A 124,365-nucleotide genomic window follows, 5' to 3' on the forward strand; every position below is an offset into this window, starting at 1 on the left:
TTATTAAGATTTTTGTCACTCTTGGCAAAGGAAGTAATAAACATAATTTGAAGCTCCGCCCCCATCTTTTATGTCAAGAGATCTTCACGATATTTGGACTATGTGTGCCCCTCAGTTGGATAATGATTCATGCCAAAGTTGAAGGTAATGGGGTGAATCGTTTAAGAGAAAAAGGCACTAGTTTGAGACCAGCTAATGTCTAAGAATGGGACAAAACTGCACATTAAAAAAATTCATAACAATTTTTCTGTTCATCCTAGCACATCACTTCTATTGACTTTTTTATAGGTCTTGCAGTCCTTCATTTGCCTACAAGGTTTCATGGCTGTAGGTCAAACCAAACAGGATTGACTGTAATCTTTCGACTAATGACATTTTTTGCAGCCACTAGGTGGCGCTAGCTTTAAACTTGAATATATTTTTGTCGATATGTTTAGGAGAATATTTTCATCCAATGTGTGAAATTGTGAGAAGATCAGATCATCTGGGTAAAATTACAGCAACTTTTACTGGACAGATAAAGCTTCAAAATGAAAATGGCCGTAGAGGCCACACCCATTATCGAAACTTCGTAAAATTTGGTGGAGGTCAGCAGGGCTGTCTAGAGGCTTTTCAGACTTAATTTCAGCGATAATACTTCAAAGGGCTCAGCTAAACACATAAAAATGTTTAAAAAATGCTATATTTTTGGCTGCCACTAGGTGGCGCTCGCACTATAACAAAAAATACGTTAATAGGTGTATTCCGCATTGGAAACCCATCAAATATATGAAGTTTAGAAAAGATAAGCCCATCTGGGACCAAACACAGCAACTTTGTTCGTTTTGGCGAGACATCAGACTGACATTTTTGTTTGCCACTAGATGGCTTTATAAGCAATTGAAGATTTTTTTAAACACTTGTGTTAAGGGCTTGAGTCTCCATGTGTCTGTGAATTTTCAGATTTTTACAAGCTTGTAAAGCTGAGTTATAAAGGTTTGTTTCACATGTGGCAAAGTAATCATTAAAGGCATAATATAAAGCCCCACCCCCAACATATTTGATGGCGGATCATCACAAAAATTTGAACAATTTTGCCTCACAGTCAGATAAAACATCACAGCAAATATGAAATCGATCAGGTCAAGCGTTTGGGAGAAAAAAGGAGCAGTTCGGGACCTGCAAATGAGCAAAAACAGGCCAAAAGTGCACATTCAAAAATTCATAACTCTCTTTCTGTACATCTGAGCATATGGCTCGCGCTGACTTTTTTGTAGGGCTCGAGGTCCTACATAAGGCTACAAATTTTTGGAGCTCTAGGTCAAACGGGCCGGGAGTGAGAGGCTATTTTCCACTCATAAGGCCATTTTGGGGCCAATTACAGCCACTTTTTTCGTTTTGGCGAGTCATCTGACTTAGAGGTGGCGTGCAGACTACGCCCATTATCGAAATGTCGTAAAATTTTAAAACCTTAATATTCCATGTCTTAATGATATTCTGACCAATTTTCATTTGTTTTACTCAAACAGACTGAGCACAATACATGAAAGTGTAAAAAATAACATTTTAATCAACCACTAGGCGGCGCTAGTAGGTATTTAAAAAAACTTTTTTCAAAGGTGTTAAAGACATAAGTTTCCATGTGTCAATGAAGTTTTAGATTTTTTTAAGCTAGTACAACAAAGTTATTAAGGTTTATGTCACTCTTGGCGAAGGAAAAATTGAAAACAGAATTTGAAGCCACGCCCCTATCATATATGTCAGCGGATCTGCACCAAATTTTGCCCAGTTGTGCCCCTATGTGTGAATATGGACCACAGCAAATTTGAAGGTGATTGAGTAAAGCGTTTAGGAGAAACAAGGAGCAGTTTGGGACCTGCAAACGTGCAAAAATGGGCCAAAAATGCACATTCAAAAATTCATAACTCTTTTTCTGTACATCTGAGCACATGGCTCGCGCTGACTTTTTTGTAGGTCTCTAGGTCCTACATATGCCTAAAAATTTTCGTAGCTCTAGGTCAAACGGGCCGGGACCAGGTGCACTTTTTCAACCTTAGGTGGCGCTGCAGAGCCATTTTTTTTGCATTGTTTTGGGAAACACAAAAATATCCAATTTTTCACCGGGCCCGACAAATGTGCAAATTTTGGTGACTTTTCGTGCATGTTTAGGCCCTCAAAAATGGAAAAGCGCTGCACAGTAAATAATAATAATAATAATAATAACTAGAGCTGCAAGCAGCTATAAAGGGCCCTCGCAGACCTGTGCACGTTGGGGTATTAACAGGTCGGGGTATGAACAAGGACTATGAAGGATGAAAAAGTAGTTGTAGATGACTTCAGTGCAGGACTCTTACCAAATATGTAAAATTTAGACAAGGTGGGACAATGTGGGTGGAGTTACTGCAGCTTTTATTGTTCCAATTTTGTTACTTTCAATGCCATATAGGCCACACCCACTGTAGAAACATCGTACTGATTTGTGGAGGGCATAATGCATGGCCACTGGCTTTTCAGAAAACATTTAAGGGATATCGCTTCAAGGGGCTCAGCAGAGTACATAAAAACATTAAGGCTTTGCTATATTTTTTGCTGCCACTAGGTGGCGCTCGTACTATGATTAAAAAATAGGCTTGTAGGTGTGTTTCACATTGGACTCCCATCCCATATACCAAGTTTTAAAAATATCAGATCGTCTAGGTCCAATTACAGCAACTTTTACCGTTTTGGCGAGACATCGGATTTGAGTTGAGATAGAGGCCACGCCCTTTATTGAAAAGTCATAAAAGTTTAGAACCTTAATCTTCCAATGTGTCATAGCTTTTCTGACCATTTTTGAGTTCATTTAGTCAAACAGGCATTTCACAGTACATAAAAGTATAAAAAATGAGATTTTTGTCCGCCACTGGGTGGCGCTGTAAATTATTTGAAAGTTTATCACATAGCTGTATTATTGCATGACTTTTGAAGTCCCAGGAAAGTTTCAGATGGTTTGAAGCTGTCATAGCTGAGTTATTAAGATTTTTGTCACTCTTGGCGAAGGAAGTATTAAACATAATTTGAAGCTCCGCCCCCATCTTTTATGTCAAGAGATCTTCACGATATTTGGACTATGTGTGCCCCTCAGTTGGATAATGATTCATGCCAAAGTTGAAGGTAATGGGGTGAATCGTTTAAGAGAAAAAGGCACTAGTTTGAGACCAGCTAATGTCTAAGAATGGGACAAACCTGCACATTAAAAAAATTCATAACAATTTTTCTGTACATCCTAGCACATCTTTTCTATTGACTTTTTTGTAGGTCTTACAGTCCTTCATTTGCCTCCAAAGTTTCATAGCTGTAGGTCAAACCAAACAGGATTGACTGTAATCTTTCGACTAATGACAATTTTTGCAGCCACTAGGTGGCGCTAGCTTTAAACTGGAATATATTTTTGTCGATATGTTCAGGAGAATATTTTCATCCAATGTGTGAAATTGTGAAAAGATCAGATCATCTGGGTCAAATTACAGCAACTTTTACTGGACAGATAAGGCTTCGGAATGAAAATGGTCGTAGAGGCCACGCCCATTATCGAAACTTCGTAAAAATTGGTGGAGGCCAGCAGGGCTGTCTAGAAGCTTTTCAGACTTAATTTCAGCGATATTACTTCAAAGGGCTCAGCTAAACACATAAAAACGTTTAAAAAATGCTATATTTTTGGCTGCCACTAGGTGGCGCTCGCACTATAACAAAAAATACGTTGATAGGTGTATTCCGCATTGGAAACCCATCAAATATATGAAGTTTGGAAAAGATAAGCCCATCTGGGACCAAACACAGCAACTTTGTTCGTTTTGGCGAGACATCAGACTGACATTTTTGTTTGCCACTAGATGGCCTTATAAGCAATTGAAGATTTTTTTAAACACTTGTGTTAAGGGCTTGAGTCTCCATGTGTCTGTGAAGTTTCAGATTTTTCCAAGCTTGTAAAGCTGAGTTATAAAGGTTTGTTTCACATGTGGCAAAGTAATCATCAAAGGCATAATATAAAGCCCCGCCCCCAACATATTTGATGGCGGATCATCACAAAAATTTGAACAATTGTGCCTCACAGTCAGATAAAACATCACAGCAAATTTGAAGTCGATCAGGTCAAGCATTTGGGAGAAAAAAGGAGCAGTTCGGGACCTGCAAATAAGCAAAAACGGGCCAAAAGTGCACATTCAAAAATTCATAACTCTCTTTCTGTACATCTGAGCACATGGCTTGCGCTGACTTTTTTGTAGGGCTCGAGGTCCTACATAAGGCTACAAATTTTTGGAGCTCTAGGTCAAACGGGCCAGGAGTGAGAGGCTATTTTCCACTCATAAGGCCATTTTGGGGCCAATTACAGCCACTTTTTTCGTTTTGGCGAGTCATCTGACTTTGAGGTGGCGTGCAGACTCCGCCCATTATCGAAAAGTCGTAAAATTTTAAAACCTTAATATTCCATGTCTTATTGATATTCTGACCAATTTTTATTTGTTTTACTCAAACAGACTGAGCACAATACATGAAAGTGTAAAAAATGACATTTTAATCAACCACTAGGCGGCGCTAGTAGGTATTTAAAAAAACTTTTTTTAAAGGTGTTAAAGACATAAGTTTCCATGTGTCTATGAAGTTTTAGATTTTTTTAAGCTAGTACATCAAAGTTATTAAGGTTTTTGTCCCTCTTGGCGAAGGAAAAATTGAACACATAATTTGAAGCCACGCCCCTATCATATATGCCAGCGGATCTGCACCAAATTTTGCCCACTTGTGCCCCTATGTGTGAATATTGACCACAGCAAATTTGAAGGCGATTGAGTAAAGCGTTTAGGAGAAACAAAGAGCAGTTTGGGACCTGCAAACGTGCAAAAATGGGCCAAAAATGCACATTCAAAAAATCATAACTCTTTTTCTGTACATCTGAGCACATGGCTCGCGCTGACTTTTTTGTAGGTCTCTAGGTCCTACATATGCCTAAAAATTTTCGTAGCTCTAGGTCAAACGGGCCGGGACCAGGTGCACTTTTTCAACCTTAGGTGGCGCTGCAGAGCCATTTTTTTTGCATTGTTTTGGGAAACACAAAAATATCCAATTTTTCACCGGGCCCGACAAATGTGCAAATTTTGGTGACTTTTCGTGCATGTTTAGGCCCTCAAAAATGGAAAAGCGCTGCACAGTAAATAATAATAATAATAACTAGAGCTGCAAGCAGCTATAAAGGGCCCTCGCAGACCTGTGCACGTTGGGGTATGAACAGGTCGGGGTATGAACAAGGACTATGAACAATGAAATAGTAGTTGTAGATGACTTCAGTGCAGGACTCTTACCAAATATGTAAAATTTAGACAAGGTGGGACAATGTGGGTGGAGTTACTGCAGCTTTTATTGTTCCAATTTTGTGACTTTCAATGCCATATAGGCCACACCCACTGTCGAAACATCGTACTGATTTGTGGAGGGCATAAGGCATGGCCACTGGCTTTTCAGAAAACATTTAAGGGATATCACTTCAAGGGGCTCAGCAGAGTACATAAAAACATTAAGGATTTGCTATATTTTTTGCTGCCACTAGGTGGCGCTCGTACTATGACAAAAAATAGGCTTGTAGGTGTGTTTCACATTGGACTCCCATCCCATATATGAAGTTTTGCAAACATCAGATCATCTAGGTCCAATTACAGCAACTTTCACCGTTTTGGGGAGACATCAGACTTTGAGTTTGCATAGAGGCCACGCCCTTTAATGAAAAGTCATAAAAGTTGAGAACCTTAATGTTCCAATGTGTCATAGCTTTTCTGACCATTTTTTAGTTCATTTAGTCAAACAGGCATTTCACAGTACATAAAAGTATAAAAAATGAGATTTTTGTCCGCCACTGGGTGGCGCTGTAAATGATTTGAAAGTTTATCACATAGCTGTATTATTGCATGACTTTTAAAGTCCCAGGAAAGTTTCAGATGGTTTGAAGCTGTCATAGCTGAGTTATTAACATTTTTGTCACTCTTGGCGAAGGAAGTAATAAACAAAATTTGAAGCTCCGCCCCCATCTTTTCTGTCAAGAGATCTTCACGATATTTGGACTATGTGTGCCCCTCAGTTGGATAATGATTCATGCCAAAGTTGAAGGTAATGGGGTGAATCGTTTAAGAGAAAAAGGCACTAGTTTGAGACCAGCTAATGTCTAAGAATGGGACAAAACTGCACATTAAAAAAAGTCAGAACAATTTTTCTGTACATCCTAGCACATCACTTCTATTGACTTTTTTGTAGGTCTTGCAGTCCTTCATTTGCCTACAAAGTTTCATAGCTGTAGGTCAAACCAAACAGGATTGACTGTAATCTTTCGACTAATGACATTTTTTGCAGCCACTAGGTGGCGCTAGCTTTAAACTGGAATATATTTTTGTCGATATGTTCAGGAGAATATTTTCATCCAATGTGTGAAATTGTGAGAAGGTCAGATCATCTGGGTCAAATTACAGCAACTTTTACTGGACAGATAAAGCTTCGGAATGAAAATGGTCGTAGAGGCCACGCCCATTATCGAAACTTCGTAAAATTTGGTGGAGGTCAGCAGGGCTGTCTAGAGGCTTTTCAGACCTAATTTCAGCGATATTACATCAAAGGGCTCAGCTAAACACATAAAAACGTTTAAAAAATGCTCTATTTTTGGCTGCCACTAGGGGGCGCTCGCACTATAACAAAAAATACGTTGTTAGGTGTATTCCGCATTGGAAACCCATCAAATATATGAAGTTTAGAAAAGATAAGACCATCTGGGACCAAACACAGCAACTTTGTTAGTTTTGGCGAGACATCAGACTGACATTTTTGTTTGCCACTAGATGGCCTTATAAGCAATTGAATATTTTTTTAAACACTTGTGTTAAGGGCTTGAGTCTCCATGTGTCTGTGAAGTTTCAGATTTTTCTAAGCTTGTAAAGCTGAGTTATAAAGGTTTGTTTCACATGTGGCAAAGTAATCATCAAAGGCATAATATAAAGCCCCGCCCCCAACATATTTGATGGCGGATCATCACAAAAATTTGAACAATTGTGCCTGACAGTCAGATAAAACATCACAGCAAATTTGAAGTCGATCGGGTCAAGCGTTTGGGAGAAAAAAGGAGCAGTTCGGGACCTGCAAATGAGCAAAAACGGGCTAAAGGTGCACATTCAAAAATTCATAACTCTCTTTCTGTACATTTGAGCATAGGGCTCGCGCTGACTTTTTTGTAGGGCTCGAGGTCCTACATAAGGCTACAAATTTTTGGAGCTCTAGGTCAAACGGGCCGGGAGTGAGAGGCTATTTTCCACTCATAAGGCCATTTTGGGGCCAATTACAGCCACTTTTTTCGTTTTGGCGAGTCATCTGACTTTGAGGTGGCGTGCAGACTACGCCCATTATCGAAAAGTCGTAAAATTTTAAAACCTTAATATTCCATGTCTTAATGATATTCTGACCAATTTTCATTTGTTTTACTCCAACAGACTGAGCACAATACATGAAAGTGTAAAAAATGACATTTTAATCAACCACTAGGCGGCGCTAGTAGGTATTTAAAAAAACTTTTTTTAAAGGTGTTAAAGACATAAGTTTCCATGTGTCTATGAAGTTTTAGATTTTTTTAAGCTAGTACATCAAAGTTATTAAGGTTTTTGTCACTCTTGGCGAAGGAAAAATTGAACACATAATTTGAAGCCACGCCCCTATCATATATGTCAGCGGATCTGCACCAAATTTTGCCCACTTGTGCCCCTATGTGTGAATATGGACCACAGCAAATTTGAAGGCGATTGAGTAATGCGTTTGGGAGAAACAAGGAGCAGTTTGGGACCTGCAAACGTGCAAAAATGGGCCAAAAATGCACATTCAAAAATTCATAACTCTTTTTCTGTACATCTGAGCACATGGCTCGCGCTGACTTTTTTGTAGGTCTCTAGGTCCTACATATGGCTAAAAATTTTCGTAGCTCTAGGTCAAACGGGCCGGGACCAGGTGCACTTTTTCGACCTTAGGTGGCGCTGCAGAGCCATTTTTTTTGCATTGTTTTGGGAAACACAAAAATATCCAATTTTTCACCGGGCTCGACAAATGTGCAAATTTTGGTGACTTTTCGTGCATGTTTAGGCCCTCAAAAATGGAAAAGCGCTGCACAGTAAATAATAATAATAATAATAATAATAATAATAATAACTAGAGCTGCAAGCAGCTATAAAGGGCCCTCGCAGACCTGTGCACGTTGGGGTATGAACAGGTCGGGGTATGAACAAGGACTATGAATGATGAAAAAGTAGTTGTAGATCACTTCAGTGCAGGACTATTACCAAATATGTAAAAATTAGACAAGGTGGGACAATGTGTGTTGAGTTACTGCAGCTTTTATTGTTCCAATTTTGTGACTTTCGATGCCATATAGGCCACACCCACTGTCGAAACATTGTACTGATTTGTGGGGGGCATAAGGCATGGCCACTGGCTTTTCAGAAAACATTTAAGGGATATATCACTTCAAGGGGCTCAGCAGAGTACATAAAAACATTAAGGATTTGCTATATTTTTTGCTGCCACTAGGTGGCGCTCGTACTATGATAAAAAATAGGCTTGTAGGTGTGTTTCACATTGGACTCCCATCCCATATATGAAGTTTTGCAAACATCAGATCATCTAGGTCCAATTACAGCAACTTTTACCGTTTTGGGGAGACATCAGACTTTGAGTTTGCATAGAGGCCACACCCTTTAATGAAAAGTCATAAAAGTTGAGAACCTTAATGTTCCAATGTGTCATAGCTTTTCTGACCATTTTTTAGTTCATTTAGTCAAACAGGCATTTCACAGTACATAAAAGTATAAAAAATGATATTTTTGTCCGCCACTGGGTGGCGCTGTAAATGATTTGAAAGTTTATCACATAGCTGTATTATTGCATTACTTTTAAAGGCCCAGGAAAGTTTCAGATGGTTTGAAGCTGTCATAGCTGAGTTATTAAGATTTTTGTTACTCTTGGCAAAGGAAGTATTAAACATAATTTGAAGCTCCGCCCCCATCTTTTATGTCAAGAGATCTTCACGATATTTGGACTATGTGTGCCCCTCAGTTGGATAATGATTCATGCCAAAGTTGAAGGTAATGGGGTGAATCATTTAAGAGAAAAAGGCACTAGTTTGAGACCAGCTAATGTCTAAGAATGGGACAAAACTGCACATTAAAAAAATTCATAACAATTTTTCTGTACATCCTAGCACATCACTTGTATTGACTTTTTTGTAGGGCATGCAGTCCTTCATTTGCCTACAAAGTTTCATAGCTGTAGGTCAAACCAAACAGGATTGACTGTAATCGTTCGACTAATGACATTTTTTGCAGCCACTAAGTGGCGCTAGCTTTAAACTGGAATATATTTTTGTCGATATGTTCAGGAGAATATTTTCATCCAATGTGTGAAATTGTGAGAAGATCAGATCATCTGGGTAAAATTACAGCAACTTTTACTGGACAGATAAAAATTCGGAATGAAAATGGCCGTAGAGGCCACACCCATTATCGAAACTTCGTAAAATTTGGTGGAGGTCAGCAGGGCTGTCTAGAGGCTTTTCAGACTTAATTTCAGCGATATTACTTCAAAGGGCTCAGCTAAACACATAAAAATGTTTAAAAAATGCTATATTTTTGGCTGCCACTAGGTGGCGCTCGCACTATAACAAAAAATACGTTAATAGGTGTATTCCGCATTGGAAACCCATCAAATATATGAAGTTTAGAAAAGATAAGCCCATCTGGGACCAAACACAGCAACTTTGTTCGTTTTGGCGAGACATCAGACTGACATTTTTGTTTGCCACTAGATGGCTTTATAAGCAATTGAAGATTTTTTTAAACACTTGTGTTAAGGGCTTGAGTCTTCATGTGTCTGTGAATTTTCAGATTTTTCCAAGCTTGTAAAGCTGAGTTATAAAGGTTTGTTTCACATGTGGCAAAGTAATCATCAAAGGCATAATATAAAGCCCCGCCCCCAACATATTTGATGGCGGATCATCACAAAAATTTGAACAATTGTGCCTCACAGTAAGATAAAACATCACAGCAAATTTGAAGTCGATCAGGTCAAGGGTTTGGGAGAAAAAAGGAGCAGTTCGGGACCTGCAAATGAGCAAAAACGGGCCAAAGGTGCACATTCAAAAATTCATAACTCTCTTTCTGTACATCTGAGCATATGGCTCGCGCTGACTTTTTTGTAGGGCTCGAGGTCCTACATAAGTCTACAAATTTTTGGAGCTCTAGGTCAAACGGGCCGGGAGTGAGAGGCTATTTTCCACTCATAAGGCCATTTTGGGGCCAATTACAGCCACTTTTTTCGTTTTGGCGAGTCATCTGACTTTGAAGTGGCGTGCAGACCACGCCCATTATCGAAAAGTCGTAAAATTTTAAAGCCTTAATATTCCATGTCTTAATGATATTCTGACCAATTTTCATTTGTTTTACTCAAACAGACTGAGCACAATACATGAAAGTGTAAAAAATGACATTTTAATCAACCACTAGGCGGCGCTAGTAGGTATTTGAAAAAACTTTTTTCAAAGGTGTTAAAGACATAAGTTTCCATGTGTCTATGAAGTTTTAGATTTTTTTAAGCTAGTACATCAAAGTTATTAAGGTTTATGTCCCTCTTGGCGAAGGAAAAATACAACACATAATTTGAAGCCACGCCCCTATCATATATGCCAGCGGATCTGCACCAAATTTTGCCCACTTGTGCCCCTATGTGTGAATATGGACCACAGCAAATTTGAAGGTGATTGAGTAAAGCGTTTAGGAGAAACAAGGAGCAGTTTGGGACCTACAAACGTGCAAAAATGGGCCAAAAATGCACATTCAAAAATTCATAACTCTTTTTCTGTACATCTGAGCACATGGCTCGCGCTGACTTTTTTGTAGGTCTCTAGGTCCTACATATGCCTAAAAATTTTCGTAGCTCTAGGTCAAACGGGCCGGGACCAGGTGCACTTTTTCAACCTTAGGTGGCGCTGCAGAGCCATTTTTTTTGCATTGTTTTGGGAAACACAAAAATATCAAATTTTTCACCGGGCCCGACAAATGTGCAAATTTTGGTGACTTTTCGTGCATGTTTAGGCCCTCAAAAATGGAAAAGCGCTGCACAGTAAATAATAATAATAATAATAATAATAATAATAATAATCTGGAGAAAAACAAGAGGGCTCTCGCATCGGTAGCTGCTCGGGCCCTAATAATAATAATAATAATAATAATAATCTGGAGAAAAACAAGAGGGCTCTCGCAGCGGTAGCTGCTCGGGCCCTAATAACTAGAGCTGCAAGCAGCTATAAAGGGCCCTCGCAGACCTGTGCACGTTGGGGTATGAACAGGTCGGGGTATGAACAAGGACTATGAATGATGAAAAAGTAGTTGTAGGTGACTTCAGTGCAGGACTCTTACCAAATATGTAAAATTTAGACAAGGCGGGACAATGTGGGTGGAGTTACTGCAGCTTTTATTGTTCCAATATTGTAACTTTCAATGCCATATAGGCCACACCCACTGTCGAAACATCGTACTGATTTGTGGAGGGCATAAGGCATGGCCACTGGCTTTTCAGAAAACATTTAAGGGATATCACTTCAAGGGCCTCAGCTGAGTACATAAAAACATTAAGGATTTGCTATATTTTTTGCTGCCACTAGGTGGTGCTCGTACTATGATAAAAAATAGGCTTGTAGGTGTGTTTCACATTGGACTCCCATCCCATATATGAAGTTTTGCAAACATCAGATCATCTAGGTCCAATTACAGCAACTTTTACCGTTTTGGGGAGACATCAGACTTTGAGTTTGCATAGAGGCCACGCCCTTTAATGAAAAGTCATAAAAGTTGAGAACCTTAATGTTCCAATGTGTCATAGCTTTTCTGACCATTTTTTAGTTCATTTAGTCAAACAGGCATTTCACAGTACATAAAAGTATAAAAAATGAGATTTTTGTCCGCCACTGGGTGGCGCTGTAAATGATTTGAAAGTTTATCACATAGCTGTATTATTGCATTACTTTTAAAGGCCCAGGAGAGTTTCAGATGGTTTGAAGCTGTCATTGCTGAGTTATTAAGATTTTTGTCACTCTTGGCAAAGGAAGTATTAAACATAATTTGAAGCTCCGCCCCCATCTTTTATGTCAAGATATCTTGACGATATTTGGCCTATGTGTGCCCCTCAGTTGGATAATGATTCATGCCAAAGTTGAAGGTAATGGGGTGAATCGTTTAAGAGAAAAAGGCACTAGTTTGAGACCAGCTAATGTCTAAGAATGGGACAAAACTGCACATTAAAAAAATCATAACAATTTTTCTGTACATCCTAGCACATCACTTCTATTGACTTTTTTGTAGGTCTTGCAGTCCTTCATTTGCCTACAAAGTTTCATAGCTGTAGGTCAAACCAAACAGGATTGACTGTAATCTTTCGACTAATGACATTTTTTGCAGCCACTAGGTGGCGCTAGCTTTAAACTGGAATATATTTTTGTCGATATGTTCAGGAGAATATTTTCATCCAATGTGTGAAATTGTGAGAAGATCAGATCATCTGGGTCAAATTACAGCAACTTTTACTGGACAGATAAAGCTTCGGAATGAAAATGGTCGTAGAGGCCACGCCCATTATCGAAACTTCGTAAAATTTGGTGGAGGTCAGCAGGGCTGTCTAGAGGTTTAGCAGACCTAATTTCAGTGATATTACATCAAAGGACTCAGCTAAACACATAAAAACGTTTAAAAAATGCTATATTTTTTTCTGCCACTAGGTGGCGCGCGCAGTATAACAAAAAATACGTTGTTAGGTGTATTCCGCATTGGAAACCCATCAAATATATGAAGTTTAGAAAAGATAAGACCATCTGGGACCAAACACAGCAACTTTTTTCGTTTTGGCGAGACATCAGACTGACATTTTTGTTTGCCACTAGATGGCCTTATAAGCAATTGAAGATTTTTTTAAACACTTGTTTTAAGGGCTTGAGTCTCCATGTGTCTGTGAAGTTTCAGATTTTTCTAAGCTTGTAAAGCTGAGTTATAAAGGTTTGTTTCACATGTGGCAAAGTAATCATCAAAGGCATACTATAAAGCTCCGCCCCCAACATATTTGATGGCGGATCATCACAAAAATTTGAACAATTGTGCCTCACAGTCAGATAAAACATCACAGCAAATTTGAAGTCGATCGGGTCAAGCGTTTGGGAGAAAAAAGGAGCAGTTCGGGACCTGCAAATGAGCAAAAACGGGCCAAAAGTGCACATTCAAAAATTCTTAACTCTCTTTCTGTACATCTGAGCACATGGCTCGCGCTGACTTTTTTGTAGGGCTCGAGGTCCTACATAAGGCTACAAATTTTTGGATCTCTAGGTCAAACGGGCCGGGAGTGAGAGGCTATTTTCCACTCATAAGGCCATTTTGGGGCCAATTACAGCCACTTTTTTCGTTTTGGCGAGTCATCTGACTTTGAGGTGGCGTGCAGACTACGCCCATTATCGAAAAGTCGTAAAATTTTAAAACCTTAATATTCCATGTCTTAATGATATTCTGACCAATTTTCATTTGTTTTACTCAAACAGACGGAGCACAATACATGAAAGTGTAAAAAATGACATTTTAATCAACCACTAGGCGGCGCTAGTAGGTATTTAAAAAAACTTTTTTTAAAGGTGTTAAAGAGATAAGTTTCCATCTGTCTATGAAGTTTTAGATTTTTTTAAGCTAGTACATCAAAGTTATTAAGGTTTTTGTCCCTCTTGGCGAAGGAAAAATTGAACACATAATTTGAAGCCACGCCCCTATCATATATGTCAGCTGATCTGCACCAAATTTTGCCCACTTGTGCCCCTATGTGTGAATATGGACCACAGCAAATTTGAAGGCGATTGAGTAAAGCGTTTAGGAGAAACAAGGAGCAGTTTGGGACCTGCAAACGTGCAAAAATGGGCCAAAAATGCACATTCAAAAATTCATAACTCTTTTTCTGTACATCTGAGCACATGGCTCGCGCTGACTTTTTTGTAGGTCTCTAGGTCCTACATATGCCTAAAATTTTTCGTAGCTCTAGGTCAAACAGGCCGGGACCAGGTGCACTTTTTCGACCTTAGGTGGCGCTGCATAGCCATTTTTTTTTAATTGTTTTGGGAAACACAAAAATATCCAATTTTTCACCGGGCCCGACAAATGTGCAAATTTTGGTGACTTTTCGTGCATGTTTAGGCCCTCAAAAATGGAAAAGCGCTGCACAGTAAATAATAATAATAATAATAATAATAATAATAATCCGGAGAAAAACAAGAGGGCTCTCGCAGCGGTAGCTGCTCGGGCCCTAATAATAATCTGGAGAAAAACAAGAGGGCTCTCGCAGCGGTAGCTGCTCGGGCCCTAATAACTAGAGCTGCAAGCAGCTATAAAGGGCCCTCGCAGACCTGTGCACGTCGGGGTATGAACAGGTCGGGGTATGAACAAGGACTATGAACGATGAAAAATTTGTTGTAGATGACTTCAGTGCAGGACTCTTACCAAATATGTAAAATTTAGACAAGGTGGGACAATGTGGGTGGAGTTACTGCAGCTTTTACTGTTCCAATTTTCTGACTTTCAATGCGATATAGGCCACATTCACTGTCGAAACATCGTACTGATTTGTGGAGGGCATAAGGCATGGCCACTGGCTTTTCAAAAAACATTTAAGGGATGTCACTTCAAGGGGCTCAGCAGAGTACATAAAAAACATTAAGGATTTGCTATATTTTTTGCTGCCACTAGGTGGCGCTCTTACTATGATTAAAAAATAGGCTTGTAGGTGTGTTTCACATTGGACTCCCATCCCATATATGCAGTTTTAAAAATATAAGATCGTCTAGGTCCAATTACAGCAACTGTTACCGTTTTCGCGAGACCGGATTTTGAGTTGGCATAGAGGCCACGCCCTTTAATGAAAAGTCATAAAAGTTGAGAACCTTAATGTTCCAATGTGTCATAGCTTTTCTGACCATTTTTGAGTTCATTTAGTCAAACAGGCATTTCACAGTACATAAAAGTATAAAAAATGAGATTTTTGTCCGCCACTGGGTGGCGCTGTATATGATTTGAAAGTTTATCTTTTAGCTGTATTATTCCATGACTTTTAAAGTCCCAGGAAAGTTTCAGATGGTTTGAAGCTGTCATAGCTGTTATGAAGATTTTTGTCACTCTTGGCGAAGGAATTATTAAACATAATTTGAAGCTCCGCCCCCATCTTTTATATCAAGAGATCTTCACGATATTTGGCCTATGTGTGCCCCTCAGTTGGATAATGATTCATGCCAAAGTTGAAGGTAATGGGGTGAATCCTTTAAGAGAAAAAGGCACTAGTTTGAGACCAGCTAATGTCTAAGAATGGGACAAAACTGCACTTAAAAAAATTCATAACAATTTTTCTGTACATCCCAGCACATCACTTTAATTAACTTTCTTGTAGGTCTTACAGTCCTTCATTTGCCTACAAAGTTTCATAGCTGTAGGTCAAACCAAACAGGATTGACTGTAATCTTTCGACTAATGACATTTTTTGCAGCCACTAGGTGGCGCTAGCTTTAAACTGGAATATATTTTGTCGATATGTTCAGGAGAATATTTTCATCCAATGTGTGAAATTGTGAAAAGATCAGATCATCTGGGTCAAATTACAGCAACTTTTACTGGACAGATAAAGTTTCGGAATGAAAATGGTCGTAGAGGCCACGCCCATTATCGAAACTTCGTAAAATTTGGTGGAGGTCAGCAAGGCGGTCTAGAGGCTTTTCAGACTTAATTTCAGCGATATTACTTCAAAGGGCTCAGCTAAACACATAAAAACGTTTAAAAAATGCTATATTTTTGGCTGCCACTAGGTGGCGCTCGCAATATAACAAAAAATACGTTGATAGGTGTATTCTGCATTGGAAACCCATCAAATATACGAAGTTTAGACAAGATAAGACCATCTGGGACCAAACACAGCAACTTTGTTCGTTTTGGCGAGACATCAGACTGACATTTTTGTTTGCCACTAGATGGCCTTATAAGCAATTGAAGATTTTTGTAAACACATGTGTTAAGGGCTTGAGTCTCCATGTGTCTGTGAAGTTTCAGATTTTTCTAAGCTTGTAAAGCTGAGTTATAAAGGTTTGTTTCACATGTGGCAAAGTAATAATCAAAGGCATAATATGAAGCCCCGCCCCCAACATATTTGATGGCGGATCATCACAAAAAGTTGAACAATTGTGCCTCACAGTCAGATAAAACATCACAGCAAATTTGAAGTCGATCAGGTCAAGCGTTTGGGACAAAAAAGGAGCTGTTCGGGACCTGCAAATGAGCAAAAACGGGCCAAAAGTGCACATTAAAAAATTCATAACTCTCTTTCTGTACATCTGAGCACATGGCTCGCGCTGACTTTTTTGTAGGGCTCGAGGTCCTACATAAGGCTACAAATTTTTGGAGCTCTAGGTCAAACGGGCCGGGAGTGAGAGGCTATTTTCCACTCATAAGGCCATTTTGGGGCCAATTACAGCCACTTTTTTCGTTTTGGCGAGTCATCTGACTTTGAGGTGGCGTGCAGACTCCGCCCATTATCGAAAAGTCGTAAAATTTTAAAACCTTAATATTCCATGTCTCAATGATATTCTGACCAATTTTCATTTGTTTTACTCAAACAGACTGAGCACAATACATGAAAGTGTAAAAAAAGACATTTTAATCAACCACTAGGCGGCGCTAGTAGGTATTTAAAAAAACTTTTTTTAAAGGTGTTAAAGACATAAGTTTCCATGTGTCTATGAAGTTTTAGATTTTTTTAAGCTAGTACATCAAAGTTATTAAGGTTTTTGTCCCTCTTGGCGAAGGAAAAATTGAACACATAATTTGAAGCCACGCCCCTATCACATATGTCAGCGGATCTGCACCAAATTTTGCCCAGTTGTGCCCCTATGTGTGAATATTGACCACAGCAAATTTGAAGGCGATTGAGTAAAGCGTTTAGGAGAAACAAAGAGCAGTTTGGGACCTGCAAACGTGCAAAAATGGGCCAAAAATGCACATTCAAAAAATCATAACTCTTTTTCTGTACATCTGAGCACATGGCTCACGCTGACTTTTTTGTAGGTCTCTAGGTCCTACATATGCCTAAAAATTTTCGTAGCTCTAGGTCAAACGGGCCGGGACCAGGTGCACTTTTTCGACCTTAGGTGGCGCTGCAGAGCCATTTTTTTTGCATTTTTTTGGGAAACACAAAAATTTCCAATTTTTCACCGGGCCCGACAAATGTGCAAATTTTGGTGACTTTTCGTGCATGTTTAGGCCCTCAAAAATGGAAAAGCGCTGCACAGTAAATAATAATAATAATAATAACTAGAGCTGCAAGCAGCTATAAAGGGCCCTCGCAGACCTGTGCACGTTGGGATATGAACAGGTCGGGTTTTGAACAAGGACTATAAATGATGAAAAAGTAGTTGTAGATGACTTTAGTGCAGGACTCTTACCAAATATGTAAAATTTAGACAAGGTGGGACAATGTGTGTGGAGTTATTGCAGCTGTTATTGTTCCAATTTTGTGACTTTCAATGCCATATAGGCCACTTCCACTGTCGAACATCGTACTGATTTGTGGAGGGCATAAGTTATGGCCACTGGCTTTTCAGAAAACATTTAAGGGATATCACTTCAAGGGGCTCAGCAGAGTACATAAAAACATTAAGGATTTGCTAATTTTTTTTGCTGCCACTAGGTGGCGCTCGTACTATGATAAAAAATAGGCTTGTAGGTGTGTTTCACATTGGACTCCCATCCCATATACGAAATTTTAAAAATATCAGATCGTCTAGGTCCAATTACAGCAACTTTTACCGTTTTCGCGAGACATCGGATTTTGAGTTGGCATAGAGGCCACGCCCTTTAATGAAAAGTCATAAAAGTTGAGAACCTTAATGTTCCAATGTTTCATAGCTTTTCTGACCATTTTTGAGTTCATTTAGTCAAACAGGCATTTCACAGTACATAAAAGTATAAAAAAATGAGATTTTTGTCCGCCACTGGGTGGTGCTGTAAATGATTTGAAAGTTTATCACATAGCTGTATAATTGCATGACTTTCAAAGTCCCAGGAAAGTTTCAGATAGTTTGAAGCTGTCATAGCTGAGTTATTAAGATTTTTGTCACTCTTGGCGAAGGAAGTATTAAACATAATTTGAAGCTCCGCCCCCATCTTTTGTGTCAAGAGATCTTCACAATATTTGGCCTATGTGTGCCCCTCCGTTGGATAATGATTCATGCCAAAGTTGAAGGTAATGGGGTGAAACATTTAAGAGAAAAAGAAACTAGTTTGAGACCAGCTAATGTCTAAGAATGGGAAAAACCTGCACATTAAAAAAATTCATAACAATATTTCTGTACATCCTAGCACATCACTTCTATTGACTTTTTTGTAGGTCTTACAGTCCTTCATTTGCCTACAAAGTTTCATAGCTGTAGGTCAAACCAAACAGGATTGACTGTAATCTTTCAAATAATGACATTTTTTGCAGCCACTAGGTGGCGCTAGCTTTAAACTGGAATATATTTTTGTCGATATGTTCAGGAGAATATTTTCATCCAATGTGTGACATTGTGAGAAGATCAGATCATCTGGGTCAAATTACAGCAACTTTTACTGGACAGATAAAGCTTCGGAATGAAAATGGTCATAGAGGCCACGCCCATTATCGAAACTTCGTAAAATTTGGTGGAGGTCATCAAGGCTGTCTAGAAACTTTGCAGACTTAATTTCAGCGATATTACTTCAAAGGGCTCAGCTAAACACATAAAAACGTTTAAAAAATGCTATATTTTTGGCTGCCACTAGGTGGCACTCGCACTATAACAAAAAATACATTGATAGGTGTATTCCGCATTGGAAACTCATTAAATATATGAAGTTTAGAAAAGATAAGACTATCTGGGACCAAACACAGCAACTTTGTTCGTTTTTGCGAGACATCAGACTGACATTTTTGTTTGCCACTAGATGGCCTTATAAGCAATTGAAGATTTTTTTAAACACTTGTGTTAAGGGCTTAAGTTTCCATGTGTCTGTGAAGTTTCAGATTTTTTCAAGCTTGTAAAGCTGAGTTATAAAGGTTTGTTTCACATGTGGCAAAGTAATCATCAAAGGCATAATATAAAGCCCCGCCCCCAACATATTTGTTGGCGGATTGTCACAAAAATTTGAACAATTGTGCCTCACAGTCAGATAAAACATCACAGCAAATTTGAAGGCGATCGGGTCAAGCGTTTGGGAGAAAAAAGGAGCAGTTCGGGACCTGCAAATGAGCAAAAACGGGCCAAAAGTGCACATTCAAAAATTCATAACTCTCTTTCTGTACATCTGAGCACATGGCTCGCACTGACTTTTTTGTAGGGATCGAGGTCGTACATAAGGCTACAAATTTTTGGAGCTCTAGGTCAAACGGGCCGGGAGTGAGAGGCTATTTTCCACTCATAAGGCCATTTTGGGGCCTATTACAGCCACTTTTTTCGTTTTGGCGAGTCATCTGACTTTGAGGTGGCGTGCAGACTACGCCCATTATCAAAAAGTCATAAAATTTTGAAACCTTAACATTCCATGTCTCATTGATATTCTGACCAATTTTCATATGTTGTACTCAAACAGACTGAGCACAATACATGAAAGTGTAAAAAATGACATTTTAATCAACCACTAGGCGGCGCTAGTAGGTATTTAAAAAAAATTTTTTTAAAGGTGTTAGAGACATAAGTTTCCATGTGTCTATGAAGTTTTAAATTTTTTTAACCTAGTACATCAAAGTTATTAAGGTTTTTGTCCCTCTTGGCGAAGGAAAAATTGAACACATAATTTGAAGCCACGCCATCATATATGCCAGCGGATCTGCACCAAATTTTGCCCACTTGTGCCCCTACGTGTGAATATGGACCACAGCAAATTTGAAGGTGATTGAGTAAAGCGTTTAGGAGAAACAAGGAGCAGTTTGGGACCTGCAAACGTGCAAAAATGGGGCAAAAATGCACATTAAAAAATTCATAACTCTTTTTCTGTACATCTGAGCACATGGCTCGCGTGACTTTTTTGTAGGTCTCTAGGTCCTACATATGCCTAAAAATTTTCGTAGCTCTAGGTCAAACGGGCCGGGACCGGGTGCACTTTTTCGACCTTAGGTGGCGCTGCAGAGCCATTTTTTTTGCATTGTTTTGGTAAACACAAAAATATCCAATTTTTCACCGGGCCCGGCAAATGTGCAAATTTTGGTGACTTTTCGTGCATGTTTAGGCCCTCAAAAATGGAAAAGCGCTGCACAGTAAATAATAATAATAATAATAATAATAATAATAATAATCCGGAGAAAAACAAGAGGGCTCTCGCAGCGGTAGCTGCTCGGGCCCTAATAATCTGGAGAAAAACAAGAGGGCTCTCGCAGCGGTAGCTGCTCGGGCCCTAATAATAATAATCCGGAGAAAAACGAGGGCTCTCGCAGCGGTAGCTGCTCGGGCCCTAATAATAATAATAATCCGGAGAAAAACAAGAGGGCTCTCGCAGCGGTAGCTGCTCGGGCCCTAATAATAATCCAGAGAAAAACAAGAGGGCTCTCGCAGCGGTAGCTGCTCCGGCCCTAATAATCCGGAGAAAAACAAGAGGGCTCTCGCAGCGGTAGCTGCTCGGGCCCTAATAATAATCCGGAGAAAAACAAGAGGGCTCTCGCAGCGGTAGCTGCTCGGGCCCTAGTAATAATAAAAATAATCCGGAGAAAAACAAGAGGGCTCTCGCAGCGGTAGCTGCTCGGGCCCTAATAATAATAATAATCCGGAGAAAAACAAGAGGGCTCTCGCAGCGGTAGCTGCTCGAGCCCTAATAATAATCCAGAGAAAAACAAGAGGGCTCTCGCAGCGGTAGCTGCTCGGGCCCTAATAATCCGGAGAAAAACAAGAGGGCTCTCGCAGCGGTAGCTGCTCAGGCCCTAATAATCCGGAGAAAAACAAGAGGGCTCTTGCAGCGATAGCTGCTCGGGCCCTAATAATAATCCGGAGAAAAACAAGAGGGCTCTCGCAGCGGTAGCTGCTCGGGCCCTAATAATAATAATAATAATCCGGAGAAAAACAAGAGGGCTCTCGCAGCGGTAGCTGCTCGGGCCCTAATAATAATATTCCGGAGAAAAACAAGAGGGCTCTTGCAGCGGTAGCTGCATCGGGCCCCAATAATCCGGAGAAAAACAAGAGGGCTCTCGCAGCGGTAGCTGCTCGGGCCCTAATAATAATCCGGAGAAAAACAAGAGGGCTCTCGCAGCGGTAGCTGCTCGGGCCTTAATAATAATAATCCGGAGAAAAACAAGAGGGCTCTCGCAGCAGAAGCTGCTTGGGCCCTAATAACTAGAAAATGTGCAATTCCTGAAGAAATTTCGTGTGAAGGTGAAACTGTTGAAGGGTTGGTAATTGAAAAGTGAAATGATGTGGAACGATTGAATGGTGTGAATCTGTGAAGAAATATGAATACAAAGTTGAAAAACTGAAAAAAAGTTGAACTGTGGAATTTGAAGATGAATGAAAAACTGAACAAAAAGTTGATCTGTAGAATGATTTGAATCTGTGAAAAATTATGAATCTTACATAGTTAAAAAACTGAGAAAAGATGAACTGGAATAATGTGAGTCTGTGACATTAAGCCTAATGTTAAGTGAATGATGTGATTCAAAAACATGCAGGATACCAGCCCTCGAGGACTGGAGTTTTAAACTACTGTTAATGGGCTAATCATTTGAATGAGGTGGATTGATTGAGGTGGATTGTGGATTGATGTGAAACAGTGAAGAAATGTGAATAATACAAAGTTGAAAAACTGAAAAAAAATTGAACTGTGGAATTTGAAGATGAATGAAAAACTGAAAAAGTTGAACTGTAGAATGATGTGAATCTCTGATGAATTATGAATCCTACAAAGTTGAAAAACAGAAACTGAAAAAAACGAATGTTTGAATCATAAAAAAGTGTGGATGATCCGAAGTAAAAGCAAAAGAGAAAATACAAAGTTTTTCAACTTTGAATTATTCACATTTCTTCACTGTTTCACATCAATCCACAATCCACCTCATTCAATCCACCTCATTCAAATGATTGGCTCATTATCAGGAGTTTAAAAATGATCCCTAATCAAACTTTTTCAGTTTTTTTTACTGCTTTAAATATGAATAATACAAAGTTGAAAAACTGAAAAAAAACTGAATGTATGAATCAATCAGAGTTAACCAAGCCAGATGCTGTACTAAGTGGAAGCAGTAGTGAGAGGTAATGAGACGGCTAATAAAATATCCAAGATGGCCGCCCATGAGGGCAGATGGGAGTTGGAGTCTTCAGTGGTCTAAGATGGCTGCCCGATGGCATCATGGGAAATGGAGTACTTTGTGTAACTAAACTATCGGTGTCAAACTCCAGTCCTCGAGGGCTTGTATCCTGCATGTTTTTGAATCACACCATTCAGTTAACATTGGGCCATTTTAACGGTAGAAAAACTTGAATTGTAGCTGAAAGTTGAACTGTGGAATAATGTTAATGTGAAGATATATGAATAATATAAAAATGAAAAATTGAAAAAAGTTAAACTGTGGAAAAAATATGAATAACACAAAGTTGAAAACTGAAAAAAAAATGAATGTTTGAATTATAAAAAAAAGTGTGGATGATCCGAAGTAAAAGCAGAAGAGAAAAAACAACTGTAAACGTGAAACGCGATTTGCCCGAATCGGGACACGGACATGTTGAAGATGACAACTCTACCACTGGGCCACGGGGGGGCGATGTCAACCCACACTGTGAAAGCTTTAAATAAAGAGAATGACGTATGTTTGAACGTGAACTGTGAAGAATTACGAATAATACAAAGTTAAAAAAACTGAGAAAAGTTCAACTGTGTAATGAAAAGTAAGATGAAATGAAAGTAAGAACAGTTTGAAAAGGCTAAATTCTTTAAATATGAACAGTATAAAAAACGTGAATTGTAGGAAAACGATGAATAGTTGAACCTTGAAAAATACAAAAGCACTTCACATGAATATGTGGAATGATATGAAGTTTGAACGGCATGAATTGGATGAACTGGGAAGGAGTTGAAACCAAAAGAAAATACGGAATTAACTGGAAAAAAAAACACTGAATGTGCGAAAAGACGCAACCTGGGATTGAACCCACGAACATGAAGTTGGAATACGGCACACAATTCCCATGAGCCACGGGGACATGGGAAATGCGGAAACCGTTAAAGTTTAAAAATAAAGTACGAAGACCACCCCATTCACTTAACATTTGGCCATTTTTATGGTAGAAAAACTTAAATTGTAGGAAAACGATGAAAAGTTGAAACTTGAAAAATAAACCCGCACTAAACATGAATCTGTGGAATGATATGAAGTTTGAACAGTATGAAATGAATGAACTGGGAAAGAGTTAAAACGAACCTAAAAAACGGTCGGAATAATAAAAATAATAATAATAATAATAATCATAAAGGTGGAGAAAAACATAAGTGTGAAGGTTTCACCTTCACACAATAATAATAATATAGGTGGAGAAAAACATAAGTGTGAAGGTTTCACCTTCACACAATAATAATAATAATAAAGGTGGAGAAAAACATAAGTGTGAAGGTTTCACCTTCACACAATAATAATAAAGGTGGAGAAAAGGATAAGTGTGAAGGTTTCACCACCACACAATAATAACAATAATAATAAAGGTGGAGAAAAACATAAGTGTGAAGGTTTCACCTTCACACAATAATAATAATAATAATAAAGGTGGAGAAAAACATAAGTGTGAAGGTTTCACCTTCACACAATAATAATAAAGGTGGAGAAAAGCATAAGTGTGAAGGTTTCACCTTCACACAATCATAATAATAAAGGTGGAGAAAAACGTAAGTGTGAAGGTTTCACCTCCACACAATAATAACAATAATAATAAAGGTGGAGAAAAACATAAGTGTGAAGGTTTCACCTTCACACAATAATAAAGGTGTAGAAAAACATAAGTGTGAAGGTTCCACCTTCACACAATAAAGTCAAGGAATAACATATGTGTGAAGGTTTCACCTTCACACAATAAAGCGGTAGAATAACATATGTGTGAAGGTTCCACCTTCACACAACTGCAAATATTTGCAATTCCTGAAGAAATTGCGTGTGAATGTGTAACCTTTGAAGGCACCGGTGTTGAATGCTGGAGTGATGTTGAAAATTTGAGTGCTTGGATATGTGACATGTGAATGATACAGAGTTGGAATAGTTTGAATAGGCCATATTGTGTAGAACAGGGGTGCCCAATACGTCGATCGCGATCTACCGGTCGATCGCGAAGGTACTGTGGGTCGATCGCATGGCATTAAAACGTAGACGTCAGCCTATGATCCGTCTTCACTCTGAAATTTGTTACTTTATTGGCATATGGGGGGAGGTCGGTCTGACCAATCTGACCTTTTCTGACAGAGGGGTCACTGCACATGCGCACATAACGGCGCGTTCTCGCAAGCTAGTGAGTTAGCCTCTAATTTATTTATTCTAAACGTAAGGATATAAAAATGAGTGAGGGAGCTGGACCAAGTAAAAAGCCAAAAACGTACCATTTCCATACGGAATGGGAGGTGGACTTTTTCTTCACTATGTCATTTTCAAAGTGCGTTTGCCTCATCTGCCAGTCTGTCATCGCTATACCGAAAAAGGGAAATGTGGAGCGGCATTTTCGGACTGTTCATAAAAACTACGATACTGACTTCCCTCCGAAAAGCGAGCTGAGAAGGAGAAAGGTGAAAGAACTAAAATCCCAGTTGTCTGGACAGCAGTCATTTTTCTCACAGCTAACTTCAAAAGCAAAGGCAGCCACCGAAGCTTCGTTTCGGGTGAGTCACTTAATCGTTAAGAACAAGAAATCCTTCCAAGACGGAGAAATGGTAAAAGAGGCATTTGTTGAAGCAGCTGACTCGCTGTTCAAAGACTTTAAAAACAAAACTGAAATACTATCTTCGATAAGAGCTCTCCAGCTATCAAGAACTACAGTTACACGACGCAGTGAAGCCATGGCTAAGGATTTGACTAAGCAACTTTGGAAGGACATCACAGATTGCGAGTGTTTCTCTCTGCAGTTGGACGAGTCTACAGACGTGAGTGACACAGCCCAGTTGTGCATTTTTATTCGGATGGTGTTTACTGATATGAGCACAAGAGAGGAGCTGTTAACAATCCTGCCCATGAAAGAACACACGCGAGGAGAAGACATATTTCAGTCTTTTAAAAACTTTATTGAGAAAACCCAGCTCCCAGTGTACAAAATGGTGTCCATCACCACGGACGGAGCGCCTGCGATGGTTGGCCGCTCGAATGGGTTTATTGCCAAGTGCAGGGAGGACGATGCTTTCCCAGACTTCCTTAATTACCACTGCATAGTACACCAACAAGCGTTATGCGCAAAAATGCTCAACATGAAAGAAATAATGGATGTGACAACGAAGATCGCCTGTTCTATTCGCGCCAGATCTCTTCAAAGACGTCTATTCCGTGCACATCTGGATAACGCTGATGGTGACCACTCTGAGTTATTGCTGCACACTGATGTCAGGTGGCTTAGTCGAGGGAAATTCCTGCAAAGATTTCGAGACCTCTGTCCGGAGATTAAGGTTTTTTTCTGTGAAGCTAAACATGCAGAATATAACCAACTAAGTGACGACCAGTGGCTGCTGGACTTGGCATTTTTAACCGATCTGACCAACATGCTGAATGACCTTAATCTGGAGCTGCAAGGAAAAGACAAAACTGTGATCAATATGATAAGCTCAGTTAATGCTTTCAAACGAAAAATGCAACATCTCTCCTCAAAGCTCCAGCACCAGAATTTGGCAAACTTCCAGAACCTCACATCAGAGCTGGAGATGCAGGGAAAGTCATGTGTGCAATTTGACAGTGTACGCTACACAAAACAGATTGACAATTGCTTATCAGAGTTTGACAAACGTTTTCAAGACTTTGCTTTACTTGAGCCTGTTGCTACATTCATGTGCTACCCTTTTCGGGAAGATGCTGAGGTTGTTTCACTTGCATCAAAAATTGCAACACTGTTTCACCTGAACTCATCTGGAGTGGAGGATGAGATTTTGACACTACAAGCCGACATTGAGCTGAAGTCCAGAGCTCATGGACAATTTTGGAACTTACTCACAGAGGAAAAGTACCCCAACATGAGAAAATGTGCAACCTCCTTGACTGCATTATTCGGCTCCACTTATTTATGTGAGTCAGCCTTTTCCCACATGAAGATCATTAAGTCCAAGTACCGTTCCACCATGACTGATGATCATTTGGAAGTGTGCTTGAGGCTGGCTGTCAGCAGCTACTGTCCGGACTATACATCCCTGGCTGATTCCATTCAGTGCAAGTCATCAGAGTAAGGTAATGAAAAAAAAATGCACAGAGTTGTATTGAGCAATATGGATTCATGTAGTTATGCAAGGTACACCAACATATATGGTTCATATAAAGAATTCTCAATATTTTTATAAATAAATATATGTTTTGCAAATTTATAGTAGGTAGATCATTTTGACTTGGTCATTTTATAAGTAGCTCGCATGCTGGAAAAGTGTGTGCACCCCTGGTGTAGAAGATACACAAAACACTGAAAAATGAGTAATTCTGGGGAAAATGTGTGGGAATTGTGGGAATGGCCATGGAATGGCGGGCTTCAGGGTAGTTAATAAAGTGGGAATGGTTTGAATAGGTCAAATAATGGGGAAGTAACAAGCCAATCACTGTAAAATGTGAAATTGTGGGAAAATTTGGAATTCTGGGAAAAAGATAAAGGATAGACCAATGGAATGGTGGGAATTGGGAGAGTCAGTTAAAGTTGGAATGTTTGGAATGGGATGAAGAATGGCAAAGATGGAAGGGAAAAACTAAAAAAGTGGAATTGTGGGTAATCTTTGAATCATGGGAAGAGGAAAATGGTTACCACCATGGAATGGCGGGAATCGGGGGAATTGATTAACGTTGGAACGGTCAGAATTGGATGTAGAATGGCATAGATAATCAGGAAAAACTGAAAAAGTGGAATTGTGGGTAAATTTTGAATTCGGGGAAGAAGAAAATGGATACCACCATGGAATGGCGGGAATTTGGGGAATCGAATAAAATTGGAACGGTCGGAATCGGATGAAGAATGGCAAATATAGAAGGGAAAATCTGAAAAAGTGGAATTGTGGGTATATTTTGAATTCTGAGAAAAGGAAATTAGATACACCAATGTAATGGTGGGAATTGGGGGAATTGATTAAAGTTGGAATGGTCGGAATCGTATGAAGAATGGCAAAGATAGAAGGTTCCAAACATTGGTGAGAACAATGAAATGAGGATTTATGGGGACAATAATTGAAAAAAATTGAACATTTTTCATGTAAGGGTGTTCTTGAATTCTTACACATAATGGGAAACACTTAAAGTTGAACGACAAGTATAGGTCGGACGTAAATGGAGATATCACAAGAGGAAACATAAAAAATATGATTTTTCGCAGGTTTTAGGGGGCTATTACTTGTGCAAAAAAGATACATTATGGGTAAATGACACCCGAAGGTCATAGGCAGGGTCAAGATGAACGGTTAAACGCTGAATCGGACTGAATTGGACAAACACCTTTAGTCATTAAAGTGAAAAAAACAACAATTCTTTGAATTTTGTAAAATATCACATTATTTCAAAAAGTAAGAAAAAAATACACTCAAAGTTCTAATTCTGAATTTTGGGGGATTATATTTAATAGTTTGGATGTTCAACATTTGAAGAGTGTTGTTTTTATTGTTCTGAGTTAACCAAGATGGCCGCCATCCTGGGTGGAAGTTGGGCTGAGCGCTTATGAGATGTCTGATCAGATATCCAAGATGGCCGCCCCTGAGGGTTGATGCGAAGGAGTATTAGCATATGTAGTCCAAAGTCCGAAATGCCCGCTTAATGAGGGGTTTATGGGAAATAACTTTGTGAGTGTGTGTGTATTCGTTTGTCATTTACATGGGTGAATTGTCCATCCACGGTCATGTCCCCTCAGGCAGCATTGTTTCACGTCGGATAGCGTTGATGGCACAGATGAGGCATAGAGGAGCCCTCTCTAGCTGGGGGCCTCCTTTTCCTCTGGTAATTGCAGTTGGCGCCCGACATCAAATTTGTGGCCCTTCTGCTCGTTGACAAACACGAAACTGCTGCCATCTTTGGACGCAGTTTTTACCTTGAAACTCATGTGTTCTACAACTACCTTAGCGATGTCGTATCCATTCTGAAAGAGAAAAGCAAAAACTATTGACATTTTATTTTTATTTAAATATGTTCTAAATCAGACATGTCAAACTCATTCTGGCTCTGGGGCCGGATCTACACCTACTGTTCTCAGGCGGGCCAGATCAATTAAAAAGTGTCAACTCTAGCTTCGTTTCCCAGAAGTATGTTTTATCATTCAGCCTACATTTGTAGCCTATCCTACATATTGTAAATACGCATGACAAGGGATCTGTTCTAAGCACAGCACATTTATTCACAAACAATTGCATTAGAAAAAATATGTTTTTGTGTTTGGTGGTGAATGTGTAAACAATGGCTTTAACAGTTGACTGAATGCAGTTTTACTCCTGAACCAACTCAGCACACTAACAAACTGAAGTGGGGGCATCCGCTATATAAGGGGGGAAGAGCGTGACGGTGATGCCGCTGCACTAATCACACATATTTCATATGACTGTGTAAACAAGCACTTAAAGTAATATTAAAACACTGCAGGTTACGATTTGAAAATTATTTACATAATATAAATTGATTGCTTAGTTTTGTTAATAGTAATTCTTTTCAGTTAAGGTTTTTTAATTTCTTACAATAAAAAAATAACTATAATATATAACCTTAAAATATAATAGGACATATAATAGATTCCCATAATCAGTACCGGGATTGTATCTTTCTTCTATCTTTCAGTGGCGTGAATATTTGGTAATCTTACCGTTACACTCGGCAACATTTTTGACGTCATGAACTAAATATATTACCCGCGTAGGCTACCTGGGGTGTACCTAATAAATTGATCAAAATGGCTGCCACCCGGGGCTGAATCTTTGGCATACCTAATCAATATTCTATTTATATATATATATATATATATATATATATATATATATATATATATATATATATATATATAAATAGAATATGTGTGTGTGAGTGTGTGTGTGTGGTGAAAAAATCTTAATGTCATACCAAAGCAGTTTTTATAATGCATTAATTTGCTGGATAAATTCTACCACTGCACAATGCTCATTTGTACACATCGAAGCTATTATGCACCTACAGCTTTGACCTCTCCACTAGGTAAAATTGTGGGAATGGTGCCACATCAAATCTGCTCTTGTACCTGCAAGCTGCATCATGCTGTCCTCCATGAAATGAGGACGATGACAAACATCTGCTGGTTGCCCGGCCGTGTGCTTCAAACAAATGTTCACAGGTGCGACAACCTCAGTAAATAAATACATAAAATGTTATTTACTAGGCCAATTCAGTGCAAAATCGCTTCTCCACAACTCCAATGCAAAATTAAAAGTAAAAGTAGGATGCCATAGGCGGCCATGTGTTGCTGCCACTCACTCATGACAAAATAAAAATGAGTATAAAAATGCAACTTATGCCAACAGGCTGGTTTATTTACATTTGAAAGAAAAAAAAGAAACAATGCAAAAAACTAATGAGTATGGAGCCTCATGACTTCCCCCTGTGTGTTATACAAAATTGTGAGCCGGAGGCCACCGGCAGGTATAAGCGGCCGCTCATCGAATGTGGCTTCCCACACGGCCAGGGGGATGGTGACTGGGTTGCCGGAGTCCTGCACCACCTCCACTGTGTCCACTGAGTAGTCAAAACCAATGATGGTTATGACTTGGCTTGACTCGCAGATCTGTTTGAGTGGAATGAAAAAATGAAGTGCCCCAATGGATGGAAAACAAAATAAAAATACTCATCAGTGTACTTAGCTTTCCGTTTTTAACACATACATTTATCATTGTGCATTAATGAAAGAGGATTGGAGAACTCAGGTTGTAACTCCTGTTATAAGTTGGAAGTCACAGGAGTTGTGCAATTTTAAGTTCAACATCAGGTGAGTATTATACAAAGTGTCTAATTCATTCCATTTATTCCAATTACAATAGGTATGAATTGACTCAAAGGTATGAAAATGCTTTGTATTAACACCTCAATCGGAATGAAAAATCCAAGCCTATTGCATTTGGATTCACAGGTGTGTTGTATTCATTTTAGTCATCCAAACACATGTCACAAGTACGGTTCAATCAGAATAGCTAAGCTGTGCCAATGGTTATGTCTTGATTGAAATGTGTTATAACATTGTAGTTCACATACTTAAAAATGGCAGCGTCTTACCAAGAGCGTGATAAGTACTTTTAGTACTGTTATTTGTTTTTGTCTTGCTTGATAAATGTTAAAACACCTTGACTATGTAGACCACAGGCAGGCAATATTTGCAGGCAATATTTACTCACCTCTACTTTTGTGTACTGCGTTGAATGCAGCATTAGGCCATAGCTGTTGCTCTGTGCTGTGAGGTGGGTGAGGCGATAACCAATCCCCACTGCCACATTGCTGAGGGTGGCCTCCCTCCACAGCGCAATCTTCACAACTGCTTCATCCTGTAACGGTTAAAAAACACTCAGTATGTGTTCGTGAAGTCCAACAAAAGAAAGGTACAAACGGTGTACTTACTTTTTTAATTGTGCTAATGCGCATTGGCGCATCCCGGCTCCCCCTCTGCCTAACCATCCACATTGACTGCATCTAAAGTGGAGCAAAGTAAACATAAAAGTCAAAGGTAGAATTATGTGTGCGCGCATGCGTGGAAACAACGGTGAAACTGAAAGGAAAAAAAAAAAGACTTTGGGGTGTCCTTGTAATAAACAGTGAATCACAATAATTATGTTGAACTGCACATTACTGGATTTCAAATTCTTCCATGTCCTTCTGGGGCAACTTTGAGACAAACCAAAGTAGTGTTGAATTTTACTCAATCGCATTGTGAACGTAATACAAACAAGTAAATGCTGTTTGTTGACACCTGATGAAAAACAAAATCCATTTCAAATACAATATTGCATGAGAAGGCAACTAATTGTGTTAGAACACAAAAAAAAACGGTGTAATAGAAATTATTTAAATATAATATGAATTAATGATTTTTTTCCTCCCATATCATCTTTGATGAATGTGTACGTGCATGTGGGTGGTAGTGCATATAAGTGCATGTGTGACTTGATAAACTTACATTGGTGACTTTGCCATCAAGGGTCACCATCCCCTCAGGCACCTGCTTATTAACCTCCTGAGGGGATGATGGAGGCGATGGGGGGCACAACAGGAGCCTTGCTTCGGCCTCTAGAGCAGGGGGGATGCTCAATTGAGGGCCAGCGTATATTTTCATGCCCCTCCTGCTTAGGAGCACATTTGGTCTCCTGCTGTCCACTCCATACTGGCAAATAACAAAGTTGTTGCCCTCTGTGACTTTAGCGGACAAATCTGGGAAAAGTACCAATTTGTACACGCTCTGCCCGTCACAGAGGGCAACAACTTTATTTTCATAGAAACCATCCATAGAAACTATCCATTTCGTCCATTGGGACGAATAATCCAATTTTTTGCAGTCACCCGTGTTTCAACTTTAACTGCTTTGGCAATCAGGATCTGTGTTGCCATTCTGAAAGAGAAAGAGCAAACACTATTTAAACCATGGTAATTTATTAGATTCATTTCAAATAGTTGCCGAAACGGTTAAGTAGTACAGAACCTATAGTATATGCACAACCTCATTTGAAATTTGGTGGTATGATGGAGTATATATATATATATATATATATATATATATATATATATATATATATATATATATATATATATATATATATATATATATATATATAGATAGATAGATAGATATATATAGAGATAGATAGATAGATAGATAGATAGATAGATAGATAGATAGATAGAGAGTTTTACAGTAACATTTATTGTTACAGTTACATTTATTGACTGCATTTAAAGGTAGTAATTATGTACAACAAAAACTAAATAATGCAGGTATTCCTGTATTTGTATGAAATACAATGTCATAAGTAAGTAAATGAAGTTGAGACTATTGATTTTAAGGATCCACCGGGTGTCAGTACTGAGCGGCAAAACAACCCGTCGTAGCCAAACTAAATTAAAGCCGCACATGGCAAATTTGAGGCTAGCAGAAGGTTCCACCTGCCTATCGCTTGCATTGTGAGGGAAGACATGCTATGAACATTCGAATGACACTTCCTTGGGGCACTTACAAAATAAAAGCCCCTAACATATTCCAGCACTCAGGACCGATTGATTGTGATGGGTGGCGACCACAGCAATGTATGTATTTGAGGAACAGTCTGCAGTCGACTAACGGTTAAGGGGATAACCACAAAGCACCTACTTAAACGAGAATTTTTTTCCTTTTCTAACGTCGGTTTCATACTGTAATACAAGTGTTTTGTATTTGTATTAGAATACACTGATTGACTGCAATTAAACATAATACATGTACAATAAAAACACAATAACGCAATAAATATTGTGACGAAATAAAATGCCATTTGAGTCAGTCGATATAGTTGAGAGCAATTATTTTTAAGATCCACTAGGTGTCAGTGCTGAGCGACAGTAGCCGAGCTAGCTTAAAGCCGCATGTGGCGAATCTGTGTGCTAGCAGAAGCGTCCACAACTATTGTGAGGGAAACACGCTAAGAAATTTCAATTGACACATTACAAATTTAGTTACACTTACAAATTAAAAGTCTCCAACATATTCCAGCACTCAAGACTGATTTATTGTGACAGGTGGCGACAAAGCAGTGTATATAATTAATTCGAGTTTTACCCCCCCCCCCCACCCCCACCCCACCATCGCGATTAACAGTTGAGGGAAGAAAAAGAAAACTGGAAAACGTGGACGACGAAATAATGAAATATACTGTCCATAATAGGAGAGCATAAAATAAATCGACAATTCGTATGGTTCATCAATCGTTTGTAGTTTTACAAAAAACACGTTACAGAATGCTAGGCCATTTTTCCTTCACCTGCTAGCCAAGTTTTTTTACCATACGTGGCAGACGGCCGAAATTTTTTTCACACCAGTTTCCACCGATTTCTAACGGCATTTGCAGAACATAAAGCAATGTTACGGAAAATAAACCTCACACAACACATTTTGAAGTGTGTAACCATGCCTTACATATTAAATATTTTCGAGTTTTTTGTCACTTTCATACATTTTGAGTCAGTCAGTCGCCAAAATGTAATTTGCAGTATTTATAAATTGCAATTATAAAAAAATACGTCACAGAGGTACATTCACTCGGAAAAACGGAAGCACGCACAACAATAATTTGGGGAAAGTGTTACATTTGGTTCGAATTTAAGAGGAAATAATAGCCGACCTCTCTCTGTCGTCGTCAATGCAAAATGAACTTTTTATTCCAAGTAGCCCAACCCCTAAGTGGCCGAAAGCGGAAATAAACGTTCGATTTTAGTAATGTACGTCATCTAGAAAAAAAAAAAAAGAGGATGATTTATTAAAGTTGTAGCGGGCTTCAAATCGGTTGTGCATACCGACTCTGTGCCTATTTATTACTACTTAATAAGCCTAATAACATCTTAGAGGCACAATTCATAACATCACCCTTAATAAGCTAATGAAGCAACACTCAATTTCCAGAGCTTTCAAAACCAATAGTTTATTTTCTTTTACATTTTTTGAAGCCATTCATTTAATAACTAATAAACGTGACTGCATCAGAAATAAAGTATTTGCACTCACCAATGCGGGTCTGCACAGTACCTCCATTTAAAAATAAAATGGTTAAGAACGAAAGACTTTGACCGAGCAAGAATAGTTTTTGAGCACATAAAAATATATTGATTTTCTGTAATTGCGATCTCGTTTGCGTTTTCGGGTGAACACAACAAGAAATCTAATTGGAGAACAAGCAGTCAATCAATGTACTTTTACTCGTTCTGATTGGCTGGATTTACCATAGCTGAACACGCAGAGGACACAACTCAAGCGATGCAAAAGAGAGCGAGATGTTGAGCGTGGGAGAGCGGACCATAGTGAGCGAGCGAGGGATTTAGAGCGAGCAAAATGTTTTTCTGTGCTCAAAATCCATCGTTGCTCAAACTATGATTGCTTGCTTGATATATTTTTCTGTGCTCAAAATCTATTCCTGCTCACTCAAAATAAGTCATTGCTCGCTCTCGATATTGGCGCAACTACAATTCTATAGTGTCAGTTTACTGACAGCGAAGGTGCTGAACGGTGCAGGAGCTAGTTCTGAAAGCTATTGCAGACTTCAGGTAAACTGGCAACACAGGCTATCTGAAATAAGACAAGATGGAAAAAAAACAGCTTTCAAATACATAGCACGAATCATTGGGAAAAAACGGTTGAAATATGTCAAGAGATCAAACCAGACAGAAATGTATTTAAAACATATTTATGAATGGAAAGACACTTCAGTGGCAAAAACATTTTTTATGACAATGAGGAAGCGTGCATCAAGAGAGACAAACAGACAGGCATAAACAACAAAACAACATAACGTCCGACTAGGATCAAGATCTAGATTGCTTAACAGTGAGCTTCCAGCGTGAAGTGGTGGTGATGAAGCCAACAACCAAACTAGCAAGTGAATAATGCATTCTTAGCCAAACTTCAAATGCTATAAGGAGGGGGCATGCAGATCGTTTTCTACATAAAGAAACAATCTGCATTACCCACATTTCAGAACGAAAGATTTTTTTTCAACAATAGGTTGTTAAATGGCTGTGGACAAAATGCTGTATACATACAGGCATACATGTTTTTTTTTGTATAAGGGTACTGTATTTTGTCAGACATATGACATGAATTAGTCACATTGTACATAGTTCACAAAGGTGTTGCTGGAGTTGTGGGGTCTGTAATGTGTGTAGAGCTTAGAGTTCAACACACAGCCAGTGCTCAGAGGAAGAAGAGCGAGGTCCTAGATAGACTGACTGCTTCGGCCAAAGTTCTTGTGGTAGACAAGTGTGAGCAGTCTGGGTGTTTTCCAGGTTGTCTTATGAGGTTTGAAGAGGGTATTGTGGACAAAGAATGATTTCTTTTGATACAACATTTTGTGGGAATAAAGTAACTGAGAGATACAAGCAGTTTGTCTAAAATCTTCAAGTAAAACCACAAAGGAAAAACCTCTCTGAAATTGAATATCATTATATTATAATGTTTAATTATAAACATTTAATTCTCTGGATATTATAATGATTATAATATCCAGAGAATTAAATGTCTTTTGTAGCATTTAACAGTCTGGCCGATTTGCATCAAAGGGGTTTCCACTGTATGACGCGTTTTTACTGTGAAGCACTCAAGTATGCTGGCAGCATAATCAATGCAACACTGAATGGTGTTGAACTGAATGCAAGATACAAACGTGAAAAGTAATTACTAAGAAGTTTAGAACAAAATTAGTTGGTAGAGTATGCCTGAACACAGATGAGTGTTTTTTTAATGTCTTAATAAATAAATCCAGATAAGATAGTTGATGAATAGATGCACAATAAGAAATGTAAAAAAAAAAAAAAAAAGTGAATAGGAACAAATCTGTTCCAACAGCAAAGAAAGGTGTTTACACTGGATGACACCTTTTTTTTTTTTAACTTTAGGGCAGGGATCACCAAACTTATTGAAACCGAGAGCAATTTTTTGGAACTGAGTAATACGAAGGACTACCAGTTTATGTGAAGACCCTGATCGTGTGATTGATTTCTCACAAGAATTAAGGAACAGCTGTAGTGAATAAAGTGTAATATGTCATGTATATGTGATATGCATAATCAGCAGTATAATTCCTGGAAAATCACAATGTTCTATCACTTGTGAACTATTAGCAGACCAGGTCTGTGGGTTGTTCATGGGATTTTTGGGGGTGACCCAGTAGTGCCTGCGGCCACTACATTGGTGACCCCTGCTTTAGGTCATTTAATTATGCTGGTAGCATAAACTCTCAAGCAATGTATTATTCAATGACACGGAATTGAATGTTTGAAATAAAGATTCAAAGGAATCTGCATGGTAAATAGGCTAAAAGACAGTGGAAGAGGTTGAGCAATGTCTTGTTTTCCTGTAGTTTGACTGTGTTTCCCATTGGGTGAATATAAATTTAAATATGAAAAAGTACAATGTTTTAGTAGAGGGGGTATCATACAGTGGAAAGTCCTCATACTAACTGCAGTAATATTTCTTAATGGAGAATTAATGATAAAATAGGAGATGAATAGATGCACAGAGAGTAGTAAAAAAAACAATTAAAATAATGGGAACAAATCTGGTCCTATCGCATCAAAGCTGTTTCCACTTTAAGACACTTTAATTTTTTTACTGTAAAGGGTAACTATACATTTAAATATGAAGAAGTACAGTGTTTTAGTAAAGGCAGTATCAAACAGTGGAAAGTCCTCATTCTAACTGCTGTAAAATTTCTTAATGAAGAATTAATGATAAAATAGATTAATCGATGCACAAAAAATAGCATCAAAGGTGTTTCCATTGTCTGACTCATTCATTTTATTACTGTAACGGACTCAAGTATGCTGGCAGCATTAACCGGTAACTGATGAAACACTGAATGATGCTGAACTGAATGTTGGTTACAACAGCTGAAAAGTAATCACTAAGAAGATTCGGAGGAAATTGGTTGATACAATAGGCTTAAAAAGGGCAGAAGAGGGTGTGTGTGTGGGTGTGTATGTACATATATATATATATATATATATATATATATATATATATATATAATATATATATATATATATATATAATTTTTTTTTGATAACAGGCTTCTCATTTCATGACTGTACATTTAAATGTCACCTTACACCTAAAACAGAAGTGCTGCGTCATAGAGTCCATTACACTGTTTTAGCTGAGGAGTTTTCATACAGTGGAAAGACAGAATTTAATCTCATAATAATTGCTTTAAGATTTCTTAATGAATAAGTAATGATAAAATAGTGGGTGAAAAGATGCACAAAGACCTATGTAAAAAAATGGATTAAAGGAATAGAAACAAATCTCTAAGATCAAACAAGCTTGTCAAAAATTTTAAGTGCATACCATTGAAAAAGGAGACCAACGAATATAAATTGTTGTGTGATGTGAAGCACTACATTATAGCTTCATGTGTCAGAGTGAGAGATTGTATTTATGTTATGGAATATTAAGATGTTACATGAAACATTGTCTGTATCAACGGCAGTGGTTAGATTTTGGAGCTGATTTGTTCTCATTCCATAATTTGCTAGGGCTGCGGTTGGCTGGCAACCAGTTGAGAGTGTCCCTCACCCACTGCCGAAGACAGCTGGCATAGACACCAGCAAGCGAGCGGTCTGTGTGAGGCTATGCACGACAGATAATGGATGAATGGATGGGTAGAATTTTCTAGGGTAAACGTTGACACAGGCAATAACAAATTGAGGTCGATGTGACTCCCAGAATGCTTGCTTGATCGCAGAGATTTAACGGAAAATCATGAGTATGGTACGTATGTGAACAAACAAATGCATGAGTGAAATGGTATTTCATATGGCAACCTTTGTAGAGCACACGGATGACGGCAAAAATGTATCTATGGATACGGATAATGTAGATTGGATTAGGTGACTAGGATTGTTCCTTTCAATGCATGGACAACAGTGTAAGAAAAAAAAGAGATTGCATTCTAAGGATAGGATGGCGTCATGGTCAGTTGTAAACTCCTCAGCAAGGTCGCATGATGAAAACATGAAGGAGGTGGTGAAGACTAAAGCTGTAAAAAGATAATGCATTTAAAAGACCACTTAATGGCAATTTGGCTACTCCAGTTGGCTACTTACAAAGTAATCAGCAGAAGTGGTGCTTGGTTGTCTGTGGTGTTTGTCTTGTGGCACCTGATTTCTTTTTCTTCTTCATTTTTACTTTTAATTTGTTTTTCTTTTGGAGGGAAAAAGAGAACACAGGACCAGACTTACATGATGCTGACATCATCATCTCTTCATTTTCTACAACACAGTAAATTAGTAAATCACATTCATGCCCAATCAAATAGAGTGACATGAAAACACTCACATATTTGTTACTGTGATTCTGCTCTGAACCTCCCTTGCTCCTGAACAAAGAGCCTTTTAAAAATAGAAAGGAAATATATTTATAACATTTAATGGCTTTAGGAAGAAAGATAAGCTTAATGATTAGCTGCTTACCTAGAAGAGAGGAGATGTTCCAGCATCAAAATCTTCTACTTGGTGGCAAACGTCCAGCTGTTCTTTGGATGAATGCAACATGTGGAGCCACAGGCAAGAAGTGGACAGCATCGGTCTGCAATAACAAAACAAAATACGTTAAGAGGGTGAAAACAAAAGCTGAGAAAGATATCCACATGTTTTAGTTTTAATTGACATAAATTACGGAAACTTACACCAGAATGAGGACAAGTCCTGCTTGGTTGCTGGCCCTTTCTCCTGAACAAAGAACCTGTTAGAAATAGATGGGACACAAATTACTTGTACTGCCATTACAAAAGAAGATAGGTTTAATGATGAGCTACTTACCTTTTCCTACCAATAGAAAGAAAATGGTCCGTAGAAAGCCCAAAACAGACGTGTTTTAATCCAGAAGGAAACTGCCACTGGACAAGTCTGATGATGTGTCATCAAAGCCTTTCACGAGGTGGTGATCTTTCACTCGTTCTTTGGATGAATGCAACATGTGGAGCCACAGGCAACAAGTGGACAACATCAGTCAACAAAAAAGAAACAAAATACACTGAGGAGGTGACAAAAAAGCTGATAGAGGTATGCACATTTTTACTTTTAACTGAAATAAATCACAGCAATTTACACCAGAATGAGGACAAGTCCTACTTGATTGCTGACTCTTTCTCCTTAACAAAGAACCTGTTAGAAGTAGATGGGACAAAAATACTTAAACTGCCTTTACAAAAGAAGATAGGTTTAATAATGAGCTACTTACCTTTTCCTACAATTAAAAGAAGGAAAAACAGACTTGTTTTAATCCAGAGGGAAACTGCCACTGGACAAGCCTGATGATGTGTTGTCAAACTCTTGCACACGGTGGTGATCTGTTCTTTGGATGAATGCAATGTGTGGAACCACAGGCAACATGGGGAACACATAGGCCTGCAACCAAGAAACACATTTTTGGGGGTTAGGACAAACTGCAAAAGAGGGGCGAACCTATAGTTTGTTTTAACTCTTTTAGTGCCAAGCGTTATCGGAAAAGGAAACCTCGAGAGGGCCAGTGTATTTTGCATTTTCACTCATCTTCAGAATATTGGATGCTATCTCTATGTAAATATGTAAATGTAAAAAAAATAAAAAGAAAATATGAATATATCATATATCTGTGAGAAAAAGGGGTCGAGTAGAAATTTGCATATTGCAGAGGCGAGATGTGCTTGGCTCTTTCCTAAATTTAAGTATAACCATTTCATTTTCTACAATGGCAACACATTATGTACAGACATACCTATGCTCTCTATTATGAGATGAATCTACCATCTCTCCAGAACAACGAACCTGTTAAAGTAGAGCAGAGTAAAATGACAACACTTACAGTTGACAAAAAAAAATATTTTATAGAGACCTACTTACCTTGTCTGTTTTCTGCTATCACTTCATGCTGACAATTTTTACATTGTCAAAATTGTTAACAAAAATATTTCCACTAGACCCTCCCATCATCTTGACCCTCCCTCCCCAAAGATCTTTATACTTTCTCTGTACGTTGTCTCTCACCTCCTCACCTTCCACACGATAAACCGTCTTCGCAGCAGATTTCATCCTATCACATGTCAACATATAATCCCACCACTCCCTTCCATCGACTTGACCCCTCCATTCCTCCATTTAAAAAAAAAATCTTTTTCATGAATTTTGACTCTCACCTCCTCACCTCCCACGCACCACATCGCACACACGCTATATCATCTTCGCTACTGATTTAATCCCATCACATCTCAACATTACTGCTCCTTCACACGACAAGGACAACTCTTAATTTGCGACTTGGATAGGACTCACCTTTCAATGTGTAAAACACAGAAGACAGGATCGTGATAGCTGTAGTATGTTCGCAATTTACCTGAATGAACAGCACACTGAGGTCGGGAAACAAAAATGAGGTCAAGCAGTGTGTTCTTGTCAGTGGTACCTGTATTTATGAGCTGTGTGTAACCCTTAGAGACAAACAGTTCCATAATGCGCTTGTGTGAGTCTGACAGTGCATCTTCATTGAAATCTCCACATACCAAGATCTGATGATGGTCCATCACTTCTAGAGCGTACAACAAACTTTCCAAGTTTGGCAAAAAAGAGCGCAGACTCTGTCCCGGAGGCCTGTACACAGCAGCGATGAACATATCGACGGGAGGTTCAAGTTTGACCACGACAAATTCGATATCGGTGACACCCTGGATGTAGATTGTTTTGTGTGCCGGAATGCGTTCTTTCACCCGAATACCTACGCCGCCGCCACGTTTCGTCGCCAAGTCGGGACAATTTGAATGTGAGATGCTCCGGTTCCGGCGGAACGCCGTTTAGCCTTCCAAGACGGCATTTCCAGTATCCGCCGAACGCTGGAGGTGTGTTTCTGTCAAGCACAAAACGTCAGCAAAGTGCAGCTCATGGTGACATTTGATATCCTGCGCATGACAACGCAGCCCTTTGGTGTTGTGATGGACAAAGACCAGGTTGTCGGTCGGATCTAGAGTGGGCATAACGTGAAGGAGCGGCATCACGTGGTCCAAGGACGCGTCAGTCATCTTGTCTAGAGTGGCCGTTATTTCTGGGTTGGCGTGAATCCTTCTCTCGTCCATATGCAGCACACGATTGGCTCAGGGCGACGTACGCCATGCCGTGCTCAAAGATGCCTTCCAGCGACACCACCGCTTCGTATGTGGTCATACCTTGGACTTTGTGGATCATGCAGGCAAACGCGAGCTTAATGGGGAACTGCAAGCGCACCACTCCTGGCCGTTTTAACTTCTCCTCCTGCCTAGCGATGTAAACGGTGTTATCGGCAGCACCCGCATTTTTCGCAGCTTCAAGCTCCAGCCCAAGTTTCTGAATGCGTGCACCGTCGGCGTAATGCACCAATTTGTCAACTCTCGCAAAGGAACCGTTGCACAAACCCGCCTGCACATCGACATTGCGGATTACCATAACCTGAGCGCCGACGGCCACCTTTATCGAGTCCGGCAATTCGTTCTTTGCCCCTTGGACGCGGGCAGCTTGTCTCGTCATTCTGCCAGTTCTTTGGTCTTTCTTGTAGTCGTCTGCGTCGATGGTCACAATTTCATCGTGAAGCAGATTCAGCATCTGACTGTTATGGTCATTGATCTGCTTGTTGGTGGCGAAAACATGCAGAACATCCTTCGAGCAGTTCTCCGGAGCGGCGTAGGTTGTAGGTTGTCCACTTCTGACAGCTCGTGGGACTTCTCCTTGACGCGAAGTTGGTTCAACAGTTCGGTGAACGGAACGTCATCCTTCTGCCTCATGATTTCAGTCAGAGTTATCATTTTGAAGCTGTCGCACCAAAGGTCCAGCCTGGTGGGATCGTAAACACACAAAGGTTTGGGCTGTCTCACCGGATGGAGCTGATAGAAATCCCAGATGGCGATAACGGACATGCCGCCAAATGGTAAATTGATTCCTTTGGTTTGCTTCAACCTGGCGTTGACATACGCAAAGAGGTCTTTCGACACCATGGAGATCTCGTTGATGATGAGGATTTTGGCGAGCGATAGCTCCACTCTCACTTCGCCCAGTTTGTTGCCCAGGCTGCAATACGGGGGTTTGAGGCTTCTCGGCAGTTTCAGTAGGCAGTGCAAAGTCGTACCTTAAATGTCGAAGGCCGCGGTGCCGGTGAAGGCTGCGAGAAATACTGTCTGTTTGGAAATGTCCGCTTCCTCAGCAAGGCGTGGCAGTCTGCGCAGTATTTTTGTAGCGTCTGCGTGAATGCATTTAATTAAATGTGACTTCCCCGTTCCGGCGCCGCCGTTGACATGATAGAAGAACTGACGTGGTTTTAAGCCAGACACGCGTCGTATGCACCAATCTCTGACCAGATAGAAGGCACACGCTTGCTTCTGGTTAAGGTTCCGATACATGTCTCGCAATACGGCCGGATCGATGCGAGCGGCTTCCGTCGCGATGGACATTTCCGGTACCTTGGACCTGACGTTGTAGTCTGGTACGTTTTCTTCCACGGTGTCGCCGGGATCATCCCTCGCATTAATTTCAAAGTTTAAAGTTCAAAGTTTGTTTTATTGTCAGCAACTGTACAAAGGCATGGTCGTGAAACAACTTGTACGTAGGATAGTGTCCAGACTTCAACTGGCAGTCGGCACGATGGGGCAGGTAGAGCTTGAGCAACGTGCAGTAAAATTCCTCTGGATTTTTTTCCTGTGAGAATTCACAGTATTTGATGATGGCGTGTTTACCTATCCTTTTTTGGACATACCCCATGTCGTTCAGCAGGGGGAAAACATTTGTGCCTTTTGCTTGTTTGCCGTACATGATTCTGCAGGTCAAGGCAAAATCGCCCAAGCACATTGCTTCGAATTCCTCTGTTTGAGGTCTGCATTTCTGCTTTTCCGGCAAGCCGGTCATCCACACTTCGACGGACTCGTGCGTTTTGCCTTCGAGGTATGAGAGGGGATAACTCAATTTTCAGTGCGTAATCATGGGTTTGTACAAAAACCACACTGCGGGACGCTTGCTTCATGTGTAGGCCGCATACGCGCGCGACGCACTCTTGTGCTTATCTCTCTTTTCTTGGAGTACACTTGCATGATTTGTTTCATCTCGTCGCTCTCGTTGACATTTTCGCAGTGGGAGTTCTCAATCACCGATTTCAGGTACTGGCTCAGGCCCTGTTCAGCTTTGCTGATGTAGCTGCAGATGTAGGTCATGCAGGAATAAGCGTTCAGAATGTACTGAATGTCCATATCCGCGTCCCACACAAGAAGCAGATGTCGATTGTAGTTGTTCACCCAGCAGTCTTTGGGCTCTCGCTTGAGCACGACAGAGATCTTTACGGCAATCGAGTACAAACCTTCCATGTACTCGTCATCGGTGAGCTGGCACTTAGCCAGTAGCTGCGGCAAAGTCAGAGAGGCCGTTTCCGGTTCGTTCAGCAAATTTTGCAAATCTACAAGCTTGGGGTTTGGCGCCGACTGCTTCTCCTTCTCTGGATTTTCTCCACCGCACTCTTCACGTCTCATGATCATGGTTCTCTCGCACGGCAGCTTGGGGAAACCGAAACGGCACTGCGCGCCGGGTGCTTTGACGCACGTCTTTGAATGAGACATACTGTGCATCTGAACCTCTGTGACTTTCCAATGGAGTTCGGGTTCCTTTTCCGGATCGGGCAGCTCGGAGGAAATGTAGCACGACACGAAATTGCAGATTTCTTGGTCTGAGGCCTCCTCAAAAACGGGAGCGACTTCAACCCAAATGAGGCAATGGATGTGCGGACTTCCTCTGTGCTGAAACTCCAATCTGTAAAAGTAATCGACCACTTTTCCGACAGGTCGCGCCAGAGAAAGGAGCTTCCACACATTTGTCACACATGCGCATCGTCGTCACCGGATTGCTGCGGAAAATTTCGCACTTTGCGGCCCAGTCGAGGTCGGCGAAAATCACCCGTTCACCTTGTTGCGCTTTGATGGCGGTGATGACTTCTTCCCAATGCATTTCGGCAGCTGAGAACGTGCAGAAGAACATGGGTGTGTCTAGCTGCCGAATCATGGCAAAAAGGTCCTTGAGACATTTCTCCCAATAGGCAGGGGTGCCCCTTAATGGCACCATGAAGTGGACGGCGTCTTTGCTGTGTATCAGTTTTTCAACTTCCAGTTTATCCTGCAACATAGCATTGTTTATTCGTCGACCGTCTCTTGTAAAAGGTTTACCTTTGCGTAGCTGTATTCTTATGCTTGATGTGGCCTGGTGGATTTCAGTCACAAACTGAGCAGAGAACAAGTAGTTAACATCTCTGGCAAAACGTTCATCCACGCAGGACAGTTGGGTTTTGAAATACTTGCTCGGCGTGAGTTTAATCTCCCTCTCTTCATCGAGAGTGTTTTCCCCGGTCGGGAACTGGACTAGAAAAGCCATGGCCTCAAGTTTGGGAGTCTTGAAAAAGCTTATCGGGCTATCTGTTTCTGCGGGAGCAACGGAGTAAATTCCCTCAGTGAAACTCATAATTTCCTCCGATACATCGTTAGGTTGGAGACATGATTCAAATACTACGCCACCACTGGGTTCATCTCCTTCTTGCACATTTTGGGCACGTTGCTGCGGTTCGTCACACTCACCATTGTCTTTGTCATCGTTTATTTCGCGGAGAGCATCACTCTCAAATCTGCTTATCTGGACCAGATCTTCCTCATCAAAGTCAGTCGTATTCATTCCATCTTCAGAAGAGCTACTTTCATCGTCGGTCACAAAGGTCACGGCCGTCGCGAATGATTATGTCGCTGTACTGTGGATGGACCTGCTTCAGTTTAATCAGAGCACGTATTAGGTTAAGCCAAGGGACAGTTTGAAATACCTGATGACCTTTGTAGCAAAGCCGTCGCTTCAGCTTCACTTGCAAAACTTGGGATTCTCTCCTGGGTCGTGGCAAGACGTTGACTGTCTCTTGTTCTTCCGATGAAACACACACAACATTTCCATGAATGGCTCGTTGCTGACCTTTTGGAAGAGGAATAATTTTGGCGAAAACAACATATTTTGATATGAGATGCCTCTCCAATATGTTCAACCCGCAAAGTTCAGTTGGAATATCTGCCAGTTGGAGATTGTTAGCGACTGCTAGCGCTGGCATTTTGCCATTTTTGAGATGTGTGAAGCAAGTGTGACAAATCCACTCTTGTTTTCTTTCCTCTGGTACCGTGCATGATGGATCACATTCACAATGACAAATATGAACAAACTTTCCTGTGAGGCAGCTTTCAACAACATGTTTGTTTTACTCAAAAGAGCGACGCTGACAAAGGCGCACTTGGTTAGCAAATAATGCTCGGTGACAGACAGTGCAGACAAAAGTGGGTCCAAATGTAATTTGCCTTTTGAAGAGCTCGACAGCTTTAGTGATTTCACAATTGATTCTGTCATTTGATAGTTGCTTTATCATTTTGTATTTCTTTAAAATTCTAATTGCACAACACAAAACATTTGTTCTCAATGAATCATACTTTGTTTTCATTGCAAGTCTCATGATTTCCTTATGTTTGGATCTGAATACAGGATCATTTCGGTAACGACTTGTGATGTAGGAGCACTGTCGGGCTTTAAATCCATTGTCGTCCCGATACCTTTGCTTAATGTAAAAGCGCTCTCTTGCTCGAAACTCAAGGTCACCCCGATACCTTTTTGTAATGTAGGAGCACTGTCGATCTCGAAACTCAAGGTCATCCCGATATTTTTGTTTCACGTAAAAGCGCTGCCGAGCTCGAAACCCAGGATCTTCTCGATATCTTTGTTTCAAGTAAAAGCGCTGCCGAGCTTGAAACCCAGGATCATCTCGATATCTTTGTTTCACGTTGTCATTCTTCTTGTTATTGTAACACACGTAAAAGCGCTGCCGAGCTTGAAACTCATTATCATCTTGATATCTTTGTTTCATGTAAAAGCGCTGCTGAGCTTGAAACCCAAGGTCATCCCTGTACCTTTGTGTAATATACAAGCCGAGCTTGAAACCCAGGATCATTTCGATATTTTTGTTTCACGTAAAAGCGCTGCTTATCCTGAAATGCTAAATCATTCTGATATCGCTTTGTCATGTCGGAGCGCCATTTCAGCTTAATGCTATCATCTGTCTTATAGAGATGTGATAAATGGGAGAGGCTTTTCCTTTTAAAGCCCTCATTGGCCAAGTAACGATTTATAACATATGACCTTTGTTTAAAACGAAAATGTATGTCTTGTCTGTAACGAGTATTTATATAACACCTTTTCCTTTGTCTTAATTCTACGTTCTGACTGCATTTTTCTTTTTGTTTTACGTTTTTGCGTATTCGCTTCACTTGCTTTTTTCTGTGTTTGTCTCCGGAATCAACGGCCATCTTTTCTTGTGCCTGCATCCATCTTTTAAATTTTCTTCTTCTTGCTTTACTCATTTTTGAGTCATCAAGTCTGGCAGAGGTTTAGAGGATGGGAAAATCACCCCATCAGTGTTATCCGTCAGATCATTACAGCGTTTTGCGACATGTGGCACAGATTCTTTCGAATGTAAACTCATCGCGGTCTTAGCAACCACGCGGCTTGTGACGCGTTCAAACTGCATCGTCAAGGGAGAACGCTCTGCACATGGCATCATTTTGTGGTTATCAGCAGTAACACCTACAGATGCAAAGCTAACGGGTATCATCTCATACCGAGAATCACAACTGGCATTAAAAGACTTAATGTATCTATCAGGTCATTCAAGCATGTAAAAAGCAATAAAACAGCTGTGCCGTTTTGAACATGGAGTTCGTCACGTCCTCTACTGTGAGGATCAAAAAACCCAAATCTGCCATCACGGTTTCGAGAAACAGCTATGTACAGTGATTGCATAATCAAAAGAGCAAAGTTTACACCTGAAGTCAAGCACTGAAGTCTATCGCGATGATTTAGATAATAGACTTCACCACGGAAAGAGGTTAACATACCACATGACGGTATACCCTTTATCAACATGTGCTGCTTTGCAAACCCGCTTACAATGTCTGGAATCTCATCAATTGTCAGGAAACGGTGAACAAAGCGCCCTTCTGCTTGCAACGTAGTTATAATACTTACATACAGTTCATGGCCTTGTTTGCGAACAAGATCAAGCTGGGAGCTGGTCAGGTGATCTAACTCCTGCAGGAATGCCAGAAATATAACAGAGTTAGTCACACACTGGCTGTTTTTCCATTTGCCATAGCTCCAATGGGCTTGACTGTGAGAGGCCAACACATACGTTGACATATGTTGCACAGGAACCAATGTGTCACCACGCTCGCTGTGTGCTTCATTGTGACAGTTGTCGTCAATCTTAAACATGGGTACCTCAGTCGGGCATGTTGCCATGTCTGTGGGTGCCTCATTTGGGCAGATATCAATGGGTGACTCACCCAAGCATGTGTTTATCTCTGAAATTTCCTCATTTGGGCAGGTTTCGATCTCTGATATGGGTGACACACCCAGGCATGTATTCATCTCTGATATTGCCTCATTCAGGCAAGTATTGATCTCTGATATGGGTGACACACCCAGGCATGTATTCATCTCTGATATTGCCTCATACAGGCAGGTATTGATCTCTGATATGGGTGACACACTCAGGCATGTATCACTCTCTGATATGGGTGCCTCGTTAGAACAGAAGTCATCATGATGAGCATGCAAGAGTAGCTTGGGAGGCACGCCGTCGCTCCCAGCAAGACTTTGCTGCTTGAAATTTATTGTTCTTCCTCAGCATGCTTTTAATCTGACATGATTAGATAGGAAAAAAGGAAGAGACAAAAAGGTAGAGCAGCAACAAAGAGGGGTGTTTGGGGTGAGGTACAGAAGGTCTTCTGAAAATAAAACACATTTAAATAATATTACAGGTAAGTTCACGTGCATAGTGCATTTCATTTATGAGGCAATTACAAGTGCCAGAATAATGAAACCCTAAAAACTAGGTAAAACATTCAAAGTGAAGCATTCTAGGTCAGCCATGGGCAAACTACAACCCGTGGGCCACATGGTTTAGGCTTTTTATTCCAGGCCGCCGAACTTTAAGAAATTAACAGTCCGGAGATGAATGAGGTTAATAAAGATAGCAGAACTATAAGTACGTTAAAACTGTAACAGTCAGAATTTAAAAGAAAATAAAAACCTATTTTGTTCATTTGTCAATTGTTGGAGTCATTTAAATAAATAGTTAAATGCACGGGACTTGAATAACTGTTGGAATTTTTTGTGTTTCATTTTGAAATATCCCACATTTTTTCTTGTATTCATGTTTTTCTATGATATATTATTTCTTTCTATATTTATTTTTTATTTTTTATATTACGACTATGTTTGGTTCAGAAATGTATGAAACTTTGGTTTTATTTACAAAATCAAACAATTTATAGAAATAAGAGTGGAGTTAAATGTTCTATATTGGAGTGGCCTCTTGTCAAATTTCAGGACCCTTTGTGGCTGTCGTGTTCAAACGTTTGCCCAGCCTTGTTGCCGATCGATTAATAAGCCGGAAGTTAGGTATACAGTCAGGTATACAATCTACATAAAAGGATAAATAAAAGGCATGTTTTTTTGGTTCAAATATTATATTAAACTCTCAAATCTGCCATATGAACACAATACAGCGCAGAAGAAGAATCTTTCCTCTCAAGCCCCATGCAGAGTATTATAGTGTAACAGACAACGATGACAAGGAAAGGTCAATAGGAATATGTAAAATGATAAAGTGTTGGAGTGGCAGGAAAGGAGCTGAGTGGAGGAAACTGTTTCCAAGCCCACTGGTCTTGGGCTCAGGGACAATGCAATCTTCTTCACGATTGGCAGCAGGCGAAAGAGGCTGTGGGACAGGCGGGAGGGGGAGAGACGTCTAATAAAATATCCAAGATGGCCGCCCATGAGGGCAGATGGGAGTTGGAGTCTTCGGTGGTCTAAGATGGCTGCCCGATGGCATCATGGGAAATGGAGTACTTTGTGTAACTAAACTATAGGTGTCAAACTCCAGTCCTCGAGGGCTCGTATCCTGCATGTTTTTGAATCACACCATTCACTTAACATTAGGCCATTTTAACGGTAGAAAAACTTGAATTGTAGTTGAAAGTTGAACTGTGGAATAATGTTAATGTGAAGAAATATGAATAATACAAAGTTGAAATATTGAAAAAAGTTTAACTGTGGAATGATGTGAATGTGTGAATAAATATGAATAACACAAAGTTACACCTTCACACAATAAAGAAAATGGTCGACAGGAATAACATGTGTGAAGGTTCCACCTTCACACAATAATAAAGCAGTAGAATTATTATTGAAGGTTCCACCTTCACACAATAATAATAATAATAATAATAAAGCGATAGAATAACATATGTGTGAAGGTTCCACCTTCACACAATAATAATAATAATAATAATAATAATAATATAATAAAGCAGTAGATTAACATATGTGTGAAGGTGAACCTTCACACAATAATAATAAAGAAAATGGCCGACAGGAATAACATATGTGTGAAGGTTCCACCTTCACACGTTTAATAGGTTTTTGAATTCAGTCTCATAATTGACTTAATGTAATTTGCAAGGCATATTTTACCCCCAAGATGAGGAATTTCAGAGCAAACTGTTTGCAGTTGTCTGCCTGAGAGCAACAAACAACTGGTGGGGGTGACATGCCCAAATTAGTCTCTGTGGAAGCCTCTTTTCTACAGAAGTTTCACAGAATTGTATCATTTTTCCACTTTTGCCTGAGATGGGAGAACTATAGAAAATATGACAAACTGCAAAAAATCCTTTCGATGCAATACTGCAAAAAAGTGTTGTTTCTTAAATGTTCCACCAAAATGACCTTTACCCCCCCAATTGTGTTCCCTATTGAACTGAAAAACTGATCAAAGCTGTAAAAGGTTCATAATCTGAAAGTGCAAAATTTCATTGGTGAGTAGGCGATGGTTTTGCACAGCTTTTATCACACAAAGAAGTTGCAAATTGAGAGTCAAATTATTCTTAAGTTTATGAAGAATGCCTTCTTTCTGCCCCTTTTCTGCTAGTTAAATTGGTTTGATGTGGCAGTGGAGGGGGAAGGGCTTTTACATCTTTAGAGCACAGCAACAATGCAAGCATTAAAGGTCTACCAAGTCATTTGCTTGATGAAGGAATGTTTGTAGTTTTCTTTTACTTACAGTACTCGCATACAAATCTACTAAGGGGAATTGACATCAGTTTTCGAGAGGTGAACCCTACAAATAACAGGAATGGCATAATGCGCTTTCAGTTTGCAAGGTATTTGTTCATGAAAGAGTTTATGGTGAAATGGAAAATTGTCTATTTTAGACATGATGAAACATAGGTCAGAAATTGAGTCAGGCCTAGGAGAGGGTAAGAGTTGTGTGCACTAACCCCAACTGACCCAGAGTCAGAGTTCCCTAATTACTTTTCCTTCATAAAAAATTTCAGAACTGAGCCCAGATCAGACTGACCCCCACATTCCAAAAGAGGTAATGTCCCGCCTTCTGCCTCCCGGCAAAATTCATTGGACTATCCCATTCCCACTTCTGGAAAGTTCTTTCTCTCTGGGTATATAGAGCCTGGCTTGTCTATCCCCAGCACACAGCTGAGGAGAGCAACTCTCTACATTACTGCCAGGTAAGGCCAAATATCAAATGTATATTGCATTTGAGTTTGCAGGATTGAATGCTATTGAATAGTCACAGTACACTGTCACAGTACCTTATAGCTATTCAAATGGCAATACAACTATTCAAGGCATTCGATGTGCCGAAAATAATCTGTCTGTGTTCCAGACTTGCAACCATATTTGACTTTATTTTAATCTTAAATCCATCAACTAGTCAGCATCTGAGTGTCCCCAAAAAAGTTTTGCATAAATGGTTGGGGCACAGCAAAAAAATCTGAGAACAGAACAAGAGGAACTCGTACATTTTGAATTGTAAAGGCTGTCAGCAGTTAACAGCCATGTTTTTCTGCCACCTTATGGGGATTACTGCATACACCTCTTGTCTTTCAGAATGAAAATCACAGACATCAAAAGATCTCAAGGTATACAGAGTATATGCTATATTGTGTATATACATAAAATGTGTGTGAAAGTAATGTTATATGATTTCTCCAGTATCCCAGTTGTTCCGGCACAGAGGCATCCTGCCCCCTATTTACAATGGACAAAAGGAAGTTTGAAAATATGTCTGTGTCGTTCATTTAAATAGACGCTTGGGCGTGATTAAACCATACTTTAACAATGTATATGAGAGAACAGAGAGGTGTCTGATTACATGTTGATAGGAGCACTGAGTGGGTGGCACTTCCAAATGCTATTGCTGATGTGGCGAGCAACGTGTCTGCTCAAAAGAAGCCTTCCTCCTTATCTTGCAGCACTTTTGCATTTTTCCTTTGGTATTGATGATTGATAATCACACTCTGAACACATCAAATGTATGCAAACTAAAGAGGTGCTGAACTTGCTATTTGTTTGTAGGCTATTATTTCTACTCGAGCAAACAAACAGGATGTGGCTGAGCAACATTGTAGCTCTTTGCCTGCTGGCTCTGTTGGCCTCTGCGGAGAAGAAGCTGAGCAGCCGTGCTTCCACACTGGCCGACAACAGCGCTAACCTGGCATTTAGGTCAGCGGCCACGGCAGTTAAATATAACCCAAACAAATTTGCATTCCATCACAGTCCCTCTGCCTTTTTTCTGAAGCCTCTACCATAACATGGCAAAGGCAAAAGACACAGAAAACATCCTCATCTCGCCTGTGGTACTGGCCTCCTCGCTGGGAATGGTAGCCCTTGGGGGAAAATCAACCACCGCCTTGCAGGCCAAAACCTTGCTGGGCGCAGACAAACTCACAGATGAGCATCTGCACACGGGCCTCTCCGAGCTCCTCTCAGAGGTTTGACTTGCAATACTTCATGTCAAAAACATTATAGTAAATACACCAGTGGCGGTCCATGCGATTCACACTTACGGAGCATTTAAACATTTATAAACCTGCAACAGCATTTAAAACTTATCATTAGCCGTGATACCGCCAAAACTTAAAGTAATTAATAATTATTTAAAATTATTTGTCCATAAATTTTATGAAGTTTTTACAAGCTTTAACAAGATTGTACGATAAATTACAAATCACAGTTTAATATCAGAACATCATTTTATTTCTTTACCATTACTTAAATATGAATAAAATGAAATTACAAAAACATAAAAAAAATAATAAAATCCCCTATTTTAATACAAAATCCATTCTTCTTTCCTCAGAAAGACTTTAAAGACTTGGTTGTAGAGTTTGTTTGCACATTTCATTTCCAAAAATAAATGATTTTCTATTGACATGAAGGACAATGCTGAAAGTCTCATCTGATCAATCTGCGTTTTGCTCTTCTAAAAAAAGCAAATAGATTTGACTTTTCTGTTAAATGTCTGCGGGTTCGTTTTCGCTGTACGCCACGCGTTTAATACAGATCAGCCAAGCAACACGGTGTAGCTTGGTTGATAAACATATATATATATATATATATATATATATATATATATATATATATATATATATATATATATATATATATATATATATTAATAACTATTTAAACTCAATTTTTCAACATTAAACACGATTGATCAACAAAGCACCGCCTCCCATGCAGTCGCAGAAGGGTGAAGTTAGTATTCATTTACGTCATGTTCAACGGGAGGCTTCTAGACGACCACCATAAAACTCAAATGGCTGTTGCAACTGTCTATTAACTATGACTGTGGCTGCCGCGAGACTTCAAAGGATGGAAAGGGGTAACTGTTCAGTTACTGAATAAGGTTTAATAATTTAGGATTAAGGTAAATATGTGCACAGTGCTGCAGTAAAATTAGTTTTAAATAATGTTTTTATTTTTAAATTCAAAAACTTTTTTTTCTAAATATTTGGGGGAGCACTACTTCACAGTTTTCACTTATTACAGGGGGAGGGGTAGGGAGGGATCACATATATATATATATATATATATATATATATATATATATATATATATGTATATATATATATATATATATATATATATATATATATATATATATATATATATATATATATATATATATATATATATATATATATATGCGTGTTGCTTGGCTTGGCTGATCTGTATTAAACGCGTAGCGTACAGCGAAAACGAACCCGCAGACATTTATTTCTGAGGAGGGCCCATAGCAAGTGCATTTATAGTTATCTCTTATAGTTATCTAGTCCGTCTGGCATGCAAGAAACCCTCACAGTGTGTCACCACATACAGTAGAGCTTATTTTTCCCTAAAAAATCTGCAAAAGACAGAGTGCGAGGTAGTGAGGATCCCTGCATATATATTGAAGATGACCTTACAGGTGTGTAATGTGTCCTTGCAAAATAGAAATATTGATAAAAAAGACTTTCAAAATTTTGATGATGTACATGACTGCATCAATGCAGTAGAAGTTACCACATATATAAGTGAAGGTACACTAATATTGTCACACAATATGGGGAGCTTCATTGTTTTTTATGTTTACTTTTTTAGTACAAATGTTGTTTCAGCCATCAAAAATAAAAATTGTCAGAAGCATTTCTAGCTCATTTTTGAGCGTGCTCAAGTACCTCTAAAATGAACACCAGCCGGCCTAAAATTTGGGGGGTTGTTAACTGAACCCTGAGCATGTTTGATGTCATTTTTATTTGACAGCAAGTGGAAAAATGTTTTTAAATGTGTGAATTATACATGAAAAATAATTGAGTTTTTTAATTAACGAGAGACAAAATAATTTCTGTTGAATAAATAATAATGAATAAATGATTTTAGTAACACTTCAATTTTATATTTTTATGTATAGTACTTTATGAAAATGTAATATTTTTACAACATACGCATCACCGTCATTCATACTTATCTCTGTACAAGTGGTCACAGTCAACTTTTATCAAGGCCAATCAAAGCGGCAGGCACATCTGCGCCGGCAATTGGAAACACATCAAAGGCCAACCTGTGCTGTAGTGTCTGTATATTGGACACACACTCCCACTACTTGAGTCCCCAAAAGCAGGTGCTATTGAGTGATCGTGCTTTCTTCTAACAATTGCTATGTGTTTCATTGACAGGTGAGTGATGACAAAACACGCAACACCACGTGGAAAATCAACAACCGTTTGTACGGGCCCAGCTCAGTGGCCTTCGCCGAAGACTTTGTGAAAACCAGCAAGAAGCACTACAACTACGATCATTCTAAAATAAATTTCCGGGACAAGAAAAGCGCCATCAACTCCATCAATGAATGGGCGGCAAAATCCACAGAAGGCAAGCTGCCTGAGATCACCAAGGAGATGGTGAACACTGATGGGGCAATGATCGTCAACGCTATGTTCTTCAAACGTGAGTATACTGAGTGAGCTGATTTCATGAGTTCTGCTGAGGTTGCAGATGCTAGCAGTGTTTTTTATTGCGAGAAACTTTAGTGAAGCTCTGGCATTACCATTTTAGAGGAAGTTATTCTGAAAGAGGAATTCATCTTGATTCCCCCGATACCCGCCATTCCATTTTTACACACAATTTAAAAATTAACCACAATTCCACTTTTTCAGTTTTTCCCTTCTATCTTTACCATTCTTCATCCGATTCCAACCGTTCCAACTTTAATCGGTTCCACCCGATACCTGCCATTCCATTTTTACACACAATTCAAATATTTCCCACAATTCCACTTTTTCAGTTTTTCCATTCTATCTTTGCCATTCTTTATCCGATTCTGACCATTCCAACTTTAACCAATTCCTCCGAAACCCGCCACTCCATTTTTACCCACAAATAAAAAATTACCCATAATTCCACTTTTTCAGTTTTTCCCTTCTATCTCTGCCATTCTTCATCCGATTGCGACCGTTCCAAATTTAATCGATTCATCTAATTCCCGCCACTCCATGGTGGTATACATTTTCCTCTTCCCAGAATTAAAAAATTACCCACAATTTCACTTTTTCAGTTTATCACTTCTATCTTTGCCATTCTTCATCCGATTCTGACCGTTCCAACTTTAATCGATTTCCCCGATGCCCGCCATTCCATTTTTACCCACAATTCAAAAATTAACCACAATTCCACTTTTTCAATTTTTCCCTTCTATCTTTGCCATTCTTCATCCGATTCCAACCGTTCCAACTTTAATAGATTCCCCCAATTCCCCCCATTCCATGGTGCTATCCATTTTCCTCGTCCCGGAATTAAAAAATTACCCACAATTCCACTTTTTCAGTTTTTCCCTTCTCTTTTTGCCATTCTTCATCCGATTCTGACCGTTACAATTTTAATGGATTCCCCCAATGCCCGCCATTCCATTTTTACCCACAATTCAAAATTTGCCCACAATTCCACTTTTTCAGTTTTTCCCTTCTATCTCTGCCATTCTTCATCCGATTCCGACCGTTCCAACTTCAACTGATTCCCCCAATTCCCACCATTCCATGGTGGTATCCAGTTTCCTCTTCCCAGAGTTCAAAATTTACACACAATTCCACTATTTCAGTGTTTCCCTTCTATCTTTGTCATTCAACACCTTTCCCTTCAGAGGTTACACCTTCACACTCAATTTCTTCAGAAATTGCAAATATTCTAGTTATATATAATTTACACATATACAATCAGAAAACACCAAAATAAAATATTTAGAACGGATTTATTTACCTTAGAGTGCCCCTTGTTGTGCCCATATTCCCTAATAAGGGTTATTTCCAGTACCGTTTCCATATAAATCATCTTCTTACTTCTCTCTTTAACTTTAATAGCATTCTTGGAACCCATGGCTAACCCTTTCAACTTTGAATTAAGCAGTAAAATGCAGTATAAATACGGGCTTGTAATCACTCACAATCGAACAAAGCTTTACCATTCCACCATTATAAAACAAGTGAGGCCAACTAATAGCAGAACACCATCTCCGTGAGGAGATGCCAACAAATAGCGGACCAGCTTTGTAGTCACATGTTACATGGTAGCAGATAAATGGCAATAGTAAATAAGTGCAATTACCTAAAAACATCAGCAAATGGAGGCAAAACAACATAAATACAGCCAAGCCTCTAGGGTCAGGACAGTTGTTTTTGGTCTCATAACTGGAAAAATGTCCTAAGGAGGGGATGAAAAAACTCAGTATTTTTTTGTCTCTGTGTGCCCTGTGATTGGCTGGCAACCAGCTCAGGTTGTCCCCCAGAAGGCAGAAGCCAGCTGAGTTAGGTGCCTGTGTACCTGCAACCCTTGTGAGGATATGCGGCTATAGAAAATGGATGGATGGTTTATTACTGTATATTATAATTTTATGAAAAAATAATATTTTAGCTGGGATTGACTGAAGCAGACCTGTGACTGGAATCAGGGTAGAGTCCCGACTAGGTTGAAATGGGTGGTAAGGTGTACAATCTATTGTTGATCTTAATTAGGATTGTTCAACCTTGGTGGATGTTAGTACTTTATGGGATGTTCAGGAGGGAAACTCTTGAAGAGCTGAATGAGTGGATCGTGTTCTTCTCTAACAGCTCACTGGGATCAGAGGTTCCATGAAAATATGGTGGACAAACGTGGTTTCCTTGTGACTCGCTCCTTTACCGTTGCAGTTCCCATGATGCATCGCACAGGTATTTTTACACAATTGTTCTATTTACCTTGCAAGCACTTGGAAATCAAAAGATCTAATCTGTCTGTCATGCTCGTCCTCAGGTCTCTACGACTTCTATGAAGACAAGCAGAACAATGTCTTTGTTCTGGACATGCCTCTGGGCCAGAAACAGGCCTCGATGATCCTAATCATGCCGTACCATTTGGAGCCTCTGGCTCGCCTGGAAAAATTGATGATGAAGATGCAGGTGGAAGCTTGGCTTAGTAAGATGGAGAACAGGGCTGTAGCCATCTCGCTACCCAAAGTCTCTTTGGAAGTTAGCCACAACCTGCAGGTAAAATGGTGAAACATCATGTGAGGGATGCTATGCCCCCTTATTTGCATCGTGTTGTGAAAGGGAATTGAGCAGTTTCATTTAGACAAAAACAATCCTTTACAAACATCCCACAGCATTTGCAAATGCAGGGTGTCCAATCCTGATGTTGATCAGTTCTTAAGACACAGTGTAACCCGAATTCAGTGTAAGTCGGAACACCATACAAATAAAAACAAAAAAATAATAAAGAAAGGAAGAAAGAAAGAATAGATTACTCTATACATACTGTACTGTAAAGTATTGTACTATTGTTCTGCTCCTTTTTGCCCCCATTCCATCGGATAAACTTTGTTTTTGCACCGCATTTTATTTCGTAGAAAACTCTTGTTTTGAAGGGCCGTCTAACCGGAAACAGCCCGGCAGCCATTTTTGACCCGGTGCACGCGAGCGAGTCATTCTACTACAAGCTTGCAATCAAAGAAGTTGTGTTCGCGGCCAGCAAAATTGGCAGCTGGGAGGCAGGGTCGATCTCAACGGTCACTTTTACTGTATTACACCAACAAAACCCAAAAACGGAACATAGGTCTCACTTGCACGCAGCAACTTGTTTGTTTGCATTTCACCGTTTTTAGACTGCTTAATAATATCTAATTTCATTTCCATGATGATGGTCTTTCTTTTCTGAAGAATCTGCCTTACGCTTTGGAGCCATAATGAAGGGCAATAAGTTCAAAAAACGATCAACCATATGAGAGAGAAAAGAGAAATACAACCTGAGAGATGCCATCTTCCTCGTCCACAACCACCACAAAGCATATTCATTCGCTGGGTGCGACAAACTAGTTTGCAATTGCTTACGGCACACGTTCATAACCTCGAAACAACGTGAACCGAGACCATCGTAACCCGAGCACCCCCTGTATAGACAATTGTTATTCTCATTGATAACACAATTTTACCATTTTGTAAACTGGAGTTCAAATCTGAAGATGCTTAATAGAAGGAAAAGTATGCATGTGGACAGGTAGCATAAAGGCAAATATATTGTTAAGTGATTTGAATACCTAAGAGGGTTACACTCTGTTAAATGCCCTCATCTCGCTTATTCTCCCTTCATAGAAACATCTGGCTGAGCTTGGCCTGACCGAGGCAGTGGACAAGGCCAAGGCAGACCTGTCCAATATCTCTGGAAAAAAGGACCTGTATCTGTCTGACTTTTTCCACGCATCTGCCCTGGAGTTGAACACAGAAGGCAACCCGTTCGATACCTCCATCTTTGGAACTGACAAGCTGAGGGACCCAAAGCTTTTCTATGTGGACCACCCCTTCATTTTTCTGGTGAAGGACAATAAGACCAAGTCCATACTTTACATCGGCCGTGTAGTTCGACCCAATGGAGACAAGATGCGTGACGAGCTATAATGTAATTATCAGCGACTACCATTATTTTTTTTAAACTTGAGAAGCTTTTTTTTTTTGTTTTGTTTTGTTTTTTGTTTTTTTGGCATTGTTACCTCAGGAGCACATTCCAGTCAGGCTTACACATTCCCTTGATTTTAATCTTACAGTATTCTTCAAATATGAGCATCTTTGATATTTTCCTCGCTTATATTAAGTGTGACCTCTCTTTTGCAGCCAACATAAATCAAGCAAATATCATTGGTGCTATCACACATTTTTATTTTTTTTTAAGATCTTGTTTAACTGTTCTTTCAAAAAATAACAACTAGGAAAACAACACATAATCTGTCTTTCTGTGTACATTGAAATTACAAGTCTGTATATCGCATTTTTGTCCAGCACACTCAACTTGTTTTTTGCTGTCCACTAAAATGCTGTTGGAATTGTGTGATTATTTGCAAATATCTTCTTTTTTTGTGGTAAAAATTGAAAAATGCTAAACATGTGACTTGCATATGTTTGGTCCAATAAAGAAAGGATCACAATTTTTCCAATGAATGGGTTTCCCAAGTTTGGAATGAATAGGACTGGGGTAACCAGGGCTTATTTGCCACAGTCAACTATCCCAAGAATTTCAAGCTTGATTTGTTCAACCATTGGTAGACAAAAAGAAAGGCTATTATAGGGATAACCCCTACCCAACATTTGCATCTGGGCCAAATATGTGGGGGGCCACATATCTGGTCTTGCTGGGTTCTACCAGGAGCACACCCGTTGGAGATGAGGCCCACCATTGTTGTGTTGTCAGCAAACTTGGCGAGGTGGTTGGAGCTGTGGGTTGTGGTGCAGTCGTGTATCAATAGGGTGAAGAGGAGGGGTCTGAGCACACAGCCTTGTGGGGCCCCCGTGCTCAGGGTGCACTTGATGTCTCCAGCTCCAGCCGGTTCAGAGCGCAGCTGCTCGTCTCCTCACCCATACCAAGAAGCATTCTCATATCACACCAGTACTGGCCTCTCTGCACTGGCTACCCATTCCTTTCAGAATAAATTTTAAAATATTAATGATCACCTTCAAAGCCCTAATTTGGCTTGGACCCCCCTTATTTAGCCAAACTTCTGCACTTTCATACTCCTGTCCGAGCCCTTCGGTCCGCTGGCTCTGCCTAGGACTAGGTTAAAGAATCGTGGCGATCGAGCCTTTGCAGCAGAGCCCCAAGGCTCTGGAATAGTGTGTTACTGTCCATTAGATCCGCCCAGACCCTTGTTGCTTTTAAATCTCTTTTAAAAACCTACCTCTTCTCACTTGCATTCAATACACCTTGAAAGTTGACATCCTTGAAGTGCTTTTATCTATTAGTCTGTGTGTTTTATGTGTTTTTCTTCAGGTTCCTATTTTGCAGTTATATTTTTATTGTACAGCACTTTGGTTGACGATGGTCTTTTTAAATGTGTTATATAAATAAAATTGACTTGACTTGACACAGGCAGAGGAGGCAGAGACAAGAGCAAAGACAACATTCACCAGACTGTTGGAAACCTTTTCCCTCGATTTATTTTACAACAAAATGGTATTACAAGTGTAAACTCTCCATTGTAATAATTTTTAATCATGTACAGATTAGACTTTAATTCGACATCCGGGCCACGCAAGACTTTAAAATAAAGGGCTTCTTCCGTCAGCAGTTAGCAATCCAGATTACTAACGCAATATGGACGATCGTTTGATTACGAGAGGTAACAACTGGCTTCGCTGAATTGCCAAAGGTGATGGCAGCCGTCTTCTCATGTTCACCTCATCCTCAATGTAGTGAACGGTGGATTCATTCACTCCCAAATGGCGGGCCAAGGCCGCGTAACTTTTCCCTTCGAGAAGCATCACCTTCTCAACAATGTGATCATTTTTTGCTGGCGTTTAGGCTCAGTACAAGCCTTCGCGGGAGCCGCACACGTGGGAGCTATTGCAAAAGGCCAATACTTAATGAAAAAAAAAATTCTTGAAGTCATGAATCCGCGTAATGGAAAAAAAAAATCAGCGATGTGGTGAGTCCACGTAATGGGAAAAAATTCTGCAAATCCGCGATTGTGGAACCGTGAAGTAGCAGGGGTTCACTGCAAATGTAGGCGTCCCATCTCATTTTGCCAGTGGATTCCATAAGGACACCACATGGATTTGCCCATATGAGTTTACATGAGTTTTTGACTGGGTCCCAGGGGAGTTCCAAATGAGCACCTGTATCATCTGTGTTTGCCCAAATGGGCTTCATTTGGAATCTACATGGGCTTTTTAGATGAGGCCTGTTCAGCATGTTTGATTAAACGGGTGACTTTAACAAGGCACTCGTGTCGCTGTGACCTATCTTTGTTCTGCATTATCCTATCTAGCATCACCCTAGTAAACACAATACAGTGGATCCAATTAAGTCATCTTCCCAATGGGTGGGTGTTTAAAAGTAGGGACCATGTTGGATGCTTTCAACCTTCTTCCGCAACCTTACCAAAGAAAGCTAAACAGCTTGTGTACTCTATTTCTAGAATTTAGTAAATAGTTCAATAGAGATCACACAGGCTTCTATTAGTAACTATTGAAATGACAACATTTAAGATTAATGGGCAAATGTTTCCCTTCAGATTTACAGGCCTAAGGTTCAAACTGTGTGACCCATGTAGCCTACACAAATGTTCACCCTTTTAGGGTTCCATATGGTTTAACTCCTGGATTCCACTAAGGCACTAACATGCGTTAGCGATAACGGAACCTAAATAACATTCCTGTGTCAAACTAGTTCCTAGCGTGTTTGTTTTTGTTGAAAGATCACACGTACCACGACATAGTTGAAACAATTGATTTAATCAGACAGAGGAGTGTACACAGGATCGATCCTGGACCAGTCCTGCTGCAGGTCACAGCAGAAATGATGAAGGTTTACCTCTTCCACATCCAGTTCTTATACACTTTTGGGGGGTGTGGTCTCACTGAGGAATGCAGGTGTGCTTGTGTGTGTTTGGTGATTGTGACTTCAAAGGTTTTCCATTCCAAGAACATTGTTGTTGTAGGAGACAATCGGTTCAGACAACCCCAGGGCCAATAATATTCCTGCTTTTACACTGACATCAGGTCATGTCCATTTATATTACAATAGCACAGTTTTATGAACACACTATTTTACTGGTACATTGCATTTATAAAAACAAAGATTTCCATTAGCACAAATGGAGTTATGTGGGTTTCTGGCTGGGTCTTAGAAGGGTTAAAAATTGGCAGATATTTTTGTCTGAATAATTTTTGCCAGATGTGTATTGAACTGGGATCTGAATGATCCTTACGTGGGTTCCCTTTGGACAACCAAGATGTAACCTTTGTGGCCACAGTTGTCCATTTCGGGCGCCAAGTTGTTTTGGTGGGTATGTTTTGGCCCCTGAAGACTCACATCTGTATCACCAAGAATTGTATGTCCTCTGCCTCTTATCTACCAAAGAAATTGCCATATCTGCTTTGTTCTATTTTTCCCAAACATTGCATTTAGCACATGCAATTGGGTAAATACTGCTGGGATGAAAGTCAGGGATTGATCACCTAGGCCGGGTCGTCTGGGCTGAGGGGATCAGATGTTAAAAGATCCAAAATCCCTGATGATCCTAGGACATAAGGTCACTGATGATGTGTCCCAGCACACCAGTGTGACGTATATTTCACTGAGTACTCAACTTGTCAGTAGTCACCAATACGAAGTACGATTCCTTTCATCCTTTTGATCCACAAAAAAACTGATTACTTTGAAGAAATAACTTCCTATTGTAATATATTTTCTTTGAAATATCATAAAATTAATGTAAGTTTCTTAGTCTTCTAATTTCTAATTTTCAGTTATAGTGATGGTAAAATTGCTGGAGAGAGCAGCAGAGCTAGATGGTGCAAGAAGATTTGAACGCATTTGGCCTTGCGCTGATTGACCATTGCGGGTTATGAGATCAACCACCCGCGGTCCACCTGGCTGGACTGTGGGGGGGTTCCTGCCCAATGGCTTCGCCTACTGTTAAGACCTCAAAGCACTGTGCATTTCCTGCCTAATATGCACAATATGTTTTCCGTAATCTGTGCTGTATATATGTATTTGTCTGTATTGTGGACCTGTATTTGTTTGTATTTGGTACACGCATCATCCACTTCAACCTGTTGAGCCTGGAAGGGGGCTCCTACCAAGTGAGGTCCCTTTTGGAGGTGTCAGATTTTCCCCAAATTGGAGATTTTGAGTTTTTTTTCCTTCCCCTTCTGGGAGCTTTGAGCAGGGGATGCTGTTGCGTACCTATAATGAAAAGATGTCTCAATACGACTTCATTTTTGTAAAAGAAGTCTCAATATGACCTCTTTTACCTGTGAAGCCCTTTGAGACTTTGGTAATTCAGGGCTATACAAATAAAACCCCAGTATCCCAGTATCTGGGGGCCACTCTGAACTGGTTGGCAGCCAATCACAGTGCACACAGAAAGAGGAAAAACAACTCATTCTCACAATCATACCAAAGGAAAATTTAGAGAGTCCAATAGACCTTCCATGATGTTTTGGGAATGTGGCAGAGTGCCTAGAAACCCACACAGTCACTGGGAGAAAACACAAACTCTACACAGGAAGGCCATGACAAGTTGGAATTGATCAATGGCCCATGAGTGAGCGTGAACATTGTTATTATTGTCATTTTATTTCATAAACAAAAAGTGATTTTACCCATTAGTCAGCAGTTGAGTTGTTTACACTGAGACTGTGAGGTTGAGGCTTCACTTCAGAGCTGACTAAAGACTATAAAACTGTAACCCATTGCCTCTGTCGGGTAATGGGGCTGTAGCAGGCTGATGGTAATGGCGACGGATAGTTTCGAACGCCGGTTTTGCAGCGAGGTGATGGAATATTGCATCATGTCGATGTAAAATTACCATGTAATTATTGGCGTAAAATACCAGTCAGAATTGGCCTTGACTGGAATTAAACAAAAATGTGTTCAGTATTTGTTCAAGTAGAAAATCAGCAGACACCAAATCATCTCTGAAGAAAATAAATGTTAAAGAAGCCCATGAAGTCAACTCATAATGAAGACATTTTATGAGGCCACAAGATCAACGCAAGCATTTAGCAAAACTCATGCTCACTATTACTCTGTAACTGCCATTGAAGAGTGTTGATTCATCACTAGTGTTAAGAATTATGTTCATGTTTATGCTGTAAATGTACACATATTATGTTATTGCCTTCTAGACTGATTCTGACTATGCATCTGTATTTTGTTAGAATCATTTAATAGAATGTTCCAGTAGCTACTAGAAGCTTGGGGAACATTTTGTGAAAGGTCTCTAGACTACCAAGTCTGCATACCAAAAGGGAACAAGGCCCATATATGTCCAAGTTCACTGGAAGGGCCACTACGAGTCATCGGGGAAAAACCCAGATGACAGTTATTTGGAAATTAGTCATATCCGTTTAGAAGCGTCAAAACTGTTCCAGCAACTTCTGGAACTTGCTAGAAGTTGAGTCATGGGGTTGGAGTCCTATAAAAAGGCCACCGCCCTTAGGCTCAACGCTCCCTTTTGCCTTTGCCTGCCACGAACGTGAGGACCTTCTCCAGGCTTCGGATGTAAGACACCAAGTTGGACAAGGACTCTGTCAGTCTCAGAATTGGACACTTTTAAATTCTTGCGACGTTGTTAGTCTTTGGAGGATTTCACTCATTTTGGTAAGGAAGCCATTCTAAATTTTAATCCATTCAATAGCCAAACTAATAATGTAATTAATTCGGAAATTATGAGAATTGAAACTGATCACTTTGATTCCCATCCAATATTAGTATTAGACCGTTTAGAGACTTTTTACCCTTTCTACTATATATTCTTAACTTCTTGCTTTATTTTAACTCTATTCTACTATATTTGTGCATGGTTTCTTATGACCTTGGGCGAAATCTTATTTTAATCATATATTAGAGGAAAGACATTGTATTGAGTGTATTCTTGTCTTGTATGTGTTAAGGGGGCATGGTATGCCGAGCCATGTTGCCTTTGATACTGTAAATGAATTTGTTTGCTTTGCTTTCGTTCAATAAATACTTAAAGCTTAATTCTTTATTCTATCTTCGTCATTCTTACAAGCCCTCATTAGAAAATTTCCTAGTCTTCTATAAGTGAAGTAATAACATTGCCCATTACACCGGCAGTGTCATTCTTGAAATAAATATTAGTTACTCAGAGTTGGTTAAAGTTAGTAAAACGTATCCGAGTGGTCGTATAAGACTGCTGAACCCTATTCTGGTCTTAACAAGTGCAAACGATCTATCAGGAAGGAGCTGTCACAAAATCGCATGACTGTCCTACTGTCTCGTCTCTAAGGTTACTCGACGAGGCGGCGGGATGGCTTAAGACCCTTTAGAACTTAGACAGTGAGAACCAGAACGTATCTTTTCTGACACTGGCTTACGCAGATGTTCGTCGCCTGGCGATGCGGCGTTAGAGCTGTGCTGGGCTAACGGGACGTCTTAACCCTTTAAACGGAGAGTCGGTCAGGACTGTTAATTGTCCTTAGATGATTGACAGGTCTGCGGTAAGAGCAGATCATTCACCTCCCTGCTTGAAACCGTTTTAAAATCAGTGATACTTTAGTATACAGTGTGTAATATTTAGACATTTATTCAACACAACACACTCACAGTTGGCCCAAACGCCTCAATGAATGACGATCCTTAAGCGGGCCACATCTGGTATCCACTATGTGAGCTGCATAAAGTTCTTATCTAAGCCAAATGGTATAACTCTAGCCCGGGGGTCGGCAACCCGCGGTTCTTGAGCCGCATGCGGCTCTTTAGCGCCATCCTAGTGGCTCCATGGAGCTTTTTCAAAAATGGAAAAAGGGAAAAAGAGAAAAAATAACTGAGAACAGAGGATTAAACATTTCTTGTACCGAATCATTTGCATTCGCTGCCAATGCGGAAGGGTTGCCTGAATGTTTGCTCCGTAGCGAAAAGTTGTCAAATAACAAAAAGAGCAAAGTGGAAAGGCATTTTCAGGGAAGGCATGCTACATTTGCAGCCGGGTACCCAGTTGGGCGCGACAGAAAAAAGTGTGATTGCATTAATTCTGGAGAAATTAGCTTCCAGTCCTGTGTCACATTTAAAGTTACATCTTACTTACATGCCCGATGTTGAGAAGCTGACCTGTGACGTCCGAAAACAGAACTCACATTAAATGGGTAAGAAAGATGTTATGCACGATCCATTTTGTTGTTTTTTTGAATCCTTGAAATAAAAACATTTATTTAATTTCATAAAATCAATGAAACATAATTCAACATGTATTGCCTTCATTATAAGGCTTATATAAGGCTTATAATTTTATTTGTATTTTTTTACGGCTCCAAACATATTTGATCCTGATATCAACTTTAATTCAACCTTAACTAAGCCAGTCCATTCATTTGCCACTTTTGACTCAACTTGACTCAAGTTGAAAATAGTATCTCATACGTGTATTTAACCACTTTGTTGCTGTAGCTGTGGAAGTACACCAGTCATTTTGCTACATCTACCAAATTTGTTTTTACAGGTACAAGTTACTATTTCTATAAATGTTTTTGAAGTAAGAATTTCTTGGCTAATTTTTTTTTCTATAGGTACAGGTCATATTTTACAACTACAAATATATTACATTTCCATACAAGTGAAAATGACCAGTTATTGTAAGTACATTTTCTAATTGTACTAGCCTTCACAAGGATCCAGACTATTTGACTGTGTCAGTGTGCAAAGTGGAAAACTGCACACTTTTTCAACTTGGTTAACAACAAATGAGTATAATGCAAATTTTGAGGACTTGGTTCATGATTCCATATTTCAGAACACTGATTCCAGACTTGTGTAGCGCTTGAAAAGCCCATCAAAACACTGTGCTCTCCTCACCCCTTCCTCCCTCCACCCCCATGAGGAGCCACATATAAACATACAGTAGTTTGTTTGTTGTACCACACAATGAAATTCTTATTCTGTTCACTTCCCTGAGCAGCAGACTTCATTCCATAATAAAGCAATAAATAAACAAACAGCAATAAACAGAGACAATGGTAGTAATAATGGAGTGCAGAATATCATATAGTGCAAAATTTTAGTGCAAGATATTGTTTACGCATGCAGAAGGAGAAAGATTAGTTGCATCATCAGGTAATATGGCAACTAAAAAGAATAATTAAATTGAATTTCAAAAAATTCAGCATATTGTGAGAAAGATATGACAATGAAGCCCTGTAGTCAGTTTTCTTGAATTCAGAGGCCCCCCTAAACTTGACTTGAAATATGTCCGCATTGAATGTTATGCCGTGAGCGTTACTGACTTCTAGAGGTTAAAGCAGTGCAAAGCAGATATTCAAATTAGGGTTCATCTCATCTTACTGTGGTGCAATTTCAAAATCTGAAATAAGACCCTGAAAAAAGGAAGAAAAATGAATTTTAAGCCACATGATCTTCTATGTTACAGGTATTTACTTGTAATAGTTGTTAGCTATGATAACTCACATATTGAATTACACAGTGGGCCCAGAACTCAAGATGAGTTTATTTTGAGATTTTGTGCTGTAATTGTTGTGCAGCAAAGCAGTCACATATTTCACCCGCACAAAAGTTAACAACATGTGAAACAAGAGGATACTTCATAAAGCTAAAGACTCTTATCTTCACCTACCAATCCATGCAGACATCTACAACCCACCCACTGCTTGACTTCCATCCAGATGGTCAATTTGGAAAAACCCTCCCCCAGATGACCACCATTCATACATTCTAGCAAATTCCACCGAGCACATAATATACCGAGTAACATTGTCAGAACACCGGGCTTGCCGTGGGTTGTTACCTGGCCCTGCAGAAGACAGAGAAGGCGGAGGAAGAGGAAGCAGAAACAAAGCTGCAGGAGCCGTCTCCTCTGGAGACTGAGAAAGCAGCCTCACAGACCACATCTTCCTGCCATCTACCTCACTAACACCAGATCTATCATCCACAATATCGACGAATTGGAATCACGACTGTCTGCGAACATCTACTGAAAGGACAGCTGTGCATTGGTGATTTCCGAAACCTGGCTACATTCTCGAATCCCTGACGCTGCGGTGCAGCTACCCAGCCACACACTGCATCGCGTGGACAGAACCAAGTACTCCGGTAAGGGCGGGGGGGGGGGGGGGGGGGGGGGGGGGGGGTTGGGGGTGGCTCTGTATCTACGTGCATAAGTGCTGGTCTACCAACAACTCAGTAGTAGACAGACATTGTTCTACCTACCTGGAGTACATGGTTGTAAGATGTAGGCCTTTTTTTCTACAGAGAGAGCTAACAGTGGTGATTATTACAGCTGTTTATATCCCCCCGACGCTAATGTTAGCATAGCGCTCACCTTGCAATTAAATGCCATCAACAAGCAGCTAAAGGTCCACCTCGATGGCGTGCACGTAATAGCTGGAGACTTTAACATGGCAAGTCTGAAAGCAGTCCTGCCTAAGTTCCATCAGCCTGTTAAGTAGCCAACCAGGGGGAAAAACATTCTCGACCATGTACACGCCTACATCAAGCACATATAGAGAGTCACCCTCCTCCCTCACCGTGGTGAGTCAGTCCACCTCTCCCTGCTGCTTATTCCAGCATACACTCCTCAGACGGCGTATCAGGCCAGGTATCAAGACCATCACTACCTGGCCTGCAGACGCACTGCTCCAGCTGCAAGACTGCTTCGCATGCACTGAATGGGACATATTTGATGATTTGGATCTGTCAACATTCCGATCGTCTGTGTTGATGTACATCAAGTGCTGCATAGTCCTCTATGTCACCAGAGAGAAACGTGTCTGGCTCTACAACAACCAGAAGCCATGGATACCGAGCCATCAGGTCAGGCGACAGAGCTCTGTACAGAGCTGCCCGAGCAGACCTGAAGAGAGGAGTCAAGGAGGCCAAAGTGGAGTACAAGAGAACTATGGAGCTCCACCTTGCCAGCAACAACCCTCAGCGGATATGGCAGAGGGCATCCAGACTATCACAAACTTCAGAGGAGCAGGGGCAACAACCAGGGACGCCAGCATGTCTCTAGCTTAGAAGCTTAGCAGCTTCTTTGCATGGTTTGAGACACTGCACACAGCCACATCTGCACCACCCCACCAGCCCCTGACACCCCTCCAGTCATTCTGACAGAGCAGGAAGTGAGATGGCAGCTGAAGGCGGTGAACCCCAGGAAGGCCACTGGACCAGACGGAGTACATGGGAAGGTGCTCCAAGCCTGCGCGGACCAGCTGGCAGGGATTTTCACCACCATCTTCAACCTCTCCTTGGCACAAACTGTCATCCCACCCTGTCTGAAATCAGCCCAAAACATCAATCTCGACTAGTCTCGATGATTACCGTCCCATTGCATTAACACCTCTAATCGTGAAGTGCTTCGAGAGGCTGGTTCTCCCTCACATCACAGCCTGCCTCCCTCCTACCTTCGAGCCTGGCAAGTTTACTTATCAGTCGAACAGGTCAACTGAGGACGCCATAGCCATAGCCCTGCCAGTTGATTGTGACATTGATACTTTATTTTTGCAGACGAGTATTGCCGTAAAGCGGGGGACACGCAGTGTAAAAAAGGGTAAAGATGCTGTAGGAGAAAATATTGGCTCTGCTACATTCCAGAAAAGTGAAAGTTCTCAGCAATGCTCTTCTTTCCAGATCTACCGTAGAGTTCACAGCAAGCTTGCTCTACTCCCCTTTCCTCGCGCGACAAAAAAGTGAACAAAAAGTACAACAGCGACAGAAAACCCCGCATATGAGCGTAGCGACATGGATTTTCGCATTCGGTGTGCACATAGCATAATGCTGGAGAGGTCAGCTGAGATGGTGGTGCCGAGAAACTTAAAGTTGTGCACTCTCTCTACACACTCGCCTTTGATGTACATGGGGTGGGGTCTACTCAGTTCTTCTTCCTGAAGTCAAACATGATTTCCTTTGTCTTGGAGGTGTTTAGTGACAGGTTTTTTTACCGAACATCATGTCAACAACCTCTGGGTTTCGTCCCGATAAGCAGACTCGTCCCCCCTGAGATAAGCCCAACGACGGTGGTGTCATCCGCGAACTTGATGATGGTATTGTTCGGGTGGGCTGGGCTGCAGTCGTGTGTGAAGACAGAGTACAGCAGTGGACTCAACACACAGCCCTGGGGGGAGCCTGTGCTGAGGAAGAGAGTGGAGGGGCGGTGGGGGCCAAGTCTCACAGACTGGGGGCGGTCAGTGAGGAAGTCCTTGGAGGCCCAAGTACAGCAGCTTGCTGATCAAGATGTCAGGGATGATCATGTTAAAGGCCAAGCTGTAGTCAATGAAGAGCACCCTAGCATAGCTCTCCCTCTGCTCCAGGTGGCTCAGCACAGGGCTATATGGACAGATTTTTTTCACACACAAAGAGGGAGAAATACTTCTTTACTTGTAGACAAGGCCTTTGTCTTTTCCAGTGGAGGCTGACTTGACTGCAGTGTTTATTGCCTTTTGCTAATAGCCTCTAATTTTGTGTGTGAAACATTCCCCTCATGGAAATGTTGTGATCGTCTCATACCCATTGCAGAAGCTCCTTGCTGCACACTTACAGTAATCGTCAAAAACATTGTGGAAATATCCGCATGCACGGGATTTAGATAAACCGTTTCTCTTATTAAATTCATGCACTTTGGATGAACTTATATTGATTTCTTCAAGTTCGTATGAAAAAAAATATAAAAACAACACAAAACCCACTTTCATTGCTATATTTTCAATGAAAATGGCCATTGTTGAAAAAAGAAAAAAAGCCCCATTTCTTTTTGTTGTTTTGTACATTTTTAGATAAATCAGAAAATATCTGTATAATTTGACACACACAATCAATAGTAGTCATAAATACAGTAAATACCATTTTGGGGAGCGTGAGGGTGAATGGCCACTGGCATTCACTTATTTGTATTATTTGTTGTGTATTTTGTTTTTTACTAACTTGGAAGCATTAATTTGTAGTATGATCATTACTACCAAACAGTTCTCTTATGTTTATTATCGTGTACAAAATGTAGTCTTTATCTTTAGGGTTGATTATTATACAATACAAGATCCAGCGAGCTCATACTTAGGAGCATTTATGTCAAACCTAACACAAAAAAAAAAACGATGATTTTAATATAGGCATCAAAAGCATCCACTCTTTGGATGGGGTGAGCCTCATCTCCATTTTGCGACCACTCAGAGGCCAGTGAGCGCAGCAAGCAAATGAGTACACACATCTTTGACTGAAGATCAGTCTACCGGCAGCAGGTTTAGCAGGAAGGGCACCAGACAAGTCACATTGCATTAGCACTATCGCATTCTGCTGCATTGGCTTCAGGCAGATTAGCCAGTCCATGCAAAAATCTTCTTAAAGGAGTGTTAAACCACGGAGAGAGAGGTAGGGTGTAGTCAGTCTAGAAGGAAGTTGTCCTGAGACTTCATTCCTTTTACATCTTTCCTTCTTGTCCACTCCTTTTTTGCTTGTCCGAAGGCCTGTTGGCCTTGCAGAAAAGGGTCTTGACCTCATCCCTCACCACCTCCTGCCAGTTGACCCTGATAAATGAGACCTTGGACTTAATCTCAAACAGACAATTGCATTTTGAAATTTAATAAATACACAAGGCACTGCAGGGGTTGACATTGACACTAGCCCGTGGCCATCATGTGACTGTGTCGGGCCATCTGCCGTTCAGTCCAAGTAGCTCGACCAGACCTTTTTGGTTCTCCTGGAATCGTCCAGATTAGGACCGAACTGTTATTTGTATTTACAGTGTACCATTTAAAAAAAAAAAAATGAAGATTTTGTAATCCCTAATGTCGTAGTTTAAATTACATGACCTTATTCATCAGGGAGTGGAGGAGCTGGAGAGAATGTTCACATACATTTAAGATCGCTTTGCTGCACAAGCTATGCTTTCAATGGAGTTGTCGTCTTGCCAGACATTGAGGCAAGTATTTCAGCTTGCTAACATGCTTGATCTTGTTCACCTCAGAAGGTTGTTGTGTATTCTGCAATGTTTTGACTGCTGGCAGATGGTGAACATGTGTGTGTGTGTGTGTGTGTGTGTGTGTGTGTGTGTGTGTGTGTGTGTGTGAGTGTGAGTGTGAGTGTGAATGTGTCAGTCTGATCAGTGTCGCCGTTGTAGAGTTGACTTTTTGCATCCGTGCAAAATTCTCCAGTGGTCAGATAAGATGATGAATTATGCTGTTTGTTTGAAAAAAAAAAAAAGTAGTTTAAAAATGAGACACCGCCGAGTACTAATGTCAGCTGGCACGCAATTGTTATCGAATGAGAAAAGGATTCAATTATAAGTAGGCGTCAACTTCATTTTCCTACTTGTGTCTGTCTTTGTAATGTTAGATTGAGTGAGTGTCCATTTCTCCAGGTGTTTGTTTCAGTTATTTGATAAGATGAGTGAGTGATTCAACAAGTCAATATAATATTGTGAACACAAGTAAAATGTATAAAGTGATAATGCTACTGATTTGTTTGCAAGTAAGTTTACGCCACAGGTGTCAAAGTCAAGGCCCGGGGCCAGATTCGGCCCCGCCACCTCACTTTTTGTGGGCCTTGAAATGCTGATGTGACTTCAGGTTTCTCACTAAAATACCAAAATTGCAAGTTATCTTTAACTTTTAAAAATTGGGGGGAAGAAAAACAAACATTTTCTTATTTTCCAAATCTCTTTTGAACACTTTTTGCCAGCTTCTGATATCAAATCTTGGTCAATGTGTGATCAACACACTCAAAATGTATTTGAATTCACAGTCAGTCCGGCCCGCTGACAGAAACTATCACTACAATGCGGCCCAAAATAAAAAATTGTTTGACACCAGTGGTTTACGCCACACTTTGTGTGGTAGAATTATGCTTACCAAATTGTCACCATCAAAGTACGGTGGACCCACAAGTTACAGCGTCGTTGGTTTCCGTTTTTTTCATGTTGCAATGTGGAATATTGAGTTCTTTTCGTTCCCTCTTTAAGGGAGTGTCATGACACTCCTCACGTATATTATACATACATAACACTGACTATACTATTTTGATACAAATGTTTAATATATATGTACAATTTTGATGTTTTCACCTGGGGTTCTTAACGCATTAGCTATTTAACATAGGTTTGGATTGCATGCAATACGGAAAATTACAACCGCGGAACGGACTAATCTTGTAACACGGGGGTCCACTGTATTTAGTGAGTTCATCCCTTTAATTGTGGTAGATGTTCTGTCTTTAATATTAATTAATGCTCAATTTACATTTTTTGAGGTTCTCAAAAACAAAGTTAATAAAATATATATACTGGCTAAAAATATCCCTTTTGGGATATTAGAGGAAATGAAACATTATAGGAAAATGCAGAAATATTAAATAGTTCATGCAATTAAGGATAAGAATGAAAAAACATATGGAACCCTGTACCACAATAGTTACCATACAACAAATAAAGCAGCAAGTGTTGAACAACAGGAAAAATGCCATCCAATTGGATTTTGGTTACAATGGCTTTATTAGAGCAAGTCACCTATTGTCTCCATTTTTAAGTGCCTATGGATACTTTCTGTCGGGGTGCCTTGGTGGCAGCCCTATTTGCTCGTTCTTGGCTCCTGGAGACCGAGCTTTGATGAGTCATTGTTAGGCAAGTCTAGCTGCTATTAGCTGTCAGGCAGCACCAGCTTGCGCAAGACTAGTTAATGAATTCTATAAACACGCATTGCAAAGTGTAAGGGTGCCCCAATAATAGGAGGAAAAACAAATGCAAGCATGACTTGTGTGCCTAAACCTATTCATTCAGAAAGTAAAGGCATCACAGAAAGTTGGCTGCAGAGTATGAGTATAGAACACTCAAACAGAGTAGAATGGCTGAGGCAGGAAAGACACATTTATGCATTCACATTAATAAATAGGGATGAGAAGAGGTCTGTTTATTTTTTTAGCTTGTTGAGCCTGAAATGCAATGAAAAACACAGGTAGTTCTTGGTAGTACTTGTCAGTCTACTCCATTATAGTAAAAGAGTCATACAGTACATAATAAATACATAGTGCAATGAAGCAGATTGGCTGTCGTGATGCAAAGCACTATAAAAGTTGAAATGTTTGTAATTTCTTCCAAACAGGCAAAATGAGCGTAATTTCGTGTCACTTTCCATCTTGTGTTGATCCATACCCGTCCTTCGTGTCATCCAATGCTCCGTTGCGCCATGTTGCGCAAACTACATTGACCTCAATTCAAAACAGGCCGTTTTTTTGCCTTTTACGCCGTTAACGTGAATGCAGAATTTAGACTCCACAGTAATAAGAGGTTAGGCATCACAGTTTGAAGATAAGAATGTGTATTATGCACATAATTAATAAATGATGAATCATAGAACTGAGAAGGGGGTGACAGAAAAGTTGCCGCTTACTAAAATAACAGCTGGAAACATCAGCCTCTACTGGCTGGTTCAGACTTAAACACACTCAGAGTCACGGGTGCATATTGACCCACCACAGAATAATTGATATAGCCTTCTTACTGACATAAGAGTAAAAGGTATTTTACTCTATAAAGCTACCTGACTCACTGTGTTGTGCAGGCTCAGCTGATATTGGACATATGACAAATACCACACAAGTTCAAATAAGAGGTAAAACAGACTATAAACCACAAATTAGGCAGTATCCACTCAAACCAGACATGGAGGAGGGAATCATATCTATAAGTGATGCTTTAAGAAAGGCAGGTATTTTAATACACCTGCACCTGAAGCAGAATGCAACACACCTATTTTTCCGGTCGAAAAGGCTCCATCTAGCAATGTACCTTACCCACACTCATTGTTAAATTCATTAAACCTGGCAGCTGGATATTTCACTGAGCAATGTGTTTCTTAGCATTCCATTATTCAAAGAAGCTCAGGCTTGGTTGGTTCACATTTACCTTCCAGGGCCAAAACTTGACATTCACTAGACTTCTGCAGGAATATGCGGATATTGCCAACTATCATTTCAGAAGCAGTAACAAGCTGCCAGTGACAGAACGGCATTGACCGACTCTCACCTTCATGAATGCATTAACACGCACACATACACGCGCACATCGAGCTCTCCTGCATGATGTTGCCGGAGTGGAGTGAGCCACTGCAAAAGAGAGGCGCTTCCATGTTGGAGCTAAAATAGCACTGAGAAAATGCTCTTGCTGGTCACATGACCATGGACGAAACCAACGTCACAAAGTTTCCATACTTTCATTAATTATTGCTTCTGGGATTCATTTGGTAAAGTTAGGAAGGGCAAAACAGGAGGGATGTTAGAATGCTGGCATGTTGGCGCAGAGGAGTAACATCTTGCATTTGGTTGACACTTTGTCTATTTTTTGAGAAAAAAATTAAACCCCCTTGCTCTGCAATCTGCACGACTGCGCCATCATCTTTCTGTTTCTGTGCAACGAACCTACCACAGTTGGGTTTCAGAAGTGGGACGGCTTGTCGACAAGGACGCGCTGTCCCACTGTCCGCTGGGCTGAGAGAAAATTAAACCCCTTTTCACTGCAATCTGTTCGACTGTGCCATCATCTTTTTGTTTCTGTGCAACGAACCCACCACACAGCCTTTCCCCCGATTTCAACTGCTGGAGGGCAGTCAGATAACTACGTATGTGGTAGACATTCTTGTTGCATCTCAAACCCAGTGGCATGTCAGTTCGACACCATTGCAATCATTTCCAGGTGCAGTGTCATCTTGTATGAGCACTATATAATTGATTTCACGATTTTCTCTTTGATTTATACCATTTTGCCGTTGTTGTTTACTTAATATGTATTCCTTTCTCTATATTTGCCAAAACTCATTCGCTAGATATTGCACCCTATGCCATTTCTTCCGAAGATACAAGTCATTTTTCACAAGCTCTCCTGGTGGTGGCAGTATCACTGATGACTTCATAATAAACAAAAGATTGGGTGTAAGAGGTGGAAGTCCCGTGGGGTCCTTGAGTAGCTGTGGAGTAATAGGTCTACTTTTTACTATTGCCATCACTTCATAAAGGTAGGTTCCTAAGGATGAACTGCCTAACGATTGGGATGACTGGTCCGAAATGGAGGTCAAAACACTTCTTTTGGTATGGATATGTCCCTCCCAGGCTCCGCCCATATGACCGGCTGAAGGAGGGTTCATCACAACCGAGTTGTCTTAAGTTTTCTTGATTCATTTGTTTTACCGCCTTCAGGAATTATTTTTTTGCTCCTACAAAGTTGGTGCCTTGGTCTGACTGAAATTAACGCACATATCCCCAAATGGCAATAAAAGCTCGAAGTGAATTGAGAAACGCATCGGTAGAATGGCTGGATGCTTAACATGCGGATTTAATGAAGGTCGTTTCAACCTACAGCCCACTGACACGATGCCCTTAGTATCCACAAGGGGTCTCCCAGGCCCTCGGAGCCCTCCCAGGCTCCGCCCATATGACTGGCTGAAGGAGGGTTCATCACAACCGAGTTGTCTTAAGTTTTCTTGATTCATTTGTTTTACCGCCTTCAGGAATTATTTTTTTGCTCCTACAAAGTTGGTGCCTTGGTCTGACTGAAATTAACGCACATATCCCCAAATGGCAATAAAAGCTCGAAGTGAATTGAGAAACGCATCGGTAGAATGGCTGGATGCTTAACATGCGGATTTAATGAAGGTCGTTTCAACCTACAGCCCACTGACACGATGCCCTTAGTATCCACAAAGGGGTCAAGGCTGTAGTGCTTCTTTGTCATATCATTTGATAACTCTTTTTGGGAAAGAAGCGCTCTGATTTCTCTGGCGAAGACAGATCTTTGAACAATTTTTATTATTGCAAGTTCAGCTTTTTGTCTTTCTATCAGACCTGTGGCCTCATTGTTTATTTTTTTGCTTGATCTTGACTTCCTTTGCAAATCTGATGAGCCTGGTGATAACTTTGACGAGTCTGGACAAACTGGAGAACTTCAGGAAGCACTCAACTAGAGGATAGGTCTTTGCCAATGTGTGATGTGTGACTGAGATCTCCCACCTTACACTCTTGACTGGGAATCTTGTTTTGCCAGAGAAAGCTTGGTCCACTATATCAATTGGAAGCGATTAGGTCTTTAACTTTCATTCCTAAAGATGCATGGTCAGTCTGTCTAATATCAGCACTGTAGTTACCTTAGTGGGTGCTATTCTAGACTTTGCGAACACAAGTGCACAATGAACATGTCCTGATTCACTGATGGCTCTTAAATAGATACAAACTCCATACATACTACTTAACACTGAACATTCGCACTCTATCACCATTCTGTCACTTCTAAACGTTATATAAGTATGTCAACATGTACTCACGGACATATAATATCCCGACTTTACCACAAACGAGGTGTTGAACTGCACTATAGCGATCTCCTGACTGAAGCAATTGACCGGAGCAGCGCCCCTCAGGCATATGACGGAAATGACTGCAAGGTGGCACTAAAGGACCATGTAACATCTGAATAGTAGCTCCTAAGCATGCTGTTCTAGTGAAGGCTTGTACTGAGCCTAAACGCCATCAAAAGATGATAACAATTGCTGAGAAGGCGAAACTTTTCGAAGGGAGAAGTTACGTGGCCGTAGTCCACCATTTGGGAGTGAAGTGAGTTGTTAGGGCTCGTAATAAAACGATCGTCCATTTGGAAGCTGCTTTTGCAATCTGGATTGCCAACTGCCGGCAGAAGACGCCCTTTCTTTTAAAGTCTCGCGTAGCTGCAGTCCTATTAGTAGTGGCCTGGACGTTGAATTAAAGACTAATCTGTACACGATTAAAAATTATTACAATGGAGAGTTTACACTTGAAATACCGTTTTACCATAAAAGAAATCTAGATAAGAGATTTCCAACGGTCTGGTGGACTGTCTGCTCCTTATTGTCTGCCTCTGCCTGTGTGTTGACAACAACAGCATTTCATGAGGTTTAGGGCACGTGCCTGTGGAGTTTTAATCTAGTCCTGCCCCACAGGCACGTTCGTGTCAGTCATGAAGCGCACCCACAGCAAACGGCGCACACACACATAGTCGGAGCAGAGAGAGTACGGAACAGACATTCGCCAGCCCGTTGGAAATATCTTACCTAGATTTCTTTTATAATAGAATGGTATTTCAAGTGTAAACTCTCCATTGCAATCATCTTTAATCATGTACAGATTAGACTTTAATTCAATGTCGGAGCCGCTGCTAATATGACCGCAGCTGCGCAAGACTTCAAAGAAAAAGGGTAACAGTTCTGTTGTTCCTCGTTGCCGCTGGGTTGTTGTGCATGAGGGTGGATTGCATCCGTGTGTGTGTAATCAGGGGGAGGTCCTTTGTGTGCTGTGGTTGGAGCGGTCATGTTACAGGAAAGCTAAGTGGGGTCTTGCGACATTGAGCGGGGGGCTTGTTTACATTGTATTGGCGGGCGATGAAGGCATGATCATTAATAGAAATACAGGTCGGTTTATTTTTTTGGAGTTGTCACGTTCAGTTGTGAAGTTGTAAGCAAAATAAAAGCCATGTTGTTGGGCCATATGAGTCCAACCGCTCTGATCTGAGCTGCTTTGTGGATGAGGTTCTCCAGCACAGCCTAAACAGTCTCTCTCTCTCTCTCTCTCTCTCTCTCTCTCTCTCTCTCTCTCTCTCTCTCTCTCTCTCTCTCTCTAACTCTCGTTCTCTCCCCAACAAGTTCACTACTGTACAGTGTTTAAAGTTTAATAATTTAAGATTAAAGTAAATGTGTACTGCAGTAATACAGTGTGGCCCCTGTGTTACAAGATAAATCTACTCCGCGGTTGGGCTTGTAAGGCAAATTCACCGTAGGACGAGCAATCCAAACCTTTGTTAAATCGCTAATGCGTTAAAAACCCCAGGTAAAAACATCAAAATTGTACATACATATTAAAAATTAGTACCAAAATAGAATAGTAAGTGCTACGTATATACAATGTAAATGAGTATTGCTGTAGTGTAAGTGGGCCCCCGTGTTACGAGATTAATCCGTTCCGTGGTTGGGTTCATAAGGCGAATTCACCGTATGACGGGCAATCCAAACCTATGTTAAATAGCTAATGTGTTTAGAACCCCAGGTAAAAACATCAAAATTGTACATACATATTGGTACCAAAATAGGATAGTAAATGCTACGTATATAAAATATACGTGTATACAATCAGAAAACATCATAAATAAAAAAATATAGAAAGGATTTATTTACCTTTGAGTGCCCCTTGTTATGCCCATATTCCCTAATAAGGGTTATCTCCAGCATTGTTTCCATGTAAATCATCTTCTTACTTCTCTCTTTAACTTCACTAGCAATCTTGGGACCCATGGCTAACGCTTTCATTTTTGAATTATGCAGTAAAATGCACTATAAATACGGTTTTGTAATCAAAGCTTTACCGTTCCGCCATTTTGAAACGATTGAGGCCGACTAATAGCAGACCACCATCTCCGTGAGGAGACGCTGACCAATAGTAGACCAGAAATATAGTGATGCGTTGCAGGGAGGCAAGTGTGACAGCAACTGAAAATAAGTTTAATTACCTAAAAACACCTGCAGATGGAGACGAAACAACACAAATACTATATAATAGGGTCATGACAGTGTTTTTGTCGCAAAACCGGGAAAATACCAAAAGGGGATGAAAAAACTCAGTATTCCACATGTCACGCTGTAACACGGGGGACCACAGTATTTGTCTTAAATAATATGTATAGCATGAAGACTTTTCACATTTAAAATATATATATATTTTTTTTTTACTTGTGGATTTTCAGCTATCGTGACTGGTTCCGAAACGTATCTACTGCAATAAACGAGAGTTCACTGTACTGCAAATTTTTCTTGATGGGAACCAAAGCACTCAATATTAGTCTTTGGACTCTGATCAAAGCAGCACCCTCCATCTTCACCCTACTCTCTCTAATGCAATGCAATATAACGCAATGCCTTATTTTCTCTGATATACAATCAGAGGCCCTTTCTGGCTCAACTAAATATCCATATTGGACCGTTTCTTTTTTTACTTTGGTCAGAATTCTTCATTTTAACAATGATAACAACGATCTTGCGCATCACTTGGTGGGGCAAGGAATGGCTCTGTCAACAACTTGACGTCATAGCCGTTCCTAAAATGGTGCTGTACTTTAAAACTAACTAGGGTGGCTTTGGGAGAGCAGTTTTGGCAAATAGAGGAGGCACAATTTAAATTCATGAAGGTAGATGACAACACAAACAAAGATTTCAACAATCTATTAATGAGCAGGGTGCATAAGTTGATAAGATAAAAAGATGGAGAAAAAAATCACAAAGCAAACTTGGAAATCATCAGCATTCACATCATAGCATGATGCCAATTTCCATAGGACACAACACAAACTGGCATGCAAGGGATCTACCTGCAGCTCACGGCTTTTTCTCTGCTTTCTTTCTCTTGTACGTGGCTATGTCCTCAGGGCTCAGGCCATGGTTGTCTTCACTGAGGTAGCACAGGTGCAGTTTGCGCAGGTTTGCACAAGTGCATTGAAAGTACTGTATACATTTTGGTGTGGTGGTGGGGCTACAAGAGCAATCAATGGTGGAAGGAACTTACCCCGGTTTAATCTCTGGCGGTTTTGGCAAAGGCTTTGCAAAGTCAGACTTTCCTTCGAGCCAGTACGTCTCTTCAATGCCTTTCCCCTATAATTGATGACAGTGTTTTATTTAAACTACATAGCTGTATTTTTGAAAATTCAACATTTTGTCAATTATCTTGTTTTCAAGCATTGATTTTGACAGATCGCAATGAAACTACTAAATGTTACCTTCAGCTCTGTCTTGCCCCTGACTTGTATCTTATATCCTTCCTCAAGAGAGTGGAGGATGCTCACAGTGCTCAAGTTTACATGGATTCTGTAAGCTGATAGAAGACAAATGAGAGTGTAATGAAAAGGGACTGAACTGGATCCCTACTGGAAACTCACGTAAACCAGTAGATTCCATTCTTGAGGCAGTGTTAACCGTGTCTCCAAACAGGCAGTAGCGAGGCATTGTCAGGCCTACCACTCCAGCGACGCAGGGCCCTAGGATCGGTACATATGATGCTCATTAAGGAGAAGGAGGCTTGAAAATCCAATAGTGAATTTGAACCCTCAGACATCTGCACAATTTGAATTTTGGCAGATTTTGTGTTATTCATAGAGCAACCAAATTATACACCCAGCATACACGTAAAGCGGGGAGTCCATGCTGGAAATCATCAAACCTGACTGAACTGGAGATATTTTGTAAAGAAGAAAAAAACCTTCAGCCTGAATCCAGAGTCCAGACTCTCATTTGAAGCCATAGGAACCGTTTGGAGGCTGTTACTGCTGCAAAAGGAGGCTCAACTAAATATTGATGTAATTTTTGTTGGGAGCCCACATTTATGTACCTTCCTACTTTTATTTAAATATTTATACTTCATTTCACTTTTCAAATATCACAGCATGTATCTGCTATCTGATATATTTTACTGAAATACCTATACTGTATATATATATATATATATATATATATATATATATATATATATATATATATATATATATATATATATTATACACAGTGGGCCCCCATGTTGCGAGATTAATCCGTTCTCTCGGTTGGGCACCATATGGCAGGCAATCCAAACCTGTCTGTTAATAGCTAATGCTTTTAGAACCCAAGGTAAAAACATCAAAATTGTACATACATATTACAAATTGGTACCAAAATCGTATAGTAAGTGCTATGTATATATAATATACATATATACAATCAGAAAACCTCATAAATAAAAAATATAGAAAAGATTCATTTACCTTTGAGTGGCGCTTGTTATGCCCATATTCCCAAGTAAGGGTAGCCTCGGCTAGGCTAGCTTCAAATTTCTTGATTATCTCCAGCTTCGTTTCCATATAAATCATCTTCTTACTTCTCTAACATCATTTGCAATCTTGGGACCCATGGCTAAACCCTTCGACTTTGAATTAAGCAGTAAAAAGCAAATTTTTTGAACGGGTTTTTTATATTGTGTTGAAATATAATTGCGTTGCAGGGAGGCAAGTGTGACGGCAACTGAAAATAAGTATAATAACCTCAAAATGCCTACAAATGGGGACAAAACAACACAAATACAGCCAAGCCCCTAGGGTCATGATAGTTGTTTTTGCTGCAAAGCTGGGGAAATACCGTAAAGAGGGTATAAAAAAAAGCTCAGTATTCCACATCGCAAAATGAAAAATACGTAAACCAGGGACGCTGTTACACAGGGGTCCACTGTGTGTATGGTTTAAATATTCTAATGAATTGGATTGTAGAGTCAGGTGGTCTTTGACTGAGTGCTGTTGGTAGTTTCCCGTCATTACTCGATACTCCAGACAATTTTGTCAGTTAAGTCAGTCAAGACTTAAGAATTGAAACTCTAAATTTTAACCGAGCTTATTTTCATTTTGATTAAACTTGGTATGCTTATTTATGGTGACAGTGCAAAATTAAATCTAAAATTTTAAAGGAACTGGCATAGGAGTTTGGGAACGACAGCTCACTTAATTTAGAAAATTCCGGCAAAAAGTTTGTGCGACTGCCTTCCTTTGAACCTTTATACCACAGGAACTACTGGGTCATTCTTCACAAATGAAGTATCGATGTATTTAACACCTTGAGGGCTTGTGAAAAACATAGTACACATTTTATTTTTCTTTCAATGATGTCAGTTTTGCATTCATTGAGGCTCACTTTCAAGAGTTGCACGCTAAACTTAAAAACTTCGTCTGCTCCATTGTGTCTCTGCCTCGACAATCTGTGTGCATGCTTGTGCCTACTGTATGTGCCTTAGCTTGTGGGTGCGTTTAATGACTAACACAGCATGTTATGGGTGTAAAAGCGTGATTTGGGGTGCAAGTAGATTGCAAATCCACAGGAACGTGCCGTGTAATTAATAAAATGCACACCAGCACACATCGTTGTCAACAAGCAGGAGATAGAAACAGAGGAGCAAAGATGACATACGTACACCAGACCGTTGGAGATCTCTTCTCTAGATTCCTTTTATAATAAAACGGTAATTCAAATGTAAACTCTCTAGTGTTATCTTGTTTGATCATGTACAGATCGGACATTAATTCAACATCCAGGCCACTAAAATATGACCACAGCTGCGCGAGACTTCAAAGGAAAGGGAGAACTGTTCACTTACTGTACAGTGTATAAGGTTTAATCATTTAAGACTTAAGTAAATATGTGTACAGTGATTCCTCGCTCTATTGCGGTTCATCTTTTGACCGCCTCCATTTGGCCTGCACTGATCGACCATCGCGGGTTAGGAGATTGGCCATCTGCGGTCCACTTGGTTGGAATGTGGGATGGTTCTTGCTCAATGGCTTTGCCGACTGTTAAGTCATCATTGCATTACATAGCACAATATATTTCCTGAAATCCATATTGTTTTATCTGTACTTGTCTGAAATGTGTATCTATTTGTCTGTATTTGGTACATGCAGCATCCACTTCAACCTGTGGGCCTGGAATTGGGCTCCTCCCACTTGTGGTCCCTTCTGGTGGTTTCTGATTTTCCCCTAATTGGGGTTTTTGAGTTTTTCCCTCCCCTTTTGGGAGCTTTGACAGGGGATGCTGTAGTGTACCACACCGAAAAGATGTCTCTGTATGACTTCTTTTTTTGAAAGAAGTCTCCACATGACCTCTTTTCATCTGTGAAGCCCTTTGAGACTTCGGTGATTTAGGGCTATTGTGAAGGGAATCATATATTAGGTTGTTATCATTATGTGCTTATTTCATTGTTACCCATTTATGCAATCCTAGTTCATCTTGACCCTGTCCTTAGATAGAGCTGTTGACGAACGAAAGTGTGAGCCGGGACCTTGGCCCAGCTGCTGGTGGCGCCCGGCTGGCTCTCTTGTTGTGTCTTGTAATCTGCTATGCTTTTGCTCAATAAAAGCCAGGGGGGGGACGGCTGGGCAGTGAAACTAGCGTTGGAAGACCCACGAGTTCATTTGCCCAAGCTTTTTTCCCTATGCCCGGCATAGAAAAGTCAATCTTGGCTGGTCTGAGTTACTCTTTTTGCTGTTTAAGCAGTTAGGCTTGTCCTAGTCTTCTTTTCTGAGATTTCTCTGACAGCTATAAAAATAAAATTTGATTGATTGTTTGATTGATTGATTACAAAAGGCAAAAGGACCCAAAAGCTGTGTCGCCGCAATGCAGTATAGCTTTCTTTTTTCTTTTACTTCACTAAAAAATTCACAAAAGACCAAGGTCGCAAAAATTGAAGCGCAAAATAGCAGGGGATCACTGTATATGGAAAAGGGCTATTTATAATGGTCGTCAATGGGACAAAGAATGGATTTAAACCACAATCCGGGTATCAATTTCTGAGCGTCAATCTGAACCAGTTAGAGACAAGATCTTGGCACTTGCCCTTTTGGCCTCTTTCGAAAGAAATTTCAGCTCTGTATTGTTTTTTCTTTTCTTATACCGTTATCTTTGATGAAACACAAACATATTGCCAAGTCCAAACAGTGTAACAGAAAAAATACAAGGGTTAAATTAATGGTATCCATGTAAAAAAAACAAAAAAAAGCAATACCATTATAGAAATTGGCCGCCAAATTGCCCCCCCCCCCCAAACACATACACACACATACACAAATCTAGCTGCATAGCAACAAGTTTAGACACCCCTGATCTACATGAACAAACAACCTGAGTGAATCCCGATCCTTATCCTGACAGGAACATCGGGCATGTGACGCATTCGGAATGTTCCCACTGAGCTGAGGATGTTCAGAGACATGTTGGCGATTTCAGCTGCATGCTTGTTGCCATTTCTCTTTGGCAGGCCTGATGCCACCATGTAAGCATCACCGATAGTCTCCACCTGGATAACGCATTGACACACGTGTCACTTATGGCAGTGGTCCCCAACCACTGGTCTGCGGCCCGATACCGGTCCGTGGATCAACTGGTACCGGGCCGCATGGTATGCACCCGAAATAATATTTTGGAAATTATTTAGTTTAACAGTTCATACGTTTGTACTTGATCTTTGTTTTTTTTGGCGCCACTTCTGGCCGCTGTTGATATTACATACAGTACATAGTGAGAAGGATGATGTGGTTTTTAGAGCAGCCAGCAGCAGCACACCCCTGGTCCGCAATATAAATCTAAAACGTTGACCGGTCCGTGGTGATAAAAAGGTTGGGCATCGCGTACTTATGGGTTTTTACAGTGTCATGATCCTTTACTAGGAAAACTGACTGAGAGGTCCTGATGTATACGTCTTGACAAAATGTCGGATTTTGCAGTGACAAATATCCCATACTAATCCCAAATAATTCATCACAAACAGAAACTGCTGTGTTTGCTTAAAGAGATCAGGTTTACGGCGAAATATGTACATTACACATACAGCGTACTAAAATCTAAGTGTGTGGCTATGTCTCACCTTGTAGACATCATGGTTGCTGAGCACAGCATCAAACAGAGTGTAAAGGTCATTAAGAAGGTCAACCACCTCAATGGGGTCACTGAGCGATGAGATCGTGGTAAAGCCCACTATATCGCTGAAATAGATGGTCACCTGGTCGAAATACTCCGGCTCCACTGTGGTACCGGTTTTCAGTGCCTCTGCCACAGAGCTGATGTAAAAAGGGAGAATAAGGTAATTAGATAAAACAAACAAACAAAAAACTCCATTTGTATTTGGTGGCCTGTCAACTAACGGTGGCAGCATCTCTGAGAGCAGTTTCTCTGTCCTGTGCTTCTCCACCTCCAGCTCCTCCGTTCGCTCTCGAATGAGGTCCTCCAGATTGGAGCTGTACTGTTCCAACATCCTTAACATGGAGTCAATAATGTTGGTCTTTTTACCTTTGTTGATGATCTTGAACTACAAGAAAAAGGGAAAGGATGACATAGAAAACCATAAAGACAAAGAGAATGATAACACTAATTCTTAAATACTGAACAAACCCTGTCAAAAATCTCATTGAAATCGGGTCTCCTATCGGGAAGCTCACTCCAGCACTGCTTCATCAGTTGGATGCACTCCAGAGGAGCCTGGTCGGGAGCTACAGAGGGCCGGCACATGGGAGGGGGCCTCTTAACTTTTCGAATGATTTCTAACAAGAATAGATCAGACAACAAACGAACTTTAACTGCCAAAATATTATTCGCCAATTAATTTGTTAGAATGTCATTATTTGTCAAGTTTATTTTTGGAAAATGATAATTAATGTAAATTTCTTATTCAGGTCTGTTTTTGTAACTGTGACATTGTTTGTGCGTTACTACGGTGTAATTTATTTGTTGCCCTGGAGACGTTTTGGTTAAGCACTTCTTGTTTTAATTGCACTGTGAATGTGATGTCGTGAAGAAAAAGAGGCAAGTGTCGGCTGATACATGGATAAAGCAGCTCATTTTTCATCAGCCTATCTATTTTTTTGAAGGGGGAGGTCCTTTTTGTGACTTTTTGGATTTCATCCCCCTCAGGATTTGAAAGTGCCAATATCTTGCCAAATTTACTTAAGTACTGGACAGCAGGTGTGAGCAATCGAGGTGTGTTTTGCTGTTATAAGTTTGCAATTTTTCAGTTAATAGCGTTATTGTTGTCGATTGTATAGTAATGTAAATATTGTATTTTATTTCATATTTTCTGTTTATGTTATGTGTATTTATGTTCATAGGTGGACGGTGACAAATTATCAAACGTCAGCTATACTGTATATGCAAATCGGGTGGCGTGGTTGATCAACTGAGAAGGAGTTGACAGTCAAACTCAATAGCGTAAAATGAAAAAGTGATCATCTGTGACACCATTCTGCTTGCACTTGCTCAACGAAGGATTAACGTGGAATTCAGAAAAGCTTGGACACATCACCGCTTGCTCGATAACGCTCGTAAATCAAGACACTGAAGTTTGTGTTCTGAAAGGGAATATTAAGGAGCAGATTACAACAAGGAGCTCTGTGTAGTGCATTATCGTTTTCCATAAGCATTAAGAAGCATTGTTGTTGTCTGTTGAATTGTTACAATTCATTTACATTCAATTGGGTTTCTTTTGAAAAAGTCTTTACAGTGTAAAAACAGAAGACCTGCTACGTTGCTTTGATCGAAGTTATGAGTATTGGAAGTCCTTAACTAAAGTGGCCAAAAAAAATCTGTGATTCATCAGGATTCAAGCAATATGCTTCACACCCATGATAACAATATTAAAGAGAACTTCCTGAACTCACTCAACTCTGATGATGCTTATCGAGCAGCATGGGATGCAAAAGATTCATTCAAGAGATTTATTGTCATATGTATAGTTGTACCATACAATGAAATTCATATTCTGTTCACATCCCTCAGAAGCAGACTAAGTTCCATAATTGAGCAATAAATAGAGCAACAAATAGTAATAAACAAAAAACAGAGACAATGGTGCTAATAATGTAGTGCAGAATGTTATGTAGTGCAAAACATTTTTAGTGCAAGCTATTGTTTATGCGTGCAGTAGGAGGCAGATTAGTTTGTGAGGGATTTTTTGAGAATCTGGATGGATCTGCTCCATGAACTACATTCCTGGCCTAAAATCACCTCAAAGGGGAGTGGTGACTTGAGGAAATTCTTTGACTCCTTGCGAAGTTGTGACTTTACCATGACAAGCAATGATAGCCTAAATGTACTCAATCAAAAGCTCAGTGCTAAGCTGCCAGACTGGTTAAGTACCAGATGGAATTGTAAAAATAATTGTATTGCTACTCAATATCAACTTGAGCATGACAAATGTCCAAGCTTTAAGTCTTTTATTACCTTTCAGTCAATGGAATCAATCATCGCATGTAATCCAATTACATCACACCAAGCAATACATCAAAGCGGACCTGAGAAGGGAAAGGCCAAAAACCAGAAAGAAGGACACAAGAAACACTCTGCCGGTGCCAAGGCGTTCACAACAAATACAAGTGAAAAGAACACACATGTTCATTTTGTAAAAAAAGGACATAGCATATTCAAGTGTCGCAAATTCATAAAACAACCAGTGAAAGACATCAAGTCGAGTTAAACACATCAAGAGCGAAAGACTATGTTTTGGTTGCTTGAAACCTGGCCATTTATCTAAGAACTGCACAAAGCAAATGTCTTGCAACACCTGTGCTAAGAGACATCCACATGCTTACTTGCCGATCGCTCAAAGAAAGATTATAACCCTCAACAAGAACAAGAATCATATAATGTGCACAAAGACACATGTAAAGAAAGAACCTCATTGGTTCCGGTTCCGGGGGAGTGTTTTGCTGCTGTCGCTGTTTTAGCCTTAGCTGGAGAGACGAACGATATTTTTCTTTTTCTATTTTTCTATTTTTACCACCACCCGTCGGACCTGTGTTCGATGTTTGTTTTTTTTTCTTCTTCTTTTTCCTTCATTTTTGAGGACTGCTTCCATTCTTCGATAGCTAGTCATTTGCCGTTTCTCTGAACAGCTCCTAGCTCCGTTCGTCCTCGTGCAGCTCTGCTAGCGTATTTCGCTCGGCTATACTAAGGTAAGCATGGCTCCGTGCACCTCCACCTCATCTGTCACTTGTGACACGTGCGTTATTCTCATGGAGAGGCTTTCTCTCCTAGAGGGCCGTGTCCGTCAGCTAGAGCAGAGTAGTCTGATAATCGTAGATCAGACGGACACATCTGATAGTGACAATGTGGGCTGTAGCCCTTCCGCAATGCCACTAGCGTCGGCTAGTGCGGGTCGTAGCCTACCCTCTAGTCCGGCTAGCATTAGCCCTAAGAAGCCTGCTAGCCGCGGTGAGCCTGTTCGGACGCATAATCGTTTTAGCCCCCTCGCTAGGCAAACTTCATCTCAGTCTACTGGCTCCCGCACATTAGTTATAGGGGACTCCATCACCCATAACATCAAGCTTAAAATGCCAGCCACCATAATGTGTATCCCTGGGGCCAGAGCACCCGACATTGAAGATAACCTTAGGGAGCTGACACGCAAGAGGGCTAGACACCAGTCTAGTGCAAACAACACTAGCTACTCGGACATAGTGATACACGTCGGCTCCAATGATACTAAAATGAGGCAGTCTGAGATTACAAAGAAGAACATAGCTAGGACTTGTAATCCTGCTAGAAAGATGAGTTGGCATTGAGTTATTGTCTCTGGCCCTCTGTCTGCGAGAGGCAATGATGAGAGGTTTAGCAGATTATGCTCGCTTAACCGGTGGATGGCTAGTTTCTGTAGAGAGCAGAGTTTCCAGTTTGTAGATAATTGGCCCTCTTTCTGGGGCCGGCCCGACCTGCTGAGGATGGATGGCCTTCACCCTAACTGGGAAGGAGCCATCACTCTTTCTAGAAACATAGATTACTGTTTGAGCCTTCCATGACTTCCCACATTAGAGCATGTCGGGTCGCAGGTGAGTAGCGAGCCTGCTAGAACGGGTGTGGAGTCGTTAAGGCTAGAGTTAACCGGCACTAGGCTGGACTGCTACAACACACATAGCATATTTAGTCTAGGTCACTGCAATCCACACACTGTTTTAATACCTAATGCTGAATGCCCTAATGATAAGATTTCTGCTGAGGTGGTGTTGATTAAAGAAAATAGCCCTGCCTCTTTAATCAGTAAGACTAGTGACAAAGTGCCTAGGCGGAATGTTAATATCAATATGCGCGCTGTAGCCGTCAACAATCGAATTCCTACTTTACTAACATTGCGACGAGGTTTTAATTACTCAAAATACAGAGCAAGCCCCAGCCATAAAAATCTTGTTGGTATTAGTACTACCAACACGAGGACTCAGAATAGTCCAGGAAAAAATTCCCAGTTTAAATTCGGCTTCATAAATATTAGGTCACTCCCTTCAAAAGCCCTTCTTGTAAATGATCTTACTACAGATCAAAATCTTAACGTGCTTGGTCTCTGCGAAACCTGACTAAAACCAAATGAATTCTTACCATTAAATGAGGCCTCAACCGCAAACTTTGTGGGCTCACATGTTGCACGTCCTTGTAAAAAAGGGGGGGGTGTCGCCCTAATTTCAGAATCTGATTTTAGGCTTAGCACGAGCACGAGTCACACTTTCAAGACATTTGAGGCTCTCGTTATGCGATCGAGCTCCTCACCACCATTCTATGTGGTAGTTATTTCCCGTCCTCCCGGTCCATACTCTGGATTCTTTGATGAATTCCCTGAACTTATGGCTGACTTAATAACTCACACAGATAATATATTAATTATGGGTGACTTCAATATTCATATGAACTCCCCATTGGAGCCACTTACTGTAGCTTTTCAAGCAATAATCGATGCATTTGGTTTTACACAAATAATAAAAGAAGCAACACAGCGGAGTGGTAATATCTTAGACTTAGTGCTAACCCATGGCCTAACTGCCTCAAACGTCACAATTCTGCCGCATACTAACGTTATGTCTGATCATTATCTTATAACATTTGAAGTCCTAGCTCAATGTGGTCTTGTTGTCCACAACCAAGGCTTTAAGAGCCGTGATATTAATTCTTCAACCACTGCTGCACTTTCTGAATTGCGTTCAATTTTTCCTTCCATGTGTGGTCTTATATATATGCAGCCAAAAATTTAGCATTTTTTAAACGTTTTTATGTGTTTAGCTGAGCCCTTTCATGTAATATCGCTGAAATTAAGTCTGAAAAGCCTCTAGACAGCCCCGCTAACCTCCACCAAATTTTACAAAGTTTCGATAATGGGCGTGGTCTCTACGACCATTTTCATTCCGAATCTTTATCTGTCCAGTAAAAGTTGCTGTAATTTGACCCAGATGATCTGATCTTCTCACAATTTCACACATTGGATGAAAGTATTCTCCTGAACATATCGACAAAGATATATTCCAGTTTAAAGCTAGCGCCACCTAGTGGCTGCAAAAAATGTCATTAGTCGAAAGATTACAAACAATCCTGTTTGGTTTGACCTACAGCTATGAAACTTTGTAGGCAAATGAAGGACTGTAAGACCTACAAAAAAGTCAATAGAAAAAATGTGCTAGGATGTACAGATAAATTGTTATGAATTTTTTTAATGTGCAGTTTTGTCCCATTCTTAGACATTAGCTGGTCTCAAACTAGTGCCTTTTTCTCTTGAACAATTCACCCCATTACGTTCAACTTTGGCATGAATCATTATCCAACTGAGGGGCACACATAGTCCAAATATCGTGAAGATCTCTTGACAGAAAAGATGGGGGCGGAGCTTCAAATTATGTTTAATACTTCCTTTGCCAAGAGTGACAAAAATCTTAATAACTCAGCTATGACAGCTTCAAACCATCTGAAACTCTCCTGGGCCTTTAAAAGTAATGCAATAATACAGCTCTGTGATAAACTTTCAAATCATTTAGAGCGCCATCCAGTGGCGGACAAAAATCTCATTTTTTATACTTTCACGTACTGTGAAATGCCTGTTTGACTAAATGAACTAAAAAATGGTCAGAAAAGCTATGACACATTGGAACATTAAGGTTCTCAACTTTTATGACTTTTCATTAAAGGGCGTGGCCTCTATGCCAACTCAAAATCAAATGTCTCGCGAAAACGGTCAAAGTTGCTGTAATTGGACCTAGATGATCTGATGTTTGCAAAACTTCATATATGGGATGGGAGTCCAATGTGAAACACACCTACAAGCCTATTTTTTATCACAGTACGAGCGCCACCTAGTGGCAGCAAAAAATATAGCAAATCCTTAATGTTTTTATGTCCTCTGCTGAGCCCCTTGAAGTGATATCCCTTAAATGTTTTCTGAAAAGCCAGTGGCCATGCCTTATGCCCTCCACAAATCAGTACAATGTTTCGACAGTGGGTGTGGCATATATGGCATTTAAAGTCACAAAATTGGAACAATAAAAGCTGCAGTAACTCCACACACATTGTCCCACCTTGTCTAAATTTTACATAATTGGTAATAGTCCTGCACTGAAGTGATCTACAACAAATTTTTCATCATTCATAGTCCTTGTTCATACCCCGACCTGTTCATACCCCAACGTGCACAGGTCTGCGAGGGCCCTTTATAGCTGCTTGCAGCTCTAGTTATTATTATTATTATTTACTGTGCAGCGCTTTTCCATTTTTGAGGGCCTAAACATGCACGAAAAGTCACCAAAATTTGCACATTTGTCGAGCCCGGTGAAAAATTTGATATTTTTGTGTTTCCCAAAATAATTAAAAAAAAATGGCTCTGCAGCGCCACCTAAGGTCGAAAAAGTGCACCTGGTCCCGGCCCGTTTGACCTAGAGCTACGAAAATTTTTAGGCATATGTAGGACCTAGAGACCTACAAAAAAGTCAGCGTGAGCCATGTGCTCAGATGTACAGAAAAACAGTTATGAATTTTTGAATGTGCATTTTTGGCCCATTTTTGCACGTTTGCAGGTCCCAAACTGCTCCTTGTTTCTCCTAAACGCTTTACTCAATCACCTTCAAATTTGCTGTGGTCCATATTCACACGTAGGGGCACAAGTGGGCAAAATTTGGTGCAGATCCGCTGGCATATATGATGGCGTGGCTTCAAATTATGTGTTCAATTTTTCCTTCGCCAAGAGGGACAAAAACCTTAATAACTTTGATGTACTAGCTTAAAAAAATCTAAAACTTCATAGGTACATGGAAACTTATGTCTTTAACACCTTTGAAAAAAGTTTTTTTAAGCATCTACTAGCGCCGCCTAGTGGTTGATTAAAATGTCATATTTTACACTTTCATGTATTGTGCTCAGTCTGTTTGAGTAAAACAAATGAAAATTGGTCAGAATATCATTAAGACATGGAATATTAAGGTTTTAAAATTTTATGACTTTTCGATAATGGGCGTAGTCTGCACGCCACCTCAAAGTCAGATGACTTGCCAAAACGAAAAAAGTGGCTGTAATTGGCCCCAAAATGGCCTTATGAGTGGAAAATAGCCTCTCACTCCCGGCCCGTTTGACCTAGAGCTCCAATAATTTGTAGCCTTATGTAGGACCTCGAGCCCTACAAAAAAGTCAGCGCGAGCCATATGCTCAGATGTACAGAAAGAGAGTTATGAATTTTTGAATGTGCACTTTTGGCCCGTTTTTGCTCATTTGCAGGTCCCGAACTGCTCCTTTTTTCTCCCAAACGCTTTACTTAATTGACTTCAAATTTGCTGTGATGTTTTATCTGACTGTGAGGCACAATTGTTCAAATTTTTGTGATGATCCGCCATCAAATATGTTGGGGGCGGGGCTTTATAGCATGCCTTTGATGATTACTTTGCCACATGTGAAACAAACCTTGATAACTCAGCTTTACAAGCTTAGAAAAATCTGAAATTTCACAGACACATGGAGACTCAAGCCCTTAACACAAGTGTTAAAAAAAATCTTCAATTGCTTATAAGGCCATCTTGTGGCAAACAAAAATGTCAGTCTGATGTCTCGCCGAAACAAACAAAGTTGCTGTGTTTGGTCCCAGATGGTCTTATCTTTTCTAAACTTCATATATTTGATGGATTTCCAATGCGGAATACACCTATCAACGTATTTATTGCCCACCTAGTGGCAGCCAAATATATAGCATTTTTTAAACGTTTTAATGTGTTTAGCTGAGCCCTTTGAAGTATTATCGCTGACATTAAGTCTGAAAAGCCTCTAGACAGCCCTGCTGACCTCCACCAAATTTTACGAAGTTTCGATAATGTGCGTGGTCTCTACGACCATTTTCATTCTGAAGCTTTATCTGTCCAGTAAAAGTTGCTGTAATTTGACCCAGATGATCTGATCTTCTCACAATGTCACACATTGGATGAAAATATTCTCCTGAACATATCGACAAAAATATGTTCCAGTTTAAAGCTAGCGCCACCTAGTGGCTGCAAAAAATGTGATTAGTCGAAAGATTGGAGTCAATCCTGTTTGGTTTGACCTACAGCTATTAAACTTTGTAGGCAAATGAAGGACTGCAAGACCTACAAAAAAGTCAATATAAGTCATGTGCTAGGATGTACAGAAAATTTGTTATGAATTTTTTTAATGTGCAGTTTTGTCCCATTCTTAGACATTAGCTTGTCTCAAACTAGTGCCTTTTTCTCTTAAACGATTCACCCCATTACCTTCAACTTTGGCATGAATCATTATCCAACTGAGGGGCACACATAGTCCAAATATCGTGAAGATCTCCTGACATAAAAGATGGGGGCGGAGCTTCAAATTATGTTTAATACTTCCTTCGCCAAGAGTGACAAACATCTTAATAATTGAGCTATGGCAGCTTCAAACCATCTGAAACTTTCCTGGGACTTTAAAAGTCATACAATAATACAGCTATGTGATAAAGTTTCAAATCATTTACAGCGCCACCCAGTGGCGGACAAAAATCTCATTTTTTCTACTTTTATGTACTGTGAAATGCCTGTTTGATTAAATGAACTCAAAAATGGTCAGAAAAGCTATGACACATTGGAACATTAAGTTTCTCAACTTTTATGACTTTTCATTAAAGGGCGTGGCCTCTATGCACACTCAAAATCCGATGTCTCGCGAAAATGGTAAAAGTTGCTGTAATTGGACCTAGACGATCTTATAATTTTAAAACTTCGTATATGGGATGGGAGTCCAATGTGAAACACACCTACAAGCCTATTTTTTATCATAGTACGAGCGCCACCTAGTGGCTGCAAAAAATATAGCAAATCCTTAACGTTTTTATGTACTCTGCTGAGCCCCTTGAAGTGATATCCCTTAAATGTTTTCTGAAAAGCCAGTGGCCATGCCTTATGCCCTCCACAAATAAGTACGATGTTTCGACAGTGGGTGTGGCCTATATGGCTTTGAAAGTCACAAAATTGGAACAATAAAAGCTGCAGTAACTCAACCCACATTGTCCCACCTTGTCTAAATTTTACATATTTGGTAATAGTCCTGCACTGAAGGGATCTACAACTAATTTTTCATCATTCATAGTCCTTGTTCATACCCCGACCTGTTCATACCCCAACGTGCACAGGTCTGCGAGGGCCCTTTATAGCTGCTTGCAGCTCTAGTTATTATTATTAGGGCCCGAGCAGCTACCGCTGCGAGAGCCCTCTTGTTTTTCTCCAGATTATTATTATTATTATTATTATTTACTGTGCAGCGCTTTTCCATTTTTGAGGGCCTAAACATGCACGAAAAGTCACCAAAATTTGCACATTTGTCGGGCCCGGTGAAAAATTGGATATTTTTGTGTTTCTCAAAAGAATGCAAAAAAAATTGCTCTGCAGCGCCACCTAAGGTTGAAAAAGTGCACCTGGTCCCGGCCCGTTTGACCTAGAGCTACGAAAATTTTTAGGCATATGAAGGGCCTAGAGACCTACAAAAAAGTCAGCGCGAGCCATGTGCTCAGATGTACAGAAAAAGAGTTATGAATTTTTGAATGTGCATTTTTGGCCCATTTTTGCACGTTTGCAGGTCCCAAACTGCTCCTTGTTTCTCCTAAACGCTTTACTCAATCGCCTTCAAATTTGCTGTGGTATATAATAAGACATAGGGGCACAACTGGGCAAAATTTGGTGCAGATCCGCTGACATATATGATAGGGGCGTGGCTTCAAATTATGTGTTCAATTTTTCCTTCGCCAAGAGAGACATAAACCTTAATAACTTTGATGTACTAGCTTAAAAAAATCTAAAACTTCATAGACACATGGAAACTTATGTCTTTAACACCTTTAAACAAAGTTTTTTTCAATACCTACTAGCGCCGCCTAGTGGTTGATTAAAATGTCATTTTTTACACTTTCATGTATTGTGCTCAGTCTGTTTGAGTAAGACAAGTGAAAATTGGTCAGAATATCATTAACACATGGAATATTAAGATTTTAAAATTTTATGACTTTTCCATAATGGGCGTGGTCTGCACGCCACTTCAAAGTCAGATGACCCGCCAAAACGAAAAAAGTGGCTGTAATTGGCCCCAAAATGGCCTTATGAGTGGAAAATAGCCTCTTACTCCCGGCCCATTTGACCTAGAGCTACAAAAATTTGTAGCCTTATGTAGGACCTCAAGTCCTACAAAAAAGTCAGCGCGAGCCATATGCTCAGATGTACAGAAAGAGAGTTATGAATTTTTGAATGTGCACCTTTGGCCCGTTTTTGCTCATTTGCAGGTCCCGAACTGATCCTTTTTTCTCCCAAACGCTTGACCCGATCGACTTCAAATTTGCTGTGATGTTTTATCTGACTGTGTGGCACAATTGTTCAAATTTTCGTGACGATCCGCAATCAAATATGTTGGGGGCGGGGCTTCATATTAAGCCTTTGATGATTACTTTGCCACATGTGAAACAAACCTTTATAACTCAGCTTTCCAAGCTTGAAAAAATCTGAAACTTCACAGACACATGAAGACTCAAGCCCTTAACACATGTGTTTAAAAAAATCTTAAATTGCTTATAATGCCACCTAGTGGCAAACAAAAATGTCAGTCTGATTTCTCGCGAAAACGAACAAAGTTGCTGTATTTGAACCCAGATGGTCTTATCTTTTCTAAACATTACATATTTGATGGATTTCCAATGCGGAATACACCTATCAACGTATTTTTTGCTATAGTGCGAGCGCCACCTAGTGGCAGCCAAAAATATAGCATTTTTTAAACGTTTTTATGTGTTTAGCTGAGCCCTTTGATCTAATATCGCTGAAATTAAGTCTGACAAGCCTCTAGATAGCCTTGCTGACCTCCACCAAATTTTACGAAGTTTCGATAATGGGCGTGGCCTCTATGACCATTTTCATTCCGAAGCTTTATCTGTCCAGTAAAAGTTGCGGTAATTTGACCCAGATGATCTGATCTTCTCACAATTTCACACATTGGATAAAAATATTCTCCTGAACATAGCGACAAAAATATATTCCAGTTTAAAGCTAGCGCCACCTAGTGGCTGCACAAAAAGTCATTAGTCGAAAGATTACAGTCAATCCTGTTTGGTTTGACCTACAGCTATGAAACTTTGTAGGCTAATGAAGAACTGTAAGTCCTACAAAAAAGTCAATAAAAGTGATGTGCTAGGATGTACAAAAAAAATTGTTATGAATTTTTTTAATGTGCAGTTTTGTCCCATTCTTAGACATTAGCTGGTCTCAAACTAGTGCCTTTTTCTCTTAAAATCTTCACCCCATTACCTTAAACTTTGGCATTAATCATTATCCAACTGAGGGGCACACATAGTCCAAATATCGTGAAGATCTCTTGACATAAAAGATGGGGGCGGAGCTTCAAATTATGTTTAATATTTTCTTTCGCCAAGAGTGACAAAAATCTTAATAACTCAGCTATGACAGCTTCAAACCATCTGAAACTTTCCTGGGACTTTAAACGTCATGCAATAATACAGCTATGTGATAAAATTTCAAATCATTTACAGCGCCACCCAGTGGCGGACAAAAATCTCATTTATTATACTTTTATGTACTGTGAAATGCCTGTTTGACTAAATGAACTCAAAAATGGTCAGAAAAGCTATGACACATTGGAACATTAAGGTTCCCAACTTTTATGACTTTTCAATAAAGGGCGTGGCCTCTATGCCAACTCAAAATCCGATGTCTCGTGAAAACGGTAGAAGTTGCTGAAAATGGACCTAGACGATCTGATATTTTTAAAACTTCATATATGGGATGGGAGTCCAATGTGAAACACACCTACATGCCAATTTTTTATCATAGTACAAGCGCCACCTAGTTGCAGCAAAAAAAAAGCCAATCCTTAATGTTTTTATGTACTCTGCTGAGCCCCTTGAAGTGATATCCCTTAAATGTTTTCTGAAAAGCCAGTGGCCATGCCTTATGCCCTCCACAAATCAGTACGATGTTTCGACAGTGGGTGTGGCCTATATGGCATTGAAAGTCACAACATTGGAACAATAAAAGCTGCAGTAACTCCACCCACAATGTCCCACCTTGACTAAATTTTACATATTTGGTAAGAGTCCTGCACTGAAGTCATCTACAACTACTTTTTCATCGTTCATAGTCCTTGTTCATACCCCGACCTGTTCATAGCCCAACGTGCACAGGTCTGCGAGGGCCCTTTATAGCTGCTTGCAGCTCTAGTTATTATTATTATTTACTGTGCAGCGCTTTTCCATTTTTGAGGGCCTAAACATGCACGAAAAGTCACCAAAATTTGCACATTTGTCGGGCCCGGTGAAAAATTGGATATTTTTGTGTTTCCCAAAACAATGCAAAAAAAATGGCTCTGCAGCGCCACCTAAGGTTGAAAAAGTGCACCTGGTCCCGGCCCGTTTGACCTAGAGCTACGAAAATTTTTAGGCATATGTAGGACCTAGAGACCTACAAAAAAGTCAGCGTGAGCCATGTGCTCAGATGTACAGAAAAACAGTTATGAATTTTTGAATGTGCATTTTTGGCCCATTTTTGCACGTTTGCAGGTCCCAAACTGCTCCTTGTTTCTCCTAAACGCTTTACTCAATCACCTTCAAATTTGCTGTGGTCCATATTCACACATAGGGGCACAAGTGGGCAAAATTTGGTGCAGATCCGCTGACATATATGATAGGGGCGTGGCTTCAAATTATGTGTTCAATTTTTCCTTCGCCAAGAGTGACATAAACCTTAATAACTTTGTTGTACTAGCTTAAAAAAATCTAAAACTTCATAGATACATGGAAACTTATGTCTTTAACACCTTTGAAAAAAGTTTTTTTAAATACCTACTAGCGCCGCCTAGTGGTTGATTAAAATGTCATTTTTTACACTTTCATGTATTGTGCTCAGTCTGTTTGAGTAAAACAAATGAAAATTGGTCAGAATATCATTAAGACATGGAATATTAAGGTTTTAAAATTTTACGACTTTTCGATAATGGGCGTAGTCTGCACGCCACCTCAAAGTCAGATGACTCGCCAAAACGAAAAAAGTGGCTGTAATTGGCCCCAAAATGGCCTTATGAGTGGAAAATAGCCTCTCACTCCCGGCCCGTCTGACCTAGAGCTCCAAAAATTTGTAGCCTTATGTAGGACCTCGAGCCCTACAAAAAAGTCAGCGCGAGCCATGTGCTCAGATGTACAGAAAGAGAGTTATGAATTTTTGAATGTGCACTTTTGGCCCGTTTTTGCTCATTTGCAGGTCCCGAACTGCTCCTTTTTTCTCCCAAACGCTTGACCCGATCGACTTCAAATTTGCTGTGATGTTTTATCTGACTGTGAGGCACAATTGTTCAAATTTTTGTGATGATCCGCCATCAAATATGTTGGGGGCGGGGCTTTATAGTATGCCTTTGATGATTACTTTGCCACATGTGAAACAAACCTTTATAACTCAGCTTTACAAGCTTAGAAAAATCTGAAACTTCACACACACATGAAGACTTAAGCCCTTAACACAAGTGTTTAAAAAAATCTTCAATTGCTTATAAGGCCATCTAGTGGCAAACAAAAATGTCAGTCTGATGTCTCGCCAAAACGAACAAAGTTGCTGTGTTTGGTCCCAGATGGTCTTATCTTTTCTAAACTTCATATATTTGATGAGTTTCCAATGCGGAATACACCTATCAACGTATTTTTTGTTATAGTACGAGCGCCACCTAGTGACAGCCAAAAATACAGCATTTTTGAAACATTTGTATGTGTTTAGCTGAGCCCTTTAAAGTAATATTGCTGAAATTAAGTCTGAAAAGCCTCTAGACAGCCCTGCTGACCTCCACCAAATTTTACGAAGTGTCGATAATGGGCGTGGCCTCTACGACCATTTTCATTCCGAAGCTTTATCTGTCCAGTAAAAGTTGCTGTAATTTGACCCAGATGATCTGATCTTCTCACAATTTCACACATTTGATAAAAATATTCTCCTGAACATATCGACAAAAATATATTCCAGCTTAAAGCTAGCGCCACCTAGTGGCTGCAAAAAATGTCATTAGTTGAAAGATTACAGTCAATCCTGTTTTGTTTGGCCTACAGCTATGAAACTTTGTAGGCAAATGAAAGACTGTAAGGCCTACAAAAAAGTCAATAGAAGTGATGTGCTAGGATGTACAGAAAAATTGTTATGAATTTTTTTAATGTGCAGTTTTTTCCCATTCTTAGACATTAGCTGGTCTCAAACTAGTGCCTTTTTCTCTTAAACGATTCACCCCATTACCTTCAACTTTGGCATGAATCATTATCCCACTAAGGGGCACACATAGTCCAAATATCGTGAAGATCTCTTGACATAAAAGATGGGGGCGGAGCTTCAAATTATGTTTAATACTTCCTTCGCCAAGAGTGACAAAAATCTTAATAACTCAGCTATGACAGCTTCAAACCATCTGAAACTTTCCTGGGACTTTAAAAGTCATGCAATAATACAGCTATGTGATAAACTTTCAAATCATTTACAGCCCCACCCAGTGGCGGACAAAAATCTCATTTTTTATACTTTTATGTACTGTGAAATGCCTGTTTGACTAAATGAACTCAAAAATGGTCAGAAAAGCTATGACACATTGGAACATTAAGGTTCTCAACTTTTATGACTTTTCATTACAGGGCGTGGCCTCTATGCAAACTAAAAGTCTGATGTCTCGCCAAAACGGTAAAAGTTGCTGTAATTCGACTTAGATGATCTGATGTTTGCAAAACTTCATATATGGGATGGGAGTCCAATGTGAAACACACCAACAAGCCTATTTTTCATCATAGTACGAGCGCCACCTAGTGGCAGCAAAAAATATAGCAAATCCTTAACGTTTTTATCTACTCTGCTGATTCCCTTGAATTGATATCCCTTAAATGTTTTCTGAAAAGCCAGTGGCCATGCTTTATGCCCTCCCCGATGTTTCCACAGTGGGTGTGGCCTATACGGCATTGAAAGTCACAAAACTGTAACAATAAAAGCTGCAGTAACTCAACCCAAACTATCCCACCTTGTCTAAATTTTACATATTTGGTAAGAGTCCTGCACTGAAGTGATCTACAACTACTTTTTCATCGTTCATAGTTCTTGTTCATACCCCGACCTGTTCATACCCCAACGAGCACAGGTCTGCGAGGGCCCTTTATAGCTGCTTGCAGCTCTAGTTTATATTGTTTCTGTGTCCGGTACATGCAGCATCCACTTCAACCTGTGGGCCTGGAAGGGGGCTCCTCCCACCTGTGGTCCCTTCTGGAGGTTTCTGATTTTCCCCAAATTGGGTTTTTTAAAATTTTCCTTCCCCTTCTGGGAGCTTTGACAGGGGATGCTGTTGTGTACCTTATACTGAAAAGATGTCTCTGTACGACCTCTTTTCATCTGTGAAGCCCTTTGAGACTTTGGTGATTTAGGGCTATATAAATAAAATTTGATTGATTGAAAATCACAATCAACACAAGTGCAAAGGCGACATTGCAGAAACTACAGTGCACAGCTAGAAAGTCAATCAAGATGGCAATGGCACACAGACTTCAGCAATAATACCAGTCTTTGTGTCCACACCTGCAGACACAAGTAATGAAGTGCTTGTCTATGCTCGTTTAGGCTCGCAAAGTCACTCTTACATGTTTTAGAAGAAGTAGCAGATAATCTAGATGTCAATACAGACCAAGTCAACCTTAAGTTATCCACAATGTCATCGAAGAAGACAATTTTACACTGTAAAAGAATCAAACACCTGCAAGTGAGAAGGATATTCTCTGTGGACAAAATTTTAATTCCAACCACATATACTCATGAGTTCATACCAGCAAATAAGAAACAGTTTCCTACCCCTGAGACTGCCAAGGCATGGTCTCACTTGGAGCATCTTGCAGAGAACATTGCTCCACGAAGGGATTGGGAGATTTGTTTACTAATTGGCTACAATTGTCCTCAAGTACTCTTGCGTAGTGTGGCTGTGTGTGGAGAAAATAATCAGCCTTTTGCACAGAAGACCGACTTAGGGTGGAGCATAGTGAGCTATGGTGTGCCTGGCGACTATGAAAAGGATGACATAGGAATAAGTCATCGGATCATTTGTACGACAAGTAATACCTGAGTTCAAACCAGCAGTCAAGCCCAAAAGCTAAGTTCCTTTTATTTGCAACACTTGGCTCAAGGAAGTTGTTGCTCCAGGAGATGTCCTGAAAGTACTGAGAAGCTCACGAGAGACCAGAGTACTGGTCAGAGTACACAAATCTGTCTGCAATAGAAAGCAGGTGTTGGAAACAATACCAGAGGAAGAGTGTGCCGGAACTGTCAAAGAACAGGAAATGTATTTAGGAGAACCGCTCATGGTGAGAGCGCTCAGAGTTCAATGGTGTGTCCTAGTTTTGTTTCAGTATTTTGTTGGGTCATTGTTTTGCTGTCATTCTGTCCAAGACCACCTTCTTCCCTTAGTTAGTTCCTACCTTCCTACCTCCTCCCATAAGTTTGTTTCTGTTTTGAGTTTTTTGTTGTTACTTTGTACAGGATTCTTTTTTCATTCATTAAAATATAGCCAATCATAAACAGTGTTAAGTGTAATGCATTACAAAAGTAATGTAATTACTGTAATGCCTTACTTTTTGCTGTAATGCGGTATTGTGATATATTACACACAAAAAATTGTAATTTGTACATTGGGCCCCTGGTTTACTGTATGAGATGAATCCATTCCGCGTTGGGATCGGAACATGAATTCGCGTATGGCGGGCAATCCAAACCTATGTTAATTAGCTAATGCGTGTAAAACCCCTAAGTGAAAACATCAAAATTGTATTTACATATTAAAAATCAGTATCAAAATAGTATAGTAAGTGCTCCTAATATATAATATACATGAATTTAATTAAATAACATGATAAATAAAATATATGTAAAGGATTTATTTACCTTTGAGTTGACACTTGTTATGCTTAGCTTTCTTCGTATTTCTTGATTATATCCAGCTTCGTTTCCGTGTAAATCATCTTCTTACTTCTCTTTAACATCACTAGCAATCTTGGGCCTCATGGATAACCAATTCAAGTTTGAATTAAGCACTAAATGCATAAAAAATACGATATTGAAAGCACTTTCTCATGAGATCAAGTCTTTAAGCAGCCATCTTTGTGACCCCGTTCGCCAACCAATAGCAGACCAACATCTTCGTGTCACCATCATGCTTACCAATAGTAGACCAGTATCTCAGGGAGTCGGAGCACCGACCAATAGCAGACCAGCATTGTAGTGACGCGTTGCAGCGGAGGCAGTTTGACACCAACAGAAAATAAGAGCAATTACCTAAAAACGCCCCAAGAGAGAGGCAAAACAACAAACAACCAACCCCACAGATCATGGCAGATGTTGATGTTAATCGTAAAGCGGGATAAATTTCATAAAGTGGGGACGAAAAAACCCAGTATTCCACACCGTAACGTGAAAAAAACGTAAGCCAGGGATGCTGTAACCCGGGGGTCCACTGTACTTGTTACAAATCATAGTAACGCAATGCATTACAATGAATTGTTAGCCTGAAAGTGATGTTTCTTTTTTTTCCAAATCCTCCAAAAATACCATGAGATCGTGGGAGAGAAATCCAGGGCAAAATGTTTACTTGCTGCTGTTAGTATCTACTACAGCAGAGATGAACGTGCTGGCAGCTGAAAACAGGTTGAATAAGTTGAATATGTACACAAGATGGACATACGCCCAATACTTTAAGTTCGTCAGAGATAAAGATAAGACGATTATATTAGTTGGGTGCACTTTGTGCATGACACCTTAAGAGTTGTCCACACATTTAGAGCTGTGCCATAGAAGCGTGCTAATTTTCACTGTATAATTGCAATTAATAATAGCCTATAAATAGTTGTGAACAATATGTATCAAGATGAAGCATACAAAAACTCACATTAAATAGCATGTGAAACACAACAATAAAGATTTAGCAGAGCTGCTAACGTTATCCCCACCGAAACCTTTTATTTTTGAAATGTCTTACCCTAACCTACAGTAGTAGAATGAACTTGAATTATTGACATTTAAAATGTGGAATGCACTAACAGATTTTTCTAACACATAAACAATGCATAATTATGCTGTGAAACTAAGTAATAAAGGGATTAAACTACAAAAAAAAATTCTGTACCTTTTCATGTTTTTAAATGTTTACAATACGATACAGATCAAATGATTTGTACTGTTTTTAGCAATAGTGGGCCGTCAGGTCCAGCAAGGACTTCACTTCGGGCCTAATATAACCTGACATCATTATCATAACTATAATAAACTCTAATATTTATAATAACTATAATGAAAGTCAATTTAATTTTAAATTTATTTTTACTAAATATTTATATTATATATTTATTTTACTTATAAAAATATTCTCCATATTCTGTTTTTTGTTTCTTATTATATCCATTTGTTTACACTCCTTCTAGTGTTGTAATTTTAAGTTGGAGTTTTTAGCCAATGACAATTCAGCTAACTTGTTGCCAGGTTGTATGTAATCTGCCTTAGCCAGAAGCCAGGACATTCGCAGCAACACGGAGCGGGCTTCTGCGCAAGCGCAGCTGGATATACAGTATGGGCGGCCTGTATAACTTAATGGACAGCTGTGATAGCAAATCGACCTCTGGGAGAATGTAAATTTTCAAACATATTTTGGTTTGATTAGATGTTGAATTTTTGTAAATGGATTGTGCGTTGTTGCATAGTCTAGATGATCAGCAGTCATTTACAATGTAGGGGGTGGGCGGGGGATGTTGATCTGTTTTCAGTCAGAGTTAGTTTTATTGTTAGTTTCTTCAAATGAGCAAGAACACAGAAATATTACGTTCCTCACATTTCCTGGTGTAGACACAAAACTGCAAATCAAAGCACAAACAAGAACTGCGCAGGCATAGTGTGTAAAACAAAACATATGAGGTGAAATATATCTTTTGAGGTATTGTAGGCACAAGTGGGAAGCAAAAGGTGGCAAAGTCAAACTGCAACAGCAAGTACAGTATAATGATTGATAAATGGCATTTAGTTACTGAGTGTCTAAAGAAAACCGCTGCTATGTAAGTTTCATATATTACTTGAGGAATCATTAGGTACAAGAGGCATGGAAGTGTCGGGGGCAAGATTTGTCCAGCACCTGAGATTTAACCACTGAGGGCCAGATTTATGATAGCGTTGAGTCGCTAAATAGGGAACTGAGAAGATAAGCACAAAGCATCTTGTCGCGCTGCTGGTATTTATGCATTTTTAAATGAACTAATATGCTTTTATTTGGCAGGAAAATGCCCTCCATGATGTAAATTAGCCTCATTGATAAATGTTTCATTAACACGGGTGCAAATAGCATCATGCAGTTTGAGTGAAACAAAAACAGCTGTTGAAAGCCGGTGTAAAACTGTAAAAGCCGACATTACACAAGAGGAATGCACCGACATTCTAAACGCTTACTCTAAAAATGCACAACGCTGGAGATTTATGTGGGTATTGGATGTCCATCTAAATTTCGGAGATGATTGATAAGAGTTTCTGACTCCCATTCAAACCTACTCAGTCTCGCGTTCTGACAATATTATCTTTCTCTAATAATAATAATGATAATAATAATAAAAATAATAACACATTTTCGTTAAATGTGTCTTTCTTGGCATGAGAAAAAGGTGAAATATTGAAATATTTTACATTACATAAAAATATACAACAATGAAAAGTGGAATCGAACAAATATATCCCCAAAAAATTGTGAAAAGAGCTAAGCGAAAATGATATTTGGTTGAGTAGTCACTTTTAAACATGCAAACTGAAGGAAAGAGTCTCTAACAAACTACCATTGCTCTGCTATGTATTCTTGGTGCAAAGCAAGTTCTTTTGTTTGCCTTTCATTGCAATCGGATGAAACAGGTCCAAACTGAACTTAGGTTGTCAAACTTTGTGGGCCTTTTTGTGCTGGCATGTCAATAACCCAATACGCTTTCTTGAAGAGAATGTTAAGATGGAGTAAAGGACTGCGCAGGCAGAGTATGTAATGAGATGCCAAATTTAGGATGCTAGTAGCATCCACAGTGTGCTCTCCATGGATTTGGCCCTGAGAGTATAAAAACCAAATAATAACTAAAATACATCTCAAGCTTAAGGTGTTTAGGCATGTGGAGTTTTCAAAGTTTTTACATACAGTATATTCAACATCTAAAAACACATTATTCATGGTCTAGCGACTGCTTACGAATCTAGTTTACAATGCTTACAGTAGTTATGTAAGCTTTTTCTGGATAGAGACTTTCTACTTTTACAGTTCTGTTTCTCAGGTTACAAAATGATCGCTCATTTATCATTTTACTCACTCATTCATGAAAAAGTGAACTGCAAATGTTATGTGCTAACCTGTGCACAATTTTGGTTGCAGCCTAATTGAGGCTTTCCCCGAAGTTTTTCTCTAAAGAATACTGCTTCATCATACATTCCATGAATAGTTTTGCAACAATGCCTTTTTCAATACATACCTTCCGGCGGTAAGTCAAGCATGCAGTATGGTGGTCCTCGAACCACCACTTCTTGGAGAATAATGGCAAAACTGTACACGTCCCCCTTGTAAGTGCCTTTACGGGAGCTTGCAAGATCCCTCAGGAACTCTGGAGCGGTCCAAAAAAGGTCTGTATAGGGCAAAGTGAAATGCAGTGCTCTTGCTACAAATGCTTGTATGTTTTTTGATCATGCGTTACCTTCAGGTGCTGGTTGTTCTAAAGGAGCTTTTACAGACTCTAGCAGCTCATTAAAGCCATAGTCAGTGATCTTGAGGACAAATCGCCCATCCACTACGCAATTCCGAGATTTTAGCCGGCCATGTGGGAAATCCCTATGGTGGAGGTACTTCATACCCTAGAATCACAATTTGATACTTTATTTCAATGGGCACTTTCAAGAATAACCACTAATGTCATTGAACAACAGCTTGAGTCTTATTGAAGGTGCCCATGCACAAGAAAAACAAAACGAGTTGAACAGGAGCATGTTTTAATTGAGAATGTCGGCGCTTAGCTCAATAGAAAAGTGTCACATGATGAGATGCAGGGCATCAGATGGGAGGGTTGGCTTTTACCTTGATAAGGTCAAGCACAAGTGAAGACTTGAACATCCAGTCTAATTTGACATCTTCATTCCTAAGCAAGTCCTGCAGACTCCCCCTGGAGCAGTGCTCCGTCACCACTGCCAACATGGAGCTCTCCATAAAGAACCCCAGGAAAGGATTCAAATTCTCGTTTCTTAAGTCCTTCATCTGAACGGGACAATAGAAACCTGGTATGATAACAGAATTTGGCTAGAAGACCTTAGTGATTTTATCGCAAATATGACACAAATGATTTTTATGAAACATACATGTACTAAGATTGATGAGTAAATGGTTGTATTTGAGTCTCTATGTTAAAACTATTCTGTGACCATGTTTGTGTGAAGGAAATCATAGGATGCATGAAAAAAACGTAAGCCAGTTACGCTGTAACACGGGGGTCCACTGTATGTATGCTAGATTATTCAGGGTATCATTGGAGATGTCATGTTTGGAAACAACATTTGGAGTATTAACTGTAGACTGCTTGTGTATGAATGAACATAATTTCTGAGAAAGTTTGCCACAAAAATGTTAGGTTAAAAAAAGCATTGTTTGCCAGATAAAGACCTGATAGCGCTCACCTTGGTAAAGATCTTTATACCGATCTGCTTCATCTCCTTAAACTGGCCATCCTCAAACTTCTTAAGCCACACCCAATCACCCTGGAAGAGAGTTCACACTGCAGGTTAAACTGCTAATTATGAAAGTTGCTTTTGATGCTTTATTGCTGATCATCAAGCTACTGTCTTGAGCTGGTGTGAAAGTAAAAAATGTGGGGGGGGTTTTCCAATCATGCCTATCTCAGGGTAGTTTACCTCAAAAACTGCAACACTGGTGGTTTCGTGGGTCACTGTGTGCATGCTGTTCACTGAATGTGAGCGATCAGCAGATTTCTCTTCCAGAGCACTTTTGGACTCACTCGTGTCATCTAAAAGTATTTTCTGTGCATGAAGTCAAATGAAAAATATCATAAAATACAGAAGAGTAGCTAGAATCAGTAAATAAAAGTTACTGAAGCATATTTGTGGAGCATATTTTTTAGAATAAGGTAACAAAATGTATTGACTTTTCAAAGTTCTAAACTTGAAGAATGAATTGGTATTTTTTTGTTTGTTTTTATGTGGGACTTAACGGGAGGAATTCAGAAATTCAAAATCTAAACCTGAACTGAGAGTCATGTGCCAGTCATAAATACAAAGTTGATCCTCATTAAAAAACTATAATGTCACACAAATATGTATTTAAATCTATTCCTTGTGGCGGCATGGTGGAAGATGGATAAGCACTTCCCCCACACAGTTCAGAGGCCGTAGGTTCAATTCAGCTCTGGCCTTCCTGTATGGCATTTGCATGTTCAACTTTTCTCCAGTCGCTCCGGTTTCCTTCCACATCAAAATATGTGCATGGTAATTACCGTATATTGGTCAATCCAAATTGGCCTTGGATGTCATTGAGTGTGAATGATTGTTTGTCTTTGTACGCCCCGTGATTGGCCGCCAGCCAGTTCAGGGTGTACCCGGCCGCCTGCCCAAAGACAGTTGGGATAGGCTCCAGTATGCACGTGACCCTCGTGAGGACGACGGGTAAGAGGATGGATGGATGTATTTCTTGTTGTAATTATCCAACTTATGTATTTTTTAAATTCTAAAAACGCCCACAAAATAGTTCCCTACATTGTTTCTAATAGTGTTCCCCATCTTTAGTCCTGAAATATAAATCATGTGCTAACGGATCAAAGGTTGACTCAAACCAGACCGCAGAATGCCGCATTAACGCTCACCCTTTTGCTATTCTGAGGGTTGATGAAAGTAAGATCCTCCAAGGTCAGCAGGATCCGATTTGGGCCTTTGACCAGCTGGATTTGCTGGAGCCTCTTCCTATCAAGTCAAATTCATAAAAGATGTGAAAGTCAATTGATCACAGGATCTCCATATTAATTCAAATGGAGAGCCTTGAACCTGATGTATAGACTGATGACAAGCCCTGTTACAGCCAGAGCCAAGATGACCGCAAAGACCACTATAATGTAGGTCACCTCCACACCTGCATAACAACAGCAACAACAACAGTTATACAATAAGAGCTAACTAGCTAGCATGCTGGACAGATAGATGGATGGATGGATGGATGGATTGATTGATATTGCGGTTTACATTAGAGTGGAGCGTTATTGCACAACAGCTGTTTACAAGAATGAACCACTCTTTATTTAGTAAAACAAGTTACCTAATGTATTAGAAACTCCCAATAGAATACAACGCAGTTGTATACCACTGCATTATAATTATCAGTTATTTTCTCAGCACACTGAGAAGATATGAGCAGATATTTCATTTGTCTTGACTTGGTAATGCAGCATTAGGCTAATTACCCAAAGTTATTCCTGTGTGCCTTGCGCTACATTATTTTAGTGTCAAAGATTCCCCATGTGACAACTCATGTTTGGTATGGGTAAATGGTATGGCAGCTGCTGTGTTAGCCAGGAGACATCATTTACTGCATTGTGTGTAACTACTGAAACTAAGGGAAAATGGAGGGCACAACTTGGCTGTCAATTCAATACCGACATGTAAGCCGAAGTTAAGAACATTCAGAGCGATATCTTGGCCCCATTTAAATGACAGGTAATTCTAAATGAAAATGCTTTCAATACCCATCTTTCATGGAGCCCTTCACTCAGACTCCATTACCTCCTTTGCAGAGAGCGCTCTTGACAAACCAACAGCTGGAATCTGACGGTGGAGGAGACCCTCCTGGAAAACTAATAGACCTCCCAGCAAACCGAAGTCGTCCAGATGTGAGATCCACCATGTAAGTCGGGTACAGCTGGCTTTCAGTGTTGCTGGTATCCAGGATGATGTAGCTAGTTTTGAGTTCACCACCATTGTTGACCTTAACCTTCTGATTGAAGCCATTGAAAGAAATGTTCTTAGTGAAGTAGGCTAGGTTTGAGCCTGTCAGATGCATGTCTGCTCTCCTGGTCATGTGAATGGACTTGGCGAGTAGATAAATACTGTTATAGATTGTGCCAAATAGTGGATTCACCTGCAATACAGAGCAGACGCTGTTAGTATGAGAAAGTTGGCTCTTGAACATTTATTTTATTATAGACCATATGATTTCCCCACCTTACATTAACTCATTCCTACCTGCTCAGCAGGAGCATTCAACCTAATTTCGCCGCTCTCTTTGGCTGTTGTGTATGCCACGTTGAAGGACACAGGGTCTGAGACTATGGTGATTGTGAGCACAGCGTCATAGGCCTCACTCAGTCTGTTGTTGTTTAGGAGGGGAAAGTAGGGGGTGTTGTAGGGCAAACTGTAGTGCAGGGTGTCATAGGGCACAAAAACGTACTTGCCCGAAGTCAGACCCATTTGTTGTGCCTTGACGAGTAAAGTGGCCTGCAGCTCTCCTCCAAGCAGCACAGAGTGCATGCACATGATGATCACTGAAGCACACACGTGGAATTACATGTTAACTGACATTATGTGAACAAATAGATTTGGACAACTAGTCACTCCACCTACACAGTCAGGGATGCCCAATACATTGATCGCATTCTACCGGTCGATCCCGAAAGTAGTAGGTCCCATATGTCAAAGTCAAGGCCCGCGGGCCACATCAGGCCCGCGAGAGGGTTTTATCTGGCCTCTGTGTTGATAACAGTTTACTATTAGATCCGGCCCGCAGGCCGCTGCAAGCCAGCAGCCCGCAGATGTAATGTATGGACCAATACTACATTTCCCACAATGCAATGGGGACGCGCCGAGTGGGAGGCGGCTTCATTTAATTATTTAATAGCAATCATTAGCATAACAGCAAAAGTTATCTTACATATACCATCAACAATGGCAAAACGGAAGGTGGACCATGAAAACAGGGGGTTTCAAACAAGGTGGGAGTTAGAGTACATGTTCACGGAGGTAGCTGCAAAACCAATGTGTCTTCTATGTGGAGAAAGTGTGGCGGTGATGAAACAGTATAATATGAGACGGTATCATGAAACAAAACACGCAGACAAAAGCAAGATTACGGACATGGAACAAAGGCTACAGTAGGTCGAGGAATTCAAACGAGGCCTCAAATCTCGACAGTGTCTGTTCAGAAAAGCCAAGTCACAAAGCGAGGCTGCTGTTAAGGCAAGTTTTATTTTAGCAGAGGAAATCGCTAAATCAGCCGGGCCATTTACAGAGGGGGATTTTATCAATAACTTTATGCTTAAAGTCTGTGATGAAGTTTCCCCCGACAAAAGACAGCTCTTTTTAAATGTCAACTTGAGCAGAAATACCATTGCTGAGCGAGTAGACCTGTTGTCTATCAATCTAAAAGAGCAGCTTGTTAACAAGGGAAAAGATTTCATCACATATTCCCTGGCTGTGGACAAGAGCACAGACATTTCTGACATTGCCCAGTTGTCAGTTTTCATCCGCGGAGTGAACTCCAGCCTAAACGTGACAGAGGAGTTGTTAGCATTACGTCCTATGCATGGCACAACTACAGGACATGATTTGTATGAAGAGGTCTCAAGTTGTGTAAACGAGATGGAGCTGCCTTGGGAAAAACTGGTGGGTTTGACAACAGACGGAGCACCTGCGATGTGTGGACATAGGAGTGGACTGGTGGCAAAGATACAGGAGAAGATGCAGAAGGAAAACGTCTCTGGTGAGCTGACAGCTTATCACTGTATCATACACCAGGAGTCGTTGTGTGGTAAAGCCTTGAAAATGAAACATGTAATGAGCATCATCACGTGCACAGTTAACTTTATCTGAGCCAAAGGGTTAAATCACCGCCAGTTCTCGTCATTTCCGAGCGAGTTAGAAACGGAGCATGGTGATTTGCCCTATCACACTGAGGTGCAGTGGCTAAGCCAGGGAAAGGTGCTGCACAGATGTTTGGAGCTTTGTGAGGAGATTTGTCTGTTCTTGGACAGCAAAGGGAAAGACACAACACAACTCAGAGACGAAAGGTTTTTGTGTGAAATGGCTTTTCTGTGTGACATTACAACTCATCTGAATGCAATGAACATGCAGCTGCAGGGTTGGGCTCGTTTCATCTCTGATATGTACAGTACAGTGAGGGTGTTTCATACCAAACTGACTCTGTGGGAGGCACAAATGTGGAAAGAAAACTTGAGCCACTTTCCTAGCAGTCAGACCATGAAAGATAAGCTATCTATCAGTGTTTTCCCAAGCGCAGTTTGCTGATAAAATTAGTGTACTCGCCGCTGACTTTCGACGCCGATTTGCTGACTTTGAAGCACAAAAAAGCAGGTGCACTGCTCAGTAATCCATTTGCAGTTGATGTAGAAATCTCACTCCCAAACCTCCAAATGGAGTTGATTGAGCTATAATGCAATGATGCGCCGAAGGCAGCAGTGGGTGCTGCAGAGTTTGCGCGCTTTCTCCCCAACACAATGCCCCAGCTGCGCACCCAAGCTGCTGAGAGAATGAGAAAATATAATGATGGTGCCATGAATAATATCACTTCATTCATTTAATGTTCATGTTAGGATTTTTTTTTTTTTTTTAATGAAGGACATTTGTAATTGGTTCCTGCTGAAATTAAGAATTACTGACAGTCATAAGAAAATATTGCTTATTTTATCCAATCATATTGTAATATATTTGTTATGTTTTGAGTGGGTTCAATTTTGGTTTCAATGAAGATTGGACAGTCCGGCCCTCGGCTTGTAGCCAAATGTTTTATTTGGCCCTGCATCCATTTGACTTTGACACCTCTGTAAGTAGGTTGATTACATGGCATTAAAACTTAGACATAAGCCTATGATCCTTCTTCACTCTGAAATGTGATTGGCATGGGGGGAGGTCGGTCTGTCTAATCTAATCAAACATTTTCTGACAGAAGGATCGCTCCACAAGCACACATAACAGCACATTCTAGCAAGCTAGTGAGTTGGCCTCGAATTTATTTCTTCTAAGCTTAAGGATATGAAAATGAGTGAGGGAGCTGGACCAAGTAAAAAGCCAAAAACGCACCATTTTCATACGAATCGGGAGGTGGATTTTTTTCTTTGTTTACTTTGCCCATTTCAAAGTGTGTTTACCTCATCTGACAGTCTTTCATTGCTATAACGGAAAAGGGAAATGTGGAGCGGCATTTTCGTACTGACCATAAAAACTACGATACTGACAGTTGGATGAACTGCGAGCTGAGAAGGAGAAAAGTCAAGGAACTAAAATCCCAGTTGTCCGGACTGCAGTCCTTTTCCTCACAGCTAAATTCAAAAGCAAAGGCAGCCACCAAAGCTTTGTTCCGGGTGAGTTACTTAATCGTGAAGACAAGAAATCCTTCCAAGATGGAGAAATGGTAAAAAGGCATTTGCTGAAGCAGCTGAGTCGCTGTTTAAAGATTTTAAAAACAAACCTGTCCTGACTCTGCATTCTTGGCTGGTTCCATACAGTGGAAGTCATTAGAGTAGGGTAATGACAAAAAAATAAAGTTATATTTAGCAATATGTATTCATGTAGTTATGCAAGATACACCAACATGTATGGTTCATATAAAGAAATTTCAATTTATCATGAATAAATATATGTTGTGCAAGTTTATAGAAGGTAGATCATTTTGATGTGGTCAATTTATAAGTAGCTCACATGCTGGAAAAGTGTGTGCACCCCTGATTTAAATAAAAAAGTAATCCATTATAGCAGGTCCTAGAGTTCGACAGCAATTTATTGAATAGTGTAATAAAACACTAAGTAATTGATTACTTTGTTTCTAAAGTCACTGAAGTAACCTATTATTTTAGCACCGAGTTACAACTATTAAGCATCTCAGAATATATCCCAACCAAAAGCCCTGGATAAACTGTGATGTGAGGGTCAAAGTACATGCACATGCATCTGCTTTTGTTTAAGGCACCGCTCAAGACAACAAAAAGGCCAAGATATGACCTGAGTAGAGCCATCAGAGAGGCCAAGAGAAAATAATCGTAGAAGATGGAGGGTTATGACTCCACCGCTGACCCTCCACACACGTGGGAAGGACTTCAACACATCATGGACTATCAATAGAAGATTAGTGCGGTCACATTCAGCCAAGCTACACTGCCAGATGAGCAGAATGAGCTCTACGCCTGCTTTGATGCTCAGAATCCCGATCAGCAGAGAAGGATGCTGGGCGTGGAGTGTGCACTCTCATGGTGATACCAGCAGATGTGGGCAAAGTTCTGTGCAGAACAAACCTGCGGAAAGCAGCTGATCGAGATAACATCCCCGGCCGTGCAGTCCGGGTTTGCTCGTCAGAGCTAGCTGATGATTTTGCAGACATCGTTACCTGTTGCTTACACAAGCCTCTGTCCCCACCTGCTACAAATCTACCACCAAAGTGCCCGTCCCAGAGGCACTGTGACCTGCCCAAATGACTATCGTCCCATAGCGCTCAAACCAATCACAATGAAGTGGTTTGAGAGGATTGTCATGACTCACATCAAAAAGACCATTCCAGACACTGTGCATATTGTCCGAACCGGTCCACCAATGATGCAGTCAACACCGCCATCCACACAGCCCTCACACACTTAGAGGGCAAGGACACACATGTAAGAATGCTCTTCATTGATTACAGCTCAACATTCAACACAGTCATCCTCACAAACTCACAGATGAACTACATACACTCGGTCTGCCATGCCATCTCTGCAAATGGTTGCTGAACTTTCGCACAGGCAGACCGTAATATGTCAGAGTTCACAAACGCACATCCAGCATCAGAACTGTAAGCACAGAGACATCCCAGGACTGTGTACAGAGCCCCTTGCTTTACACACTCTTCATTTATGACTGTGTTGCCTCCCAGAACAACACCAGCATAATTAAGTATGCAGATGACTACAGTCACCGGGCTGATCACTAATGGGGGCGAGACAGCATATAGGAATGAGGTGGCAGACCTTGTGGCCTGGTGTCGCAGCAAGAATCTCCACCTCAATACAGACAACACCAACGAGCTAATCACTGACCCAAGGTGGCAGATGGAGCCGCACAAAACCATCACTATTCATCAATGGGACAAAATTGGAGAGGGTAAAAGCCTTCAAATTCCTCGGCACCTACATTACCAAGGATCTCTCCCGGTCCCACAATACCCAACAGATCATCAAAAAGTCCCAACAGAGACTGTACTTTCTGAGGAGACTGAAGAAATTCAGCATGCCAGCAAAGATTTTCATCAACTTTTGCATGTGATCAAGAACTCACAGCACATCTGTGGAGGAGCCCTCCACTCACTCAATGCATTTTCCACAAAAGAATTCTGCAGTAGACACACACCTCATAAGGGATGACACTCACCCACAACACAACCTGGTTGAAGGGCTCCAACCAGGCAGATGCTACAGGAGCCTCAGGACCAGGACTGCGAGCCTGGCTAACAGTTTCTACCCATAGGCCATCAGAATTCTGAAAGAATCCCTCACACATTAATGTGCCCCATCACTAGTCACTTTACCACATGCATCTTACAAATCAAACTATGCACAGACAAACTAACTATATAATATTCTGCTCTACATGATATTTTCACTATCATCTTCATATATTTATACCTTCTTCCACTCCAAATACTCCATAATATTTTCAAAATGTGAGCCTATGCCTTGACTAGTGCCTCATTATCACTGCCCTTATTGCCATATTACAGTGTTTATATTGCCTACTTTATTATTGTGTGGAAAGTAAATATGCTTGGAAAAGTGGACAGAATAAAAATTTCATTGTGTAGTGTTACTATGGATGTGACAATCAAGGTCTTGAACCTAATTGCCTGAAGAAATCTTTTACTTTAGTACTTGAGCAATTATTCAAAATTCCTTTAGCCAAACAGTTGGCTTGGATGCCTTGTCTTTAAAAAAAAACGTAAAAATATGTCTTGGAGATTGAATTAGTTAGTTGCTATAGTACAGTGGATGATAAAACTTCCCTGATTTATGACATTTTCATGTTGTGACGTGGAATACTGAGTTTCATACCCTCTTTATGACATTTTCCCGGTTATGAGACCAAAAACAACTGTCATGACCCTAGGCTTGGCTGTATTTGTGTTGCTTTGCTCCCATCTTCTGGCGTTTTTAGGTAATTGCACTTATTTTTAGTTGCTTGTCACACTTATCTGCAACGCGTCACTACTATTCTGGTCTGCTATTTGTCGGTGTCTCCTCACGGAGATGGTGGTCTGCTATTGGTCTGAGTCACTTGTTTCATAATAGCAGAACGATAAAGCTTTGTTCGATTGTGAGTGGTTACAAAACCGTATTTATAGTGCATTTTATTGCTTAATTTAAAGTTGAAAGGGTTAGCCATGGGTCTCATGATTGCTAGTTATGTTAAAGAGAGAAGTAAGAAGATGATTTATATGAAGACAATGCTGGAGCCAAACCTTATTAGGGAATATGGGGATAACGGGGTACTCAAAGGTAAATAAATCCTTTCCATATTTTTTTATTTATCATGTTTTCTGATTGTATACATGTATATTATATATTCGTAGCACTTACTTTACTATTTTGGTACCAATTTTTAATATGAATATTTTTTTTTAAATTTAAAAAAAACATTAAAATACGTCTGGGGTTGAATGAGATAAGGGATACTAAACTTGTTTTAACATTTTCAGCAGCAGTAAATGGATATTTTGTTCATAAATAATTTGCTATTTTTTAATACTTTTAAAAACACATCATGCCACTTGCTGTCGATTGAAAATGACGTCACAGGTACTCATGGCTCAGTTAACAACCAATCAGCGTGCAAACGTCTCAGAAAAAAAGTTGTATTACGCAAACCTTGAGCAAGTGATGTAATTTACAGTCGACAGCATGAGGAAAAATATGAAATTGATTGAACCTAAAAAAAAAAGATCAACTCAACTGTAGACAAAATTTTTCACTGCTAAAAAAGGCTAAGTATTCTTTTAAAGTTGCCATAATATAGCTCTCATACCTCTTATCTCTCCTGCATTTTGGATCTTTCTCAGGGTGTTCTCAACTTGAGTATCGTTGATGCCAACAGACGTAACCAAGAATACAGGAAGCCCCTTTTTCCTCATGGCAGCAGCCACCCTTTGTGCTGTGTCCATCCAGATGTCTTCGTTGGAGGAGATCACTGCCATATTAGCCCAGCGGAAGTGCTTAAACACTATGAAAAGGACCTCAGAGGGAAATGGCACTGTCCTAGAAAAAGTTGGATATCCTGTAATGCGTTCTAACTCAAAATTTACGCAGCCATGGGAGAAGATGGCTTTGTCCCAGTTCTTTGCCAGGAGGGATGCTGCAGTGCAGTATCCAGGATTAGTGGGGCCCACAACAGCATCTACCATATTCTCATATTGTATGAATTCAGTTAGCGCTTTGGAAGTTTCACAAGGCTCCTGCAGGATCACAAAGTCCATTGTCAGGCCCAAATTTAAACTGAGGTCTTGGTTGATCCTGTTTATGGCAAGCTTTGCAGCAACATCCGGCATCGTCTTGTAGAAGACCGGGTCACAGTTCCAAGGCCCCAGGATGCCCACTTTGAATACCAAACAGCCGATGCAACAAGGGAACATCAACAATCCGAGTAGAATCCATACGAGAAGTTTATAAAAAAACAGTGCCAGTAAACTATGCATGCTCTTCACAATAGTCGCAAATGCTTGGTTGGACACCCAAAGCGGTTGTAAATGTTGCATTGTCCCGCCTGTGAATTTGGCCTTGTGACGTTCTCGGCTCACTGTAGGATATTCGTCTGAAAAGGAAACACACCTTTTCTCAGTGATCACATTTGAAATGAATTCCAGAGTAATAATGTAAATGACTCACCCAGTCTTCCTTTGAAGTAATGAGGACAGTTCTGACGTCCAGGTTTCACCTCACCATCCTTGCAATTTTAATTGTTTGCAACAGAGGAGCTGAATCATCACACCTAGACCGCCAGGCTGCCAAGTGACAGGTAGAGAGACCGGGGAGCTGTTTGCAGACAACTTCAGCACCCTAGAGATCTACTTATTACCCGCAGCCGCCTGCTTTAACAACTCTGCTCTATCAGGATGGCAAACAACTGTGTTCCTTTCTTCTCATTTTGGAAGAAAAGCATTAAAAAACATGCCATCTAAAACCCCTGTTGGAAAAAACGCATCACCTCAAAATATGAACAAAAAAATAAAAGGTATATAATGAAGATGGTGTGAGTGTAATGCTCACTCAATCTAATCTGCCAAAGTGATTGTGGGCCAAAATGTTACTGCCTAATCCATTTTCACTGAGAAGCATTGTAAGAGGATTGAGAGGAGGCCTTAGTTGTCAAAAGCTTTGTTGTGGTGCAACTGGAGCTTCAACAAGGCCTTTTTTGTTATCATTTAACACCCTCAGAAGCTCTGGTGACATCAAATCACTGCATCTAACAATTTTTCTCTGCAATTTTTTATTAGAAAATCACAGATTACCAATTCACACCTGGGACAATTTAGATTGATGAATTTACATATTGAACATGTGGTTGTAACATGGGAGGAAAGCAGGATACGAACTGAGGTATGAATTCAAACTCCAGATTCCTATATTCATGCTCGTCAGTTGACTCCCATGCCGAATGCATTTGATTACATAATATAACAAAGGTTGGGTACCAGGATTCGGGTCGCGATTGGTACCGGGATAAGCATGTTGCACACTACGGATGAAATCGACAGACACGTCACACGAGCAAAGTAGAACGAATGGGAACCGTGTGCTATGCGCCAGCGGTTACTATGCTCCCAAGTTCTGACAATCTGTCAAGTTTGACAGAAATCAAAAGTGTGCTGGCATTTCATAAAAAAGACAAATGTGTTAGATGCTTCAAATGTAAAAGAATATTAATCAACCTTCACACATGTGTTACTCTACCGCTTTATTATTATTGTGTGAAGGTGGAACCTTCACACTTATGTTTTTTCTCCACTTTTATTGTGTAAAGGTGAAACCTTCCCACTTATGTTTTTCTCCACCTGTATTATTATTATTATAGTGTGAAGGTGAAACCTTCACACTTATGTTTTTCTCCACCTTTATTATTATTATTGTGTGAAGGTGAAACCTTCACACTTATGTTTTTCTCCACCTTTATTGTGTGAAGGTGAAACCTTCACACTTATGTTTTTCTCCACCTTTATTGTGTGAAGGTGAAACCTTCACACTTATGTTTTTTCTCCACCTTTATTATTATTATTATTTTTTTTTATTCCGACCGTTTTTTAGGTACGTTTCAACTCCTTCCCAGTTCATCCAATTCATGCCGTTCAAACTTCATATCATTCCACATATTCATGTTTAGTGCGGGTCTATTTTTCAAGTTTCAACTTTTCATCGTTTTCCTACAATTTAAGTTTTTGTACCGTAAAAATGGCCTAATGTTAAGTGAATGGGGTGGTCTTCGTACTTTATTTTTTAACTTTAACGGTTTCCGCGTTTCCAATGTCCCAGTGGCTCATGGGATTTGTGTACTGCATTCGCACTTCATGTTCGTGGGTTCAATCCCAGGCTGCGTCTTTTCGCACATTCAGTGTTTTTTTTTTCAGTTAATTCCGTATTTTCTTTTGCTTTCAACTCCTTCCCAGTTAATCCAATTCATGCCGTTCATGCCGTGCTTTTGTATTTTTCAAGGTTCAACTATTCATCGTTTTCCTACAATTTACGTTTTTTATACTATTCATATTTAAAGAATTTAGCCTTTTCAAACTGTTCTTACTTTCATTTCATCTTTTCATTCCACAGTTGAACTTTTTTCAGTTTTTGAACTTTGTATTATTCGTAGTTCTTCATAGATTCACGTTCAAAAATACTTCATTCCCTATATTTCAAGCTTTCACAGTGTGGTCTTACACTGCCCCCCAGTGGCCCAGTGGTAGAGTTGTCATCTTCAACATGTCCGTGTCCCGGTTCGGGCAAATCGCGTTTCACGTTTACAGTTCAACTTTCAGCTACAATTCAAGTTTTTGTACCGTAAAAACTGTCTAATGTTAAGTGAATGGTGTTGTTAAGAAGTTTCTGATTATACTTAACGATTTCGTGTTTGAATCGTTCTGTTATTACTATTTACGTCTGGACATGTTTCTCCTGTGGTCATGTGATCTTCCTAGCAACCGCCTAGCAACTAATCACAAGTTGTGTTTCATTCCTCCACTACCAATCAGGACTCTGTTTACACTATCATAGGTTGTTTTGCAGGTATGCGGTCAGTCGGCAGGTATCGTTGTAACGGACAGTCATTTTTTCTGCTTTCAATCATTCTGTGGATTATCTCATTCCTTTCATTATTATTCCGTGCGTCCATGAGAATGTAAGTACAGTTTGAATATGTTGTCCGTTCGTGGTTTTGGATACATGTTTACGTTTGCACGGCTTCACTTTGTCCATTAATGTCTAAGTTGTTATTGCACCTAAGTTTGGTATAATTGCTAAAGGCAAATATACCGTACTTTTCATACTTCACTTTTAGTATTCACGTTAAAGTTTCATCCACAAAAAGTGCGTGTTTGTCGCATGTTTGCCGTGTGTGCCAATGTGATCCTTCCTCGTAAGGGAGTGACGTCACCGCCCACTCAAATCTATTCGGCTCCATTAACCCTTTCCTACCTAACGCACATTTTGGAACGATTGGGTTGAATTCATTCTTCCTATCATTGTACGGTATGTTTGCCTGTGTTGTTTATGTTATTCTAAGCTAATATAGAGTCATGTGAGCATATGATGTAACATATTGTACAATGTTAGTTATGTTAGTTATCAATGTTTAGTGAATGTTCTCTGCTCTCCTTTGCAGAGACCACACACCCACAATCAAACATAGAACACACACAGAACACACAAACACAGAAACACACACACACCAACCCAGATAAATAAATAGAACATTATATACAAATAAAGAGTGGCATGAGAGTGTGCATCGTCTTTATGTTCTGGCCGGACAACCTGATAAGATTGAGGATCCTCTGAATCAGTCAAGTACAGTCCTTTCAAGGAGGTCACAAGTTTGGACGCTACTCCGACACCTCCATTACAGGTGTGATTCAAAAACATGCAGGATACAAGCCCTCGAGGACTGGAGTTTGACACCTATAGTTTAGTTACACAAAGTAATCCATTTCCCATGTTGCCATCCGGCGGCCATCTTAGACCACTGAAGACTCCAACTCCAATCTGCCCTCATGGGCGGCCATCTTGGATATTTTATTAGCCGTCTCATTACCTCTCACTAGTGCTTCCACCTAGTACAGCATCTGGCTTGGTTAACTCAGCTTGATTCATACGTTTTAGTTTTTTTCAGTTTTTCAACTCTGTATTATTCACATTTCTTCACTGTTTCACATCAATCCACAATCCACCTCATTCAATCCACCTCATTCAAATGATAAGCTCATTAACAGGAGTTTAAAACTCCAGTCCTCGAGGGCTGATATCCTGCATGTTTTTGAATCACATCATTCACTTAACATTAGGCCTAATGTCACAGATTCACACTATTCCAGTTCAACTTTTCTCAGTTTTTCAACTTTGTAGGATTCATAATTTTTCACAGATTCACATCATTCTCCAGTTCAACTTTTTCAGTTTTTCATTCATCTTCAAATTCCACAGTTCAACTTTTTTACAGTTTTTCAACTTTGTATTCATATTTCTTCACAGATTCACACCATTCAATCGTTCCACATCATTCCACTTTTCAACTCCCAAACCTTCAACGGTTTCACCTTCACACGCAATTTCTTCAGAAATTGCACTTTTTCTAGTTATTGTGTGAAGGTGAAACCTTCACACTTATGCTTTTCTCCACCTTTATTATTATTATTATTTTTTTTATTCCGACCGTTTTTTAGGTACGTTTCAACTCATTCCCAGTTCATCCAATTCATGCCGTTCAAACTTCATATCATTCTACATATTCATGTTTAGTGCGGGTCTATTTTTCAAGTTTCAACTTTTCATCGTTTTCCTACAATTTAAGTTTTTGTACCGTAAAAATGGCCTAATGTTAAGTGAATGGGCTGGTCTTCGTGCTTTATTTTTAAACTTTAACGTTTTCTATATTTCCTATGTCTCGGTGGCGCATGGGATTTGTGTACGGCATTCGCACTTCATGTTCGTGGGTTCAATCCCAGGCTGCGTCATTTTTTAGTTGTGTGAGTCTTTTTTAGTTAGTGCGGGTCTATTTTTCAAGTTTCAACTTTTCATCGTTTTCCTACAATTTAAGTTTTTGTACCGTAAAAACGGCCTAATGTTAAGTGATTGGAGCGTTCTTCCTACTTCCTTTTAAAGCGTTCACGGTTTCGTCATTTCCCGTGGCTCAGACGTTCTGATGACGTATATCTACTAAATGTTCGTGCGTTCGATCCCCGCTGTGTCTTTTCACACATTCAGTGTTTTTTTCAGTTAATTCAGTATTTTTTTTTTGGTTTCAATTCCTTCCCAGTTCATCCAATTCATGCCGTTCGAACTTCATATCATTCCACATATTCACGTGAAGTGCTTTTTTATTTTTCAAGGTTCAACTATTCATCGTTTTCCTACAATTTACGTTTTTTATACTATTCATATTTAAAGAATTTAGCCTTTTCAAACTGTTCTTACTTTCATTTCATCTTTTCATTCCACAGTTGAACTTTTTTCAGTTTTTTAACTTTGTATTATTCGTAGTTCTTCATAGATTCACGTTCAAAAATACTTCATTCCCTAGTGTGGTCTTACACTGCCCCCCAGTGGCCCAGTGGTAGAGTTGTCATCTTCAACATGTCCGTGTCCCGGTTCGGGCAAATCGCGTTTCACGTTTACAGTTCAACTTTCAGCTACAATTCAAGTTTTTGTACCGTAAACATTGTCTAATGTTAAGTGAATGGTGTTGTTAAGAAGTTTCTGATTATACTTAACGATTTCGTGTTTGAATCGTTCTGTTATTACTATTTACGTCTGGACATGTTTCTCCTGTGGTCATGTGATCTTCCTAGCAACCGCCTAGCAACTAATCACAAGTTGCGTTTCATTCCTCCACTACCAATCAGGACTCTGTTTACACTATCATAGGTTGTTTTGCAGGTATGCGGTCAGTCGGCAGGTATCGTTGTAACGGACAGTCATTTTTTCTGCTTTCAATCATTCTGTGGATTATCTCATTCCTTTCATTATTATTCCGTGCGTCCATGAGAATGTAAGTACAGTTTGAATATGTTGTCCGTTCGTGGTTTTGGATACATGTTTACGTTTGCACGGCTTCACTTTGTCCATTAATGTCTAAGTTGTTATTGCACCTAAGTTTGGTATAATTGCTAAAGGCAAATATACCGTACTTTTCATACTTCACTTTTAGTATTCACGTTAAAGTTTCATCCACAAAAAAGTGCGTGTTTGTCGCATGTTTGCCGTGTGTGCCAATATGATCCTTCCGCCGTAAGGGAGTGACGTCACCGCCCACTCAAATCTATTCGGCTCCATTAACCCTTTCCTACCTAACGCACATTTTGGAACGATTGGGTTGAATTCATTCTTCCTATCATTGTACGGTATGTTTGCCTGTGTTGTTTATGTTATTCTAAGCTAATATAGAGTCATGTGAGCATATGATGTAACATATTGTACAATGTTAGTTATGTTAGTTATCAATGTTTAGTGAATGTTCTCTGCTCTCCTTTGCAGAGACCACACACCCACAATCAAACATAGAACACACACAGAACACACAAACACAGAAACACACACACACCAACCCAGATAAATAAATAGAACATTATATACAAATAAAGAGTGGCATGAGAGTGTGCATCGTCTTTATGTTCTGGCCGGACAACCAGATAAGATTGAGGATCCTCTGAATCAGTCAAGTACAGTCCTTTCAAGGAGGTCACAAGTTTGGACGCTACTCCGACACCTCCATTACAGGTGTGATTCAAAAACATGCAGGATACAAGCCCTCGAAGACTGGAGTTTGACACCTATAGTTTAGTTACACAAAGTAATCCATTTCCCATGTTGCCATCGGGCGGCCATCTTAGACCACTGAAGACACCAACTCCAATCTGCCCTCATGGGCGGCCATCTTGGACATTTTATTAGACGTCTCATTACCTTTCACTACTGCTTCCACCTAGTACAGCATCTGGCTTGGTTAACTCAGCTTGATTCATACGTTTTAGTTTTTTTCAGTTTTTCAACTCTGTATTATTCACATTTCTTCACTGTTTCACATCAATCCACAATCCACCTCATTCAATCCACCTCATTCAAATGATAAGCTCATTCATTAACAGGAGTTTAAAACTCCAGTCCTCGAGGGCTGATATCCTGCATGTTTTTGAATCACATCATTCACTTAACATTAGGCCTAATGTCACAGATTCACACTATTCCAGTTCAACTTTTCTCAGTTTTTCAACTTTGTAGGATTCATAATTTTTCACAGATTCACATCATTCTCCAGTTCAACTTTTTCCGTTTTTCATTCATCTTCAAATTCCACAGTTCAACTTTTTTACAGTTTTTCAACTTTGTATTCATATTTCTTCACAGATTCATACCATTCAATCGTTCCACATCATTCCACTTTTCAACTCCCAAACCTTCAACGGTTTCACCTTCACACGCAATTTCTTCAGAAATTGCACTTTTTTATTATTATTATTATTCTGCCGTTTTTTGGGACGTTTCATCTCTTTCCCAGTTTATCCGATTCACGCCGTTCCAATTTCATCTTATTCCACTTATTCCCATTCGGGGCGCGTGTATTTTTATAATTCCAATTATTCATAGATTTCCCACAATTCCCTGTTTTCCGAGCCAAAAGTGCCATTGACTTACATTGGGTGATTTTTCATTTCAATATTACATCTTTTACGTTTCATATTTTCAAAATTTAACTCATTCAGCTTGCCTTAGGGATAATTCTCATCATTCCAGTAATACATAGTTTCCAATAATTTCCCATAATTCCATATTTTTCCCACCTTTAATATTTCATAATGCATTTCCAATGGGAGGGCTTCCCAT

General features: G+C 40.1%; 3 protein-coding genes across 14 annotated transcripts; 1 reads left to right on the forward strand and 2 right to left on the reverse strand.

Moving 5' to 3' along the window:
• Positions 1-29,738: 29,738 nt before the first annotated feature.
• LOC148416383 (uncharacterized) lies at positions 29,739-43,269 on the reverse strand. 6 transcript variants are annotated; one of them, XM_088426993.1, is made up of 13 exons: positions 40,491-43,269; positions 39,710-39,759; positions 39,194-39,360; positions 39,062-39,117; positions 38,773-38,910; positions 38,640-38,695; positions 38,425-38,539; positions 38,291-38,343; positions 38,059-38,155; positions 31,397-31,825; positions 30,841-30,912; positions 30,621-30,767; positions 29,739-30,016 (listed from the first exon to the last, which is right to left on the reverse strand). In XM_088426993.1, the coding sequence occupies exons 10-13, from the start codon at positions 31,721-31,723 to the stop codon at positions 29,804-29,806; spliced, it is 759 nt and encodes a 252-aa protein (XP_088283119.1). In that variant the 5' UTR covers positions 31,724-31,825; positions 38,059-38,155; positions 38,291-38,343; positions 38,425-38,539; positions 38,640-38,695; positions 38,773-38,910; positions 39,062-39,117; positions 39,194-39,360; positions 39,710-39,759; positions 40,491-43,269; the 3' UTR covers positions 29,739-29,803. The 6 variants fall into 6 exon arrangements, 5 of the variants coding, with proteins under 5 accessions (XP_088283119.1, XP_088283118.1, XP_088283115.1 ...); XM_088426992.1 differs by lacking the exon at positions 40,491-43,269 and having other exon boundaries at positions 39,085-39,117; positions 39,710-39,892; XM_088426989.1 differs by lacking the exon at positions 40,491-43,269 and having other exon boundaries at positions 39,710-39,892.
• Positions 43,270-50,069: 6,800 nt separating this feature from the next.
• On the forward strand, positions 50,070-58,752 carry serpinh1b (serpin peptidase inhibitor, clade H (heat shock protein 47), member 1b). Of its 4 annotated transcripts, XM_088426986.1 has the most exons (9): positions 50,070-50,440; positions 50,528-50,588; positions 50,971-51,002; positions 51,439-51,585; positions 51,662-51,854; positions 54,084-54,354; positions 56,508-56,606; positions 56,689-56,921; positions 58,023-58,752. In XM_088426986.1, the coding sequence occupies exons 4-9, from the start codon at positions 51,470-51,472 to the stop codon at positions 58,323-58,325; spliced, it is 1,215 nt and encodes a 404-aa protein (XP_088283112.1). In that variant the 5' UTR covers positions 50,070-50,440; positions 50,528-50,588; positions 50,971-51,002; positions 51,439-51,469; the 3' UTR covers positions 58,326-58,752. The 4 variants fall into 4 exon arrangements, with proteins under 4 accessions (XP_088283112.1, XP_088283114.1, XP_088283111.1 ...); XM_088426988.1 differs by lacking the exon at positions 50,070-50,440 and having other exon boundaries at positions 50,513-50,588; XM_088426985.1 differs by lacking the exon at positions 50,070-50,440 and having other exon boundaries at positions 50,971-51,585.
• Positions 58,753-67,524: 8,772 nt separating this feature from the next.
• On the reverse strand, positions 67,525-117,552 carry gucy2f (guanylate cyclase 2F, retinal). 4 transcript variants are annotated; one of them, XR_015867132.1, is made up of 20 exons: positions 117,172-117,552; positions 116,315-117,097; positions 109,502-109,800; positions 109,043-109,397; positions 108,311-108,395; positions 108,133-108,229; positions 107,168-107,293; positions 106,934-107,014; positions 106,341-106,517; positions 105,964-106,120; positions 105,745-105,894; positions 85,341-85,489; positions 85,094-85,257; positions 84,817-85,009; positions 84,075-84,249; positions 80,321-80,419; positions 80,162-80,249; positions 79,951-80,036; positions 79,757-79,836; positions 67,525-70,913 (listed from the first exon to the last, which is right to left on the reverse strand). XR_015867132.1 is itself a non-coding variant. In XM_088426904.1 (19 exons), the coding sequence occupies exons 2-19, from the start codon at positions 117,039-117,041 to the stop codon at positions 70,808-70,810; spliced, it is 3,270 nt and encodes a 1,089-aa protein (XP_088283030.1). In that variant the 5' UTR covers positions 117,042-117,097; positions 117,172-117,552; the 3' UTR covers positions 67,525-70,807. The 4 variants fall into 4 exon arrangements, 2 of the variants coding, with proteins under 2 accessions (XP_088283030.1, XP_088283028.1); XR_015867131.1 differs by having other exon boundaries at positions 80,162-80,419; XM_088426904.1 differs by lacking the exon at positions 79,757-79,836 and having other exon boundaries at positions 80,162-80,256; positions 85,341-85,438.
• Between the last annotated feature and the right edge of the window lie 6,813 nt (positions 117,553-124,365).

This window comes from Hippichthys cyanospilos, chromosome 11 (assembly GCF_059441005.1).
Source record: "Hippichthys cyanospilos isolate Australia breed blue-spotted pipefish chromosome 11, RoL_Hcya_1.0, whole genome shotgun sequence".
NCBI lineage: Eukaryota > Metazoa > Chordata > Actinopteri > Syngnathiformes > Syngnathidae > Hippichthys > Hippichthys cyanospilos.

Coding starts and splice junctions, on each gene's coding strand:
- LOC148416383 (XM_088426993.1), bottom strand. CDS start 31,723: ATGGATGGTTTCTATGAAAATAAAGTTGTTGCCCTCTGTGACGGGCAG. Junction 30,913..31,396: donor TTGATGGCAAAGTCACCAAT/GTAAGTTTATCA, acceptor GCTCCACTTTAG/ATGCAGTCAATGTGGATGGT. Junction 30,768..30,840: donor GCATTAGCACAATTAAAAAA/GTAAGTACACCG, acceptor TAACCGTTACAG/GATGAAGCAGTTGTGAAGAT.
- serpinh1b (XM_088426985.1), top strand. CDS start 51,398: ATGCAAACTAAAGAGGTGCTGAACTTGCTATTTGTTTGTAGGCTATTA. Junction 51,855..54,083: donor TCTCCGAGCTCCTCTCAGAG/GTTTGACTTGCA, acceptor TTTCATTGACAG/GTGAGTGATGACAAAACACG. Junction 56,607..56,688: donor TCCCATGATGCATCGCACAG/GTATTTTTACAC, acceptor GCTCGTCCTCAG/GTCTCTACGACTTCTATGAA.
- gucy2f (XM_088426902.1), bottom strand. CDS start 117,041: ATGCAACATTTACAACCGCTTTGGGTGTCCAACCAAGCATTTGCGACT. Junction 85,490..105,744: donor GCTTGACTTACCGCCGGAAG/GTATGTATTGAA, acceptor TATTCTTGTTAG/AAATCATTCGAAAAGTTAAG. Junction 85,010..85,093: donor CTCTCAGAGATGCTGCCACC/GTTAGTTGACAG, acceptor TTTTTACATCAG/CTCTGTGGCAGAGGCACTGA.